A 144,179-nucleotide genomic window follows, 5' to 3' on the forward strand; every position below is an offset into this window, starting at 1 on the left:
TTCTAAATTATTTTCTCCATTGACGCAATTATCAAGCCAACACCGTGTGCTTTTGACTGGAACTCCTCTTCAGGTTTATTTTCTATTAGTAGATACTAATAGAAAATAAAAAATTAGATAATGAAAAGTTAAATAAATAGTAGATATAAATACTAATAACAATTAATTATCTTATAGTACACATGCATTGAGTTTTTCATTGGAAATTGAAACCTATGTGACACCTTACCTTGTTCTATGCTTTTCAGAACAATTTGGATGAGCTTTTTATGCTGATGCACTTCCTTGATGCTGAAAAGGTTTGTATTTTGAGAGAATTATGATGAGTAAGGTTTTTCATATATTGATGATACTAATGAGAACCTTATGATTTTGTTTGGGTTGTGGTAGTTTGGAAGTTTAGAGGAGTTTCAGAAAGAATTTAAGGATATCAATAGAGAGGAGCAGATTCTGAGACTACAAAAAATGTTGGCACCACATCTCTTGAGAAGTATACATCTATCTTATCCTTCATTAATTTCTGCATATTTAACCTCATTTCAATGTTACCATTATTTTCTATGATTCAGTTATTTTCCTATGTCATTTTCTGTTGCCTTCTTTTGTGTTCCTTGCATTGTCCAGTTAGTGGTTATTTACTAGATTTTGTAATGCTTGGAATTTTCTAATTTATCAAATCTTTAATAAAATATAAATGACTTTTTAAGTTTATTTTGAGGGTATGTAACGTAAAACATTTTAATCAATCTTTATTATCCTTGGTAAGAGAATGCAATTTTGTTTTTTTACAAAGTAAAGATTCTTCAAATAAATGAAAAGAAAATAAGAGTTAAACACAATAAAAAACACAATATTTTTATGTTATTTAATAATGTAAAAATTCAGTGATTCAACATTTGAAATTGAGAAAAGGTTAGATATTTTTATGTGAAAAAAATAAACAATAAAAATATTACAAGTAAATAGAAATAGCTAAATGTGTGTTAAAAACTATCTCATTCATTTGAAATTGAGAAAAGGTTAGATATTTTTATGTGAAAAAAATAAGCAATAAAAATATTAAAAGTAAATAGAAATAGCTAAATGTGTGTTAAAAACTATCTGATTCACATGTTTTTTGAAATACAGTAAGTCATTTGAATAACAAATATAAAAAAAAATGGGCAATAAGAAAACAAATATCTTATATCTAAGTAAATTTTTAAGTCAATCTATGAGGTAATGAAGTAAAAGTTTTGGTAGAAGTAACACTAAAATTCCCATTGGCGAGGTGGGAATCTAACTTTGTCAAGGTAAAATGAAAACTTTATTTAAGAAAAGAATAACATGTTACTCTCATTAAATCATTTAATATGGTAAAGAACTAAATTCTTTTGTAAATTAAAACTTTGCTCTTTGATTTTAGAAAGCCTAAATAAATATTTTACCAATATTTCTGACCAGTCAAAATCATGATTCCCGCGTATGAAAAAAATTCTCTAGTCCAAATACCCCCTCAGAGTCTTCATTACAGTTAAATGATGATCTACAGTAATTTGTTTATAAAATTGAATATCTAAAACATGGATTCAAATTTCTTATGCCATTGCAGGAATGAAGAAAGATGTGATGACAGAACTACCTCCGAAAAAGGAACTTATTTTACGAGTTGAATTATGCAGTGTACAGAAAGAATTCTACAAGGCAATTCTGAATCGTAATTATCCTATATTAACCCGCCGAGCTCGTCCACATGTAAGATTCATTTTTGATGAACTGAACTTTCTGAAGTTACATATTCTTGACTTTAACTTTATAAGAATGAAATGAACGTGTCATAATATTGTTCTCATGTGTTTCGTATCCTTTTAATTCAGATTTCTCTTATCAATGTTGTTATGGAACTGCGTAAGCTCTGCTGCCATCCCTTTATGTTAAATGGACTTCAACCTGATCTTAATGATGAAAATCCATATGAGTAAGCTCTTATACTACATTATCTCAGAGCCATTATCTGTTTGAAACATTGTTTTTTTTTTTTCTTAATGAAAACAAAGAAAGCTATTACAAAAGTTAGTGCTAAATCCTGTTTCTGATTTTCTTTCATTTCTGTTTCATAGCCAATTGCTTGAATCCTCTGGGAAGTTGCAACTGTTAGACAAGATGATGGTGAAACTTAAAGAGCAAGGTCATAGAGTCCTTATATGTTCCCAATTTCAGAAAATGCTGGACTTGCTTGAAGATTACTGTTGTTACAAGGTAACCCAGTTAGTTATTATGACAGCATGCTATGACTTGAGATAAAAAAAGATAAACTTTTTAGGTTGAAAAACTAGTTTCATGTAATTCTGGTTTTGTTTATTCAGAATTTGCACAAGTTTGTATTTTTTGTATGGTATTGAATTTGTGTTCTTTGTGTTTTAAACGTTAGAATTGGCATTATGAGAGGATAGATGGGAAGGTTGGAGGAGCTGAAAGACAAGAAAAGATAGATCGGTTTAATGCTGAAGATTCTTCAAGATTTTGTTTTCTTCTTTCTACAAGAGCTGGGGGATTAGGGATAAACCTTACTGCAGCAGACACAGTTATTATATATGACAGTGATTGGAATCCTCATGCTGACTTGCAAGCCATGGCCAGGTCTCACCGCCATGGACAGAAAAAGAAGGTTGGGGTTGTTTTTCATTAATATGTAGTTGACTATTATTGTTGACATGAAAGGTCACAGTAGTTCTTCTGTTGCAGGTGATGATTTATAGGTTCATAGCAAGAGGAACAATTGAAGAAAGGATGATTCAGCTGACAAAGAAGAAAAGGGTGTTAGAACACCTGGTTGTAGGGAGGCTACAGGATGAAAACATTAAGCAGGTAAATTTTTAATGGAACTATGTCCAATTAAAAATTAGTATTTATGAGGTTTTGATTGTAACTGTTAGTAACTTAATGTGAGTAGAAAGAGTTAGATGATATCGTAAGGTATGGCTCAGAGGAGCTATTTGCTGATGAAAATGATGAAGCAAGCAGGTCTCGTCAAATTCATTATGATGATGATGCTATAGACAGGTAATAAAAATAAAAAGCTTTCATTATGGTGTAAAGTATGGTTAAATTTGTAAGAGTTTAATTTCATGTTCCTCTTTATAATAGATTGCTGGATCGTGATGGAGTTGGAGGTGAAGATGCTGCTTTGAATGGTGAAGATGAAGATGGATTTCTGAAGGCTTTTAAGGTTTATTCAATCATATAATTTTGCATATGCTTTTGAGGTTTATTGACTTCACATATTATATGCTGAAGGTGGCAAATTTCGAATACATAGACGGAGTTAAGCCAGCAGAGGAGGTGGCACAAAATGAAGCAAAGGAGAATCAATTCTCTGGTGAAAGTTTGAGGATAATTATTTACTGGGAAGGCTTGTTGAGAAAAGCATATGAACAGTGTCAAGTTGAAAAGTTAAATGCCTTAGGCAAAGGGAAGCGAACACGCACCAAATGGGTGGTAAGTCATGCACGAATTTTTGCTGCTAACAAGTGTATTAATTTGAGGGAAAATATTTTTTTCTTATTTGAGTTGTGTATTTCAGTGTTTATCTTGTTGATGATTTCCCCAATTCCCCTATGATTTCTTTCTAGGGGGAAGGTTTTAGTAAATGGGTAGATCAAAGATCTGATGGTGAAGATGAAAATTATGAAGGGGATCATAGTGAATATGATTCAAATGAGACTACTACTCCTACTAGAAGGGTTCACGGAAAGAAATCTCGCGGTACATATCAGTGTTTACTTTTTGAATATTGATTGAGTTTCAGTATCTGTCCTTGACTGTGATGTTAATTTTCTTTTAATGATTTACAGCAGAGAGCCCAGAGCCACATCCTTTGATGGAACGTCGAGGAAAATCGTTGAAAGTACTTGGTTTTAGTCCAAATCAAAGGGCTCAATTTCTTCAAATTATGATGAGGTTATATCCTGCTTTTAGTCTCTTTTAACCTTATTACATACAAATATTTGTTGTTAATCTGATTTGGCGAATCAATTACAGGTTTGGTTTACGTGATTTTGATTGGAAAAAGTTTGCTTCCAGGATGAAACACAAGAGTTATGAAGAAATCATGGAGTATTAATCTGACATTTTCCATTTACTTTTTTCATAATTTAATGCTATGATTGTTTTTAGTGCTACTGATCTTGAACCCATTAGCTTTAATTGTCTTTATACAATCTTCATCACTGGTCTCTAACTACATATACCTTTTTTTAACAGGTATAGCTTACTTTTTTTGTCTCATGTTATAGAAGATATTACTGATTCACCTACATTCATAGGTACTATATTCTTATTGTTCTGATATTTTGTCAGTTTCTTTTGTTATTCTCCCGTGTGCTTTCAGTTTACTAATTTTCCCTCTCTGCTCGTGAGATTTCATGAGAAAGATAACAGTTTTTTCAAATCCTTGATATTTGATATGTGCTCAATTCTTACAAAGTTTTTTCGCCAGTTACCACTAGTTATTTACATGAGTTTTGATGAAAAATAATCTTAACCATCTATGTACAGTTATATGATGATACAGAGTAATTTATAACTCTAAATACCGATTATAATGTGTCTTTAGATGGCGTTCCAAAAGAAGGACTTCAAATAAAAACTGCACTTCTAAGGATCGGTGTTATGAATTTGATAGCAAAAAAGGTAAGTTCTTTAATTTTGTTTTTTTTTTGGATTCTAAGCTTTGTATTGCTTGTGTTTAGCATACTATTCGGGCATTATTTATATGCTATCTCTTGTCGAAGTTAATATTAACTGTAGGTGATGAAAGTGTTCTTTATCTTTGAATGTGGAATGACAGGTGAAGCTTGCATTAGAAAATCCTGGAACACAACTTTTTTCAGATGATATCTTACCACGCCATCCACGTATGAAGGGTAGAAAGATATGGAAGGAGGTTCATGATTTACTGCTGCTGCAAGCCGTGTTGAAGTAAGTTCTAGCAGATAATTTTCCCTGCATGTGTCTCTCTCCGAGTTTAAACAATTTACTGTGAAAAGATGTTCCAAGTTCCATGTTATTAAACCATGAAAGAGTTTTTCATATTATAGAAGATTTTGGAAGAAGGTATTTCGCTATGCTGCAATGGTGTAACTTGTATTAACTTGATTCTTTTCTGTTAAGGCATGGCTATGCGAGGTGGCGTGATATTGTTGAAGATAAGGATCTGAAGATTCAGAAGGTTATCTGTGAGGAGTTGAATATTGCAGTTGCAGATATACCAGTTGAATTACAGTGTAACTCACGAGTGTTCAATGGTCCAAATATTACAAATGTGGAGTCTTGCTCCAGCTCCAACCAATCTAAGCAGAGTGAAATGCGCAGTTCTAGTAATCTTGGGAAGCACGCAAAGTCAAATATGGATTTCTTCCTGTTGGATCAGCATAGAAAAATGCAGAGAGCACAGATTCTGTTTATAAAGAGAAGGTTTCGTCTCTTGGAAGAAGGTCTCCTCGTTGAGTTCCAGAACAGATACCTTGTAAGTGCATTAGGTTCCATTCCATGCCACACAACGCTGAACTTTTTTTTTTTTTTTCTGTTTTAGAATTCATGAATTCAAGTCCAAATTCTGACTACCTTATGAACTTGTGCAGAGGAATTTGCCAGCAAAAGTGGCAGAAAACAACCAAGTTAAAGGCAGGCCCACGCGAGTTAATGTAAACAAGTTCATCGTCTTTGAGACTTTTCCTCGGCCTATAGTCAGAGTCATAAGTACTGTTTCTTCATTCTGATTTGGAATTTTTCTTTCAAGAGCCTTTATTTCAAAGATTTGATTTTAGTTCTTCCACTTTTGTGCAGGTACACCGGACTTGTATTATTTTTTATTTGATTTTGATACAGAGCGTATAAACTTAATTGCTCTTTACAATGAGGTAGAAATAAATTTGTTTCAGTGCATGATGTAACAGAGGGTAGGAAAGAGTATCTTATCATCTAAAATCTATCTCTTTATTTTGGCAGATGTGCCAGATTGTGGCGGCATTCGCCAAAGAATTAGCCCAAGCGGCAACAGATGAGGAACAATACGACGCTGTTGCCCGGTTAGGTCAAATCCTCAGCATTTGTTTCGATATCAATGAAGTTCTACATAAAAAAGATTAAATACATTATCAGAGACTGGAGTTATTGGCCCTGGATTGTTGTCTGGTTCTGAAGTTAAATGCAAACATAAAGATGTGGCTATGGAGTTTTGTACAGGAGATGAATAAAATACCATGATTTCTCTAGACTTATCCAAATGCTAGGAATTGTAATAACATTATTGGACAAAGAGAAATTTGTTGTACTTTGGTTTTTCAGAGGACTGAAATGCAAGATCTTGTGGACACATATTTGTTGTACTCTGTATGTTACATTGATTTTAGTGTCTCATCTTTTTGTCTCCATCGATGAAATAGTATATAGAAATAGAACCATTGAACGTTATGGTCATGCGTGACCATCCTTCACATCCACTCGTATATATAGTAGATAGAGATTCACAAAGAACGTCAACTCTCCATTATGAATATTGATGTCTGCTTAATATCATGTTGGAATGAACCTTTTTTTTGTAAACATTTTTATCAGAAAAAATAAATAAAAATTATATTCTGAAAAACTTCACAAAATAGTTTCTATAAATTTACTAGCTCGTCTATACAAACTATAATTTTAATAAATAAATAAATTGATTTCAATTTTTATTATTCTCTTATAAAAATATTTATGGAGAACATGACTACTAACTAGAGCATATCATTTTATCTAGAGTTTTATTAAGTACTTATGAACTAACGGGTAATTTTCCTAAATGAATTTGGACTGGATATTAGATTATCCTAATATAAGTCCTAGATTTTAGATTAAAATTAAAGTTAAATATATATATATATATATATATATATATATATATATAATATATATATATATATATTTTTAAGTATGTGGGGGAACTTTATCTCATATATATAAAAAGATATGTACAAATTTTCTTATTACAGGGTCTTCATATAATTTATTGATTGGACTTCTACAAATAAGATTTAAATATCTTTATCTTAAACCATCAAATCTCCTCCATCTTTCAATTCATACTTTACATGTAATCGCATCTATAACCAGGACAGAAAACTTGAACTACAAGTATTAAAATCAATCTCCCCTCCGCACATTCCTTACTTGCTTCAAGTTAGACAAGTACACTCTAATCTATTGTTTTTAATCTAATTTTATTAATGAATAACAACCATAAATTATTTTTAATCTAAAATTCTAAACTTAAATATGATAATTTTTTCTTTCACTTTTTATATAAATCTTCTCATACTAGTATTTTTCATATATATATATATATATATATATATATATATATATATATATATATATATATATATATATATGTTAGAATATGTGGTTCTCATTCAATTCCTAATACCACACGTTACTTAAGCACTAATTATTAATTATTTACTACTTAAGTTTTGAAGACTCTTCATACGGCCTATATAGTGGTTCAGTTTTGAAGACTCTTCATATGGCCTATTTACTAGTTCAGTTTTGAAGACTCTTCATATGGCCTATTTACTGGTTCGGTTTTGAAGACTCTTTATATGACCTATTTACTAGTGCAGTTTCTGAAGACTCTTCATATGACTTATTGACTGGTTCAACTTTGAAACCTATAAATAACATCTCCATGACTTGAAAAAATATAGAAAAACATTTACAGAGACACACTTTGTAATATACACCTGAGTGTATTTTTGGTGAGGATTCTTGTTCCCATTCAAGAGCTTTGTACTCTTCTTTTCATAATGGAACTTTGTTCTTTATCGTCCCGTGATTTTTCCTCTTACATTCAAAAGAGGTTTTTCACGTAAATCCTTATGTGTTATTTCTCTTGCTCTTTTACTTACTTCTCTTTAATTTCCAATTGTCACGATCCTGTGCTTCCGCATGCTACGATACCATAACAAGTGGTATCAGAGCTCTTAATTGGAAATTCCAAAATGTCTGCAAAATTTGACATTGAGAAGTTTGATGGCAAGATTAGTTTTTCTATTTGACGAATCCAAATGAGGGTCGTTCTAACCCAGAGTGGATTAAAGAAGGCTTTAGATGGAATATAAAATAAGCTAGCTTCCATGACTGATGAGCAGTGGGAGGAGTTGGATGAAAATGCGCTATCATCAATCCAACTCTCTTTATCAAAGGAGGTTCTCCGTGAAGTAGCAAATGAAACAACCACTACTGAATTATGGCTAAAGTTAGAGTCTTTATACATGACCAAAAGCCTTGCAAACAAGCTTCGTCTCAAAGAACGCTTGTATACCATTCGAATGGTTGAAGGTACTCCGATTCAATCTCATCTTAATGAGTTTAATTCTATCCTCTTGGATCTGGAAAATATTGATATTAAATTGATGATGAAGATAAAGTTGTTTTGTTGGTTGTCTCTCTACCTTCTACCTACAAACACTTCAAAGAAATTATGTTGTATGGAAATAATGATACTTTATCCTTTGAAGATGTTAAATCTAATTTATTGTCCAAAGAAAAATTTGATCTTGAAGTTCATTCTGTGCACAAGGGTGAGGGTTTAAGTGTTAGAGGTAGAACTCAAGAAAGAAGGAGTACAAGTGACAAAAAGTTCAGATCCAAGTCTAGGGGACGCAAATCCAACAAATTTTGTCGTTATTGTAAGAAACCTGGTCACGAGATTTCTGATTGTTTTATCTTGAAGAAAAAACAAGAAAAAGGAAAAGCCACATAATCCCCTGAATCTGTCAATATTGAAGTTGACTCTGACGGTGACATTACTTTGTTTGTTATCTCTTCTAATAAGAGGAGTAAAACAGAATGGATCCTTGATTCTAGATGTACTTTTCATATGTGTCCCTATAAGGACTTATTCACTACTTTTGAATCTGTTGATTGTGGTGTTGTTTGATGGGTAATGATGCCCAATGCAAGATTGCAGGAATAGGTACAATTCAGATCAAGACTAATGATGGTGTCGTCAGGACTTTGTCTGATGTTCGCTATATACCCGAATTAAAGCGAAACTTAATTTCACTTGACACTCTTAAATCTCTCGGGTGCAAGTACTCAGCTGAAGGTGGAGTTCTAAAGGTATCAAAAGGTTCCCTTGTTATCTTGAAAGCTAACCGAATTGGAAGCTTATATGTCCTGCAAAGGACTGTTGTGACAGGTTCAGTAGCTGTATCATCTTCTATGGCTGAAAATGATGTCACTAAATTATGGCACATGCGCCTAGGACATATGAGTGAAAAAGGTCTGCATCTTCTAAGCAAGCAAGGATATCTTGGTAAGCATATCATTGGTAAGTTGGAGTTTTGCAAACATTGTGTTTTTGGGAAACAAAAAAAGGTTAGTTTCTTTACAGCAACTCACAGTACAAAAGGTATTCTTGATTATATTCACTCTGATCTTTGGGGGCCTTCTAAAGTTCCTTCTTATGGAGGACGTCGTTATATGATGACTATCATTGATGACTTTTCCCGTAAGGTCTGGGTCTATTTTTTGCGACATAAAAATGAGACTTTCCCCACATTCAAGAAGTGGAAAACTCTTGTTGAAACCCAAACAGAGAAGAAAGTAAAGAAGCTCAAAACAGATAATGGATTAGAGTTTTGTAGTGGTGACTTTAATGAGTTCTGCACAAATCATGGTATTGCTAGACACAAAACCATTCCAAGGAATCCCCAACAAAATGGTGTTGCAGAACGAATGAACATGACTCTACTTGAGAGAGCTCGTTGTATGCTCTCAAATGCTGGGATATGGGATCGACATGATCTTTGGACCGAGGCAGTATCTACTGCATGCTATTTGGTCAACCGTTCTCCACATTCAGCACTTGACTTCAAAGTTCCAGAAGAGATTTGGTCAGGTAATCTTGTTGATTATTCTAATTTAAGAATTTTCAGATGTCCTGCATATGCACATATTAATAATGGCAAATTAGCTCCAAGAGCTATTGAGTGCATATTTCTAGGTTATGCATCTGAATCAAAGGGGTATAGTTTATGGTGCTCTGAATCAAAGTCTCAAAAGCTAATTCTTAGCAGAGATGTAATTTTTAATGAGGATGCATTATTATCTTTTGGAAAATAGTCTTTTGTGTCTTCTTCTACCAATACAGGTAATATACAAGGTTCTAATGAGAAGGTGGAGTTTGAATTCAAATATGAAGTTCCTGGTATTGATGTCCCATCTTCCTCTACAAATGATTCCAATATTGATAATCATCATGATGATGGTGAATGTGATCATATAACCATTTCTCCTATTCAACAACAAGGAGATGATTATTGTATTGCTTGGGACAGAGTTAGAAGACAAATCTGAAAGCCAGCTAGATACACTACTGATTATTTAACTGCCTATGCATTATCAATTGCACAAGAGGTAAATGATGGTGTTGAGCCTGTTAGCTGCACTGAAGTTGTTTCTTGTGTTGAGTCTTCTCAGTGGCTAGGGGCTATGAATGAAGAAATTCAGAGTCTTTATAAAAATAATACTTGGACTTTGACAGAACTGCCTAAAGACAAACGGCCATTAAAGTGTAAATGGATCTATAAGAAGAAAGATGGCATTTCTGGGGTTGAAAATGCAAGATGCAAAGCACGACTAGTCGTTAAAGGCTTTAATCAAAAGGAAGGTATTGACTTTAATGAGATATTTTCACCTGTTGTTCGTCATACTTCCATTCGTGTTTTGCTTGCTTTTGTTGCTTTGTTTGATTTGGAGTTAGAGCAACTAGATGTAAAGACAACTTTTTTACATGGAGAGCTAAAAGAATAAATTTACATGGAACAACCTGAGGGATTTATTATTCCTGGAAAGGAGCATTTCGTTTGTCGTTTGAAGAAATCTTTATATGGCCTCAAGCAAGCACCCAGGCAATGGTACAAGAGGTTTGATTCTTTCATGATTGGGCAAGGTTACTACAGGAGTCAATTTGATGACTGTATTTATTTTCAAACATTCCAAGATGGATCTTTGTTAATTGCATCATGTGACAAGTTTTCTATCAGGAAATTAAAAACTCAACTAAGCAATGAGTTTGAAATGAAAGAATTAGGTGCAACAAAGAAAATTCTTGGTATGGAGATTCGCAGGGACCGTCAAGCTGGTAAATTGTTTTTATCTCAACAAAGGTATATTGTGAAAGTACTTGATAGGTTTAATATGAATGATTGTAAACCTATTTCTACTCCACTTGCTGGACATTTCAAGTTATCCTCAGATCTTTGCCTAGATTCAAAGGAAGATATGGAGTATATGTCTCATGTTCCTTATGTTAATGCTATTGGCAGTCTTATGTATGCCATGATATGCACCAGGTCAGACCTTGCATATGTTGTTAGCATGGTAAGCCAGTATATGCATAATCTCGGCAAGAAACATTGGAGTGCTGTAAAATGGATTTTTCGGTATCTAAAAGGTACTTCTCATGTTGGCTTGGTATTTGACAAAAAAATGGCTACAACTGATAATGTTGTAGGATATGTTGACTCGGATTATGCTGATGATCTTGATCAAAGAAGATCTCTCTCAGGTTACATCTTTACCCTCTGTAATAGTGCTATCAGTTGGAAAGCAACACTTCAATCTATTGTTGCATTATCTACAACCGAAGCAGAGTATATTTCAGCCACAGAGGGAGTGAAGGAGGCTATATGGCTCCGAGGTTTGGTAAATGAACTTGGTCTAACACAGAAAGTTCTCACTGTGTTTTGTGATAGCCAAAGTGCTATTCATTTAACCAAGAATAATCGTTATCACGACAAGACCAAACACATCAATATAAAACATCACTTTATTAGAGATGTTGTTGTTGTTGGAGAAATTATGGTTGAAAAGATTCACATCTCTGAGAATCCAGCAGACACGCTTACCAAGCCGCTTTCAATTACCAAGTTTGAACATTGTTTGGACTTGGTTGGTCTATACAGCACTTGAATGCCCTTTGGGGCTTTATCGGATAATGAAACACTTGTAGAATTCGAACCAAGATGGAGATTGTTAGAATATGTGGTTCTCATTCAATTCCTAATATCACACGTTACTTAAGCACTAATTATTAATTATTTACTGGTTAAGTTTTGAAGACTCTTCATATGGCCTATTTACTGGTTCAGTTTTGAAGACTCTTCATATGGCCTATTTACTGGTTCAGTTTTGAAGACTCTTCATATGACCTATTTACTGGTTCAGTTTTGAAGACTCTTCATATGACCTATTTACTAGTGCAGTTTCTGAAGACTCTTCATATGATTTATTGACTGGTTCAACTTTGGAGCCTATAAATAACATCTCAATGACTTGAAAAAATATAGAAAAACATTTACAGAGACACACTTTGTAATATACACCTGAGTGTATTTTTGGTGAGGATTTTTGTTCCCATTCAAGAGCTTTGTACTCTTCTTTTCATAGTGGAACTTTATTCTTTATCGTCCCGTGGTTTTTCCTCTTACATTCAAAAGAGGTTTTCCACGTAAATCCTTGTGTGTTATTTCTCTTGCTCTTTTACTTATTTCTCTTTAATTTCCAATTGTCACGATCTTATACTTCCACATGCTACAATACCATACCATATATATATATATATATATATATATATATATATATATATATATATATATATATATATTCATCAGATTCACTTACATTCATATATTTCATCCACACATACTTACACTCATATATTTCATATATACTCATTTTTTCCATATGCACTTATATCTTTCACTACACATCTTTTGTTCATCCATATTTTTGTTATTTTCTTCATCCACAACATATTTTTGTCTACCTTTCAGTTTGTATTTTATTTTGTCAAAGATAAAAATATAGTAGAATAAACTTTTTTTTTAAATTATTATCATTAGCACAGACTAAACTGACGTGAACTAATTAATATTAAATATAAATTTTATTTAATTTTTCTTTAATCGATACTAAATTAAATAAATTTTAAAATAAAGTCATTAATGTTAATTGGTTGATGACAAACTGTTTTAATAAAAATTAATTTAAAATGTATTGATGAGTTAACACCATCTTAATATTTTGAATCAGTTTTCAAAAATTGACATTAATAAAATAGCGTTTATAATTTTAGAGTTCATATACAGATAACTGAAACTATTAGACAATTAGCGTCAGTTTTTACCTATATGTCCAACATTAACTATATTTTGTAGTGTAACGGTGATGATGTTACTACAATAAAAAATTTTTAAGGCTTAATTACTCGGATCATACTCATTTTAGTTTGAAATTTTCAAACTGTTACCCACTTTAAACTTTGTCTCAATTTAATACCCAATTTTGATTATTGCATCAATGTAGTATCCTCCGTTAAGTCTTCACAAACGGCGTTAACTACATTGCCACGTGTCAGCCTCTGGATTTTTTAATTTTTTAATTTTTTTTTAATTTTTTTTAATTAATTATTTATTTTTTTAAATTTTAAAAAAATAAATTTGCCACGTGTCAAATTCTTGATGTGACACGTGGTAAGGTATCGCCACGTGGCAAGGTACTTAACAAGTGTCATTGTCTTCATTTCATCTTAGTCCCAAAATGTGTCTATTTGTTTCAATTTAGTACCCATATATGTTTATTGGTTTCAATTTAGTACCCAATTTATTTGTTTCAATTTTGTCTGAATATTTTTTTACAAAATAGAGAAATATTGTGTCTCCCTTAAAACCAAATTTATTATTTATATAAATGTTAAATTTATATTTGTTATTAAAAATGACTTACAAATATGTTATTCATGACTTTTATCATTAACTTTAATATAAATTTTAATACTTAATTTTATAACTTAGTTTTAGTAACAAATATCAATATAACATTTATATAAATAATAAGTTTTGTCTTAAAAGAGATACAATATTTCTCCATTTAAAAAAAATTTAAATAAAATTCAAACAAATAAATTGGGTACTAAATTGAAACAAATAAACATATATGGGTACTAAATTGAAACAAATAGACATATATGGAGACTAAGCTGAAATGGAGACAATGACACTTGACAAGTACCTTGCCACGTGGCGATACCTGGCCACGTGGCGATACCTGGCCACGTGGCGATACCTTGCCACGTGGCGATACCTTGCCACGTGTCACATCAAGGATTTGACATGTGGCAAAAAAATTAAAAATGTAAAAAAAATTTTAAAAATTTTAAAAATCCAGAGGCTGACACGTGGCAAGATAGTTAACGCCATTTGTGAAGACTTAACGGAGGGTACTACATTGATGCAATAATCAAAATTGGGTACTAAATTGAGACAAAGTTCAAAGTGGGTACCATTTTGAAATTTTCGAACCAAAATAGGTATGATCGGAGTAATTAAGCCAAATTTTAAATAACAATTAATTTTAATAACTAATAATTATTAATAATTATAGTAACTAATTTAGATATCAATTTATAAAATTAAAAATTATTAGTTATTAATATAATTACTATTATAAATAAAAATTATAATTGATTATTAAATTGGTCATTAAAAATTGGTCTTTAAAATTAATTACCATAGTTTTAGTTACTAAGAAAATTAGTCATTAAAAATTAGCTCTCTAGGTTTGGTTACCAAAATAAATTAATTTTTAAATTAGCCTCTAATTAATTAGTGACCAATTCTAAATTTTTATTTGTAATAGTGACTATTTTTCATAACCGATAATTTTTAATTTTGTAAATTGATATATAAATTAGTCATTCTAGTGATTAACTATTTTTAATTTTTAAAATTGATTTTTAATTGAAAATTTTCTTTCATATATATATATATATTAATATAGTTGGAGGAGCATATGGACCCCAAAAGGTATGTTGAGAGAATAAATTGGTAGCATTCAAACAGAACAGACGTTGGATTAATGAAGGGTTAAGAATGATGGTAGTTTCAACTTAACGCAAGAATGGAAACTTACTCCTCTAGCTTGGCATCTTTGTAAAACCTAGGGATATTATAATGCATATATGATGAGAATATATAAGAGAACCAAAACCAATATAGAGAGAGATGTTTTTTGATTATGAGAATCGCTAATTAAATATATAGTTTATTTAAGCATCAACAACGTACGCTTTGATTCCACCATTGGTAGATAAAAAATGTGGTTAAGTACGAGGACATAGGAGTGCATGTGAAGACTCCATTTTGTTGATTATCAACATATAATAATTTTAGTCTATAAATATTTCATCTCATCGTTATTTAAAAATATATTCTAGATTTTACTTCTTCTTTTATTTATCACGATGTAGATTATTTAATGCAAAATGTAGTAACAGAACAGAGCTCTCAAAATGAGTTGGAACCCGTGCTCATCAAGGGTTCGGACCGGGGTTGGGTTCAAATTTTTTTACAAAATTCAATACGGGTTGATTTTTGACCCGACTCATCTAGAACTCGGATCATCCGAGTTGAACCAGTGGTGAGCAGGGTTGGCTCACCAACTCGCAGATAAAAAGGTCACACAAATGTTTTTTATTAAGTTGAGTTTTACATATGGGTCATGTTAGATTATTATTTTTAATTAACACATAAATAATTTGTATTTTTTTTATTTTGGTTTGTATTTGGATTGTATTAAAATTTATTTAGATTTTAATTAGAATTATAATTTAGTTTTGACTGAAAAATAAATAAAAAAATTGTAATTTTTTTAATTAAGTGAATCTGTGAGCCAACCCGTTTAACCCGCCAACCCATGGCGGACCGGACCGAGGTCGAATTTTTTTGGCTTGCTTTTTTTTTTTATATATTTTATATAGGTTAAATATTAACGTTTTACTTTTAGATAATATATATTTTTATTTTAATATTAATTAGAGAGTAAATTATAAATCCAGTTAATTAGAAAATATTGTCATAAAAATAAATTTTGGAGGTTTGATAAATTAATGATGAATAAATTATAAATCTACTAAAAAATAAATTAAAGAAAAGATATAGGAGGTTATTTATTATTATTATTATATATAAGACAAAAAAAATTCTCATAAACTTTAATTATTAAATTATTTTTATTAGATTTTATTTAACAGATAAGATTCTATCTTATCTTAAAAAAATATATAACATTTTATTTTGTTTTACATTTTAAAATACGAGATGTGGCCAGTAAACTCTTACATTTTGTTCTTGCATTATTTATATATAGTAAGCTAATTTGTTGTTCAATTTTAGATCTTGCTAGATACAAAAATTATTCAGAATTGATTATATTTGTTAGTAACAAATTTTACCAAATATGAAATGATACAATTAAAGATGCAATTAGAGCATTTTGATATGTTTGACAACTTTTTAGTTTTAGAGAATTAGAAACTGTTTATGATTTAAGTCATTGGTTGTCAAAGACAAGAAAAACACAAATTTATCTTCTTGGATACTTTTATTTTCATTGTTTTCTTTCTACTATATTCACTGTAAATTTAACCCTCTAATAACTTTTCATGAACTTGTAATATCTTAATACTTCATTTTTTTGTGTGTGTATGCTAATTTTAGCTTAAAACAGTGCCTAAATGACTCGTGAAATTCTATTAAGTAGATAAACACGTAGTAAGGCAATGCCATATGAAACTATATGAATAATGACAAAAAAATAATAATAAGGATCAGAAAAAAAAATACATACTTTATTAAACTAAAACTAAAAACCAGGGAAAAACAATATGTTCATAGAGTAAGTATAAAGACAAGGCTACTAAAATTCAACTTCTTTAACCATGTTTTCAAAATTCAAAAACTTTAAATTCACAACAAAATGTTTGTTACATAGGTTTTCCAAAACCAAAAAGGGCACAGTTCCCCATTCAAAGTTAAAAAAGTTTGTCTCCAAATTTGTCTCAAGATTAGTTTGAGCAGTTATTCGCACAGATGAAAACAGTGTTTTCTTACTTTGTCAAAATCTTCCGATACATGGCAGAAACATAAATTATGATTTATATATACATGATCCATGTATGGTAAAACCAATACAATATAAGTTGTAGATTCAGTATGAATGGAAAAAATTAACCTCAACGGCACTAAATTATTAAAAATTGCATTAAACAAAAAAAATAGTTCATTTAAATTGAATTAAATTGAAAATTAGTTCAGACAAATTTAACTTAATTACTTTTATTCTAATAAACTAAATTGAACTATTTTTTAAAAATATAAAAAAAAATAATTAACTAAGTATATACAAAAGATTTCGTCTCTACTCAAGAACAAAGGTTCTTCCATAAATAATAAAATCAAAAAGTTGAGACAAATTAGGTTGGACTAAGGTTGAGACGATTAAGGTCGGACAAAATGTTGAGATGTGCTCGGGCTAAAATTTAGCTGGATTCAATCGAGACGAGCACAGTTGAAACTCGATCGAGTTGGTCCCGATCGAAATTCGGTTGAATAGGCCTTGGTCGAAAATTAGCATATTTTGGTTGGGATGACAACAACCAAAACTCAATCAAGATTATCTCGATTGAAATTCAACCGAATTCAGACGAGTCAACCCGACTGAAAAATCGACTAAGATGATCACGATGAGTCAGTTCTAACCAAACTCAACTCTAATAAAAAATTGATTGAATTGGACAGAGTCAATCCGGACCAAAATTTAGTGGAGTCGACAAGTGTCAAACTGAACCACAATTTTATGTACTCTTAAACAAGTAAAAAGTATAAAACAAAGTAATTTTAAGTTAATGAATAATTAATTGAACTGTAACTTTAGAGATTTAGTTATTGAAACTGAACTATCAAATGTTAGAATCCATTTTTTATTGTAAAAAGTTCAATATTTTTAGTTCAATATAGTTGAGTGCAGTTCATTTAATGTTGTAATGCCTAAGTTTGAATCCATGTGTGAATATGAAGTTGCAGAGTATGGTTGTTGAGATAGCAAAGTAAAGGAGTGCATGCGATGGAAGGTGAATAATGGGAGTGTATTGTATAAATTATTGGAAGAGTGGGAAAAGAAGGGTTGGCATATGAGAGAGTAAAGAAAGGATAGAGAATAGGGAAATTAAGAAAAAGAAAGTGTAAAGCTAAGGAGCTGGAAATGAGGGAGATGCTGTTAAAGTGAGGGACAAGAAGACAAGGCCTGGGCTTCAAATGCACGCATGTTTTCCCTACTAACACCAACTTCCCTACACACCACACCCTAAACCCTTTGCTTTCTTTCGACTCACACCTCTTTTCCCCCTCAAAACAAAACACAAAAACAAACTTTCCTTTTCCCTTTCTCTTTTTTTTTTATGCCTTTTCTTATTGCCATTCTTTTCTGTGACCTTTATCAATCTTTGTGTACAGATTATACAACCTCTGTCTTTTTGCAACGAACCACCTCAAGCGCCTACTCACCCTTCTAATGTGGGCCTCCTCCTGCTTTTAAATTCTTCCTCTCAACTTCAACGTAAACCTTCTTTTAACTCTCACACCTGAAAATTACTGTTGCATATCTCATTCATCTCTATAATTCTTACAGTTTCATAAGATTAAGTTTGGTCTAATCTTAAACATTTGGAACCACGAAAACTACTACTAGTTTTCATCCACAGTATACTATTCTTCAAATGGTGCAAGTACTTATATCATATATTTGCTGTGTTAGAATTTCTTTTAATAATGACAAACCCTAAATAGGTTTACTGCAACTTATATATGTAATAAAAACATTATACAATTTTGGTTAAATTACTGATTAATGGTCCCTCTAATTTCAAGAAGTAGGTTTCTAGGATTAGTTTTTGGCAGCTTCAAACAGAAAAAAAAAAATTACTATTATAGTGGTTTTAAAATTTTAGAAAAACTTGGTAAAAAAGAAATTGCATAATTAAGAACACCCCATTAAAAGTTGCTTAGAACTTCAACCGAAAAGTTTAAAATGTTTTTGGAACTAAGTAATTTAACCTAATATTAAAAGTTGATATTTTGTAGTTTATTAGGGTTTGGTTGAATAACTTAGACCTATCTCGGGTTAAATAATTCAGGCTATTTTGAATTCACTATTAGCCTGTGAAAAACTTATCAGTTGAAGTGAGTATATACATTTTTTTTTAATTCACTAAAATATTACAAGTCTATAAATTGGGTAATGGTTAAATAAGGTAATTCCTGAAATAATTGAGGTATGTAAGTTGATTTGAATTCATTTGATAAACATAAATTACTTACCCTTATAATTATTTTATTTTATATAACTGTTTATGATATGTTCAATATTAAGATTAATCACATGAGAAATTTTCACCATATATAAGTCTCAATTAAGAGATTATGAAATAATTGTTTTTTTTATTATCACTTTTTATAAAATATCTAGTATAACAAGCAAAAACTGTTTTCACTAGCTTTCACTAGCTTCATATAAAAAGTATAAGTATGAAGATCATAAACTGTTTTCACTAGCTTAATTAAACTGTTACCTTAAGATTTGCTTGATACTGTCATTGTGCAACTTCTATTGTACATGTATTGCAACACTTCAAATAGTATATAGATAGTATAGCTCTTCATTAAACACCTGAAATTTCAAGGCAAGTGTTTTTATATAAGCTTTCTTAAAGCTATTTACATGAGCCTGATGCCTAGTACATATGATCAATCTCAAAACTCATAAAAACAACAAAATGAGAGGACAGAAGAGGCTAATCTTGAAGCACATTTATGATAACTTGTGATAAATTTTGAAATCTGTCCTTTATTTTCCTTTTCAGATAGCCATTTTATAAGTAAAGATTTTAATATACACTCCTCTTTATGTCCACAGAAAAGCAAAAATGAAACCAAAAAACCAGGGCTGATTATGTTAGAGAGCGTCCATTAAGGTCCCACAGAAAAGATAATGAAAGTTGATGTTAGCATCATATAGAGGGACAGGTAGTAGGTCACTTTCATCTACAGTGGGAGCCAGATCATACACCAGAATTCCTCCTTTTCTACACAACACTACAGTACCATGCATAACATTAACTACTCACCAAAAAGATACGCCTCTACAACACTAAATTAGCATTATAACATTATTCTCATTAGTCACTTCTCAATGTTTAAAATATAACCACCCTCAACATGCTTATTACCAAGAACCTATATTAATAATTTGTTCTCTCCTACGAGAATCTAGCTTGCAAATTACCTCCCTCTATAAATGTAACCTTCACTTTCTGTGTATCTCACCACTTATCACCAATAAACCAGATAGTTGCAGATATATTTAGAGCAATAATATCCCACATATTTCATCTAATCATGGCTGCAACTCAGGCTAATGATCCTAGAACTGCAGTTTCTATTTCAAGGGTTGTGTCTGTGAATCCCAAACTTGTGCAACCTCACAGGGTTTTGACTCTTTCAAATTTGGACAGGCAGTGTCCACACCTCATGCACTTGGTCTTCTTCTACAATAACTTGCCTCATCAGAGGTTGAAGGATTTGTCCCTCAATTCAGTGTTCTGCAGCTTGAAATCTGGCTTGGAAGATACCTTGGCTCTGTGGTATCCTGCTGCAGGTAGGCTTTGGCCCAATCCAAGTGATGGCAAGCTCAACCTGTGGTGCAACAACCATGGTGCAGTTCTTGCAGAGGCTGAAACCTCTGCTAAAATTTCACAACTTGGAAACCTCTCTGAGTACAATGAATTCTTTGAGAAGCTGGTTTATAAGCCAGCTTTTGATGGGAACTTCTCAAACATGCCGCTGATTGTTGCTCAGGTAAGAAAAATCTATATGTAGAATATAATATCTGATTGCTGATAAACGTTATAAAATACTGGAAGTTGCAGAAGTAAATGTAAAATTGATATAAGACACACAAAATAAAACTCACCTGCTTAGGGTTTTTGTGTATTTTGTTTCGTCCGTGCTAATTACCCAATTGATTAGGCCCCTCAGAATTTCTCTCCTCCCCAGAAATAGTTATAAAGAATTGTTTGGAATCATTTTCCCATTATGTGAAGTATGGCAGAAGCTAGGGTTTGTCCTTGCCGTTATATGAAAACATGGAACATGTTCCCTTCACACTGGACAATAAGAGGGATCGTAAGATCTTCTTGTTCCCATAACTTATTTGCTTATAACTTTGTTAATTATTATCTTTCTTATCATTCTTAAGACAACACAGCGTCTGCAAAATTGATAAACCAGAAAAAAGAAAAAGAAACCATCTTTCTTTTTGTGCCCTAAGTATCTTAATTATGCACCAGTCATGTGTATATGTGTGTATCTTTATCACATGTTCTCATGATTTCTTTGTCTGATCTACGTTTATGAGAAAATACCTCTTACATAGTCCTTCAAGAAATAATTAATCTATATCTTCTGATTTTACATAACATATCATCTGGCTTGATACATATTCCATTTCTCGCCTTTCTTTTTCTATACTTGTGTATATGATCATTCCTCTCTGATCGCATGAAACTAAGTTCTGAGAAAAAGAATATGAACTTGATTAATCACTGCTTGATAAACACAGGTCACTAAATTTGGTTGTGGAGGGTATTCAATTGGTATTGGAACAAGCCACTCTTTGTTTGATGGGCCAGCAACCTATGATTTCTTGCGTGCATGGGCTTCAAATTCAGAAATTGTGAAAGGAAGAAGCAGATCTGATGAGGTTCCAACAAAACCAGTGCATGAGAGAGGGATACTTCTGAGTGGTACTCTTCAAGCACCAAGAGACACTGCAAATTTTCCTTCAGACTCAACTTCAAATGCTAAGGAAGCAAGAGCCATGGCAATAGAACACTTATATCATCTTATAATGCAAACAGCTACTGCACAAAAGGGTTTTCCTCTGCAAATTGGAACACCCTCGAATTCAAAGAAGTGTGTTCTTAAAACCTATCATGTTTCAGGTGCAATGGCAGAAAACTTGAAAAGGAAACACTTCCCCATGAAAAGAGGTTCATTTCCTTTCTCAACCTTTGAGGTTCTTGCAGCACACCTTTGGAAGGTAAGTTAATATCTCAATCTTCTCTTTTCCTTGTTCAGCACTGTGTGTGTGTTTTTTTTTTCTTTAGTTATGACAAAGATATGACAGCCTGACACAGATCTTTTTGTTTGGTCCCTAACTTATGCCACCAAATATGAGAACAAGTACACTAAGCACGCACTTTTGTTTCAGCATATTTTTTTTTTCTATAATTTTCTCAGAAAAAAAAAATTGTCCAATCATACTCATGATAGATTTGATTTAAAAAAGTCAAAGAGGATTCAAAGTTTTAATAGTTGTAATCAACGAATTAGTCCCATATAGTGAGATGATTTTCAAAATAATGCATTAGGTTGCCATATAAACTATATATTACAAATGTCAAGGTTATAAAAGAAATACAGAAGACTGAAAAACCAAATATGCTTTATATAATCTTGAATAATTGAGATATGAAAAGAAAAAGGAGATAGAATTCATTAAAGAGAAAATTACTCAATTATTCATAAATTTCAATGGTTATCACTAAAATTCTTATATAAAGAGAGTAAGAAGAGGTAATCAATAATTAATACCAAATGTCAAACTTTATACCTACACCAATTAACAACTTTTTTATACAACACGAATGAATCACACACTCACTGCTAAATTCTGTAAAATAATTACAAATTTCGTTAAATTTGGTAAGACAATTCTTTTTTTTAATAAATACCAAACTTTATCAATTAATATTGGATTACTATAATAATAATATTTTAAATATGTTTCTAACCAGTATCCAGTTTTCACTTTTTTTCTGTTTAATATGCTTGAAATTATTTCTACAATATTGAATTTTATGATATATGATGATTGAACTTTAGAGTATGCGTCTTATGGAAATTTCAAAGTTTTATACTTGTATACTTAATATGTGCTTAGTATTTATTGTTATTTAGTTGTCACTAATTAATTCAGGTGGTAAGACTTTCCAAAATATATATTTAGAGGAACTCAAATTATATATATATATATATATATATATATATATATATATATATATATATATGGTGAAACTGAACTCAAAATTGAATATCGAAAAATCGTGGTTGGATAAATATTAAAAAACACTATCGAAACAAAAATTAAAATAACTAAACTCAAAAGCATCTATATAACAATTTATTTAAATTAATTAATTTTTAAATTATTTTAAGAATAAAAATGTATTTATAATATTGAAATTAATTTTAACTAATTTCATTGAAGTCTGAAATATGTTTTCAGTTCATATAATATAGCTCTATATAATTTAGTCCTTCAAAAATTATGTATTATTTTTAAAATTTTTGATCATTTTAATATATTTTTAATTCTTAGCATTAACTATATTTAATTTAATGTTCCAACTAAAAGAATAATAAATAATAATCAACCGTAACAAAGAATTCCCTCACGATAAAATAATTATATTATTTAAGGTAAATAATTTATTTATTATAAAAAGAAATATATATATATATATATATATATATACATATATATATATATACATATATATATATATACATACATACATATATATATATATATACATATATATATCATTTTTACTTTTTCATTTAATAATTTTTTTAACATATATATTTTTGTTAGAAATAGTTATAATTTATTCAGAGTTTTTAGCCTAGTTTCCATATATTAGTTTTCATAATTATATTATTGAAACAATAAAAAATATTAGCTTTAATGCCACAAATGTAAATTTCATATTCAAAGACAAAAATTATAATATAAGTTTTATATTTTTAGTATTACAAATTATAATATAGTAAAATTATAGCCAATATAAAAAGTAATAATTACTTTTTTCCTATTCTTAAATTTAAAACTTATATAAAAAGAATGACATAAATGTACTTTAATTGTTTGAAAATATTGTTTCTTGTTTTACTCTTGAGTTTTTATTTTAGTTGCTGTAGGATTTCATTCTCATACATTTTGAATTCAGTTTTTCTCGTTTTATAAGAATCAAAATTAAGAGAAAATTTTTCAAGGATTAAAACTCACATTTTACGGAAACTAGAAACATGTTTATACAATTTTACTAAACAATAACCATATTTATTAATTATATTACATATCTAAAAACTTATCTTAATTTAAAATATTAATTTATACCTTGTTTATATTATTAATATTTTCATATTAAGGTTAAATTGATTTTGTTCCTACACACAAAAATAATTAATCTATATCCAAATTTAAAAAGGATATTTAAATTTATCCGAAATTTATTTTAAAAAAATAGTTGCTATACTATTATCCACATATCAACTTTAACCGATTATGAGTAGGAGGACGCATTACCAGAACTAAATTTTATGAAATTGGATTAGACTTAAATCCAATTCAAAGAAGAAGAAAAATACGTTTACATGATAAAATTATTAATGTTTTATATGTTATAGTGCAAACATTAGTGGACAAATTTAATCACCTAGAAGTGAAAAAGACACCAATTTAATGTTTTGAGATTTTGAATTAAGGTGGTTGATAGATTTTTCTTAGTGATTAATGGATAAAGATAAGCCAACTTATCTTTTAATATTACCAACAAGTAATTTTTTTTACCTTAGAATAAATCACAACCCCATGAGAAAATTTGTAGTGAATAAAAAAAATGTAATATATTTTTAGTTATTTCACTTTTAGTGAAAATTTGAATCAATCTCTTCTCGAAAATTTTGGTCTAATTTAGTTTTTAAATTCTAGAAATACATGAATTTAGTTTTTTTAATCAAATTTTGTTAAGTTTATTTGATGTGTTTAATGTGTTTCATGATATCATTTGAGTTGTTTACGCTGTTTAACATATCTATGCTTCAATGGTAGTTGAGATGTGCATTTGAAATGTCAAATAAACTTAATAAAATTTAGTTAAAAAAAACATATTTTTAAATTTGAGAGACTAAATTGGTTTAAAGTTTCGTTGAAAAATTAAGTGACTAAACACATATTTAACGGAAAAGGAAAAAAAAAACATGAAGATTTTATTTTGGAATTGTTTGACTTTGAGTATAGGCAAGGAGCAAAGCTTTAGGGGTGAAAAAGGAAAAACAAGTATGCCTCCAATTTGCAGTGGAGATAAGGAACAAGATGAGACCAGCATTGCCAAAATGTTTCAGTGGAAATGCATATGTTCTTGCCTCCATCATGATGGCAATGGGAGAATTAGAAGATGCAAGCCATGAATGCATCATCGAGAAAATAAGAGAGGCGAAGAACAAGGTGAACCAGGAATATGTGAGAAGCTATGTTGAAGCACTAGAAGGACCACAACAAGGTTCTTCTCTTCCTCCATTAAAGGAGCTAACTCTGGTTTCTGATTGGACAAGAATGCCTTTTCACAACATTGACTTCTTCCATGGAAAAGCAACCTATGCATGTCCTCTTGCCACTCCTCTCCCACAGGTCGCATACTTCATGCAAAGCCCTACTGACAACTTCGGCGTTGACATCAGAATTGGCTTGGAACCTGAAAATATAACTGCTTTTAGTCACTGCTTTTTAAGCATGGCGTGATGGAATCAAAACTTCTTTTATATATATATGGATATGAATGTATATCTAATCATAATAATTGTGTTGGTGAGGTGTCGTAGGAGAACATTTCATGGGGTCTCGTGGCAAGATGAATGGGAGAACCTAGAACACTTTTAGATGAATAAATGTACTTACTTTTCATCTTATTATGTCATATATAGCCATTTCATTCTCTTACTTTACGGGATTTCACAATTAGTATTTAGTTTGGGGAAGTTTATATAAGATAGTTGCGGTGGTAGATTTTTCGTCAATATTTTGGGATGTCAAAATTTTGATTGAATTATTTTTTTTATTTGTTTTTTTTTTTAAATATTATGTTGGTCATCTAATTTTTTTTAGTTTCAATTTGGTTTCAATTTTTTAAAAATTAATATAATTTGATATTTTTCGTTAAATTTCTTGAAGTGGAACAAGAATTTTTCATCAAAATTGATATTAGGATTATGTCAATTACATCAACAAAGTAAACCATCCTTATTCATAACTTCAATTTTAATAAGAAAACCTTGATCTTATTCAAAAGAATTAACGAAAAAATGACAAAAATATATCATTTATTTTCTTATATATATATATATATATATAAGTTTATTAAAATATAAAATATATTTAAAATATTAAATTTAAAAAAATATATATTAAATATATAAATGTAAAATAAAATGGGGGTCATGCCCCTTAGTCTCTAAGAAGGTCCGCCAATGGCTAGTTGGTTTTATTTGATAAAATTTTCTATTTTTTATTTTTAATGAATAGTTCATGTACCTTTTTATTTTACTAAAGAGTATATTTGATATAGAAGTAGAGGTGTTTTAACATATTTACAACCTTGTATGTATATCCGGTAACTAATAAAAGGAAAACAAAATACAAAAAATATTAGAGACCGTTCTACAATTTTGACTCTTATAATTGATAGTATTTTCAACAATATATTGTCAAAAAATTCTCCCATCACCACATCTAGTTTTCTTCCAAACAAATATTTGAGCCAAGTGTTCGATCTTGGTTTATATTTGATTGTGTCAATTCCTGAATGTTAACAAGTGACATTCTTTGCAACACAAAAAAATTAAGCTTCAAAAATATTCTTTATATTTATGTTAACATATGGTCTATTTGCACTTTATCGTATGATCATCGACTCTTATAAGATGAAGTTGAAGATATATTTAGTGTCGACTCGACGTTAATGAGCTAATAGTATCAAATCTGTATTTCATATACAATGGATTCTAAAATCATGGAGACCAATTAAAAGTTGACTCTAAGTAAAATCAATTAAGTGAATATTAATTATTTATTAAATTTTAAATTAATTTTTAATTAAAGCAATTTTAATGTTGGTCAAGTGGGATCCTAACATGTTTTTTGTTTTAAAAATTATTTAATTTAAAGTCTGTAAAGTCTAGATGAAATAAAACTTACTTTTAGTATTAATTTAATTTGCATCCGTGTGACCGATGCTAATAATGCTAATTACACTAATTTAAAAAAAAATCGAAGAACAATTCAATCATTTGAACACATGTTTACTCATTTATCTATTTTTCTGAGATCATTTCAACATTCAGAGTTTGTAGAATTACAAATAATTAATTTGTCATATAAATCAAATGTGTAAAGATTAAAATTAGTTTTCCTCACCTTGGTTAAATAACCTCTAATTTCAAAACTTATTTAAAACTCTATTTCTCATAAAGATGACTTAACTAGATAAATAAAATTCCAGTTAGAAATTTAAACTTATCACCATGTCACAGTCATAAAGATTCACTTAAAGAACCTTTGAGCAATCCACATGCAACCCAATTTAAAAAGGGTAAAGAGGGAACTTATTATGTTTTTCATTCTGAACAGTAAATGTGTAGAGTTCTTCGCTAAAAACATTCCTATAGTCTTTGATTTTCAAAAAGATGAAGGTTTGGGATAGAAAAAACAATCACACTCAATGTATTGGAATTTAATTAAATTTGTTAAACCATCTACTTGAACACATGGTAAGAAACTGAACTTCTACAAATTTATGATAATAATTACTTAAAATTATAGAATTTCTCATTTAATGTACAAATTTAAAAATGGTCTCATCTCTCATAAATTTATGTCTACCACTCATATTACTTCGATCTAAGTCACTTAGACTAAACCAATACCAATGTGTTTATGACTTTGAGGTTGGAAAATCACTATCACATTTAGGGATGATGAATCATTAACTCAACCTAGTTTGTAAAATCGCTAGCTCAATAACATCAAGGAATCTTCAACTTCACCTAATTTAGCATATTAACTTATATTCAATTAGATCATCCTTTTCTTTCTTCAAAGACTTCATCCACAATAAGAAATGAAAAATATTCTAAAAATTGAACTAATTTTCTCTAAATTAAATAAATAACTACTAAAGTAATTAGAGATTAAATTCAAATTCAAATTCAAAGTGGTTAAATCTTGAAATTTATTCAATAAGAATAAAATAGAATTATCTCTAAATTTAAATAATTAAACACTATATAATTAGAGATTAAATCAAAATTAAAATTCAAAGTTGTTAAATCTTGAAATCTATTCAATGAGAATAAAATAGAATTGAAATACTAATCATTCTTAATTTCTAATATAGTTTCTTAATCTATTTATGCAAAGAATTTCATGTAGTTGTTAACTAAACAAGGACATAATTAGCACGATGCTAGTTCATAAAAACCATGGTTCAACTTCAATCAATATGTTTTGGTCTCAACATAGTTTGTTCAAGACAAAAAGATAATTTCTAATTAAAGCACATTTCTTTTATCAAGATTCATTATATATTAGTTTAAAATTTCTTTTCACACAGATTGCACATACAAAATTTGTATTAATCTAAATAATTGAATTTCTCAGATAGATAAAAGAAAAATAACACAATATACCTCTTCAAAATATACAAATAAGCAAATTATTAAGCATTTCTCCTTACTATTCAATTTTAAAATTTTTTAACATATAATTCAAACGTTGTATCAACAAAACTTACAAATTACAAAAAAACAACCATTCATAAAAGTTATATATAATGTAATCTACTTTTCTATTACATTAATAAAAATTAGATACTGTAGACATTAAGGCCTCCCAATAATTTTGAATTTTAAATTTTAGGAATGGATATACGATGAATCTTATAAAGCATTCTAACAATAATGCTCATGAGTTTAAATAACAATCACAAATACAAGATATCTTTAAAATTTTTAAAACTCTTGATCCAAAAACAAATCTTTTTTTCCAAGTGAAGAGGTTACAGTTTTAGTAAATTAAACAATGAACAGTGTCTCCATTACTGTACAACAACTAAGGGGTTAAACATTAATACATCACACAAATTACCCTCATCTGATACACTGAGGAGTGAACTTCATAAGCAAAACCATTCAAGAATACTAATGTATCACTGAAATAATAGTTCTTGGGGCATTATTTGCATTCATCATAAAAAGAGTGAAAAAAAAAACCGTCTTTATTGTGACTAAAATAGTTATCATTGCTTATGTGACTAAAAAAGAGTTTCTCCACAAAACTAAACATGGTCAACTCCACATTGAACCAGAGGGCCCATCCATAAACAAATCATTTTCACAATATGAGAAAAGCCCTTGCTCAAAGTAATACTCTATAACTAGAGAAAATTGCTAAAATGACCAAAACTCAGAAAATAGGTAAACTCAGAAGATTTGACACGCCACAAAATTCATCAACAAGCATGACATGATGCTTGAATATACTGCCAAACTTGGTGTCAAATGGATGTCCCGTCTGAGAGATTGTTGTCGCATAAGTATCCTTCCAATAATTTCACACTGTCTTGTTTCTGCATAACATGACAAAGTTATGTGAGATGTCTATTGGAGGAAAAAATCAGGTGCAAAATTACATAACAAGAGAATTTAGCAGGACCTTGATACAGAGTATGTTAACTATTTATCACAGGTAATGTATATATATTCATTGATAAAAAGCATGCATAAAGTTTCAAGAATTTAACAGTGTTACATAATAATAAGCTTAAACAAATACGTAACTATTATCTTGTCTATGTTGGTATCAACCTAATCAAAAGATCTATACATGTTTTAATCATTAGGCAAACCACAGAGGGAAAATACAAAACAAATACAATCACCTGTTTCATCATTGAACTGACAAATTCTTCCATGGAACCAAGATTATTAGCGGCACTATTGTTTTGAGACTTGGTATGGTTCATGAGGTATCCCTGTTGTTGTCTCAATGTATTTTCTTCACTCAATCCCGTAACTCCATCAGGTTTCATGAGTAAGGGATCAAAGAAACCGAAGTCTGTGTTTCTGTTGTAGATTGAGTTGAAAGAAGTGTTATCAATGAGAGAGTCGATTGAGTTACCAAAAATATTTGAAGGGAAAGTACTATCATCATTGTTGTCATCCCACCCTTGAAATGGCACCACACTATTGCTAATTTGTCCAGAATTATTTGGAATAAGAACTCCTTGTGAATACATATCTTTTAGTGAATCATGGGTTTGGTTAGAGTGTGAAGTAATGGATGAAGCACCACTCAGATTCCTCCCTCTAAAAGTTTCACCTGCAGCGTAAGAATTTGTCCCTGAAGACCGAACAGTATTTGACCAAATATCACTGCACCTACCCTGATCCAGCAAAGGGAGTGAGAATTGAGAATTCTGAGAGGCTAATGAAGTTTGACCAAACAACACTCCACCCCCTTGTGTGTTATCACTATCAGCTTTCAACACCAAAGCATTGTTTGATACGTCCAAACCAATTGTTGATTTTGGTATCAGATCTGGGAGTTTATTTGGCACTGAAAAATTTGGTTGAACATCAATAAAAGGGGAAATGCTTTGAATAGGACTAACAGCAATACCAACACCCTTATTATGTTGAAATTGATCAAGAGAAGTGGACAATGGCACTCCCTGAATACCATTCTGGTTGCCACCAGTTATAGCAGGTTGAAACTTGAGTTGGTCATGCATAGATTTGTGAAAATTTTGTGCATGACCCAACTGAAGAGTTTCATGCACATTCACACCAACAGAAGTGTTCAATCTACCAGCTATTCCACCAGGTCCAAAGGGTCTAAAAGTATTGTTATGAAACTGTTGAGCACCAGTCAATGAATGCAAATGTCCAACACCACTCAGAGAACCCATTCTCAGAAAAGATGGATCTGTAGTGCCTAATGCTGCCACCATATTAGCCTGTCGGTTCGCCGCACAGTTAATCCTTTTCAGATAAAGCCTATATTTCTGCAGCCATAGAAAGACACAGTGAGATTCCCTTCATGAAATGGCTTATGTTATGTCCCATTAAACTAAAGAATAAAGGTTCAGAAAAATGCCTGAAGGTGGCTGGCCACATTCTCCCTTGTAAGCTTTTCAACATTCATCAAGTCAAGAATCTTTTTAGGCACAGCTTCTGCAGCAAAAATGGTTCACAATATCATGAGTCACAATTGAGAAGTAAAACATCAGTAGTATTCTGGAATACAATGCTTATGACAGAAAGTGTTCAAAACAATGCTTAATACAATTTCCATATCTTAAAGGACATACTTTCAAAGCCTAATTGATTAACAGCAGAGACAAACTTGTGGTGCAGTTCCACAGTCCAAACTACACGAGCTTTCTTATGACTTGATGAGTCATCATTGTCATGGCCATTCTCTTGGTCCTCATTATCATACTCATCCTCATCTTTCCTCTTTCTGGAAGACTTTACATTTTGATCTGAATTTCCTGTTGCTACTGAACCTCTTTCATTGCTATCAGTATTAGCTTTGTCTTGGTTGCTGCTTCTGTTCCGCTCCTTTGAACCAATCGTCCTCCTTCTCACAACATGCTGCCAAATATTCTGTACATCCTTAAGTCTAACAGGTTTTAGAAGATAATCACAAGCTCCATGTGTAATTCCCTTCATCACCATCTTAGGGTCACCATCTACAGACATCACTGATACAAAAAAACAAAAAAAACATTTAACATTGTCAAATCAAACATCCAAATCAAGCTGCAACACATTAATGTCCCAAGAACTTCTTCCCAGGTTTACTATACATTTGTATACCAAAGTTTCATATTTATCAATCAATACTGAAGACTTCAAATTGTGTGATAAATCAGCAATGTGTACTGCTATGATTCCAAATCAAATACATTGCAACCAATTCCTTTTATGCTCTAAAAACAAGACCCAAAACACTAAAGATCTTTGGTAGTGATGAAATATTTGAAATATCCACAAATATTAACTATCTAACTACTACCTAATAATAATATAATTACAAATAATGAGGTCAAAAACATGAACTGTTTAAGATTGAAATTAACATCATCGCTTCTTACTTATGACAGGTAGGTCCATCTCAAGCCCGACAAGCTCAAGCAACTTAAATCCATCCATGTCTGGCATTCGTACATCGCTGATAACAAGGTCAAACCTGTTCTTGTTTCCTCTCAACAGATTCAATGCCGTTTGTGCATTTTTAGTGGCGGTTACTGCAAAATCCATAACTAAGGTAAGTATCATTATAAAAAGACAAAATTGTACACTGCAGATAAAAGCAGAACCAATTTCAATGGGTAAGAGTTGCGTCCAATGAAACCAAAACTTAACATCTTTGAAACCAAATAAACAACAGAAAATCAAATAACTCCATTGACATATCTAGAAGACTTAAGGTCTATCCTGTGATAAGATCTGCCAAATGAAAACCCAAACAAATCAAACTGATAAACTAAATTTGAAAAATTCAACTTTACAACACAAATTACTTTAGTAACAGAACAGATAACAATGGCTAGACCAAAAAAGGAGCAGAGAGTAGAATTCACATACTCTGAATAATGCAATGAAAAACTATAAATAAAACCTAAAGAAAGAGTAGAAGATGCTAACCGTGGTATTGGCACTTTTGTAGCATAGTCTCCAGAATCCTGAGACATGTTGAGTCATCATCAACAGCAAGAACACGCAATCCTAAGGGAAACTCATCTCTGAGATCATCCATTCTATGATCCTCTACCACAGTCATTTTCTGCAAAAGGGTCTTCTCCTGTTAATTAGCTTGAAACTTTAATAGATTTTTCTCTTTTATACGTATATGAAACCAGGAGCCAGAAGCCAGAACCCCATGACAGAATCTATGAAACACAGTTACCCAAAAGAAAAAAAGAAGATTTTATGGAAGAATATCGATGACAAAAAAATAAAGTAGGAGTGATGAAGGGAAAGAAAGAGAGAACAATTAAAAAGTTGGTAAACTTGTTTGTGAGGTTATGTGATGTGCTACATGAGAGTGTGTGCAACAGTTGTTGAATGAGAAAGATACAGAATCTTGAACTAAATGTGTGGTGTGCGCACAGTGAAAGTTGATTTAACAACATGAAACATTGACCCAATTATATTATAGAAGATAGTGATGGACCTTCCTTTCTCCTTAGATACTACAAAGAACAAGAAGAATCACCTATTCAAAATTTTCAGGAAAAATTCAAGTTTTCAGTATACCCCAACCAGACAGAAACCTACGATACTTTCCTTCTACAACTTCGAACAAATTACAGATATGATCTTCCAAATTTTTCATGATTCTTTATGTCTTTTTATTACCTACTAACAAATTTCCTTAATTATCTCAGACACATTGCATTATTTATGGCATTATCTTGTTGTCTGGGAAAAATATTAGGCCAAAACTAAATATGATCGTAATTTACTCTAAATTTTAAATTATTATTAAGTTACTATTATAAATTATAAATTGTATTATTTATGAAAAGTTACTACCTTTTATAGTAGTAATGTTTTGAAAGATTATAATAATATTTTTTAAAAATTTAGAATTTGCTTAAAATATATAACATGATAAAGATGAATTTTATATTTTATTGATCATTGTATATAGCAATTTACAAGTATTTATTAGTTGAAGGAAAATAAAATTTTCTTTAGAGAGTGAATTCATCATGTTTTAGTCACTAAAATATACTATATACTATGTACTTTAGGTTAAGAAAAAACAAACTATATATGTAAATCTATACTATTACTACTAAGACCAAATGTGAAAAATTAAAAAACAAAATATCTGTTATATAAATTTGAAAACTGACTTATTTAGAGTCCGATGTTTTTACTGAGTTTTTTTGTATTGTATTGAGCATTAAAAACATATTGTATTTTGAAGGTACGACAGACAAAAAAAAATTAATAGAGAATTCAAACTCATATATTTAACTAATAATATGTTAATAATGAAATAATATTAATTAATATTACAACATATAATGTTTCTCATAATTTTGCTCTCTTTATCATTTAATTAGCTAGTATACAAAGTTGACTTGATGAGTAGTAGTTTAAAAATGTTTTTCAAGAAGAATAAAAAAAAACTTATTGTATTAGACCAAAATCAATAAAAAACACACACAACTCTTTCTTTCTTAAGGAAGAGAAAGATGTATGGCTTAAATGTTTTTTCTTATTTTGTTTTTTTATTTGGGTTGTAATAATTATATTGTTTCTATTAATATATTTGTTATTGATATAAAGAAAACACAACTCTTTCTTATTCTTCACAAAAGAAAAGGATTTTTTTTTTCCTACCATTTAAGTGGTTTTATTGATAGTCAAATTAGTGAGAAAGTTGTTGCTGATGGTAATCAAAGTGTATTGTATTGAGCAACAATTATGCATTTGTGGTATCTGTTATTATTCTACTTTATATAATTTAGTTTCTATCTTCCATTTTCTTAAATGTCAATAATTATTTGTTTTAAATTGTGAATTTATAATTGATTTGAGATTCTATGGAAATCATTCCAAAAAAGAAAACAAATATTCTTTCACCTAAATGTGTTCCTTTTGTTTCCACAACGAACCGAAAACCAATATGAATGTTTGAAAGCTGACCTCTCACAGAATCGAACAAATTAATTTGGAATAATTAAGATTTCCAAAAAGTGATTGAAAGAGTAGATAGGAATATAACATGTGTTTTTATATAAATATAGCTATAAATTCAATTTATCAATTGTTTTTATTCATACATTTTTGTGCAACACACAAATATTTTACTTCTTAAAGTATATATTGATTAATTTAAACTTTGAATATTTTTAAATTCATACAAATATAATCTTGTTTAGTTTTAGTTTGTATAAAATATTTTTCTAAATTTTCATACATTAAACATTTTGTTAGTATTTCTTTTAATCCTTACTACTAATTTAACTAGTTTAATATTAAAAGTTAAAATAATAAAAAAGATGATAAGTATAGTAATAAAAAATATTATATGTTAAAATAGTTAGATTATGAATGGAAAATAGTTAGATTACTTTTGAGTATATAACGTATATTTTATATTTTAGTTCATACAAATAAGATAGTTACGTACAATTTTTGTTTAAATTTTAATGTACTATCAACAGTAACTTTTGTAATAATATTTTTACTTTTTTAATTAATAATTTACTTTTAGTTTTATATATAATTTACTTGAAGCGCTTTTAATTTATTTTAATATATTATATTTTGTGTTATAAATATAAAATGATTATATTATATTTTTAATATGTGAAGGATCCAAAGATACAATAATAAAATAATAATCTATTTTTTGTCATGTAAATATGTTTTACTTCTTAAATTTTGATGAAAAATGAAATTCGTCTATGTTCAAAATTATGATATATTTTTATTTGAAATTACGATATATTTTGGTTTTTAAACTTTAAAAGTAAATTAATTTAGTTTTTGTAATCCAATTATTTTTTTTTTTAATTGTGTCAAACTCGTTGTATGATAGTATTTGAATTGTTGAATCTGTTTGACACATTTTCACTTCAATATTAGTTAGGATATACGTTTAACAAGTCAAAAAAATTTAAAATTAAAAAGATTATATCAATTCATTGTTAAAATTTGGAAAACAAAATGTGTCGTAGTTTGAAAGATAAATAAATTCCAATTTTACATCATTGTTCAATATTCAACAACTAAAAACTTAGTTAACCCTTATTCCATTATAAAATATTGACTTAATAATTAACTTAAATTTTTTTTTTATTATAAAATATTGACTTAATAATTTTACTTATTATTCACTATGTCTGGTCTCAATATCTACATCCATTATAAGAAATGAAAAATATTCTAAAGATTGAACTAATTATATAAGTTTTAAATAATTAGAGATTAAATTAAATTTGAAATACTAATCATTCTTAATTTCAAAATATAGTTTCTAGATCTATTTTGTAAAGAATTTCACGTAGTTGATAACTAAATAAGGACATAGTTAGCACAATGCTAATTCATGGTTGAACTTCAATCAATATGTTTTGGTCTCAACATAGTTTATTCAAGACAAAAAGTAATTTCTAATTAAAGCACATTTTTAAAAAAATTCATTATATTAGTTTAAAAGTTCTTTTCACATAGATTGCACATACAAAATTTTATTAATCTAAATAATTTAATTTCTCAGATAAATAATAAACAATAACTCAATATACCTCTTCAAAATATCCAAAATAAAAGGAAAATATTAACATAAATTCTGGAAAATTTTAACATATAAATACTCATGACAATATATAATTCAAATGTGGCATCAACAAAACTTACAACTTTGCCAAATATTCTGAATCTCCATCTCCCAACATGTGGCCTAAATTTCAGTCAAGATCGACTTCACTAGATTTAATTGAATTTCGGTCAGGGCCGACTTTGCCTAATATGACCAAATTTTGGCCAAATATGGCCACATTTAGGCCAGAGCCTAATCAGTCAAATTTTGGTTAGGGTTGACTTCACTAAATTCGTTAATCGGGACCAACTAGGCTGAATATGGTCAATTTTTGATCACGACCGACTAGTTGAATACAATCAAATTTTGTTTGGGACTTACTCGATCGAATATGGCTAAATTTGGGCTAGGGCCGACTCGACCAAATTTTGGTCATGGCCAACTCGACTGAAATTTGGCCAAATTTAGGTTAGGACCGACTCGTCTGAATACGACCAAATTTCCGTCGCAATCAACTTTGTTGAATACGACCAAATTTGGGTCAGGACCAACTCGGCCAAATTTTGGTCGAGGCCAACACGGCCAAATTTTGATCGGATCCGACTCGACTGAATTCGGTCGAATTTCGGTCATGACCGACTCGGTTGAATACAACCAAATTTTGATTGTGACTGACTCATTTGAATACGGCCAAATTTCATCCCTGGTCATCTTAGTAGAATACGGCAAAATTTGGGCTAGGGTCGGCTCGACCAAATCTCAATCGGGGCCAACTCGATTGAATTCGACCAAAGTCAACTAGGTTGAATACAGTCAAATTTTGTCTAGGTCGACTCTGCCCATTGCAGTTAAATTTGGGTATTGGGGTCAACTCGACCGAATACTTCCAAATTTTGTCTGGGACCAGTTGGGCCAAATTTCGATCGGGATCGACTTGACTGAATTCGGTCAAATTTTGTATAGGGTCACACCAACTCTTTCATATACGACTAAATTTGGGCTAATCCGTCTCAACCTTTAGCCTAACCTAACAAAATATAAATTGAAAATTTGGATTGGATATTTTGAATTATCTATTTTGGAAATCTAAATTTAGAGAATGAATATCCAATCCATAAAATATACAAAATGTAGATCAGATTGAAATTCAGATCCAATAAAATGGATTTTAAGTGGATTGAATTTTTAATAAAATGGATATTAAATAGATTGGATCAGATAAAAAATGGATTCGATCATGAAAATTGAATTTTTTGGCCAACCCTAAAAACCTAAAAGAAGAGTAGAAGATGCGTAGCATATTGTCCAAAATGTAGAGACATGTTGGGTCATCATCAACAGCAAGATCAAACAATCCTATGGGAAACTCATCTCTGAGATCATCCATGTCGACTATGATTCTCCACCACAAAGGGTCTTCAGCTATTAAATAACTTTTGAGACTTTAAGAGATTTTTCTCTTCTATACGTGTCTGAAGCCAGAAGCGAGAAACTAAAAATGATCGCAATTTACTCTAAATTTTAAATTATTATTTACTATTATAAGGTATAAATGATTTAGGTAAAGTTACTACTTTTTATGGTAATAATGTTTTGAAAGGTTATAATAATATTTAAAAAATGTTTAGAACTTTTTTTTAGTGTGTAATACAATAAAAATTAATTTTATATTTTAGGCTTAAATATAAATTTGGTCCCTATTTTCGTTGTTCTTATTCAATTTGGTCATCATTTTCGTTTTGTGTTCAATTAAGTTTTTATTTTCGTCAAATTTTGGTTAATTTGGTCATTTTCAGTAACGTTGTTTAAATAGTTAACGTTTTTGAACCGTTCATGCCACATGTTTTTTTAATTTTTTTAAAAAAAATTAAAATTTTTTAATTTCAAAAAATTGTCCACGTGTCAAGTCACAATTGTGCACGTGTCAATGCTAGTGTCACATGTCAGTTTGTGGTTATTTTTTGTTTTCAATTTAGTCCCTATATTTGTTATTTTTTTTTCAATTTAAACACATTTTTTATTAAAATAAATCTATTTTTTCCCTTTCAAATTGACACCAAAATAATATCTTTTATACAAATTATATTAATATTTTTTCTTGACATTTTTATTAATTATTCTTTAAATTCAATTATAAATTATTAAATTTAATTATAAATTGAATAAAATTATTATATTTAATTACTAAATAGAATATATTTATTTAAAATATTATAAGAATATAATTATTAAATGTTTTTTATAATATTTATATTCTAAAATACTTTTAAAATTGATATTTAAAAATATTTTTGAAAAATAAACTAATATTTGTAAAATTAACATTTAAATATAAAATATTTTAGATTTTAATATCCAAAATGAAATAAAAATATTAAATATTTAGATTTAAATATCAATTTTACAAATGTTAATATATATTTTTAAAATTTTAATAATTATATTTTAATAATATTTAAATAATTATGTTCTATTTAACAATTGAATCTAAGAATTCAATTTATAATTAAATATAATAATTTATAATTGAATTTCAAAAATAACTAATAATAATGTCAATTTTAAATATTAAATTGTTCTATTTTAACAAAAATTAGGACAAAATAAATAAAAATAACAAATATAAGGACTAAATTGAATAAAAATAACGAATATTGAGACTAAATTGAACAAAAAGAAATAGTACAACCACCACAAAGTGACACATGGCACAATTGTGACTTGAGATGTGGACAATTTTTTTGAAATTAAAAAATTTTTTAATTTTTTTTTAAATTTAAAAATAAATAAATAAACCAAGAGCTGACACGTGGCATTTACGGTTAAAAAGTGATTACTATTTTAGTCAAAAATATCAAATTGACCAAAATTTGACGAAAATAAAGACCTAATTGAACACAAAACAAATATGATAATCAAATTGAATAAAAATAACAAAAATAGAGACCAAATATATATTTAAGTCTATTTTATTGATCATTGTATATAACAATTTACAAGTATTTATTAGTTGAAAGAAAATAATATTTTCTTTAGAGAGTGAACTCATCTTAGTCACTAAAATATACTATATAGGTTAAGAAAAAACATAATATATCTATAGTATTACTACTAAGACTAAATAAAAGACAAAATTAGTTATATAAAATTGAATATATATATATATATATATATATATATATATATATATATAGATAAACTAATAATAAGTTAGTAATCAAATAATATTAATTGATATAAGAATATATAATATTTTTCATAATTCCGCTTTCTTTCTCATTTAATCAGCTAGGATTAAAATGTTGACTTGATCACTAGTTTAAAAATGTTTTTCAAGAAGAATAAAAATAATAAAGTAATTGTATTTTTCCAAAATAAGAAAAAAAACTTTTTCTTATTTTTCTCAAAAAGGGATTTTTTATTTTATTTTTCCTAGCATTTAAGTGGTTATATTGATTACCAAATTAGTGAGAAACTTGTTGTTGATGGTGATCAAAATGTATTTTATGCAACAATTACGCATTTGTGTTATTATTCTACTTTATATAATTTAAATTTTACTTAATTATATTTTTAAGTTCATGATAAATTTTGAAATTTTATATTAAATTTTTAATAAAATTTTGTGATCTGTTGATGAGTTAATAAATATATATTTTTCAATTGAGTTGTCACCGTAAAGTATTTTTTGTTAACTTTGAGATGACGGTTATCTTTATAAATTTTAAATTCTATAATTCCATACTTCTATACTTCTATAATTTTATAATTCTATGATTCTATAATTATATGATTCCATATTTTTTTAATTTAACAACAAAGACTTAATTGAAAAATATGAGTTTATTATTTTTATCCAATAAAATCAGAAAAATTAATTAAGGATTCAATGGAAAGTTTTCAATCGATAAAGAATTTAAAACATAATTAAATCTTTAAATTTTATCTTCCATTTTCTTAAATGTCAATAATTATTTGTTTTAAATTGGAAATTTATAATTTATTTGAGGGATTATATGGAAATCATTCCAAAAGAAAACAAATATTCTTTCACCTAAATGTGTTCCTTTTGTTCCCACAAAGCACCTAAAGCCAATCCGAATGTTTGGAAGGTGACCTAGCTCAGAATCAGAACAGATTAATTTGGAATATACAACCCATCATAAAATAATAAACAATTTATAATATATTAAATATTTTAATTCAAACTTTAACAACAGTTATTTGTGCCTTTTAATTTAAATTCTAATAACTAAAATTGAGAACTCATACTAAAAAAATTATTCTTGTAATTATGATAATTTGAATGTTTAACAAAGCATCACATAGATTAAAAATGTTTAAAAAATTGTAACTTCAACACTCACAATGTAATAAAACAAACTTTGTAAGTGATGTTTCTACTAAGACTCAAACATGATGTAGGTTTTGAAGGAGTTGTTCACGTGATGGAAAAACACGACCTTTTTAGTTGCACGCGTGCAATGTAAAAGAGCACTTAGGAGGGTTGGTGGTGAAAGGTAGATAATAATCAACATTCACAATCTCTTCAATCCAAATCATCTCTCACTTCAAATAAAAAGTAGATCATCATCTTATTAACTTATAACTAAATCACCTATATGTGAACTTCAAATATAAGGTTTAATATTGAAGTAGTTCTTTATGATCACATGAAACTACAAAATCCTAAATATATCCTAAACTCTTTTCATCATATTCAGCACAAAACTTCTAATTCATCTTTCTAAGATCTCATATGGGAAATATGAGTTGAGTTAATAATAAGTCAGTTTAACTCATTGACATTTTAGTAAATTGAAATTGTATAATCTGCTTTGTCAATAGATTATAGATAAATTTATCTTTAACCTAACTCGAATTCATTTAACTCTTAAATTAAGTTAATTGGGTTGAGTTTGACTCTTATTTAAAAGAAAAATAGATTTTTTTTTCAACTCAACCTAATTCAAACTCGTAATAAAACAATTATGGATTTAAATAAATTCATAATGAGAACTTGGTTTATCTATATTAGATGTTAGAATAAATAGTTGTTGAAAAAGAAAAGAAAGTCCATAAGTGGATATTCTATTTAGGTTTTTTCTTTTTTCTTGGTTATTGTTAGAAATATGTAGTTGAGATTTGGAAAAGATGGTGAAAAAATGAAGAGAAAATATTGATGTCTTGAAATCACATGTTGGAAGATCGTAGCTCATTAGATGTATCGAAAGAAGATCCTATGAGCTCATTTATGATTATCCTAAGCACCATCATTGGCCCTGCTCTCTAATATTGAAATAGCTTTATAACCTCTTGCTTATTTAATAATCATATCTTACAGATTCATTCTTCCTACAAAATCTTCAGATTCCTTGCTTTTCCAACTTAATTATTTCATCTCTTTGTCTTTTGAGTTTGGGGGGACACTGTGGGGAACACAACACAGTATTCTAGTTCCATGCATGCTCAAACAATAACTCAATTAGTTAATGTTGTCTTCATGTTGATATAGAGTGCATCTTATATAATTGCATCATGTAATTGAAAATAGTGACAGATTAGAGTACAATTCATGCTCTTCAACTTAAAAGCAAAAGGAAAGAAAGAAGTAACTTGCATAGTAATAGAATAGAATAAGACAGAATTTCATGAATGAAACAAGCATATATATGGATGAAAAACTAAAAGAAAAAATTGAGAAAAAAGAGAGTTTTATATAAATTTTAAAAAATAAAATTCAACCTTATCGCTTTTCTTTTATGGGCATTCAACCTTTTCACTTATTCTTTATTTTCTTCTTCATACTGCAATTTTTTTGAATATTTTAAAGGATCCTAACATAAAGTTCAATTTGACTTTAGTTAAAAATTTTATCTATATATGTTTCCCTAGTTCGTAAGTCAAAAAATGTCACCAACATTCTAGATGTGTTTCTGTCAAAGTTGATTTTGTTCCGTCGTTAAAATGAAATGTAAATCAAAGTTTATTTCAAACTTCTCATAATTAAGTATTTTAAAATTCGGAAATTTGATTTTTCAAACTTTATCAATATGTCAACGCTTCTAAACTTTTAAAAGATAATTTTAAATTGAAATTTTATTATTTATGAGAAAACCGTTCTTCAGATTCTGATTTGAATGTATTAAATGCTTTATTCCTTTTCGTTTGTTTTATTTTCATTGCAACGGTTTAAGACATTAAAATGCATTATTAGTTTTAAATATTTTTATCCATCTCTTATTCTCGTTGGTTCTATCTTTTTGAGCTTGCAAATTTTGGCAATAACCTTTAAAATAATGCAACAAGTTTGCATTGGATGAAGTCATGCAAAATAGTTGAAATTTGCAATATATATATATATATATATATATATTTCATTCATTGATGGCACATAATCAAAGTACTCAAGAATGTTACAATGGCATTGTTATTGAAGTAGGGTAACACCATAATCGGAATATGAGAATTGTGTATCAACTAAGGTTTGAGATTTGAGTGAAATTCTATCTACTCAAACAAAGAAACATCAATGTCCCCATGCATTCGAAGCTGAAAAGAAAAAGAAGCATATTAGACTAAATAGAAACAAAGAAGATGAAAATACACGGTAACAAGAACAAGAATAGTGAAATTACCTTGTCTTGAGATGGTCCAATCCTTATCCTTTCCGAGAGCCCAAAAGAAATAGCCCTTCAAGCCCGAAGCCCTAGCAAACTGAACCTTCTTCCTTATGGATGCTCCATCATCGTACCCGATCCAAGTAGTACCCGCATAAGAGTAGAAAGACACAGCTACATCATCGTACACAACAGTGGCACCATTTTCTTTGTTGAACACCAAAATTTCATCATAATCCATAGTCCCATCAGTATCAGTGGCTTCCCCAACAGCCTCTGCTCCAACCCCATTAACATTCGGGTCTCGGAGCGCCCATGCCCGCCCATATAATGGTAAACCCATAACCAACTTCTGCCCTGGCACACCCGCTTTGATCCAAGACCCGATTCCGTACCGGGTACTAATGTTGGAGTTTGGATCATACAAAGCAGCATTGAAGCCGGTAAAATTGGCCCAAGTCCCGTGGTAGTCAAAGCACATTGGGCTGGCCCAGTCCAAGTAATCGCGAATGGCCTGAACCGGATATGTTCGTGGCCCATTACCGATAAGTTTAATGGTGGAAGCGTAATAAACCGCGGCGGTTAAAAGCAGACGCGGTTTTCTGCAAGCCTGTGCTTCCAATGTTATAGCTTGATGCCATTCACGAAACAAGATACCTAGGTTAGACATGTCGACCTCGTTTTCCGGGAATTCCCAGTCCAAATCGAGACCGTCGAATCCGTATTGGCGTGCCACGTGGATGGTGGAGTTGATGAACACGTGTCGGTTGTGTTGGGTGCTGGCCATGAGGGAGAAGGCGGTGGAGTTGCTGCCACCTCCGCCAATTGACAAGAGAGTTTTAACCGGCGGGTAACGGTGGCGGAGGCCGTTGATGAATTGTGGAATCCATTTTTTCTCGGATTCGGTGACGCTAAGGTGGAAAAGTTGAGGGTGTTGTTGGATGAATGCGTAGTATATGTGAGTGAAGTACTTGGTGTCGATGGAAGAAGGTGAAAGGTCATCACCCGAAGGCCAATACGCAACTCTAACACTTCCCTTGCTTGGTGCATATTTCCGATTAGAAGGGTCGAGAAGAGCGTGAGAATGGATACTCATGAGTAGAACCAAAAGAGGTGTGAAAATGAGTGTTTGGAGGGACATTTTTCTATGGTAACAAGTTGTTGATGCTTCAATGAGGTATTTATATTTATATCGACATGTGGGTGTTTATGTTTTGGAATGTTGTCTTGGAACTCTTGTGAGGTAGGTTTTGTTGAAGTTTGAATTGAATGTTGCAATTGGTGGGTATATTTGGTTGGGGCAATTGATCAAACAGATGGAGACAAAATTTGACAAGGTAACCAATATAATAAGGTCAACCGTCTAGAATCATAAAGTTGTGCAGACCACAAGGTTGGATTCGATAATGTCAACATTGCTGAGGTTACATTGGAGAAAGTAAGTGCGTTAAGTTCCACAAATTGTCTTTCTTTCACGACATTTATTTATATATTATTGTTGGTATTAGCTATTTCTAAATTAAATTTACAAATTGTTTAGTGTTTTAATAGGAAAATATTAGTGTGAGAAATTGAAGTACAAGAGAAAAAAAAAATGAAGTGTGAGCCTAGTGAGTATTTGACCAATTTCCACCGAAAGAAATGTCCAACCAAGGAAGAACGGCATTGGTTAAGAAGAAGAAATGCAATTGTTTTTTGTGGTTTGGGCTTGATTCAGTGCATTCATTGTGTGGGCACTGATGGTGCAGTCCTCACAGATTCATAGTGTCCTAGACTTAAAAAAATATCTCCAACAAATGAAAACAGTGATGCTAATGTAGGACAGTGCCAAATTAAAGAAACCAATAATATCTCCAACAAACGGACCCTACCAAAATAATTATGTACAACAAGAAAATGGAAGAGAACCAAACATATAGACATGACAATGAGAAAATACCATCAAGAGTAGGAAGTTTGTAGTAATATATAACTCATTTATGCTTTATCAACCCCACTTGACCTAATTTGATGAATCCGTGTCTTTACTAGTTTGTAAGCTTAAAACCAAAGTTCCATAGGCTTTAAGTATTTAAGGCAACACTTTTTTGTCCTTTTTGTAGTTTTTGGACTACTCACACGTAGTTTAGGACATACAAAACAAATAAATATTCAATTCCAATTCAAAATAATGATGAGAATTACTTGAAGTTTATTTTAATTGATTCGTTTCAAATTTAAACCCATATTTTTTTAAAATTTAATTACTTAAATTTAGTTTGGATATGGTTAAATACTTTGTAGATTTACACAAAATCTAAAATTAATGTCGATTCTAAAAAATCATTTAGTCAAAACATTTTTTATTAGTTTCAATTGATACGTATTGTACTTTATATGCAAAGCGTTTCTTTGATTTGTACTATCTGCAAGGTGTTTTTGAATTGACTTTTCTCCAGAATATCATGAATCATTATATTAAAATTGAGTTTGCTCATCACACAAAATATAAAATATTACGTTATTGTTCATCGATATACTTTTTTTAAATATATTAAAAAATAATTTATCATAATCTAATAAAAGATTGAGAGACATAATAATTAAAAGAAAAATATATTATAATCAATTCACAATTAAAAATCGGCGATAAAAAATATATAATACATTATTTTTGTTTTTATAGTCATAAAAATGAGTACACAAAAATTAGATAAAAAAATAATTTTAATAAGTATTAAACTAATATTTCATTATCAAGTAAGGCAAGAGAGAGTTACATTTTTTTTTCTTCGAGAAACGAAGGAAACAAATAAGAAATGAGAGTAAAAATAATAAGTATGTGTCTAACTTCATTTTTTTTCTTCAAAAACAAAAAAAAAAATGAGAGTGAGAGATGGGTACAATTTTATGAAAAATTAAAAAGGTAATGACAGAAGAAAATAAAAAATATTTTAATAAATGTTTAGTTTATTATAAAATAAAGGTAATAAGAGAGAGACAAAGGAGAGGAAGAATAGAGAATGAGAGAGTAGGGAGCAACTTCTGTTTGTACGTGTGTCTTATTACTGATAGGACAAGTCCTATTTATAGATACAACATGGTAACCCATAAAGGATATAAAATCAAATAGTAAATACAAAATATTACATAAAGAGTAATGAATAATATGATTATCAATTATATGAGTAATTGTATAAATCAATGGACGACCATTAATTCATAACACTTCCCCTTGGGTGTCCATTGATAAAAGAATGTGCCTCGTTAAAACCTTACTAGGAAAAACCTTGTGGGATAAAAACCTAGTGAAGGAAAAAGAGTACATCATTCTATATAATATTGTTCTTTGCATCTTCTATTTCTCTCCCTCATGTAAACTTACATCATTAAGATGGCGGAGTCCAATCTTGTGAACCAATTGCTCAAAAGTTCTCCTTGGCAAAGACTTTGTAAATAAATCTGCTAGATTTTCACATGAGCGAATCTTTTGGATCTCTACATCACCATTTCTTTGAAGATCATGAGTGAAAAAGAATTTTGGAAGAATATGTTTTGTTCCGTCTCCTTTAATATATCCTTCTTTCAATTGAGCAATGCATGCACTATTGTCTTCATATATCGTTGTTGGTTTCATTTTTCCCAAGGATAAACCACAAGTTTGTCGCACATGTTGAATTATAGACGTTAACCAAACGCATTCACGACTTGCCTAATGTAATGCTAAAATTTCTGCATGATTTGACGATGTTGTTATTGTTTGTTTCACAGATCGCCATGAAATCGCTGTGCCACCACATGTGAAAAAATATCCTGTTTGTGATTGACCATTATGAGGATCTGATAAATAACCTGCATCTGCATAACCCATTAGATCTAATTTTGAATCATTTGGGTAAAATAAGCCCATATTCATAGTGCCTTTAAGGTAACAGAGTATTTATTTTACTCCATTCCAATGTCTTCTTGTAGGTGAAGAACTATATCTTGGTAACAAATTTACAGCAAATGTTATATCAGGTCGAGTACAATTAGCAAGATACATTAGTGCTCCTATAACACTAAGATATGGTACTTCAGGACCAAGTAGTTCTTCATCTTTTTCTTGAGGTCTAAAAGGGTCTTTATCAACATCTAATGACCTTATCACCATTGGAGTGCATAATGAATGTGATTTGTCCATATAAAACTTTTTAAGCACTTTCGTTATATAAGCTTCTTGATGTATAAGAACACCTTTGTTTAAATACTCAATTTGTAATCCCAAACAAAACTTTGTCCTTCCAAGATCCTTCATCTCAAATTCTTTCTTTAAACAATCAATTGCCTTTGTGAGCTTATTAGGAGTTCCAACTATGTTTATGTCATCTACATAAACAACAATTATGGCAAATTCATTCTCGGATCTTTTCATATAAATACAAGGACAAATAGGGTCATTTTTATACCCTTCCTTTAATAAGTACTCACTTAGACGATTATATCACATACGTCCTGATTGTTTCAATCCATAAAGGGACTTATTCAATTTTATTGAATAATCCTCTTTAGAATTTGCTTTGTTGGGCACATTAAATCCTTCAGGGAGTTTCATATAAATATCATTCTCTGAAGAGCCATACAAATAGGCTGTAACAACATCCATGAGGTGCAAATTCAAACCTTCTTGTGTAATAAGGCTAATTAAATATCTAAATGTTGTTGCATCCAATACTGGAGAATATGTCTCCTCAAAATCAATACCAGGTCTTTGTGAAAAACCTTGAGCAACTAACCGTGCTTTATATCTAACAATTTCACTATTCTCATTTCGTTTTTGTACAAAAACCCATCTATACCCAATAGATTTTACACCCTTAAGTGTGCGAACTACAGGTCCAAAAACCTTTCGTTTAGCAAGCGAATCTAATTCTGCTTGGATTGCATCTTTCCATTTTGGCCAATCATTTCTTTGCCGAAAATCTTCATTTGTCATTGGTTCTTGATCATTATATGCAAAAACTTCGTCAATATTGACTTTATTTCGATTCCATATTTTATGATTCATGACATAATTTATTGAGATCTCATCATTTTCAACAATTTCAGGTACCTGAGGTTCTTCTGAAACCGAATTATTAATTATGTCAAAAGAATCTTTTGGGACTTTTACCCCCTCGATTAGGCCATCTTGCCTTTTTTCCCTTTTTCTCACCCGAGGATTTTTATCTTTGGAACCGACAGGCCTACCACGCTTTAGGCGTGTTTGAGATTCATTTGCTATATTAGATTGTCCAACAGGAATATCAATTATGATCGGAGCATTAGCAATGGGTATATGCGACTTAGTTACCCTTTTTGTGTCAATAAAAGCATCTGGTAATTGGTTGGCCAATTTTTGTAAATGAATTTTCCAGTTTCTTTCTTTCTTCCCCTAACGTTGGAAAAATTGATTCATTAAAATGACTATCAGCAAATCGAGCTGTAAATAAGTCACCTGTTGATGGTTCAAGATATTTTATTATCGATGGAGAATCATATCCAACATATATTCCCAAACGTCTTTGAGGACCCATCATAGTCCTTTTTGGTGGAGAAATTGGGACATATACAGCACACCCAAAAATTCTTAAATGAGAAATATTTGGTTGCTAACCAAAAACCAATTGTAAATGAGAGTATTTGTGATAACTTGTTGGTCTGATGCGAATCAATACTGCAGCATGCAGAATTGCATATCCCCAAGTAGTCATTGGAAGATTAGCTTTCATAAGTAAAGGTCTTGCAATCAATTTTAGACGTTTTATCAATGATTCTGCAAGTCCATTTTAAGTATGAACATGTGCTACTGGATGTTCAACTTCAATTCCAATTGACATACAATACTCATTAAAAGCATGAGATGTAAATTCAACAGCATTATCAAGACAAATTTTCTTAATTGGATAATCTGGGAAGTGGGCTCTTAACTTGATTAATTGTGCTAATAACTTAGCAAATGCTTGATTTCAAGTTGATAGTAAACAAATATGTGACCCTCTAGTGGACGCATCAATTAATACCATGAAATATCTAAATGATCCACATGGTGGGTGTATTGGACCACAAATATCACCTTGTATTCATTCTAAAAATGAGATTGACTCATTTCTAATTTTTTCTGGTGATTGTCTTATTATCAACTTTCCATGCGAACATGCAGTACATAAGAAATCATTGGACTGAAGAAGTTTTTGACTTTTAAGTGGATGTCCACATGAGTTTTCAACTATTTTTCGCATCATGATATATCCAGGATGACCGAACCGATCATGCCAAACAAGAAATTCATTCTTATTTGTAAGCTTCTGGCTTACAATAACATGTGTCTCAATCGCATTAATATATGTGTAGTACAAGCCATAAGAGAAGGTTCGTAATTTCTCCAATACACATTTTTTATTTGACTCAATTTGAGTGATATAAAGATATTCAATATCTCCTTCATTATTTGTCTCAATATGATATCCATTTAGACGAATATCCTTGAAACTTAATAAGTTTCAATTGGACTTAGGAGAATAAAATGCATTTTTAATATGCAATCTTGTACCTCTTGGTAAAAGTATTGTAGCTCTTCCAGAACCTTCAACTATATTTGTAGTACCATAAATAGTACTAACATTGACTTCGCGCATTACCAAACAAGAGAAAAATTTATTACTCTTGAGAATATTATGAGTTGTTGCACTATCAGCAAGGCACATATCCTCATCATTGGTGTTAATGCTGATAACGTTGTTTTTTACCTTTTATTGATGTTAATTTTTGTGAATAAAATCAACTCCTACCTAACTTTTATCTTGTTTAATCCTCTAGTTTATGTTGTTTTTGCATTGTTTCGTATTTTAGTTGTTTTATGTTTTTTTACTTCTAATCTCTATTATGAGTGTGTGAAATAAAACAATAGGAAGCAATTCTGGTGGAGGAAAACAAGTTGAAACTCAAGGAAGCATGATTGGACATGAAAGATTGACTTTTACACAAATACCCATGTCGAGGGGCACCCAGATCAAGTCCAGCACTGCAAACATCGAGAAAGGACTCACCTATATGTATATACTGCCTTGGACCAACCTTGGAAGGCCAAAAAATGACCATTGGGTGCCAGGGTCACTCGTTGGGCGAAAATGACAGACCAGAACTGCAGTATTTGAGTCGCTGGGCAAAAATATGGCTCGCCCAGCAAGTTGCATGTCCGAGAATGTCGATTTTAGGTCTCGTTGGGCGAGTGTGAAGCCGCTGGGCGAGAATATCGATCCCAATACGCGAATATGGTTATTTAATCATGTTTCTACGAGAGTATTAGGGGATTCCTCATTTTTTTCACGAATAGAAACACCTTGGGTGCTTGGGAGAGACTCTTGGAGGCTATTAGGGGTGTTGGGAAGCCCTCATTTCTCCTTCTTGGGTTTCCTTCTTCATCCATGGAGGTTTTACCCCTTTTGGGTTAGAGAGGAGGATGGGCTACGAAATTGAAGGCGGAGATGCGAATGGGAGGCGCAATTGAACCATGAGCAGTATTCAAGAACCTTGGGAGAGGGATTGTTTCTACTTTATGGTTCCAATTTCTTTCCTATTCTTCAATTTTGTAAAACCCTAGGTTATACACCATGGAGAGCAATTTCTATTTATTGAGATTAGATGTAAAACATTGAATTCTTGTGTAAAATTGTGTTGTTAATTTATATGATTTTCCAATTCATGTTAGTATTTGATTTCCATACTTAATGCTTGTTGTGGTTTAATCACCCATGCTTGATTTGTGATTCTTGAGGTGTTGGGAAACATCTTTAGAATCTAAATTTGAAATTAAATACCTAATGGATGCTTGTATCTAGGAATAGAACTTGGTTCATTAGTAATTTTATATTCTTGAAACTAATGCATGATTTCACTTGTTGAGGATTCAAGGAATTGAAACTTGATGAGTAATCATAGGCTCAAAGGCTCTAGGAATAAGATTTGAGTATTCTTGTGAATTGATTTTAACATGAATATGGAATTGGGATAATTTAGAATGCATGAGAATGAAATGGTTGAAGTCTAATCTTGAGAAATTGTAAATACACTATGTTAAGTAATTTCTTGTTGCACACCAACTGTTTCATAAAATACAAAAAAGAGTTTATTAGTATTTTTATGAACTTTGTGTCTAATTGAGTTGTGAATTGCGAGAGTTGTCATGCGTTGCACAAGTCCCTTGGGAGAGAACGATAAAATACTTATTACTTGCTATGTGCGACCGATGCACTTGCCGTGTTGGTTTTTCACTAACAAATGCCAATATTCATTCTTCATATAAACATAAATATCAATATTAGAGATTACTTTGTAAGAGGAGAAGAAAAAAAAATAGAGGATTTTATTCATAAAAACATAAAAACTTATACATATAAAAGCAACATGAATTAAATATAAAACATTGTCTTAAAAGTTAATAACATGATATAAAATAAAATAAAACTATTTTCTAACACTCCCATCACCAATAAGGTGATCAATGCTTCCATTGGGTTTAGAAAAGAAATCACCAATATCAAGATGAGTAGTATCCATATGACCATAATCAAAATCACCATCTTCATAAGCAAAGTGTGTTTCTATATTCTTCTTTTTAAGTGATTCTTGGTAGAGTTCAACAAGATGCTTTGGTGTATAACAGGCACGAGTCCAATGACCTTTACTGCCACAACGGTAACATATATTTTCAGCCTTTTTGCCATTATTTTCACCCCTTTCTTTTTCCTTTTTCGCATTCTTGTTCCACTTCTGTTGATGAAGTTTCTCCTTGAAATTTCCTTTATAACCATGTCCACGACCATGATTAATAGCACGACCACGACCACGACCACGGCCAAAATTACGACCACGATTATTATTATGATCTTGACCTCGTCCATGATTATATGGATCAAATGTTGCTGCATTCACTTCTGGGAATGGAGCAGAACCAGTTGGTCGGGCCTATTGATTTTTCATCAAGAGCTCATTATTTTGTTCAGCCACAAGAAGACATGAAATCAATTCAGAATATTTGTGAAAACCTTTTTCACGATATTGTTGTTGCAAAAGCAAATTAGTTGCATGAAAAGTTGAGAATGTTTTTTCCAACATATCCTCATCAGTAATTCTTTCTCCACATAGAGTCAATTGAGAAGTAATTCTAAACATTGCAGAATATTCACTTACAGTTTTAAAATCTTGCAACCGTAAATGCATCCAATCATAACGAGCTTTTGGCAAAATCACAGTTTTTTGGTGGTCATATCGTTCTTTTAAATTTTCCCATAATACAAAAGGGTCTTTTACAGTAAGGTATTCAATTTTCAACCCTTCATGAAGATGGCGACGAAGGAAAATCATAGCTTTAGCTTTATCTTGTTCAGATGCTTTATTTCCTTCTTTAATAGCATCACTCAGACTCATTACATCTAGATGAATTTCAGCATCTAAAATCCATGATAAATAATTCTCCCCCGAAATATCAAGGGCCGCAAATTCAAGCTTTACAAGATTTGACATGTTTTAGAACTAGCACATAAAATATTAATATAATCAAATTTCATGTATGAAATTATTGAAATCAAATAATAATAATAATAATAATAATAATAATATGACAGAGAAAAAATAAATCAAACAATTATCATTACACAAAAAAAAAATATAAGATAAAGTTTGTGAATGAGAAAAAGATTAGAAAGAACCTCGGTTGAGGAATGTAGAGCGTTGTTCTTAGGGAGAAAAAATATGCTTTCACACTCAGTTGGATAACCCTCGTGCTAATAACATATTATAAAATAAATGTAATAAGAGAGAGACAAAGGAGAGGAAGAATAGAGAATGAGAGAGTAGGGAACAACTTCTGTTTGTATGTGTGTCTTATTACTGATAGGACGAGTCCTATTTATAGATACAACATGATAACCCAGAAAGGATATAAAATCAAATAGTAAATACAAAATATTACATAAAAAGTAATGAATAATATGATTATCAATCATATGAGTAATTGTATAAATCAATGAACGACCATTAATTCATAACATAGTTTAGTTATTCTTTTAGTTACTGTTTACATAGATGAGTCTCAATATAGTTCCAATTTGATATTTTTAGACGAAAACATAGATCAAAAGAGTAATTAAACCTAAATATTTTTATTTTTTATTATATTTGATTTTATGTTTTTATTACTTATTAACATTAAATCTTGTATTTTATAAAAGAAATAAAAAGATATAATTTAATTTCTATCAATTTTTAAAATATACAATCTATAATTTTAAAAATTTCAAATATATGTATATAATTTAAAAAAAAAATAAAAAAACATTTGGGGGGCCATGGCCCCTCCCAGCTACCATGATGCTCTGTCACTGGGTATGAGTATTTTTTATATCTGTATATTAATGGGACATACGAGTATCATAGTATATGTATCCGTGGATATTCATACATGTTATATTTTAATTTAAATTAAAAAAATATGATTAAAACATTAACACTTTGAAATTGAATGAATTATATTTTATTCATTGGTTTTAAAAAATCTTCATTTTTTGTAAACTGTCATTCAATACTATTTAAATGAGTTATTTACACTTTATTTAAAATTTATACATGTTATGCATTGTATTTTCATTTGAATTTATACTAAAATATATTGTTAAATATTAAAATTTTCATTTGTAAATACTCGTGAATATATGTGAATATTAAAAAAATATGTGGATACTCACTTAACGGATACCTGCACTGATATAGGTACGGATACACAGGACATATATTTATATAGCGAATAAGGTATGAAAGAACTATTACCCGTATCCTACCTATCCCGTTGACAACAACTTCTTCAAGCATATTTTGTCATTCTTGTTTTCCACGAAAAGCTCATATTAATTTTTTTTTATTTTAATAGTTTAAATTTATATTAAATATTTTTTTATAAAAATTCAAATAAATTAAATACGACATAATAAAAAACTATAAGCCAAAATCACTATAAAATGTTAATTTAGTTTTTAAATATTAGTGTCCACTAAATTACAAAATAAAAAATAATTTTCAAATAATTTAGCTGTTAATAGAAATTGTTTAATAAATAATAAATGGATTTTTATTATATTTAAATTTTTTAATTAACTTTATATTAATGTCGATTTAATATAATTAATATTAAGAGAACCCGTTTAACGTTGAATATCTAATAGAGTTGACAAATAATTATAAATAACTTTAACTAATTTTAATTATTTTTATATAAATAAAAATATTTATGTTAGTATAAGAGAAATTAATGCTAACTAAAATAAATATAAAAAATAAATAAAATTAATATCAATTTTGTTGATTAATTTTATTTATTTTAATATTGATATTTAAGTTAATTTAATTATGTTGATATTCATTTAAATTATTTTATTATTTATTTAAATTAATATCGATTACACTATTTAATATAATATATTTATAATATTGATTTAAAATAACATCAACTTATAATTTGAATCCGTATAAAATTTTTTGGTTGAGCTTCTCTTTCCGTATTCTCTTTATATCTATTTCTTTGCATCTCTAGAATCTCATTCTGAATGCAAGTGAATAGATAATTCATTTTTTAATTGAAATGAAAAAGAGTTTTAAAAGTATAAAATTACGAATTTTCTTGGTTATTAAACAAATATTTTTCTAACAATTGGTCTCAGAATTAGTTTTAATATTTATTCAAAAGTTCAAAGATCCTAAAAATGAGTAGTATTAAACCTTTCTTGACGGGGTTTCAATCAACAAACAACCATTATTTTTATTGTTTTTAGAAAACCACCTCTTTAATTTGTATGAAAAATTTCTTGAATCAATTGACAAGATAGTATGTCATTTTATTACTAAAGGCCTTTACATTCTAGTGCAGATTATAGAAAACAAACAAATTCCAAAAGGCTTCTCTACATGGACTATGGACGAAAATAGGATATCATAGTATGATATAATAATCAAGAACATCATATCATGGACACTTACTCTTGATGAGTTCTGCAGGGTGTATGTATGTCAAACTGTAAAGAAGATGTGGAATTTGTAACACATGAAGCCACAAAAAATGTTAAGAAAGGAAGAATGGATGCTCTCATACATAAATATTAGATGTGTAGGATGCTTTAGGAAGAAAGCATCTACAATGCATATAAAAACTTCACTTATATAACTCATATAGTTAATCATCTTATTGTTGCTGAAAATGGGTTTGATATTGAGGAGTTAAATACTAAGCCTCTTTAGTCTTTAAAATAGAATCATATAGTTTCCCTCATTTGTGGTGTGGGTGTTGATTTTGATGGTATAGGTTGTCTTGATGGTACTGGATGAGGTGATGGTCGTGGCTAGGTGGATGCTCCTACTTTGGTGTATGTAGGCCTGAGCATCGGTCAGATTGGACCGGATTCGGGCCCAATATCCTTAATCCACACAAATCGATTTTTTTTAAATCCATATCCGACCATTTAATAGGTCGGGTTAGTCGGGTTTGGTTAACGTGGATACAGTTAAATATGACTGGATATGGGTTACCCGAATTTAAAATTTTAAAGTTCTAAATCTCCATCGAAAAACCAAACCTAGATCTCCTTCTTCTCCAAATCGAAAAAACTAAACCAAAGATCTCCTTCTTCTCCAACCAAACCAAATGTGGTACTACGACACAACAGAGTATATAACAAACCAGCGCCGACACAACCATACCGACGACAGGAGGAATGGAGATTTGCACGAAGGGGTAATGAGTTGTTGAAGGTTGTTGCAGGTGAAAGGGGACAAGAAAATTAGGAAAGGTTGGAGTAGGCAATTTGTGATTGTGAAGCTTATGAGGAAGACAATGGTGTCTTCATTGATCGGAAGTAGTAGGTGATAGTTATATGTGGCAGCATTCTCTGAAGATGAAAAAGGTAGAGCAGTTGAATATAAAAAAAAAATTAGAGTTTTCGAAGTGTAACGGGTCGGGTTGGATATCCACGGCTTTTAATTTTAAATTATGTACCTAACCATCTAAGCCCGTTTTAACCCGAATATTTGGGTCCATGTAATCCGAATTCAAATAACCCGACTCGTACATAAACTTTTTCATTCGGGTAACATGGTTACGGTTGGGTAGAGCTTTTTTGCCCAACAGCCCTGCAAACAGTATATCTTTTCTTGTAACCTCCTTTTCTTAACTGAGTGTCATCCTTCTTAATCTCCCAAGCTTCTAGTCTCCTATTCCTTTTAGGTCTTCCTAGGATCACTCTTTTTTATGGGGGAAATACATATGGATATGAAGTTCTTTCCCATGCTTGTTGACTGTTGATTGGGTAGACGATAGGATTGTAAGTTTCTTCATATATGGACTTTCTAAACTAGTCAGACATGAAGTCCTCTACACTTAAATTAAGAAATTTCATTACAGTAAAGGCATGACAACAGGGCATGCCACTAATGGCCCACTTTCTGCATGTGCAGTCCCTTTTGTCAATGTTCACAACAAACTACTCCTTAAGTTGAGAAACAAGCCTAACTTCGAATAACTTTCCGCTGACCACCTGATTTGGAATAAGAAAATGTTACGTATAGGTAAGGACCAAGTTGGGACAATTTGAAGTCATTAAAGCACCAAACTAAATAACTTAAAGCATAACGTGTACCTGATATTAAAACGGACCTTGGTATCATTGTTAACCGTGATTCTTTATCAAGCCAATTTTGAACTTTCGGGCAGATTGAGCCTTGACGTGATTTGAGCTTTGTTCTATTGCATGCCCATCTTTTCATTATGTAAACCCTAATATCCTCCAACATGTTAATGATAGACTTACTTCTGGTATTACCTATTGCACCATTGAATCCCTCACACATATTGTTCACTAATGTATCACAATGAGCTCTTGAAGTGAACCTTGACTTTGACCAAACCCTGATATAGTGAACTTTATATGAAGTTATCAATTCAGGATACAAAAAATACAAAGCATATGGAGGATGACGTGCCTTGGTGGAATTGCAATCAAATGTTCGAAAGCATTGACATTGACGTCCTTGATGTTCCTCATGTGGGCTTCCCAAGCTTGTGGATATGTGGCTCTTGCAGCCTTCCATATGAGTTGATGCAGTTTTTTCCCTGGGAATTTCTTTCTAAAGTTGGAGTATAAGTGCCTCACACAAAAGCATTGGTCCACTCCGGGTAAAAGTTCTTGTATTGTAGGTAACAGACCTTTACATGTGAAAATTAAAAGCATTGAAAATCAGATCATGAAAAATTTTACTAAAATACGAGATAAATAAAACGAAAGTTACACGTGGAATTCACCTTTTGTTGGTCTGAAATAGGTTTGAAATAAAGGTGCATGTTGCAACCACTGTTTCCCCACCTATGTCTTCAATGAGTAGCTCCAAAAACCATGTCCTAGAGTCCTTATTCTCAACCTCTACAACAGCATATGCTATATGTAATATTTGTTCATTGCCGTCTCTTCCAATTGCTTTTAATAACTCCCTTCCATATTTACCTTTCAGGAAGCACCCATCTAACCCAATTAAAGGCCATACAACATGTGAAACTATCCTTGCATGCCTTCAAACATGCATAGAACCTCCTGAAAATTAATTCACCATTTACTTCCTCAACTTTGATCTTTACTGTTGACCCTGAATTGGTTCTCAAGAGCTCGTGTGCATAGTCATAAATTCTCTTGAATTGTTCTTTATATGAACCCTTCACATTTTTTGCTACCATTGCTTCAGTTCTATAAGCCATATTCCTAGATATTCCTATATTCCATTTTATGCTCACTTTCTCACGCATATTAGTAACTTTCATATGTGGATTTTCTCTAACAGTTTTCTCCATGTGCTTACTTAACCATTCTAAATTCATTAATTTTAGGTTGAAATCTCTATTACAGGTATGAACATCAATTATTTTTCTTAGTTGCCATGTCTTTATGGCAGACATGTATGCATAATAAACATACCATGTGCATTTTCCACCTACACCCACACATTTCATTGAAACTATCTTCTTATCATTCTTAACAAATTTCAAATTCTTCCCATTTTGAAGTGAATAAGTGTGCATGACATCTGTGAACTCCTTCTTCTTAGTAAAATAGTTCCTACTTCCCATTAGAAATCATACATTTTTTTGGCATACAAAACATAGAAAACCTACCATAACTTTCTTTATTAAAGGTATACTCCTCACTATATGATGCACTAAACAACTCATCAGAATGCCACTCATTATCAGAAACAAGACTGTCTTCAACATTATCTGAATCACTCTAATGTTTCACATTTTTCCTAGAGGACCGTTGTGGTTTTCGTTTATGTTTTTCCTTTGAACTCCCACCAACCTGTTGTGAAACATTATCAACTTCACAATCAATATCACGAACCCATTCATCTTCGATATCATTATGAACTTAACATTCAATGCTAATATCAATTAGTCCATTATCACTATAAGTTTCAGATTCAGTATCCTCCTCAAAAAGTACATCATCAACATATATATCATTTTCCTCCTATTCTTCACAAGCATCTTCATTCTCTTTTCCACCTTCACCACCATCCTCCATCTCTTCTTCAACAACATATTCACCTCCACCCACACCATCCTTCATATGATGTTCACCCAAACCATTACCAGCTCCCACCTCTTTATCAACTTCACCACCACATTCAAACTAAACATACTCTTGTATATCTTCTAACCCAGGTTTAGCTTCAACTTGTAACTGCTCCCCTTCACCAACACACCCAAACTCAGTACCCTCTTCTATCTCTTCTAAATCGGGTTGAACCCCTTAAATGGCCTCTATTATCTTTGGTTTAGTCATCTTATGTACCACATACAAGTGCTCTACACCATTTAGCATGGCTAAGTTAACCATATGCATAACACCTCTCTTCTAGCACTGTGCCAGCTCCTAAAAAGTACCATAACTCCTTAATATTGACGTGTCCTAAATCTTTCAATCCACCTACAATCTCAAAATAACTTCACATGTTTGGGTCACAGAACCACTCTGTAGTTTCCCCATGAAATTCTAGTTTCTCATTATCACGACATACAAAACTTCCATTGTGGTGGATCACAACTTCAAAACGGGCATCACACATATCACCCTATATATACAGATATACCCACAAATCAATTAAGAAATTACGGTCCATACCACACACACATTGAAATGAGGAATCACAAGTTATTAAAATATTTAGACACTCACATGGGAGACAAAAACGATAAAGGAGAACCCACCACCACACCGAATATGGAAAAGCAAACAAAAATTACTCACAACCAACAAAATAATATAAAATCAAATATACTTAAACAACATTACCCACCAACCAAATCATACGGAAAACAAAACAATCACAGAATTAAAGGAATAAAATCAAATATAATAGCAAAACCCAACAACCAAAGCTAACTGACATTCGCAAAAGTGCACTTCCTACAAATTCTGCTTCGATAAACAACGAACGCCCACAAATGTCCCACCAAATGTCGTACCAATGAACGCGGCACGAAATGCCCTAATCTTCTACCCATCTTTTCCTTGCCTTCGCCCTCCACTGGTCAGTTCATGCAAGATGAAGTCACAAATCCCTAATGTCAAAAATTAGGGATTCTTAACTTATCCTAGAATAAGAAACCCAACCACTTTCGTCTTCTTTTTTTTCGTTTAACAATTACTATATTCAACGCCAGTAAATAAGTCCACCACACATTGTCTACTATACATTGTCATTAAAAATTTTAACAGTGTTAACGATTTACTCTTTATTTAATATAGAATTTCAAAATAAATAACTCAATTGGGACAACTTTGAAGCTGAGGATCCAATTGATATTTCTTAACCAAAACGAGAACTTTGCGTGTGATTAAACCTTATAGAAAATAAACAAATTCCAAAAGGCTTCTCTACATGGACTATGGACGAAAATAGAATAGCATAGTATGATGTAATAGTCAAGAACATCATATCTTGGACATTTACTCTTGATGAGTTCTACAAAGTGTATGTATGTCAAACTGTAAAGAAGATGTGAAATTTGCAACACATGAAGCCACAAAAAATGTTAAGAGAGCAGCAAGAATGAATACTCTCATACACAAATGTTAGATATGTAGGATGCTTCAAAAAGAAAGCATCTACAATGCATATAAAAGCTTCACTCATATAGTTAATCATCTTATTGTTGTTGGAAATGGGTTTGATATTGAGGATAATGACAAATATTTGTGGGTAATCCGATATTACCCAAGGATTACCCACGACTCAAAATCTATACATATGTAATATATGTAATAGTGGCGTCGATAAATTTTGATAGATTTTTGGTCCACGAAAAATGTTAATCTGTGAGAAATACATACGGACCCATCTGTGGATAATTTCCTACCACTTAAAATTAGTGGATAACACATACGACCATCTTCCGTGAATAATTTCCCATGACTTAACTTTTATGGGTAATGTTGACAAATCATTATCATTGGATAATTTCCACTACAAACAGTCTATGAATCATTTTTTACAACTAAGGTAAAATTACTGATCAGTTTCAGAAACCTATATATTGAGTATTATCATTGAATGTACAATGCTTAAAAGCTGCAATCATTTTAATATTCAAATAGCATATTGAACACAATATTATTGAATCTTTAAACAATTCAAAATTAATTTTAAATACTATCCAAATCAAACATAATCAAAGGTAAAAAAAGGAAGATAATGCCAAAATGCAATCAATCTAGAACACTGAAAAAAAATAAAAGATAACATGCCAAAATGAATAGAACACTATCCAAATTACAAACGAAATTGAAACACAATCTTATATTCAAAAAGTTAAATAAGTGACCCATCCAAATATATTGTAAACAAAGTTAGGTAAAATGTTCTCATTTTTCACAAATTTAGCTCACCATTATATTTCACTTTAGAATCATAGGAGGATTTGGGAGATTTTGAAAGATTGGAGGGAAGTGTTCAGAGAAAATGTTTAGAAAAATTTTAGAGCATGAGCATGTGATGGATTTTAGGGAAAAGAATATTAACATTTTTTTTAATTTAATTTAATTTATTTTTATTTTATCATGGATTAATTAGTTTTATCCATGAATTTTCTTTTCCCATGCTTTTCTTCCCCTAGATAAGTTTATTATGTAACTAGTTTTGATTATTTTTTATATTTTATTACTATTAATTAAATTAATGAGTAATCTCATAAGTAACAAAAATTTACAGATTAATTTTTTTATGGGTAATTATTCGTAAGTAATTCAAATTTGTCTTGTAATGAATTGAAGTATCTCAAATCCTTATAATTCTTATCTGTTGATAAAGAAAATTAATGTGAGCGTTCTACTATTATATTTAATTATATTTAAGTGTTCTTATTGTAATACTTGCATTTGGTATAAATTTTTCCCATTAAAATAACAATTTTTTTACATACTTTTACCTTTTTTTTTTCTTTTGCTGACACTCTCTTTCATTTTTCTAGTCAACATAAAAAAAAAAATTGAGAGGAAAAAGAAAAGAAAAAAGAGAAACCAATAATATCCCATAAATAAAGGCAAGTGGATGTCACATACTCACATGAGCCAAATTCATCATCCACATAGTCAACCACCACCTTAAATTTGTCCTTTCCAGCTTCCATCAACAATAGCATTTCACTGTTGTATACTCAAACATAGCAGACAACTTTTTTATGAAAACATTATTTTGCAGCAAAATATTTGGGATTAAAGGATGCTTGCAAGTCCATTCTAGACCAAGATCAATCAACAAATGTTTACTTCCAAAGATAACACCCAATCATTCAAATTCAACTCAAACAACCATATATATGTTTTCTAGTAGTCACAAGAGTCAAAGTAACAAACATTGTCTATTGAATATTTCAAGCTAACCTTAATTAGGGTTGCAATTTTGAACCTCCTTATGCAGAAATTGATTTTATCTTTTAAGAAGGATTTGTGGAGAAGTTTGTTTAAAGAAACGTATGTATCTTGAACTTGAACTTGAAATTACTGCTCCAGCAATTGGTATCCATTGATTCATTGATGTGATGATAAGTAGCACACAACTTGCATGCACAGAAAAGCAAACTGGGGTTTGGGAAAATGACTTTTTGGATGAGTGTGAAGGGACTGAGTAAGAGATGATGCACAAAATTAAAGAAAGTAAGGTTTAGAAAGTGGTTTTTGAAAGGAAAAAAGCATCTCAGAGTGACAAAGTGAAAGGCATGTTAGGGTTATTGATGACTCGTTTACGTGACAATCAAGGCCCAGCCAACCATGTTTCCCTTTGTCATTATCAGCATCATCTTTGTGTCCAGAGAAAGAAAAAACATCCTTTTAAACATCATTCTTTATTTCATTTTACTAACTACATACACACCTAATATATTGTACCTACTTATTATACCTCTTATTTCAATATCTTTTATTCCATTTGGCTACAAAACAATATATTCTAGTAGAAACATGAGTGCCTATATGAACTCCTTAAATTTAATGTAAACTATAAAAATAGAATTATAATTTTTTTTATTGAAGTATTGTTTTAAAAACTTAATTTTTAAAATCAATCATAAAAATATGAGTAATACGCAAGAAAAAGTAATACCTACAAATAATGTTTTCTTTTTCAAATGATCCCAATAAATATAATTTCAGTTAAAAGTATCATCTATACTTTAGCAAATAACTTTACTAAATAATATCACTTGCTTTGAAAAAAAAAAATACGAAATAAAATGCAAGAAAACAAATTAGTTAATTTACAACTTATTCTGGGTGTCCTATATTTATTTTCTGTTTCAAACTCAATTATAAATTATTTTTTTGGGATTATCAATACTTTAAATCATAATATTTATTGAAATTATTCTAAATTTCAAGTTTTTTTTATCTGTGATAAGGAGTATATAAATTGATGAAGCACTCAAGAGTGTACCAATTCGTACACAAAATCTAAAAAACATAAAATAAAGAGTTAAATATATTTTTTATTCCAAATTATTTTTGAAAATTGTGTTTTAGTTTTAAATTAAGATATATTTTATTTCATCTCTTCATTTTCTAAAAATGATATCTAGAGGCTATAATATAATTTACTGTGAAAAAACCACTCTACATACCATTATTAGACTTCATAAGTAGAGAAACAAAATAAGTATATACTTTAATTTAAAAACAAAACACAATTTTTAAAAATAATTTGCAACCAAAAATACAATACATCTTTATGTACTGTATTTATACATTAGGGTTTAGGGTACAAGTCCAACTAAATTATAGAAATGTATACTTCCTTTAGAAAAAAAAAAATACAATACATCTTTATGTAGCTTTTAGCATCATTCTGAATTTCAAGTATGTCCTTAAATATAACAAAGCATAGTAAGAAAAGACAGTGAAAATCAAATCTGAATTTAAAAATGAATGGAAAGAACGATAAGATAAAAAAAATCAAATCACATAGTCAAATGTCTTTTTTACCTAAAAATCCATCGAATCCAATCGAAAGCATAAAGAAGAAGAGAAAATGTGTTGATTGTGGTACTTTCACGTGGATCCTAAAGATATTTATTTATTTTTATGGATGGATTGAAAGTTTGTGATTTTGTTTTGTGAAGAGCTTTCAAATGTGGACCTGTTTAAAGAGACAGAGAGATCTCATAAAGAGATTTGGTTGTATGCATTGATTAGACAACTAACAATATATTAACATGAAGTCATTGAGTTGTTTACCCAATGGGATTACTCTCTTTTAATTTCCCAAACTCACTCATTGCCCCTTTAAGGTGGGGTTACCACTTTTCTTAACCAAAGTTGCCAAAAATTACTTGCGAATATGGTAACAATAATTACTCTTATATATGCCTCTGCTAAAGCCAAATTTATGTACCTAATCCAATACTTTAACTTAGAGATTAGATCCGCCATAATTATAATATTAATATTAATTCTAATAATTAACTTCATCCTAAATACCACTATCAAGGGCATTAGAGCAACTCCACATCAACTTCCTCTTTTAATTGTCGGCCATTTTGTCTCTTCTGCCTCTATACGACTCATCACATACCATTTCTCTTGCACACCTTCAAATTATTTTATTTCATGGGGACCATGGCAGAAAAACAAAAATACTAGGTTATGTTAAAAATTATTCTTCACAATTCGAATTCAGTTCAGGGTTTATATCAGGTAGAAATAGAAAGTTCAAAATTAAGGAAGATTAATAAACTTATTATCTGCTAAAGTCGTGTCATTAGTAACGATTTTAATTTGCAAAAAGAAAAAAAATAATTAAAGTAAAAATGATACTTTTTTTAAGTTTGTCAACACCAAAGTTGCCTTTACTGTCACGATTTCACTTCAATTAATAAAAGTTGTGTTCTGCGTATACTACTTTGTTACGAACTTGTGCTAATTTACCATGACTTTCTCAGATCTGCAATATTTATGTAGATTTCTCCATTTTTGTAATAAAAGATTCGAATTGCACCATTTACGTAAAAAAGCTAGAAAGAAATATGTAATTTCACAACTTAATTTTTTTACGTTTTTACGTTAATTAGTGTCACGAAGTTGTATTTCATCGATTGAGAAATAAATAAAGTACGTTAAAAAAATTATTTTCATAAAAAATCCGAATATTTCAACGGATCTAACTTTTTGTTTGAAACAAAAGTTACAATGTCTAAGGTTAATTAGTTTATATGTACTATGAGTCTAAAATATTTGATAACATTTATTGTTAATATAATTTTAAGACAGTTATTAATGTACCATATGGTCTACTTTACAATATATATAACAATATTTTTAAATAAGAATTAATGAAAAAACTATATATAACATGAATGCATGAATTATTATAAACTGTTTATTGCAATGTATATATATCAGTTGTAACTAGAAATAGAAAGGGGATAACCTAATTCATTGATGAGGCAAGAAATAGAAAAAGGGATAATATAAGAAGCAAAAGGAGGGAAAAACATATACAAAGGGACAATCCTGCAACAACTGGGGGACACAGTGTCTTTGTTGATGGACTTTCAAGTACTTACGAAAGTTTTGTTTGGTGACTTTGGAATATGAAGACAATGTTTGGTTTTGTCTCCTATGTGAATGAGGATATAAATGAGTTTGATATCATATGATTAAGGTACTTTAGAGCTGCGCGTGATCCTATCGCTCCTTCATTTTCTTCATCTTCTTATTCTGCCCTAACCCAAATTCCAACCGCTAACTCATCACTGCTTTCAAATATACCAACAAACCATGTTACCACAACATTATTTTCTCAACATACTTTTCAACAACATTGAGGATAGTCTCGATATTCAACTAAAAATAAGATGAATTTATAATAAGATTATAATGTATATTTTACAATTTTTAATATAATATTAAAATTTATTTTAATAAAATTTGTTAAACATATTATGTCAACTATCATTAGATCATTAATATATGTACGTCCATCGGACTAACTTTTTCTACAATAAAAAATATAATGTAAATTTCATGTCGACTAAATATAAAATTAATTTATGAAAGAAAGAATTATCTTACAAATTAATGATGAGTTAAATTTAGGGTTCAGTATCTTTTTGACCATGAGTTAAATTTAAACTCATTTCTTAGTATTTTTTTGAAATAATAAAAAGAAAAAATAATTTGTGATGAGCATGTACCACTGAGAGAGGTTCACTTCAAAGCAGATATAATTTCTTCACACAACGCCATGGCCTACTGTATTAAAGTACAGAACAATTGGATGTGAGTCTAAACATCCAACCACATGGGTTGTACACAGGACTTTCAAACAAAGTCAGAAAAAGAAGAAACCCTATCAATTTTCCTCCTGAAAAACGATGCTACAACCACTACAGAGTAATGTTATTTTTTCCTTTCTCTTTTCAGTTAGTCTTAAAATAATTTTTAATTAATAATAGCAAACATGTTTAAATTGTAACGTTAGTTTTTCTCGTTTTATCTTTTAACAACACAAACACTTCATTTTATAATGGTGAGAAAAATTAAATGATGTTTGTGGACCCCCTTGTTGAGTGCAAGAGGTGAAGAAAAGAGAGATGAAAAGAAGACAAAAAGAAGAACAAAACAAAACAAAACAAAAATGAAAGATGTATCAAGTAACATGATATAATAAGAAATACAGAGAGAAATAGGATGAAAGAGATATGAAAAATACTAAATAGATGTAGAAACATCATTGTATATGTTGTAATGTTTATTTGAAATCCATATGTTGGACAATAATCAAAACGAAGAATTTGTCTGTTTTGGGGGATTACTTTATTTAAGTGATGCGTGCTTGGTTTTGTTCAAGTATTGAAAATAAAAAAGGAAAATCATAATTGATGGAATTAATATTGGTGTTATTATATTATATATAGTATGAACATTTATAATCCAAATAGGATTGGGCAGTGTGCATGACAGTGTAGACATAAAAAAATAAAAGCAAAAAGCAAGTGTCTCTCTCCAATATATACTACTTTTATCCACATATAGTGTGAAGAATCAAGAAATTAAAATTCCTTAACCAACCAAACAAAGGGAGTGGGAAAGTACTCTGGAAACTGCAATGGAAGGAAGAAGCAAGAAAGAGGCACACTTTTGTGACAGACCAAGCTTCTTCTCCTCTTGTGGTGCAGAGGCACCTCCTAGTCCAAGCACTCCACTGCAGCATCCACAAGAGAAGAAACAGGTATCTGTTGAGGAAGAAGAGGAAGAAAACAAGGAGTCAAAGCATGGTACTATATTGGATCTAAATGTTTCAGGTGATGATTCTTGCAGTGCAGAAGGACTAGAACTGAACCTCATAACCTGTTTGGATGTGGGGTCATCATCCATTGATGCCAATTCCTCTGCAGAAGCCCCTCTTGCTTCTGATGCTGCCGAGCCAAGAGTCTTCTCCTGCAACTACTGCCACAGAAAGTTTTACAGTTCACAAGCACTTGGTGGGCACCAAAATGCACACAAGAGAGAGAGGTCAATAGCAAAGAGAGGGCACAGGTTTGGATCACAGATAATGGCCTTTGGCCTTCCCTTACTGCATAATAACAACCACTATGCAAGCATGGCCTCCCTACCCCTTTATGGTGCTTCCAACACTAGAGGAGGACCTCTTGGAATTCAAGCACACTCCATGATCCAAAAGCCCTCTCATCATCATCACCATCATCATGTGAGTGGATTTGGAAACTCTTACTCACACCACCATGGTTGGTCCAGACCCATCATTGACCAACAACCTGGAATAGCAAAACTACCGGTGCCTGATTTTCACAGAACAAAATCAGCATTTTCAGCATCACAGACAAGTGTTGGTAGGTTTGAAATGGCTAACACCCTCATCAATTCTTCAGCCAATAAGGAAATCGGTGGATGTGTGGCCAGTGCTGAAACTCGTTTCAAGAGTAATAATCAAGAAGAAATGAAGCACCTTGATTTATCCCTCAAGCTCTAAACCAAAGTTTACCACCACACCAATTTTAGCTGCAACTTCAAGATTTTTGAACTCTCAGCAACCACAACTTGACTAGATCGGTGGTTCAATTTGTCCACAATTTCAAGATCCAAACCACGACTCTGAACATCATTGGCTTGGCTTATATCTATATATAGTCTTTGCATCGATGAGGATGAGTAGTAGTAGATTAGTATAGTTAAGATTTTTGCAATTTTATTTTTCCCCCAGTGTGAAATAACATTTGTGTAAATTTGTTTTTGGGAGGATCAAAGTTCTTTTCTTGTAAATGACTTCAGAATCATTCAACTCCAGTTAGGTGTTTTTATTGAGTTGAAATTTTAAAGTTTGTTGATGAGTCCTTTTCTTCCCCACATCACTTTTTCCCCTATTCTGTCACTAGCTAAAAGTAAATGTAATGAAGGTTTCCTTTTTTTTTTCTCCAAGGTCTTGTAACTCTTGTGGATCAGTCTGAAGATTGAATCGAATATATATATGTGGCACGACTATTCCCATTTTCATGTATCACAATTTGAAATTTAGTCTGTAAAATAATGGAAAAATAATATGGGATATTGCTCCAGAGGTTGAGGATCACAAATTCAAGTGTGATACTACATGCTCCGTGAGCACGTGTACAAATAAGCTTAACATATTCCGTGAGTTTAAGTTTTATATTTAATGAATATCAAAAAGGTTGAATACTATATAAAACTGAAAAAAATGTTAAAATTGATATCAATTTTTTACGTGGTTTGGATTCATATTATATTTACTTATTTCTATTTATAAATCTTTTAAAAAAAAATAAATGGTATCAAGATGGTTGGTTCATCTTGGTGACCTAATCAACCTAACAAGTTAAGTTTTAAAAATACAAAAATACAAAATAATTTTTAAATATATTTTATATTATATAAAAGGTATATGTTGATTAAGTCAATATTCATTACAAGAATAGAGCAATAGTGCAGGAAGAGATTTGACATGAGTTATTTTCGAATTTTTACTTTGTTTCTCTAACCGAAACATATCCAAATCAAGTAAAAAAAAAGTGACTGTAGATTTCAATTTTGAACTGAAGCATATTCTTCATAGATAGACTTCTCTTTTTGGAACCAAAGCTTATATGTGAAATAAAACAAAATAATTTGAAATTATTTAAATATATAAATGGAGGCAAATTATTTAATAATTTGAAATATTGTGATTCTTTAAATGCACAGCGAAGAGATGAGAACAATATACGTGCGGCAAGGGAAGGGAAGGGAGTGTAGTGGTGGCAAATTCGCATTACGCAATTGTAGAGCAATGGTAGGATAAGACGTTGGTGTTGACCAAGTTAGGCAATGACGAAGTGGAGCAATGCATCTCGTGTGAAGAACCTAGACACAAAATGTGTGCGTTAGGAAACAAGCCTTAAACGATAGGAAAAAAAAAGAAAATAAATATTCAAGGATGAGAGAACGAGGGAAGATATAGAGCAATGGCAAAGGAAGGGAAGAGAACGTGAGGGAAAGAGAATGGAGTGGCTTTTGCATTCGTAGTGGCAAAGGAGAAAGGGCTAGGAATGACAGTGGCGTTCACATTAGCAGAGGAAAACAAAGGAGTTCACAGCGGTTCAATGAAGCAAATGCCTTTGGTAGAGATGTAAAATTTCTAAAAAAATAATTCTAGCAAAGGAATAAACTTTGATTCTTTATAAAACCACAACTTATTCTCTAACATAAAGATAAAAAAATTCAAAAATATAATGGAATTTTTAAAATTTTGGGAGGACTTTAGGCTTCAATTCTAAGACAATCGAAGCCACAACCCTAACATTTGAGTATATTGTTATCACCTAGCAAGCATACCAAATCACACAAGTAATAACTGGTCAGACCGGAATATCGTTTCCTAAAAGACTCGTGTAATACCAAATAGTCGTGCAATTAATAACTAATTAAGACTAAGGAATAATTCCATAACTTGAGCTTTTGTGCTAGAAAATAAAATTAACATTAACGATAAAAGGTGAACGTTTGAAATTTGAAACACTAAGAGAATGAAAAAGACTAGAAATGAAATGGATTGATATTGTTGGGGTTAGATTTTACTGACTTCACTCTCATGCATTTAAAACACTCAAACTCTTCTCCATTAGTATACTAATGTCAACCCACAAATTTACTCAAACTCTAATCCCTTAGTTGAATGATCATAGGTTTTCTTATTAAGAGTCAATCCCTTGAATCCCAAATAAGTGAACCCGCTTTATGAACTAAGGTTTAAGACAACTAATGGGTCAAGCTTCATTTCTAGATACAAGTTTCATTAGGTATCTTGTTTCAAGTCTAAGTTTTAAAAGATATTTTCCAATACCTAATGAACCAAGTATCATGCAATGAATGACCAAATCAAAGCAAGCATTAAGTAGAGAAATAAAGATACTAGCATTTAATGGAAGAAGCATATATATATATATATATATATATATATATATATATATATATATATATATATATATATATATATATATATATATTCAAAACATTCAACAATACAAGAGAGTTCAGTGCATACATCTATTCCTAACAAAATGAGTTTAGCTCTTCATTATCATGGAAAACACATACTTACAAAATGAAAGTGGAAGAAGATGAAGATACAAGGAGGAAGAAGAGATTGATCCCACAAGCTCTAGTAGACCTCCAAGCTCTCCAAAGAATTTTTTCGCATTCCAAACGTTCCAAGATAACTTTCCCTCAAGAAAACAAGAAGATATAAGGCTATCTTGCCACGTTAGAAAAAGTGGTGCCCGGCGTGAACTGTCCATCGTCGGGCATGAGCATCTAAAGAAGAGAAAAAATGGGTCTATTCATATGGCGCCCAATGTGCCCTTCAATTGAGGTTGGCGCCCTATGCTAATGTTGGTTGCTCGACGCTACCTGGTGCTAGTGTTGGCCATCCGTCATTGGCTTTTTGTATAATTAAAAGTGCTTGTGGCGCCCGACGACCTTTGTGTGTCGCTTGGCAACCTCTGTCTCCTCCATCATTGCATATTTTCTATCTTCTTCTTGCTACACTAGTGCAGATTTGACATTTTACTTCGCCTTATAGGCCTCGGTTATAGCGGAACCGAAGCCTATAAGGAGACGGTGGCATTTTTGCAATTTCGTCCAACTATATTACCTCGGGTGTGTGCAAAACCGGTGTAGTAAGAGGTTTTAGGCCTCGATTGCAAAAGAACCGAAGCCTATAAGGCAGCCCAGTAACCAAAATTTCAAAAATGCCATCAGCGTCAACACTTTTGGCTTCGGGTGTTTCTGGACCGAGGCAATATGAAGAGGTTTTTAGCCTCGGTTAAAAAATAACCGAGGCCTATAAGTTAGCTAGTAACCCTAATTTCAAAAATGTCACCAACGCCGTCACATTTGGCTTCAGGTCTTTATTGACTGAGGCCATAAAGGGACTTTAGGCCTCGGTTATTAATTGAACCGAGGCCATATGCCCTATTTAGGTTCCCAAATTCGCGACTTCGCACTGTTCACCTTCGTCCCTGAGCGAACACTTTGTGCGCGGTGGAGGCATTCTCGTCTTCATTTTCTCGTGCGGTGGTGTTTGGTTCGTCATTGGCGAAGGAGGCATGCTCGCGGCTCACGACAAAGGCGTGATTTGGTGGTCACTCTCTTCCTTTGTCTGCGGTGGTGATGGCGGCACAGTGGTAGGGTTGCCCGCAATAGTGGCTTGAAGTTCTGCTTCGAACGGCGGTGGAGGTGCTGGATCTCTAGATCTCTTGGCTCTACTGGTTCATGGTGGTTTGTCGTTGTCGCATTCAGACCGTGCAGTGGTAGCATGGGTCTGAGCGTCGCGGTGGGTTGCTCGTTCAGTGCTGGTGAAGGTCTGGCTGTGACAGCGTTTGCCGACGATCTCGGTGGCGAGGACGAGCGCAGCAGTGCTAATTGTGGTGTGAGCGAAGTACCCCTATGGCTTCGGGTCCTCAGAGAACCGAAGCAGAAAAGTACCCCCTATGGCTTCGGTTGACACCCGAGGCAAAAAACCACCCTTTTTTGCCTCACTCCAATATGCCTCGGTTATGGAACCGGGACAGAATATCAAAAACAACCGAGGCCAAAAGCCCTTACTGCACTAGTGCTACTTAGGATTGTTAACTTGTTTGGGTTTTGGAACAAAGCTTCTTGTCATAAAATTAGACACAAAAAATGGAAATTAGTGATATAATTAGATTAGTCTAACCCAAAATGTATTTCTCAACAAAAGTATGACAAAATTGAAGATTAAAAATGTTAAAAGCTATAGAAGAGTTGATTTTGTTAATAAAATACAACCCATATAATGTGAAAAATTAACATTATTTTATATGGCTTCGAATACTCCAACGTCAAGACTATGACTTTGGTTATCTTAGATCTGAAGCCTAAATCATTCTAAAATTCCAAAAATACTACCATGTTACTATAAAAGCTTCGTTTGTAAAGCAATTTTGAAAATGATTTTTGTATTAGTGGAGTCAATTTAGCCTGTGTTAATCTGGTATTAACTTTTCAATAAATAAATTTATTTGTCCTACTTAATTATAAGTTGACATTAACTATGTTTAATTTTTTTTGATTAATGAAGATATTTGTGTTAGTTTAAGTTGTTGTCAACTTAGTCCATTGAAATAAGTATTAAAAATAAATAAGGTTAATAGACTTAGTTATTACTAATTTTATTTATTTTTTATATTTATCTTTATCTAAGTTAATACGATTAATTTGAATTAAATAATTGTATATTAATATAAAATAATCTTATATAATTAGTTTATATTTCATGGTAGGTGAATAAGATCTACGAATGAATTAATAAATGTGATTATTATATATGATCCGATTACATGTTTCAGGTATCAATAAAAACAAACAAAATCAGTGTAAAAAGAATTAGAAAAAAGAGGACGGTGACATTCATTAGTTTATACACTGAATGATACTTACAAGAGCCGACATTAAAAATTGCAAAAAAGTTGACAACGTTTGTAAAATTAATCTTAAAACTACTATAGCTGTCAAATATGACTGAAAATGTGTTGTTTTTAATGATGAGCCGAATATGAATAAGTAAAGAATTGAGTATAAAGAAAATGTTTTAACAGTGTTGGTTATTCCTGATCACGGGATAGAAGAATACAAGATTCCTACATATAAAGAATTAGAAAGGCAATGCAAGAACCAATAAGAAAGTGGGTAGATAAAGAAATGCATGAATCGAATGATAATATTATTTTGACTATTAAATTTTGACAACTTTCTTTTATAATATGAGATGTCATTTTTTAATTGGTTTTCGAATATTAAGAATGAAAAAAAGGAAAATTAAAAAAATATTTAAAAAATAACACATAAGATTATAAGAGAAAGTTATTAAAATTTAGTAGTTCAATGATTATTTTTCAGTGGGTGAATGAAAGAAAGAAGTGGTGGTTTGGGAAATGGATAAAATATTTATAGAAGAGAAGAATAAGAGTTTGTGTATTATATTGGTGAAGGCATTTTTGTCCTTCATGGCTTTCATGTACTAGGTCTCTTTCATCAAGAGTGGTCTCAAATCTAGGAAAGATTCGTGTGTTTTATATTTTAAACAATTGTGACATCTATGCCCACCCCAATCTCACAAACGACAAACCTTTTCGTTTTAAATAATAATACCGAACGTGGCTCTTTGTCATCAACACATGCCGTCTCATTCCATCCACTTTTCTCACCATTCTATAACTTCTAACTTAATCTTATAAATTCAACATTGCATTTACTTCCAAATACTTCAAATGTCGATTCAAGTTAAAAAAATAATAATATTAAACATTAAGTTAGTCAATTTTTTATTAATTTAAATTTATGTAATCTCTCCTTAACAAATCTTTTGAAAAATACCAATATTCTGATTAAAGTTATATTTTTAATATACTTTTCATTTTAAAGATTGAGCATCTTGTATAAATGTATTAAAAAAATAGAAGGAGAGGAATAGAAATGTTTTAGGTTCTCTCTACGACTAATTTAAGGAAATAAAATTTATTTAATAGATGTAAGAGGAAAGATAAAAGAGAGTATGAGCTTAATTATCTTTCTCTAACGAAAATTAACAAACAATATTTCTCGATAATATATATATATATATATATATATATATATATATATATATAATATATATATATATATATATATATATATATATATATATTATATATATATATATATATATTATATATATATATATATATATATATATATATATATTAGGGTTAAATATATTTTTATCTTATAACTTTCAATGAAAATTAAAATTGGTCATTTTCGAAACTTTGATTAAATTTAATCTTCTAATTTTAAAATTGTGTGGATTAGTCTTTTTAACCAAATTTTATTAATTTTATTTAACGTTTCATAATAGTTTTGTAGCTAATATTCAATACAAAATATGTCAAATGATGTAAACAATTTAAATGTTATCATGAAATGTGTTTAAAACGTTAAATAAACTTAAAAATTTGGTTCAAGGACTAAGTCTACATAGTTCTAAAATTAAGAGACTAAATTAGACCAAAATTTTAAAGAGAGACTGATTCCAATTTTTACCGAAAATTGAAGAGAAAAAACATATTTAACCATATATTTTAATATATCAAACAACTAAACATGAAACTAAAAAACTTCAACAACGGATAACACGAGACTTAATGAACTTGATTAAAAAAGATTTTAATATCATTTAAAAAAAAGTATATTTTAATTGAATGTTAATATTACAGCACCAATTTGGAAACTGAGATTTACATTTATATCATAGTTTATGTAATTAATACTATAAGATCTTAAGCAGAATTTCTCGTATAAATGATTAAACATCTAAATGTAAGATATTTCTTGAAAATATTATATACTTTATTTGAAGACCTTGAGTAAATAAATAAATGGGAATCCTATAGTATAAAATCATTATACACTTTAAACCCTTTTATATGTTACCCTTTATTCGGCTTTGTATGATGGACAAAACTCTTACATATTTTAATTATATATTCATATCAGGAACAATGTGGAAGTATCCACAGTTTGAACGTGAAAGCAGTGATTAAAACCTAACAATTTTGTAACAGCTGGTACACTGTATTTAAAATTTTGTCGTACTTTCACATTTGATTGGTGTATTTGAACTTTGAATTTCAATAATTAATTTAAGAAAGCACATAGACACTTATTGTAAAAAGCTTTGCATGATTTACGCCATATTATCTGTTAGTCACAACTTCTTCTTTTTTTTTTATTTTTAATTAAATGTCTGACCAATTGAATGGGAACACCTGGTTATCTTATGCCCTACAGCTGGGTTATCGTGTGCACCGTTCCCGTATACTACAAGAAATTATAAACAATATTCAATTATTACTATAAAATTATTTTTAGTTAGATTATATTTAGCGTTGATGAAGTTTTATCTGATAGGAAATAAAATAAAGTTAAGATACAAAGTATAATTTACTAAAGATCCATCGTCTGGAAGTATGTATGTGAGACGATATTTTTCTTTTTGTGGTAGGTTATTTTAGAATATATATTAAAATTTCACAAATGTGTTTTTTATATAGTCTCATATATGATTAATGGATTATAAATTTTATATTTTTACAGTAGATACTAGAAGGAAGTAATTGAATATTTAAATCCATAAATCTATCACAGGTTAAATAATTCAACATATCACGAACAGTTCATCACAAACCAAAATAATGTATTATCCATAAAATTAATAACCATGTGTAATATAATTAAAACTATCAAATAATTCAATTTATTAATTAATTATAATAATAACAAAATAGAGAATAATAATTTTATATTATAAATTTTATAAATATAATATTTTTATACTTGAATGACATTAATAAATAAATAAAGTATATCAATTACCACATGCATAAATACTAATTAGGAAATATAAATATGAATTGCAAAAATAATATTCAATACTTATCATATGTTTGGATTTCATAAATAATAAATAATAAATAATAAATAAAATAAAATCAAAACATAATAAATATGTGATCCAAAAATAATTCATACATTTTTATATACTAAAATATATAATAGAAAATGACATCATTATTAAATTTACGTATCATAAAAATCATAAAAATATAAATTATAAGCTAATACATAAAAGACTTAACTCCATATGAATTTTAAAAAATTTTAATAGCTAAACTTTTAATGAGTGAATCTTCTGACATATCTTTTATAACAATAAACTCGATCCAAGTTTAAAAATCAAAAACTTTCTCTCTAACAAATGAAAATCGTCCTAAAAGCATTTGGTTTAATTATTTCACTATGATAATCATTGTCCTAAATATTTTCTGTTACGCATTTGTGTTCATCATATACACTCTAAAAATTGATTCCACCTATAACATAGCAGAGATACATTAGAATACATTTTGTCAAAATTTCACATCTATGTATTAGCTCACAATTGATCTCGTGTTAGTAAGATATCAACCCTTTCAATAGTATGTTAAACTTTTCTTATAACTTATCGTTGTCCCAGAAAACCTTAGATAATAGCTTGAAGATTTTAAATCTTTCTGTTGATCTTATTTACTTGTTGGATTCAACCCTTTTTTTTTTCTCTTATCAAATAAGATGACTATCTCTTAAGTATTCAATCAATAATAATTAATTTTTCTATTTACAGTTTATTGAATTACTCTCTTTTATATTCAAAGACAATAACTTTAAAGTGCATATTATTTCAATAAAGACGCACTTCTGACTCTCATGTTGACTTCTGAAAAGGCATTCTCCATGGTCTCCCATTTAGACTTGGAATGATTGTATGGTTCATAAGGTTGACATTTAGGTTTTCAACGCAAGAGTCCAACTCATAAACAACTTCCATAATTGAGAAAACCATTAGTCACCGATCACTATGCTACTCTTCAATCGACACGTTGTGTTTGTTAGTTTTTTTTCTTCAGTGTTCTTGCAATTCACTTATAGGTGTCTTTGTACATTTCACCATTTTTAAATTTTATTCAATTTAGTTCTATTTTTTTAAATGTTAAAAAAAGTACTAATTTTTATAAAATATGGTTAATCTAATCTTTTTTAAAGATAATTTAAATCATTAACGGAAAATAATGATCACATGTCGCTTCGTGATTTAAAAATAATAATTTTCTTTAATTTAAAAAAAAAATTATTCGATATCATATGTCAAATCATTATCATTGACATATGTTCGTGTCTTATGTCTTATATTCAATTTAGTCTCAGTTTTCGTTAATTTTATTCAATTTAATTCTAATTTTGTTTAATTCAGTTCAAACTTTTGCGTCTCTCCAAATTGACCAAATTTAATTTTTATATAAATGTTATACATTATTTTATTAAAATTCACATGGATATTAAATATTTCTTTCATTATTTTTATACCAAACCTAACTATAATTTTGAAAGGAAATTATTAGATTTATGTTTGATTTTTGCTACAAGTAGCCAAATAGGGTTAGAGTTAGTTTAAAACTAGAAGGAAATTTCTTCATTATTTTTCAACTTGGAAGGAAAATTATCATTATTTTTGAAATTGGAAGGAAAATTATTTATTATTTTTAAACCAACTCTAAACATATTTTTTACATGCCGCCAACATCAAACATAAATATAACAATTTCTTTCCAATAATATAATTATGGTTGGTTTAAAAATAATTAAAGTGCTCTTATTAGAACTTGGAGTGTGGACCTTTGTAAAGTTGCAAGATCTCGATGGCCGATTGATCCTGGTTGGGTTGAATATTCCCGAGTGTTGGGACAAAGGGGAAGATCCACCTGTAAAAGTCTCTCCGATGCTCAAGCCAATAAGAGAGTAAAGATTCTTTGTCTACAGGAATATGAGAAGTGGACATGTTGAGCTTCGAAGAAAGGTAGTTTTTCTAAGGGGTCTGTCTATCTTACTATATATACGATGCACTTGGTTTTCAGACATTCAAACTGAAGTCTGAGAAGACAAGAAGAATTTTCTCTAACTAAAAGTGAGAACCTATTTGTTGTCCCACCAAATTGATTAGGGAAATATTGGAGGTGACAATGGGGTTCATTGAGGATTTTGATTAATCTGTTTAGAGAAAATGATTGTGAATGATAGATTTCAGAGTGAGTGTTTCATGGAGATACTATGTGTATTTATAAAGCCTCTCTGGACCTTGGACCCATACGATAATATTAACAACATAACCGCTACCTCAAATAAGTATAATAATAATAATAATAATAATAATAATGTGTCAAGATTATCGTGATTGTTGTTAATACATGGATATATTCTCTAATAGGTGGATTTGAGAATCATAAGACTCATTAGGCCTTATTGGGCCCCGCATCTATTGGGTCAGGTAGATATAGAAAGAAATATTCAATATAAATTTAAATTTTAATAAAAATTTTAGTATAACATTTATATAAATATTAATAAAAATTCAAACTAAATTAAACAAAATTAACGAAACTAAGACTAAATTGAATATAAGATACGAGACATAAATACATGACAATGATACTAACTTGACATATGACGATGATACTGTTTTGACACATGGCAGTGATACTGCCACAATGCTAACTTGACAAGTAGAATTTTTTTAATTTAAAAATTAAAAAAAAATAGAAAAAAAATTAAAAACTACGAAGTGACAGTAAAAAAAACAAATTAATCGCAATTTAAAAAATTTAAGATAATTTTGAACATTTCCAAAAAAAAAATAAAACCAAACTTAATAAAGTTTACAAAAGTTTGAATCAGTAATATATTTAAAAGCTAAATACATTATAGATAAGGGGCTACGATTATTTGGAAGTGGGCATTTATTTATAATTTCTTGTTGATAAGTACTTCAAAATCGAGCATGCGTGTAATCATGTTGATGAGCTAATGATTGAAATTAACTGATGCAAAATCAAATTTCAATAAATATGTTGTGTCAAATAAAGGAATTTCAACTTTGATTTGCTACAAAAGGAAAATGTTTTATTCTTCTAACTTTTAAAATTTCTTCAGTTTTTCAAAATAGTAATTTTCAATTTCAGAAAAAGAAAAAAAAAACTAAAGTTCTACAAATAGCATAATAATAATAATAATAATAATAATAATAATAAACCCTAGTTAAGAGAGTTTTAGTTTCACTGCTTAGTAAACAATGCGGAATGAAGTCACTTCTTCACCTTCCATGTAATTTTTTCTTTATGTAACACATTTTGGTTTTCACTTATAACAGAATTTTTGAAGTTCAGTATTCATGTTCTGATCGCACAAAACCGTAATGAGGGTATAAACACATAAAAAGATTCCCAGAAAATAAAAGCTAAAAAATAGCAATCTAAATGGATTTGCACGTTTTTTCTCATCAATGTGCTTCAAACTCCTTTGCGTAATCAAACACCCATCTAAAACTTTCTTTGGTTGACAAAAAAAAAGAAAATGGGAAGAAAAATGACGAAAAATAAGGAAAAAGTTCAAGTTGTTTGGTTAAATGAAAGAGGAAAAAAAGAAAGAATAAATGAATGAGAAGTATGTGTCTGGTTTAAAAGAGAAGGAAAGAAACTGATGAATTTTATTACAGGTTACGGTGAAGGTGGATTCTTCAAATGGTCTGTCAAATTTCTCCCAACATTGGTGTTTCATCATTTGTTGGGTAAATCATTGAATGTGTAAGACAGTATATATGTAGTTTTTGAAAGAAAAAGTGAAATCTAATTTAGCCGCTGAATATGTAAAATTCAAATTGATACCTGATATAATAGCTTAATGATAAAATACTTCAAAGACTTTTTATATATTCAAGGACTAAAATAAGGATTTCATTCTTTCAAGGGCTAAATTGACAATGTCTTGCACATTTAAGGATTAAATTGGTCATTTAACCATTTATTGTTTCATATTTGCTTAGAATGGGTCCAAACAACAAGGCAAAAGGCGTGTATGGTGAAAATGCTCTGCATTTTCCATAGTAAATAAATACAGTAAAGCATCTTTCATACAAAGCACACTGTAAATTTTACACACTCTGAGAAAGATAATCTTGATAGAATATATCTTGGGCTATGCTTTCGTGAGTTCATCATACAAAGCACAACTCATCGTGTGAGATGTGATGTCCTTTCGTGGAGAAGAGAAAATAATGAAATTAATAAAGTTTCCTTTATTTTAGGCCCACTCATTTGATTAGCATCATTAAAAAGCCAATTTCTCAAGTTATTTTTATATATCTTTGTAAAAACCAAAACATGGAAGTTAGCGAGAGAGAGAGAGAGAACCTGACTTGATTTTGGTTAAACTCTTAATTTTCCCTCAGAAGATTTACTCTATCACACACGGGGTTCTCTCTCAAAATTCCTTCTGGTTTTCTACAAAGTTTGTATGAAAACAAACTTAAGAAATGGCTTTTATAGCCAAAGAAGTTAATTAAATAAGTGGGCCGAAAATAAAACGAGAATTTCTTTCCCTTTTCTTTAACGTAGCTTTCCTTGAATGTGCTCATCCCGAGCAGTAAGAGAAGGAAAAGCAATACAACAGATGCATTCAGATAACACATTCAAGACAGTGCTTCCGAGATAAAAAAAAAGAAAAGAAAGAAAAGCTTTAAAAGAAAATAGTCTTAAGAAGCGCTTTGGAAAAGCATTATCCAAGTTTAAGCACTAATATGTTTTCTCTGATAAGTGCTATGCTTAAACTATTGTCAAAAAATAATACATATACCGACGTAAAACTTGCTTTAAAACAAGCGCTATCTGCTTTCTTTTTCTAATAGCGTCGTATATGGAAAGCGCTATATAAAATGTAGACAAATCTCATTCATGAAAACTTGGGTTAAACCACACTCCAACATACGAAATGATTCAGCTTCAGACCACGATTCACATCTAACAATAGACGTTCTCACCGTTTTAGATATGAAAATCATAGCCTAAGACATGAAGCAAATACAATTCCACCAATAAATCATCCTTCATTCCACAAATTAGCAAACTAAGAAAAGCATTAGGCCCCACATGTGCACAAATACACAAATGTGTAAAACCTAAAAGATATGTCATCTTGTGACCATCAGTCTATCATCAAACAAAGCACAGCAAAAATGGAAAACAGATTATGAATTCCGAACATAAATGCGAAGCGCAATACGAAATAGACAAAACCACTTGGTTAACACTTCTGAGGATAGCAAACATTAAGTTTAGATCTTATCATACTCATAAAATCATATCCAATGAAAGCTCTACCTGTGACATCAATTAACAGTGTATTAAGCATCACCGGTACAACCACCGCTCATCTTAAAATACAATTTAACGATTTAATCCGTTACTAAATGCTCTGATAATTTTCTAAATTTCTTCCACTAAAATCTCCAAAAAATGAATAAAAAAACACAATGAACATATAAGACTCATATTGCTGGTCAATATTGCATAAGGTTGTCTTGCATGATTTAGAAAATAAGGAAAATGATGCAAACACTACAAATCAAACGAAATTTTACAGAGTTAATTTCCACAGTATGAAGACTAGAAGTGTTACATAAACTATTAGTTCCCTAGATTTACCAATCTACTTTTCAAAAGACTTGAACAATTCATCCACCCTTGAAGTTCAACTCTCGATCTTTATTTGGTCATCGTTGATTCATCATATAACCACAAAAGGAAACAGAACCACCATTATGCCCTACCCTTGCCTCCCAATGTGAAACATTCTTAATGCATTTGAATCAAATAAATAAATTGATACCAAATGCCAATGTCAAAACTTAATAATCACAACAATTACTAGCTGAAAAATGCCAATCTTACCTATCTATCTATCCACAAAAGATTTGAGACTATCCATCCACCGCAGAAGCTCAATCCTATCCTTGTTCATCATATATTCATGCAAGAAAACCGCAAGCTCATCATTCACTCCCCTTTCGTCCAAGTACGCGTAAAACTTCTCTTGAACCTTAGCACTCAGGTCCCTGAAACAAGAAAAATTGAACACATAAGAAACACAAGCAAACCAACATCAAGTTAACAAATAACTTCAAAACATATAGCTCTTTCACACAAAATTTTCCTCAACAATTCAAACTGGCATCACCAACCAAGGATTTAAAAAAGGTACACAGCCGCAATGTCAAGGCTTTTGGGGTCTCAGCAATCATATTACAACACCTCATCTGTTGCCTTATTTGTCCACAATTTTCAACAATATCAAGCATCGCGACAAAATCATAATCACGACAGACAACTTAGGACCATCTAAATGTAAACAACAAGGTTTTAAAAGTCATTCAGCAACCGCAATTCCAGCTGCAACTCCACATCTATTGGAGTCATCAACTGCATCAGCCAAATTCGTCAGCAACTTCCTACAATATCGCACTGATCACGGCGAAACCACAACCGCGACCGCAATTTAAAACCTTGGTAAACATGAACCCTGTGACCAATGAACCAATGAACGAAAACAAAATGGTAAATGCCATTTTCCAAACCTGAAATCAGGTCCAATGTAAGGTCTAGCCGCCATTCGACCGCGCCTTAACAAGAAAACTTTCTCAACATTCAAAGAGTCAGGCCATGCTGAACACACGAATTCTAACTCATTTTCACCTTTCCCCTTCGATATATCCACAATTAAACTAAGGTGAAGACGCACATTCACTCCAGAACTATCGTCCCCATACGCAGGAACATGTTCGCACCCATCAAACATCGTCGCCTCAATTCTAATATCCTCACATTCCCCAAACTTCCCTTTAATGGTAACCACTTGCTCGCCACGTCTCTCGTCAACCGTAAACGAATTGAATTTAGTATCAGGCTGCAAACATTACAAGAATTAAAAACATTAATTGTAACGAAAAAACATCGATTCATTAAACGGATAGAATGGAATAAAATTAGTTTATGGTTACTTGGAAATTTGTTAACCTGGTGTGGTGGCGCGTATTCCTGTTGGTACTCGATTTCGTTTCGGAGTATTCGAATGATGTTGGAGTCGAAGGGCGATTTGGTCAGTGGTTCTGGTTCCGCGCCGTAGGTTCTGGCTTCAAAACGCGCGGTGGCGGCGAGTGCGGTTAACGGTCTCGGGTTCCGTTTCAATGTACAAACTCTTTGAAGCGTTCGAACGAGAGAAGAAGCCATTGATTCGGATTTCGAAATCGCTGAAGATGGAAAATGCTAAAGGGTTTTAAAGTTTAACTAGAAGGGTTTAAATCCTATTCTGATTGCTATACGACATCGTTTCACCGTTTTCTTTTTTTTGCCATTCAACTACTTCGTTACCAGCCTTTTGGGCCGTTAGTAACTATGCTGATATTACTATACGGCCCGTTAAATTTATTGGACTATAAACCGATGTCAGGCCATTTTGCTTTACACCCTATAGTTTTTTTCTACATACAATTAAAACCTCTCTGATTATGCAATCTGCAACTAAAAAAACTTATATCTCATTACACAATTAATATTGTATTTCGTATTACATAATTAATTTTTTTTTATAAAAAAAATAACTACGAAATTCTCCAAAGAAAGAACCGTAAGAAGCCATTTGTGTCAGTTGCAAGTGCTCGAAGATATGTATGTTGCAGAATGATGAGGGATATTTTGGTATTTTAGACACCAGCTATGGAGGTGCATGTGGAAGATAATGGGTGCAGAAACAAACACCCACGAGACTATAATCGAGGGTTGGGCTGGGACTGTTGCTCTCCAAAGTGCTTTCTTCCTGCACCTCCAGAATTTTTTCTAGACCTCCAAATTTTCTCTAAATTCCCAAAATATCCTTTGACCATTTAAGGAAATCCACGGACACCACACCTCCAAAATTATGTCTCCGGCAATATATGACTTCCGGAAGTCAAAAAATTCACCGAAAGTCGACTTTTGAAAGTCAAAATGTATCACCAGAAGTCAAAATGTATCACTAGAAGTCGACTTGCGGAAGTCAAAATGTATCACCGTAAGTCAACTTTCGGAAGTCAAAATGTATCACCGGAAGTCGACTTCTGGAAGTCAAAATTTATCACCGGAAGTCGACTTCCGGAAGTCAAAATTTATCACCGGAAGTCGACTTTCGAAAGTCAAAATGTATCACTGTAAGTCAATTTTCGGAAGTCAAAATGTATCACCGGAAGTCAAAATGTATCATCAGAAGTCGATTTTCGGAAGTCAAAAATTATCACCAGAAGTCGACTTTCGGAAGTCAAAAATTATCACCAGAAGTCAACTTTCGGAAGTCAAAAAACATTACCGGAAGTCGACTTCCGGAAGTCAAAAAATTAATTTTATTTTAAATATTTTTAATTATTTTTAAAATTTATGTTTTATAACTTTTAATTGTTTTTTTAGTTTATTATTTTTTATTTTATTTATTTTTTATGTTTTCATATTTCTTAATATATTTGTTTTTTTAAATATTAATATCTATATATATAATTTTATTTTTATTTAATATACTGAAAAAAAATATAAATATAAAAATAAGTAAAATTAAAATAATATTAAACTTTAAATAAAAAAAACTGAAAAAGTAAAAATTTATTCGGCTTCATTTAATTTTATTTAATATTTAAATTTATTTTAAAATAATAAAACTTTAAATTAAAAAAAAGAAAAAAATATATACATATATATATTAATTTTTTTTTAAATTTAAAATTTCATTATTTACATATATATATATATATATAATATCTGATTTAAAATATTTTTTTTAATTTTTATTAAATTTTGAATAAATTATATAAAAATAAATTTAAATTTAAAAATATAAAAAATATATAATTGAAAAAAATTTAAAAATTTGATTAAAATTAAATATTTAAATTTTAATAAAATTTAAAATTTAAAATAAAATATAAAATACTATACACATTAAATATACAAATAAAAAAATTATAATAATTTTAATAAAATAAATAAATTAAAAATAAAATAAAAATAATAATTTAAATTAAAATAGTAAAACTTTAACCGAAAACAGAATATATATATATATATATATATATATATATATATATATATATATATATATATATATATATATATATATATATAAACGGATTTCAACTTTCATTTATATATACATCGGTGTACATCGGAAGTCGACTTTTCGGTGTATATGTATATATATTTAGCATTGTTTTTACTTATTTTGTATTTTTTAAATTAATTATTCTGTTAAATTTATATATTTTATAATTTTTAATATTTTTAATATGTATTTTAAAAAATAAAATAAAATAAAAGTTAGAAAATATAAATTTTAAAAAGAATTAAAAATATTAAAAATAGAATTAATTTTTTGATTTTCGGAAAATGACTTCTGGTAATATTTTTTGACTTCCGGAAGTCAACTTTCGGTAATGATTTTTGATTTCCGGAAGTCAACTTCCGGTGATAATTTTTGACTTCTAGAAGTCGACTTTCGGTGATATATTTTGACTTTCGAAAGTCGACTTCCGGTGATATATTTTGACTTTCGGAAGTCGACTTTCGGTGATATATTTTGACTTATGGAAGTCGACTTCCGGTGATACATTTTGGCTTCCGGAAGTCGACTTTCGGTGATATATTTTGACTTCCGGAAATAGTTTTGGGAATGTGATATCCGTGTGTTTTCTTAAATGGTCAAAGGATTTTTTGAAAATTTTAAAAAATGTTGGAGGTGAAGAAGAAATGCTTGGAGGTGTAGGAAGAAAGACCCGTGAGTGGTGCAGGAAGCAACTGCCCTCAAATATTTTAACGGACCTTAGTTCTTGAGCTTTCAAAAATAAAATTTTTGAAAACTTTTTTGAAATAAAAATGAATGGGCCAAAATTTGTGAAGAAATGAAGGGAAAAAAGTCCCTTTTAATCAATTCAAAGCATACTAATGCGTTCACAGTAAATCAATTCGAATAAATTAATGATAAACAAGAGTTTTATAAATTAATCTATTGAAAAAATAAATATTAATTAAATTTTATTTCGTGAAAAAAACTTCAAAAGCGCCAAATATCATTAATGTTAATAAATGTAAGAAAATCACTTTTTCATAAAAACAAAATAGTAAATTTTGTAGTTATAATATTGCTTACTTAAAATTTGTAGGCAAAATTTGGGGTCTGATTGTTGTGGATAAAAGCAAGTATTTAGAAGGAGAGATTTCACTGAAAATATCAATCCAATTTTGTAATAAAAATTGATTGTTGCCAACATGAATGGATAATTTTTCCATCGATATCTTTATAACAAAACTCAAATAAGTGTCATATCTAAACCTAACCAATATTAATGTAGATACTAATTATAATATATATTGATTCACATGTTCTTACCTTATCAACACAACGCAAATCTCTATTTCAAGAACACGAACACAAGCAACTTTACACTGGAACTAAGGTGTCAAAGTGAGTGAATCCAACTTACAACTTACACGGATTAACTTACCATGATTTGAATTAAAAAAGGATCAATTCAACTTAGCTTATTTTTTTGGTGAGTTAGAAAAAGAGTCAATTCACTTACGAATGTTTTTTTTTTTTTGCAATTTATTTTATATATTTATTGCATTATAATAAGAGTGAATTGACTTAATTTATTTTTTATAATAATGGAATGAAAGTGTTCACATAATTCTTGAATATTATTATAAAGGTAATTGTTAAAAATTAAATTAAAGTATCAACGTATATAACTTAACAAACAAATTAATTAAACATTCAAATTAAAAATTATTGAGCAACATTCGATCATTTAAAAATATAAAATTGTAAACATATATAATTAGAAGTAGTAGATAATTATAACAAAAAAATTTTAAAAAAATTGTAAAAAAATGTTGGTGAGTTAGGTGGTTAAATCCGACTCAAACTCGTTTAATTCCTGAGTTAAGTGGGACGGACTCAGTTCAACCCACTTTTAAAAAGAAAAACTTAACTTTTTTAATTCAACCTGACTTGACTATGTGATGATTCATGTTGACTTAAGAACTTAAACGCATTTTAGCATCTCTAACTAAGTTAGATCACTTGTTTCCTTCCGATGAGCCACACCAATAACTACATTCATTACTTTTGAGGTCTTCAAAGCTCAAATACTTTAGTCCATGGTTAATAATATTACAGGGAACCTCTAAGGTGTATGTATGCATGAATCATTGCATCTATGCTGGTCTACCATGCATCGTGAAAGCACCTGAACCATAGTGAAATTTAAAAAAAAAAAAAAAACATCAATATACGTATTTTAATCATCTCCTTGTCCATTGTTAGTAATTTTTATTTAGATTTTTCTTTTTGAATTAATGGTCAAAATAAAGTTTTCTTGTAAAGAATACATCAATAATTGAATTTTTTAGAGTTTGATCTATATATCTATGTGTTCTTATTATTTAGATTCACGAAATTAAATTTTTGTTTTCAGAGCGACTAATTTAATTTAAACTTAGAATTTATTCAGAGTAGTTTCATTTATATTAGTATTTTATGATGTAATTTCATTTGAAATATTTTGAAGATAAAAATTTTGCTTAAATTTATATTTTAGAAAATAAATTTATTTAAAATTAAGAAATTTAATAAAAAAAAATATATACTTGTAGATATTTATGAATATATAAGACTAAAGTTTTTAATGGATTTTCAGCAAGTAATAGAATAATTAATGACATGATTTTCTTAGATGTAACAAATACTAGGTATATTATAGTCCAATTCTTAAACTATGTCATCTATATATATTGAATCAAAGACTACAATAAAAATTAATAATTAAATAGTAATCAAATTTAAAGATAAAATATAATTAATATAGTTATATTGATTACATAAGACACAATTTTATAAATTAAAAATTACTAATATTTAAAATAGTCTGTATTATTAATAAAAAAATATAATTAGTATATGAATTAGAGTTTAAATTAGTCTCATACATTAACTATCAAATTTATTGCTACTTCATATTAATATTAAATAATTAAAACATTAGTAGCCAATGTCATAAACTATTTTATACTCTAACCCACAAATTAATTATAATCATTTGTTAGTAATATAAACTATTTTTTATACCAATAATTTATAATTTATAAAAGGATATTTAACTTAATTAATATAGTAATTAATTATTTGTTATCTCTAAATTTAATTATATTTAATTATTTAATTATTTTCATGTAGAGGTAAATGTCAAATTCTCTGCCCACATATGAGTAGTCAATGATAATAGATTACTTCACCAAAAGCTCTGCAAATGATAATGAAAATGATTATGCAATATTAACTACTATGACATAATAAATATCTATTAGGATATATTATTTAATAATATAATAAACCTAAAACAAGTATCAGTATGATTATTATTCATCAGAACAAAATAAGGATAAATATAAGAATAAAAACGATTTTCGTCGAATATTTCTGATCTTAAAGTTCGTAAAAATTGCACTTAAAATGATAATATTTTTCAACCAATCTTCCGTAAAAGTAACCTGTTGTTTCTCTTCAAGAAAGAAAAAAGAACAAAAAGATGGAAAAGAGAGGGAGAGCATCGATTCCTTTGGTGCCAAAGGATGAATAAAGCAAAAAAGAAAAAGAAGCATTGTTAGATACGAGTTTTATGCATTAACTTTAGCTTTTTACAGGCTAATTCATATGCAATGTGTTATAAGCTTACTCGTGTTTGGTAGAATTTGGTCAATAATTAAAGATTTTGTGTTTCTAAGCATTTATTTACGAAAATTCTTGTTCTAAAGGCACGTGAAGGGGGTGATTAGAGGATCACTTTAAGGTGCAAAAGACATGAATTCTTGTATTAAAATTTTTACTAGTCTTGTATGAAACATGTTCGTACATTACGCGATAAGTTAATTATTTGCAAGAAAGTTAAATTTAAAGTTATTTGACATGATTTGTATATCATATTACTTATTCCAAAACATCTTAGGTTTGACATTTATATGGACTTTACTTTAAGATTTTCTCATTCTATTACACCATTTTTTATTCTAGGCAACAATGAAAAACTGTAATCCAAAGTCAAAAGAATAGATTTTTTAAGATGACTCAATTTATACCTTACAACAAAAGTAGATAATGGATACCATGGTACTTAGTATTCTTTAAGGAGTTGGTAAGATTGTATAGATAGTCTACAAGTATTGTAAGTGACCAAAATTCCAAATTTCTCAATCAATTATGGTGGATTTTGTGGTATCAAATTGGAACTAAATTGTTGTTTTAAACAATTTATCATCTGTAAATTGTTGGACAATTTTGAGTGATGGATAAAACCCTTTCTACTCTTTTTAGAATTGTTATTAAGAAAACTTTTAGGGTTTAGGAAGAGTGCTTATCACACATATTAAGTTTTATACCTTACAATAAAGTAGATAATGCATGTCATATGAAGAAGGGAATAATGTATTATTGATTGTGTACAAAATGTTACAAGAGGAATGTTATATATACACATTGGCGGAACTTCTTTGGGACTAAGGGGAGCCATGGCTCCCCAAGCTTTTAATTATATATATATATATATATATATATATATATTTAAAATTTATATTATTATATTATTTTTATTAAGTTATATATATATATATATATATATATATATTTATATTTATATATTATATTTTTAGTGTTTAAAAAGTAAAATAAAAATTAATTTGATAAATTAATAATTGGATTAAAGAGATTAAAAGAAAGACAGATTAGGAAAAAGAAATTGGAGAACATAGAGAACAAATAATGCATACTCACACGATCTCATGAATAAGTATCCTAGTATGATTTATGCATGTTAAATTTATAATTCTTCCATTATGATATTTTTTCCAAATAAGTTTTCCCAAATTAAGTTTTCCCAAATTAGTATGAACCATAACTATGATTTTAGGAATTTTTTTGTATGAAATTGGCATGAACCCTAATTATATTTTCTCAAATAAATATAACCCAACATTATAAAATGTTGATATTTTGTATTTTTAATTGCATACAATGAATTAGTTAAATAGTATTCAATTGAAATAAAAATTAGAATACTCATTTATGTGAATTCAATAAATTAGGAAGATTAAAAATTGAAAAGTTTGAATTGTATGATTTGAGTAAAAGAAATAATTTTTTAATTAAGAAAATTATATATAAAAAAAAAAATCTAATTTGACACCCCTAGACATTTTCTCCAAGTTCCGCCATTGTATATACACACAAGCCAATACTAAAAGAGACAAGTAAATGGGTCTAAACATGGACCTATACTAACAAGGAAGAGTATTTATCACATTAAGTTTTATAACTTACAATAAAGCAGATAATGCATGTCATATTATTGACTTGTTCTTTAAGGAGTTGGTAAGAAAACATAGGTAGCCTAAAAGTATTGTAAGTGACCAAAATTCCAAATTTCTCAATCAATTATGGTGGATTTTGTGGGATCAAATTGATCTAAATTATTGTTTTAAATTATTTATGATCCCTAAAATGTGGGCCAAATTGGGGGTGATGAATAAAACCATTTATACTCTTTTTAGAATTATTATTAATAAAACTTTTAGGTTGTGTTCTTTTGGGAGGAATGATTTAAGAGAGAGGAAGAGGAAGAGATCGGAAGGATTAGAGGGTAAAGTTGGTGTTATTTCTTTTAAAGGATTCAGAGGTGAATTTAGGGTGTGTTTGCTTCCAAGGATAGATTTAAGGGAGGGTGAGTAGATGGATAAGCAAGTATGAATTTGAGAGTGACAATAATGTTTGCTTCAAGGGATCTGAGCTTATTTGGGAAGATGAATTTGAAGGAGACCTCAAGATTCCCATTCTCTCATTTTGAAGAGATGAGGAAGGAAAGACATGTCATCACATGAGCTTTGACGTTTTTGTCCATAACATTTACATATGATTGCAAAATGATTTTTTATTAACAGTAGTTTTTTGTTAATAAAAAAATATTTAAAATACCTGTTATACTCTAAACTATTAAAAAACTAAATATATATTTCTTTTCTCTTTTTGTTATGTATAACATATAATAATTAAAATTATTTTAAAAAATTAATCTATAACAATATATGAAGAGAATATCCTTTTTTGTATCCATATTTCGTTATTAAAATTGTATCCTTAATCTATAACATCTATAACAATATATAAAGAGATACACTCTTTTGTGTCTATATTTTGTTATTCCAGTTTTACCCTTAATTATTATTTTAAAAATTATTTATTTTATAAATAGTTTACTTTTAACTGTTATCCTAAAAACTTCTTTGTCTTTAACAGTTATTTTAAAAACTTCTTTTTTGTACATATTTTATTTTTTTAATTTTACATCTAACAATTATATATTTCTTATTAATTTTAACTCAAATCCATGAAAGTTAAAATATGTGAAGACACACAAACGCGACAACGCTTTTGTTTTCGCCAGTAATAATAATAATTATTGTTATTAAACCTTGTGGATAATTAATAATAATAATAATAATATTAATTATTATTAACATTACTGATATAATATAAATATTAAAAATAATATTATTATTAATAATATTATTACTAAAAGTAAAACTAATAATAATAATAATACTAACTAGTAATTATTATTATATTTTATTTTATACTAATTTTAACCATAGGAGTAAAACTGTAATTTAACAATTTTATCGACTAAAACATTATTTTATATCTATCACATTCATCAAACCATTCACAAAATTTACATTCAAATTTCTTCACTTTTACCTTTCCATCCCTTAAAACAAACAACCTCACCTTCCTCTCTCTATCTCCTCAAATCTGGTTACTCACCCTCCCTTAAATCTATCCTTGGAAGCAAACACGCCTTTAGATTGGATTAGGAAGTAAAGTTTGTGAAAGTTTGTGATTGAATTGATCGATGTGACATATTAAAAAACACTTTAATAGATAAAAAAGTTAGATTACCAAAATGCCCATATTTTTATATGTTATATAAAATTATATATAAATTATTTAGAATTACTTTTAATAAATTTTATTAAATGATTTAAGTTATAAAAAAATATTTCAAAAAAATGAATAATACAATATATTTTGTATGAAAATAAATTTAATATGTAAGGTGGAAAAATAAGTGAATATTACGAGGGTAATGTGGGAAAAAATAAATATGAAGAGAATGAATTAGTCATTTAGCATCCGTCACCCTCCAATCTCACCCAGACTAGAGGGATGACATTTACTAGGAATTCAGCTAATCCTCACTTTCTATCCATTTCTATCACCCCAAAAATAACAAGGCAATCAACCTCTAATATTGTTTCTCATTCCTCTTGAACAATGAATACACTCATAAAAACACAGTCTTAGAGTTTGGGAATAATGCTTATATTGATTTTTCTTGTATAAGACTACACATAGTAATACACATTTTCCCTGCTTGAACTTATGATTTTAATCTTTTGACTCCTTTGAATTTGTTACATTTACCTAACATTTCTCAATTTAAACATAAGTGTATAAATTTTAAAGTAGAGTATGTTAAGCTGCATGAGAAAATCAAGACTCAATTGAGACAAAAATGAAAGGGTATGCAAAATATGCAAATAGAGGAACGAAAAAAAGTGATATTTAGGTGTCAACCTAGTTGGAATATCAAAAATTCATAGTGATGTTTACAAGAGGATAATCTTTTGTTGAAAAAAAGAATAAGATAACATTTGAACTAGGTAGCTAAGTATAGGCATATTTAAGGAAGTCAAAAGTTATGCTAATAGGATACAATCTTTTTCATGTACTAGTCAAGATCAATAATAATGCTTACGAAATTGATTTTTTAATTAGGTATGGTGTTAATAACACTTTCGATGTGACTAATTTATATTTTTTGGATGCATGTGGTGATTTATTTGACTTGAGGACAAAAAAATTTCTGTTTTCAAAAAAAGGGCATGATATGAACATTATAATCTAGGTATGGGTCTATGACAACTATAAGATCCGTGAAATTTAATTAATTAAATAATTAATTAATTAATAAATGCAGATAGTGGAAGCCTTTATGGCATTGAATGTTGATGGATGTGATGTGGAAAAGTACCAGTTCAAATGGTTGTGGGTACTTAATTGTGTGAAAGAATTTGGGTTTAAGTCCTATGGATGCCAATTGTGTGTTATTTAATTATTATTGTTTTAATAATATGATTGAGCATGTGGAATGATGAGATAATTATAGAATTATATTAATCATCATGAAACATGAATTGGTTGAATGGTTATACATTGATTTGGCATTGGCATGGTTATGGGTTCAAATCTTGGTGAACCAAATTAAGTTTTCGTTTTGCTAAACTTGTTTTTGGCAAAAAGGAGAAGGGGTAGAAACCCTAGCAGCCACGTGAAGGCCCATTGAGGCAAATTTGAGGAGGACAAAGGGAGGCTATTGGAAGCAAGAGAGAATCTAGATCCATTCAAGTTTTTTTAAGCAAAAGGAAACTAGGTTAGGGGAGTTTTACATGTTCTAATTTATGTTAAGCCTGAATCGCATGCTATACATTGTGAAAAATATGAATGTCATCTGTTTCTGCTTAAATTTTTGATTTTCTGGAAAATTTCTAGAAACCGCTTGGCGGGCTATGAGTTTTGGTACTTCTGAGTTCCCGGGGAAGGAACCGCCTGGCGGCACATTCCCGACCGCTAAGCAACACATATTGATTCACTCTTTTTTTTTTGGGTTTGTATGAAGCGCCTGGCGGTAGTGAGCGACCCGCCAGGCGACGCGAGCAAGTGTTGGCTCGAATTTAATGTTTTATGTGATCTGAGTTGTTTTGTTCGAAAAAAAAACTAAGTTTAATTGTTAAAGGATGTTTTAACGTCAAATGGCAATTGATTTCATGTTATAAGGCGTGTGATTGAATGGAACAATGAAAGGATGCTCTTATGGTTGGGAAAATTGGGGTTCGTGGGGTTAATTGTACTGGAAAATGTTAATAGTGTAAGGGGAATGTGGAGGATGATCTGAAAGTATATTGGACTAATTGATACTTAGATGAACCTAGGACAGGTTTAATATTAAGGAAGGAAAAATGATGTGGTGCTATTTTGAAGGAATTACTTAGGGTCCTATTGTTAAATAATAAGTGTAATTGCTTTGGGTTGATGCAACAATGAGAAGTGGTAGTAAGATTAGGTAGTTTTCTGTCTTTGGCCTAAGGTGGAGTATCTTGGTTGTTATTTAGTTAACTTGGAAGGGTGTGCATGATCTAGAGAGTGAATCTGGCCTTTAGTTAATTGTGATATTAAGGAATAAGCACTGTGAGTGCATTGTGTTATGGTAGTGATGAATAAGGTTTACTTTAAGAAAACCAATTTTTGTACACTTGGATGGTTGGACTTAGATGGAAGTAGGAAATTGGATAGTAAGTTAGCCACTAGAAAAGCGATTCAACTAGATTGGTGAAAGGCATCGTGAGTCTTGATGCTTGGATTGAAGAATCAAATATGTGCAGAAGTACACAAAAACCATAACTATGTAGGTACTGATACAGCGCTTGGCGGTGGGTTTAGACCACCAGGCAATAGCGGCAATGATAGTGGGTGCTGGAACGAGTGCGCCTGGCGGTGAGGCTAGTCCCGCCAGGCGGGGTTTGCAACGTGGGTGTTTTCAGAGGCGCTACGCGCTTGGCGGTACACGTCACCCGCCAGGCGATTTGGAAGCGGCAGCGCCTGGCGGTACGTGTCCCTCGCCAGGCGATTTTGTTGCTGCAGCCTTGGGTTGCTGGTTTTGCATGCGTGATCTACAAGGCTTTTAGGATACTTTAAAGGTCGGCTTGTTGGTGTTCCTTGAGTTGAGCTCGGAACATATTCCTTGAGTTGAGCTCGGGATAGGGGTTAAACATGTGGCATTCCTCGAGTTGAGCTCGGAATGACATCCCTCGAATTGAGCTCGGGATGGCAGATGAACATGAGGAACCTTTGAGTTGAGCTCGGGTTGGCGAGTGTTGCCGGTGTGAGTGTGCTGGTTGTGGCCTGTACGAATGGGTCCGATAGATTATCATCCTCAGTGTTTGGTTGACGAGTTTAGTAGTCTTGAGACGGTACGAACTATGTTCGTATTTGGGAACTCCACCTGGCGTTACGGTGTATGATTCGTAGCAATGGTTTCCCGCACGTGCTCTATCGGTTGTGATCGATAGTATGACAATAAGTCATCTTGAGGTAATCACTAGAAGATGTAGAACACGAATAACAGGGTTGTGTCCATGTGATATGGAATCAAATGAGGAAATTTCTCTGGTGTGATTGTATAATATATAAATATAACTGTGTTTTATATATGTGTGTATATCTATATGTTTATTCTATTAAGCTCACCCTATCTGCTTGTGATTGGCGATAATCGTGTGTGCGGTACACGTGAGTAGATGATGTTGTTGTAGGTGGTTCTGATGAGGCTTAGCCACGAAACAGGATAACTTGGAAAGCTTTTATATTTTATGATTTGAAATATTTGTAAACACTTATGAGACGCTTTTATATTGTTTTCAGTTTTTATGATCTTTGGATTATTGGTTAATTTTTGGATATTACAACAACCGATCCCTCGTTTAGATGGAAATTTAGGAAGATAAAAAACTAATTATTAAAATTAGTCAATTTTTACTTCAAACTTAAATATGTATCACTTAAGAGTTCAGATTCTTTACTAACTTTTTATTTTGTATTGTCTTTTATTGAGTATTAAAAATACACTGTATTAATATTTTAAATATATTTTTAATATAGTATAAAAAATTAGCAAATAATCCAAATTCCTCGCTTAATCACCGACCTATATTAGTATTATTTACTGTGTTATCATGATATTTTTCTTATATTTACATACAAGTGTAACAAAACTAAAGTGTATTAATCATTTGAAATAAATGGAACAGATATAATATTTTAGTTATCAGATAGAGTATGTGAATTTTCTTTCCTTAAGTTCTTCCATAAACCATTTAATCTTATCAACATTTTTTGTAATGCTTGGACAATTTTTAAGACTTATCAATTTTCAAGAGTTTTGAAATTATGTCCCAGTCTTAATTACATCTAAGTTTCATAGAAATATAAATTAAAACTCATCATTCTACAAAGTTAAACTTAGAGAAACAAATATCCAAAAACAATTTTAGATTTACATGAATGCTTCTCTTACCCTGAACTTCACATGGAAGGTAGGCTTCTCCATTTATCCTTACAGAAATTCACATAAAACCACAATAATGAAATAAAGTAAAAAATAAAGTAGAAATAAAAAAAAATTGCCTTAATTGAAATTTTTATGATTGAGCTTGATTCAAATTCATCTCAAGTCAAATTTTATATCTAGAAGCAAAAGAGAATATTTAAAAAGAATTCTCACATCTTAGAAAAAAAGTCAAAGATTTTTTTTTTTAACAATTAATAACTTATAAAATAACATACTTTTTTTTAATTTATAAAACATAATTTAATTGAAATATTTATACCTAATCAACTTTCAACTTTTTTTTTCTCAAATCCATAAAAACTTATAATGACAAAAAAACACTTTATTTAGAAGATCTGAAAAAAATAGTTAAATAATTTAAATATCCATAAATAAATACAATATAATAGTAATTTATAATAAATATTTTATATATTAAGTGAAAAAATAAAGTAGCATCTTGTAATTGTAAATATTTTTAAAATTATATTTATTAGAATTGTTTTCTTATTTATAAGAATTAAACCCATGTTAAAAAAAGGATAAGGAACGTCTTATTGAATCAATTGAGTGTACTCTCTTAATTTTATACGAATTGTTAATACAGCAATTAACAAAAATAATATTCATAAAAATATAAATTACTGAGTATAATTATTTGTAAGAGAGAGACTAAATGTTTCTTTAACTTGTGAGAGTCGTCACTCAATCATGTCTGTTGTTTATGGTCAAAACAAGTCAAATCTGTACACCATGTATGACCTATATGGTCAATCAATATTATTAATTATCATAATTATAAAAATAATACAAATTAATTATTTTTAAAACAATTATTAATTTATTTAGAATAATTTAAAGAGGTTAATAAATATTAATTAAAAATTATGTTTGAAATAATTTAAAGAGGTTAATAAATATTAATTAAATATAACTTTATTTTAATCTTTTTATTAAATTGGCAGTTATAATATATATTTATATTTATTAAATTTCAAAGTATATGGGAATGGTCCTCTCAAACTAATACTATTGATTGATATATTAAAAAAAAATCTATTTATCTGTCATATACATTATCTTTGGTGATTTTTTTTCTACCACATTTTTTTTTGCCGTCTAAACAATTCGAGCCGAAACTTAATTTTGTTGGAATAAATTGTATGTTGATAATTTTATATGTAAGATCCTTTTACCTAATTTAAAATAAATAAACAAATTAGTTTATTCAGATAGTGACATTAAATTTATTAAAAGATATTTTATAAGTTGTTTTCTCGGTAGAAAAAAAAATCATATTTGAATTTGTTAAATAATCACATAACTTTTTCCTCCTAAATATACACCAAGATAATAATGGTTAGCAATTTCACCCATGCTCACATAAGAAAAGAAAAACTTGCAACATTATTATCTATTAACTAAAATATTGTAAAGTGATTACAATACATTTTTTTTATCTCTTTTTGAATATCAAAATTTTTCAAAGATTTAATCAATACAATTCTCGAACATTAAATACTCGAAATAATATTATAACAGTGTTATTAAACTCAAACACAAACTGATAAGTCACGTGAAAGATTCATGCATCACATAAAAAAAATGCAAAATAAATTCGTCAATAATTGTTTATTAATTGCTAGATTGTTTGAAAAATCTATTCAATACTGATCTTCAATATTAAATACTAAAAATAATTGGCTTACTAAAGTGGGATATTACTACACAAATCAAGTGAAGGATTCATGAATCATGTGAAAAAGCAAAACATATACTCGTAAAAATCTAAAGACAATAAATATCTTAAATAAAAAAAAAACCACTTTCTTTGTCGTTTCTAAAATTAATACAATATTAAGGTGTTTTTACGAATTACTTTCTTACTTTCTGACTATTTTTAAATTAATTTTATATTTATACATTTCTTATAAAAAAAAGAAGAAACTTTAAAATAATTGTGTTAGAATAAAATTTCATTATATTTTACTAAGAAATCTTGTAAGAAGAAGGTTCACTCGTGATTATTAGCTTTTTTTTCTGAAACATTAAATAATGCAACGAGAAAATGAATAAAAGCTGAGAAAGAGAACCAAATCACACACTGCAAGATTCTCTTTTTCTCATTCTTCTTCTTCATCATCATCGTCATCTCCTTCTCCGTGTTCCGAAAGCGAAGGGAAAAAGAAAACAATCACTCATGATAACGAGAAGCACCTACACCATTTAGGATCACCAGAACCAGAGAAAATTTCAAGGGCCACTACTTTTTCCTCTTCCCATTTTGCCCTTGATTTTTCTCCACATTTTCCATTCCACCCCACCCCATAACCATACACAAACAACAACCACAACAACAACATCGTATTCACAATGTTGTGTAAACTCGTTCCTGTGCCGCGCAAGAAAAAACCCGGTTCGAACCCGGTTTACCTTAACGTCTACGATCTAACACCGATTAACGGTTACGCTTATTGGCTTGGCCTCGGAGTTTACCATTCTGGCGTTCAAGGTAACCGACCCAGTTACCGTTTTTTTTTTTTTTTTTTTTTTTTTTCAATTCATCTTCCTTTTCCATCAAAGGGATTGGAAGGAAATTCGGTTGCTGGGTATTGCCAATTTTTAATTCAGATCCGTGGAATTGGTTTATGAGTATAAAAATTAAATTTTGTCGATGGAATTTAATATGGGCTATGTAATGTTAATTTGAAAATTGTTCATTGCTGCATTAAGGATCTTAAACAATATGAACTTATCTATCTTTTTGAGAAATTAACCGAAGGGTGTATAGCTTGTTGGGTTGGTTGAATTTTGCTTTTAATGCAATTTTAGTGTAATTGTTAATTTTGTTATTGAAGGGTGGATTCAACTGAATTTTGAGTTGGGGAAAATACTGAAACTACACTGATGATGAATGTTCATTCTTTTTGTTGTTTTGTAATGTACTAATACCATGGGTGGTGTGTTTTCTTGCTGTGATGGTTTTCGGATACTTAGAGAGTGGTTTAGTGACTTCAATTTTTGTTGTTGTTGTTGTAGTTCATGGGGTTGAATATGGATTTGGAGCTCATGAACGTGACACGACTGGGATTTTTGAAGTGGAGCCTAGACGGTGTCCTGGATTCACCTTCAGGAAATCGATTTTCATTGGATCGACGGATATGGGGGCGAGGGATGTTCGTGAGTTAATGGAGAGGATGGCTGAAGACTATTCTGGGAACACCTACCACCTTATCCAGAAAAACTGCAACCATTTCTGCGATGATGTTTGTGTCAAACTAACGGGGAAGTCCACCCCTCGCTGGGTCAATCGACTTGCTAGACTTGGTAAGGGATATTTGCTTTCTCCATCATATTTGTATAAGTTGATTCTTCACTCAGGTGTTCATGTGGTTCCCCAGATGTTCTAACAATTTTGACACAGATTTATTTAGTCTTGAATTCTTTGCTTCAGAAAAAGATCTTGCTTTGAGGGATCAGTGCGCTACCCCACCTCTAGAGTCTAAGATGACACATACCCTTTTCATCTTCTTTCAAAATTCAAGTAATATAAGCTCTTTACAAGAGGATTTGCTTTTTGCTTTTCACATATCAAACATCACCAACCAATATCCAGACATACATGGTTATGACTTAGAACTTGATTGTCATGTTTCAGATTAATGTTTGTTTTATATTTCTGTTTTTGGGTTCTAATTACACTCTTAACTTATTGTTGGATATGAATAAAACAACTGAATTCCTTTTTGGGTTGATGATCATTTACTTCAAATGTAAAACAGGAGAGTTTTTTGCAATTATGTATGTACTTGTTTTGTTAAAAGTGAGGATGCAAATGTCTTGTGTTCCAATGCTGCATCTTGTGAAAAAGAAGCATTTTGTTGATTTCTAATGGTAGGTTTTTCTTCTGAATATGAAGGTTTTCTCTGCAACTGTGTTCTTCCACCCAGCCTAAATGAAACAAAGGTTCGCCAAGTTACATTAGACAGGGTTCAAGACGGAGAGAAGAAGAAAGTGAGAACGCATTCCAGCAGGTACGAGGCTTCACCCAAACCTCCATTGTCTAGTAGCCGAAGACACTGCCTTCCTCCATCTTCTGTAATTAATGCTTCTCCGTCCTCAACCATAACAGTAAAGTAAAGCTTCGATGCGTTCCTAAGTCGATGTCTGAAATATAGGCTGTTAGAAACCGAAGATGAGCAGAGAACCAACTTTTTCTTCTGCTCCATCTCTCTGTTCTGCTGTATATCTTTAATTATGTGGCAATGGAAAAAAAAAGTGAAATGGTTGCGTTGTCTATTCTTTCTTCAGTGAACAGAAAAGGGTCTTCATATCTAGATTTTTGAGATACGTATTGTTGGGATTTTATCTATGTTAACTGCTGATGTAGAAGTAGAACATAGAAATGTGTTCAATGTGTAAAATACAGTAAATGAAAAAGAGATGGTGTGTGTGTTTGAGAGCTACTTGCTAGCATTAACAAAGCCCAAATTTGTCAACTTTAGATGGTGAATATAATCAGGGTTCACAATCTGCATGTTTTTCAACAGTGATGTATATGTGTTGAAGAGACCAAAATAGCTTGAAATATGATGATAACTTTGCTTTCTGGTAACACTCAAATCCAAATTAGGCCTTGGATTGGACCTTCTAAATTGTACGATTGTTCTGAGAAAATTTGCCCGGATTTGTAGGTTGATGATTGGTGGTTAATAAAATTGATAAAAAAGAAGTCTTTTTAGTTCTTATATTTTCTGCTAAACTTGGTTAATGCCCCTATACTTTTATGTCAACAAATTTCGTCATCAAACTTTGAAAAACATGTCTTTCTATGAAGTGATCATGTTTTATAAAGTTAGCAGAAACTAAAATCACATGTTTTTTAACACTACGAGGGTAAAGTACAAGAAATTTGATCACGATTAACCAAAACTAACAGATGAAGAAGAACACGTTTTTTCCTTAAAACAATTGTGAGTAGAGAGATAGATGCAGCTAAAAGTTAGCTTCCAGCTGAATTAGGTACCATTTTTGAAAGCTGGATTTGTCTTGGCATCCGAGGAGAGATAATGATGTGTGTGCATGATCTCTGAGGTTTTGGTTTCTGTGCCTATTAGCTTTTGATGATGTTGAGTTTGCGAATAATCACATATGAGTTGGCATGACATAAATGGCTTACCAATAATGAGTTGGGCACCCCATTATATATATTACGAGTTTGGATCTTCTCTATGATTGCATAGGGCAATGCTATATTCTCTTCCTAATCTTCTTATACATTAATTAAAGAAAGCACTGAATGAAAAATTAAAGCATTTATCACCCTCAAAAAAAGCACTTCATTCTATAGTAAATTCATAACAAAGGAGTTAGTATATATAGAAGTATTCAAGTGTGTGTGGATTTAGGGTTTAGAATTTTAAAATAATGGGAAAAGAACTTGACATGAAGATTGCAAGAAATGAACTTGACTTTGAATGAAAAAAAAAAAAATTAGAAAATGGAAAGGGATTAGAATATTTATTAGCATGTTGTATTTAGGGGTGTGGCAGTAGTGTAAAGGATAAGCAGCGTATTATTCGGTTTCCCATGCTTTGTTTGGACATGCATGACATGATATGCTAAACGTTGCGTGAAAGCATAACAACCAACAACCCTTTTTCCTTTCTTTTTCATTTCTAAATCATGTCCTCACATGTCATCTTCTTCTTTATTCATTCCTTCCTTACTCTTCTCGAATAAGAATCCAACTATGCAAAGCTATTAGGTGAGTGTTTGATTTAATGTTTTAAGTTCTAAATCCACGTTTATAAAATATTCTAAATATCCAATTTGGTCAATGATATGTTGAAACCCTAATTCATAGCTTCTTGTTAAAAGCCTTTCCCATCATGCATATGTAAGTCTTTCCCTTCTTAAAACTCTTATACGATTCCTTTCATATAGGTATAAGACCCAATTGAATGGGACTTTAAGATATATAAATGGATCATTGCATAAGTTGTACATTTATGTCCTTTTTTAGATTTTTTAAAAGAATCACTTGCATAAACTCAAAGTTCTCATAATTTTTTTTTTGTCTTTCTTTATCCCTATATAAACCATTATGCTTCAAAATTAAGGTTTTAAGTTCAAGATATTATTGATGTTAGACAAACATATTATTTTTTCATTAAGTTGCCTAATTTTGATTCTATGCAGCAATTGGACACAAAATACAAAGACGAAATCCATAAAAAAGTAATGACAGAGCGTAATAAACAAAGATCGTAGAAAGAAAACACTAGTTGTCAAATAAAGTGTTAATTATCTAACGTCGTCAATATATTTCTCTTCATCATTACAAGTATTTGATCGAGATCGATAGTTTTCGGTATGCACTTTGAACTTCGTGAAATTGACATTGTTAGTAAAATTAACAAATTTGATCATGTTCTAGCATTCCTCAATGGAGTTTCTTATGTTAAAACATCACAAAATATCACGAAATCCAATAAGCTAATGTGAAGAAAATAATATTGTTATTCAAATTTTCACTACAATAAATTATTGTTTTATTTCCCAATTATTATATATAGATAAAAATGTATATGTAAATTTTATATTATCACTACAAAAAATATTGGAATTATCGACGAATGTATTTTTGTCAATAAATTTGAATTACCACGGATTTTGATATTTTAATTACTAACGAAAAAATTCATCGCTAAAATAAATTTCATTTATCAATGAAAAAATTCGTGAGCAAAATCTGTCACTAACATAGATTTCAACCTTAAAAGGCTGCGTTAGAAATAGAATAAAATTATGTTTTATAAGTAATATTTTTATAATTTAGAGAAGCTAAATTTTCAACTCCCGTTAAAATGTTTCTTTTAAATAAATATTATTTTTCCGAGATATTACTTTTAAAAGCCATTCAGATAAGAGAAATATTTCTTTTCAAATTTAGAGTAATTCAATATTATTATATAAAGTCCATGCATTCGATAAGATAAATAATAATGTAACAATAAGAGAAAGGAGAGTGGGAGAGAATAAACTAAAGCAAAACATTCAATAATATTCCATATCACTCTTTTTATAATTTGAAGAAGAATAAAACTCATCAGCATAAAATAAAATATTATAAAAATAATCTAATTCACCATGTCACCTTCAATTTTCACATGATTCCTCAATATTATTTTTATTATCTTCATTATCTATCATTCTCCAAGAACGACATAGTTGTCTTCTCCAACCTTTGCATGGATTTGTGTGGCATAAGAGGGTTGTATTGCGTGGTAGTACTCAATAAGGTTTTTTCACAAAATGACCCAACAAAGTCATTACTTTATTTCTGTAACTTATAGCACACTTGCCATTTTTTAGAAATTGCAAATGTTCAACTCCTTCTTTTGTCATTTTATCATCATACAAGCATAATAAAAGTAGACCATAGACATATTTTGCTTTTTGTTAACACCTAATTTCATCTTACCTAATAAAAATCTCTTATGAAATAAAATAAAATGAAATGAATAAATAACAAAAAATAAAAAATAAAAATAAAAATATTAAATATTAAATAAAGAAAAGTTTTTGTTGATCATGCCCAATATTTTTTTGACATCTTCCATTTGTGTTTTCATTTTACACATTGATTTTTAATTTTTTTAGCCCATTTTTTTATATACTCACACCACCTTTGTTATTATTATCCTCACTCTTTGCTTTTCTACCACCTTTGCTCCAGATAAAGAGGTAGTGATATGATTCTAATAATTAGAAATAATATCTCTTATAATAATTAGAATCAATTTTATTAATCACGTTTTGATTTTGTGCTATGATTTTGTTGTGATTTGATTCTCATAATATATTTTCATCACGATAAATTCTTTCCTTTTTTATTTTCATTGTAATTAAGGGTAAGATTACATTTGGATTGCAATGGCGTGTATAAATTAGGTGAAATATCATAGGAGAAAAGGAGGATGATTAGGGATACTACTCTCTTTTCCTAATCATAAATCATAATACTATTTTGTCATTTTTTTTCACTTTAACGTGAATGGGAGAGTAAGATTGTTAGTGACATGGGTTCTCGAGCAAGTTCCGCTACAAGCAAGTTTCTCACTATAATGTATTGAATTATTGGTCTGTTTGTTACTTCTCGTACTTCGTTTTAAGTTCACATGTTTTAACATTTTCCATCATGTCTAGAGGCACAATACTACGTTCCAATCTTCATCATTCTCCCTCCGTCACCAATCTTTTTCATCAATATTACACCTATCGCACATTAACACCATGTGTTTTATTAATTTTGCACCCGTCATTATTTTTATTTCATCTTTGCCTTTCTTTTAATTTAAATCCACATTTTTACAAACCCATGTTGAAAAGTGAAATTGATTATTCAAAATAATGGCATTTAAATACTAAAAAAAATATAAAAGATAAAAATTATTTTTATTTTAGTGTCTATTTGTCCACTCGCGTCGCAGGACACTTATTTCAAATATTTTAAAATACCCACAATATAAAAAAAGGGTTTTAGAATTAAAAATTAAGTCAATAAAAAATTAAAAATAGTGTTCTGAATAATCTTTCTATAAGAACTATGTGATCGTTGATTCTCCATTATGAATGGAGATACGTAGTTGTGAGGCCAATACTTGTCAGGTTTACGCAATGGTAGTATAATGCAGGTGGTTAAGGAGAAAGAGAAAAGAAGAAAGAAAGAAGAAGGAAGAGGAGGAACCAACGACTGCGGCGATGATGGTGGCAATGGTAGTGGCAGCGAAGGATTTATCGAGAGGGAATGGTGGAGGTTCTAGAAGAAAAAAAAATTGAAAGATAAACCGTAAAAGGAAAAAGAAGAAAGAAAGGGGAGGAAGAAGATGACCAGTGTGCACTATTTATCGAAAAAAAAATTGGTAATTACCGATGAATTTTTCGGTCGGTAATTATCGACAAATTTTTTAGTCAGTAATTACTGACGATATTTTTTGTTGGAAATTATTGACATAATTTACAAACATATTTTTTCATCGATAATTACCTACATAACATAATTTTTGTCAGTAAAATTTACCGACAAATTTTTAACTGTCAGTAATTTGGTTTACCGACAGATTTTGACTATCAGTAATATCAGTTTTTCTTGTAGTATATGTTCAAAAATTTACCTATACATTTACATTGGTACACAAATACTTATCATGTATTTTTTTTTCATATGTAATTCAAAGTCAATTGATTAAGGATTAAATTTACATGTAAGTTTGGCGCTTTTAGATAGGAACACTTTTGAGGAATTTTGATTGTAGGTATTTGCTGTAGGTGACATCAATTATCTTGTGGTGGAGGTCAAGTGGAATAAGTCACAATTAAATCGTACCTTTTTGCCTAATAGGAAGCGTTTGATCCAATAATTGGTATCAAAGCCAAGGTATATAATGGTCTCTAAGTCCGTGGTATTTTTTACCCCAATAAAAAAATACTCTAACCTTGTATTTGAATTTTTTATACTCTTGTAGTTGAGTGTTGTGAGATTTGGGTTAAATTTTTGCTTTGGAGAGTGTGGGTGTACTTGGGGTCAAAGAGCATGGGAGAGTAGTCTATATGTTGTATAATTTATCACATAAGTGTTATTCTTTGCTTGTCATTAAACAATAGGTCGTGGTTTTTCTCTGATTTTGGGGTTTCCATGTTATATTCTTATGTTTCTTATTTTTATGTTATTTATTTGTTAGTGGGGTGATTCTTAAGGATAAAAACGATAATATTCTTAATTGATGATGCATTTTTCGGAACAATATTTACAATCTTACTTACCAAACATTACTATAAAGATAATAGTTGCGAATTAAAGTGTCAACTTACATAACTTGACAAACAAATAAATTAAACATAAAAAATATTCAAAGATTATTGAACATGATTCTATTATTTACAAAATATCAAAGTGTCAACCTACACGATTAATAGTAAATAAATATTATAAAAAATTTGTGAAAATGGTAAAAAACTAATAAAGGGTTGTTATTGGTGGGTAGTGGGTCAACCCACCTTTAACATGGTTCGTGTTGACAAAAGCAATACAAGTAATACAAGTCTAAATGCTGAAACAAGATTTTGATGATGATAAAAGAAGCCTGAAAGCCATCTGGAAGTCAATATGAAGACCATGCGTTGTTATGTTTAAAGCTATTTTGTAAAATGTAATTAGATTAGTTAGAATCAGTATTGTACAAGAAAATTCTGGTATTTCTCGAAAAATCAAAGTGATAATCGAGAAATAGAGAAGAAAAGGAGGAAAATCTGCTACAGGTCGCTCAGAACTAAGGTGTTTCGCTCAAGCTAGGACAAGCTCGCCCAAAAGTTAAAGTCTTCTCGCCTAAGCGAGACACTTGCCGCCTTTCTCGCTCAAGCGAGCTTGATCTCGCTTAAGCGAGATTTCGTGAAGAAGCCATGCCAGTTTTTCAATTCTCGCCTAAGCAAGAACATGGTCGCCCAAGTGAGACATTCCTTCAACGTGAAGAAATCTATCTCGCCTAAGCGAGAATGAGTGGCCCAAGCGAGACCCTTCCTTCATGCTGAAGTACTCTATCTCGCCCAAGCGAGATTCAGTAGCCCAAGCGAGAGTTCGGGCTGTATATATATTTTGGAGGTTCAGAACTGCAAATCAGCTTGGAATTTTGGGAGAGAAGAGGTCCGTGCTGCAGAGCTGCCACCAGGAGGAGCATCACAGTTTCTCATTTTCTTCTTCTTCTTAGCTCATAGGATTTTGTTGGCTACCATGAGTGGCTAATCTTCTCCTTTGGGATTGAATGTAATCTACTCGAACTTGGATGTAATCTGGTGATATTTATATATAGCATTTCTGTTTTACTCAGTATTGGTATTATTGTTTTGCTTTTAATGCTTACTTCTATCTGATCAATAGATGTTTTGATTTTGATTTTTAGATCTGACTGGAAAGTATTTCTGAAAATCTGATTTGAACAATGATACTTGATATACTGTGATGCTAGGAATAGATCTCAATATATCAATTGCTTTTAACACTCGACCGTAATGCTGGATAGTTTGTTGAATATGTGAGGAATCAATATTCAGGAAACTAATCTTATGAATTTTATACGCGAGGGATCGGTATAAATGATTTTTGAGTGTGCATCAATATTGGTATTTTCAGATGTTATATATTATATTCATCCAGATTACAAACAAGGGAGATAGATGAAATTCAATCCCAGTTTCTTTTACTGTATTTTTCTAAACTTTTCTACTTTTACTATATTAATTTCATGCAATAGTAATGTCAAATCAAATTAAAATCTTTGTATATATATGCTGATTGAGATAATTAGCTATTTTAACTGAATCTGTTCCTCGTGGGTTCGACACTCCTACTTTAAATCATTATACTACAGTTGACTTTTGGTACGCTTGCCAAGAGGCCAACAAGTATTTTTGGCGCCGTTGCCGGGGAACGGTGTTCTTTTGAAATTTCTAGTTATCTCATCCAGCTTTGTATATATTTTTCTTTATTAGATAGCTTATTAAAATTTTCCTTTGTATTAATCCTTGCTTGAGCTGTTTGATTTATGCTCTTAAGAGGTCAGGTTCCGGAAGATCGATTAGCATTTGACCCGGAGATAGAAAAGACAGCTAGAAGGAACAGAGGCAAAAGCAAAAAGAAGCAAGGAAAGACAAGGGAAGAATCTTCCAGTACTTCCATCACACCTCAATCAGAAAACATGGAGAATCAAAGACCAGCTCCAGCCAGGAAGACACTTGGAGACTATGCTATGCAACAAGGACCGAGATATTTTTCTAGCATAGCAATACCATCCACCACTAAAACTCTGGAGATGAAGCCAACTTTCCTCAGCTTGATTAGTTCTCATCAATTCACTGGAATGGATAATGAAGATCCATACACTCATCTCTCTACATTCTATGAATTGATAGGAACCATGGGCTTTCAAGAAGGAGATCTTGAGCATGTATACATGCGGTTGTTTCCTTTTTCTTTGGCAGGTAAAGCAAAGGAATGGCTTAAGTCACATCCAAATCAGAGTTTGAATACCTGGAAGGATGTTGAGGAGAAATTTTTGAACAGATTCTTTCCACCATCTCGCTACATCAAAGCCAAAGCTGATATTTCGACGTTTAGGCAAGGACCAGATGAGCCATTCTGTGAAGCTTGGGAGCGGTTCAATTCCTTATTGAGGAAATGCCCAAATCACGGATTTGAGGATATTGCTCAGTTGAACATATTCTATAATGGTCTGAGGCCTGACACCAAGATGATATTAGATGCAGCAGCAGGTGGAACAATGATGAGTGTAGATGCGGAGCAAGCAACAAGAATCATTGAGGCATTAGCATCCACAGATCATCAAGCTCAGCATAATAGGCAAACTGTTCAGAGGAAGGGAGTGCTTGATCTTAGTACTACAGATGCGATTTTAGCTCAGAATAAGATTCTGACTCAACAGATTGAAGCATTGACGAAGCAAATGTCTAAATTACCAGAGCAGTTGCAAGTTGTGCAATCTTCTCCTAGTCAACAACCCATGAGATGTGACTTCTGTGAAGGAGATCATCCAAATGGTCATTGTTCTTATCAGAGTAGCTCACAAGGAGAAGTTCAATATGTGAGCAACCAAGGAAGACCAGGAAATTTCTCCAACAATAACAACTTTTCACAGGGGTGGAGAAACAATCCAAATCAGAACTTTGGATGGAAGCAAGATGCTGGTCCTTCAAACAGACAAGCTCCTTATCAACAACAACAACAACATTATCCTTCGGTGCATGACAGAACATCTAAACTAGAGGATACTTTAGAAAAGTTTATGCAAGCTTCTTTGACTAATCAGAAAAATAAAGAAGCTTCAATCAGAAATCTCGAAACACAGGTTGGACAGTTGGCGAAACAATTATCAGATCAGCAGACAAGTCAATTTTCAGCCAACACACAGACTAATCCCAAGGAGCATTGTAAATCTATTACCACCCGAAGTGGTAAAGTTGTGGGAAGAGGGATTGGAGACAACCTGGGTGTAGAGGAGGAGGTGTTGGAGGAAAAAGAGAAAGAGAATGAAAAAAATGAGTGTGAGGGAGAGGAAGGACAAAATAAAAGAGAGTTTATAAATAAGAGAGAAGAAAAGGAAGAAAAAAATAAAAGTGAGGAGAAAAAGAGGGAGAAGGGTGAGAAACAGGTGCCTCAGTTGAAGAGCCTACCATACCCTCAAAATCCCTCCAAAAAAGACAAGGAAAGGCAGTTTGCAAGATTCATGGACATTTTCAAGCGACTGCAGATTAACATCCCTTTTGTGGAAGCTATGGAGCAGATGCCGACATATGCAAAATTCATGAAAGAGCTCCTAACAAAAAAGAGAAGATTCTCTGAAGAGACAGTGGAGCTTGAAGCAGGGTGTAGTGCTATAATTCAGAAATCATTACCTCAGAAATCTAAAGACCCTGGGAGCTTCACTATTCCAGTTACAATCGAGACATTACCAGTGGGAAAGGCATTGCTTGATCTGGGTGCCAGTATAAATCTGATGCCTTTGTCTATGCTAAAGAGAATAGGAGATCTGGAAGTAAGGCCTACACGGATGACATTACAGCTAGTTGACAGATCCATGAAGTATCCCTATGGTGTGGCAGAGGATGTCTTGGTTAAGGTTGACAAATTCATGTTCCCAGTTGATTTTGTAGTAATGGATATTGAGGAAGACACTGAAGTTCCTCTAATACTGGGAAGACCTTTCATGAAGACGGCCAAGGTCATTATTGATGTTGATGATGGCAAATTAAAGGTCAGGGTGCAAGATGATGAAGTCAACTTTAATGTATTTGAAGCAATGCAGCACCCGAAGGACAAGCAACAATGCTTCAGGATGGATGTGATAGATGAACTTTTTCTAACATTCAGGAAGCAATTAGCAAAGGCAAGCCCATTGGAAAAAGCTTTGATTGGTGCTTGTGATGATCTGGAGGAAGATGAAGAAAAGGAAGTTGATGAATACATGACACATCTAAATTCAGCAAAAGAAATTGCATCAAATGATATACAACCTGAGAAATTGCAGCAAGAAAATAGAACTGAAAGTCAGAAGCTGGAGCTAAAGGTATTACCTCCTCATTTAAAATATGTTTTTCTTGCAGATGGAGGTAACAAACCAGTGGTGATCAGTAGTGCTTTAACGGCTTCTGAAGAACAAAAGTTGATTTCAGTTCTTAAAGCCAATGAGGGTGCAATAGGTTGGACTTTATCTGATCTTAAAGGAATTAGTCCATCCTACTGTATGCACAGAATTCATATGGAGCAAGACTACAAGCCTGTAGCACAGCCTCAACGACGATTGAATCCAACCATGAAAGAGGTAGTCAAGAAAGAAGTAATGAAGTTACTTGATGCAGGTATGATCTATTCAATCTCCGACAGTGCCTGGGTCAGCCCGGTCCAGGTAGTTCCAAAAAAGGGAGGTATGACTGTTATTTGTAATGATAAAAATGAATTAATTCCTACTAGAACAGTCACAGGTTGGAGAATGTGTATAGATTATAGAAAATTAAATCAGGCCACTAGGAAAGATCATTTTCCTTTACCTTTCATGGATCAAATGCTAGAAAGGTTAGCAGGGCAAGCTTTCTATTGTTTTCTGGATGGATATTCTGGTTATAATCAAATTGCAGTGGATCCAGAAGACCAAGAAAAAACTGCTTTTACTTGTCCTTTTGGTGTGTTTGCTTACAGGAAAATGCCGTTTGGATTGTGTAACGCACCAGCAACCTTTCAACGATGCATGCTTGCAATTTTCTCGGACTTGGTGGAAAAATGCAAAGAAGTCTTTATGGACGACTTCTCTGTATTTGAGGCTTCATTTGATCAATGCCTGGAAAACTTAAACACCGTACTGAAGCGGTGTGTTGATACTAATCTGGTTTTGAATTGGGAAAAGTGTCATTTTATGGTAACTGAAGGTGTGGTGCTGGGCCACAAAATCTCTGCTAAAGGTATTGAAGTTGATAAAGCTAAAGTGGAGATCATTGAAAAGCTGCCACCACCCAAAAATGTAAAGGGTATCAGGAGTTTTTTAGGCCATGCTGGGTTCTACAGACGATTCATCAAAGATTTCTCCAGAATTGCCAAACCACTCAGCAATCTGCTCAACAAGGATACACCTTTTAATTTTGATGTTGAATGTTTGCATGCATTTGACTTGTTAAAACAGAAATTGGTTTCAGCTCCTGTGATAATTGCTCCTGATTGGAATTTAGGCTTTGAGTTAATGTGTGATGCAAGTGACTATGCCATAGGAGCAGTTTTAGGACAGAGGAAATCCAAAGTTTTTCATGCTATACACTATGCTAGCAAAGTCCTTAATGAAGCTCAAATTAATTATGCAACAACTGAAAAGGAATTGCTAGCTATAGTTTATGCATTGGAAAAATTTAGAGCATATTTGATTGGTTCATCTGTCACTGTATATACTGATCATGCTGCAATTAAATATTTGTTAACCAAATCTGATTCAAAACCAAGACTAATTAGATGGATCTTATTGTTGCAGGAATTTGATTTGGTGATCAAGGACAAAAAGGGAAGTGAAAACTTTGTAGCTGATCATTTGTCTAGATTGGTGAATACTGAGGTGACCAACACTCAATCAGAGGTGCAGGAGGAGTTTCCTGATGAAAAATTGATGATGGTGCAAGAAAGGCCATGGTTTGCTGACATGGCCAATTTCAAAGCTGCAGGGGTCATACCTGAAGATTTTAATTGGCACCAGAAGAGGAAATTCCTGAAAGATGCACACCAATATGTGTGGGATGATCCTCATTTGTTCAAAATTGGAGCTGATCAATTGTTGAGAAGGTGTGTATCCAATGATGAGGCAAAAAGCATTCTGTGGCATTGTCATAGTTCCCCATATGGAGGGCATTTTAATGGAGAGAGGACAGCTGCAAAAGTCCTCCAGTCTGGATTTTATTGGCCCACCTTATTCAAAGACGCACACAAATATGTGCAACACTGCAATAGCTGTCAGAGAATAGGGGGAATTTCAAAAAGACATGAAATGCCACTGAATATCATTTTAGAGGTTGAGGCTTTTGATTGTTGGGGAATTGACTTTGTGGGACCACTGCCATCTTCTTTCACAAATGAATACATTTTGGTGGCAGTTGATTATGTGACAAAGTGGGTTGAAGCAGTAGCAGCTCCTAAGGCCGATGCCAAAACTGTAATCAAATTTCTCAAGCGGAACATCTTTTGCAGGTTTGGTACTCCAAGAGTGTTGATTAGTGATGGTGGTTCACACTTTTGCAATGCTCAACTACAGAAATGTTTGGAACATTATGGAGTGCGGCATAAAATTGCATCACCTTATCATCCACAGACCAATGGACAAGCGGAGGTGTCAAACAGGGAAATCAAGCGTATTCTAGAGAATACTGTAGCATCTTCAAGAAAAGATTGGTCAATGAAGTTGGATGATGCACTCTGGGCATACAGAACTGCTTATAAATCTCCCACAGGTTTATCCCCATTCCAGCTGGTATATGGTAAGTCATGTCACTTACCGGTTGAATTGGAACACAAGGCATTCTGGGCCTTGAAATTCTTGAATTTTGATTCAAAGGCAGCAGGAGAAAAGAGAAAACTACAGCTGCAAGAATTGGAAGAAATGAGACTCAGCGCTTATGAGTCCTCTAAGCTCTACAAGGAAAAGATGAAAGCTCATCATGACAAGAAAATTCTCAAAAGAGAATTTTATCCTGGTCAATCAGTGTTATTGTTCAATTCCAGGTTGAGGCTATTCCCTGGAAAGCTAAAATCAAAATGGTCAGGACCATTTCTTGTCAAGAATGTGAGACCTTATGGAGCCATTGAACTAGAGGATCCTGAATCTAAAAGGAGCTGGGTTGTAAACGGGCAAAGGTTGAAGCCTTATCTTGGTGGTGAGATTGATAGGCTCGCCACAATCATTCAACTTGATGAACCTTAAATGAAACAGGCGTCAGGCTCGTGACGTTAAACAAGCGCTTCCTGGGAGGTAACCCAGTGTTTTAATTATGTTTTTGCACTTTAATTTCATCTTGTGTGATTAAATGTGTTTGTGTATGTAAGTATGTGTTTGTGTTTAAAGTTCTATGTTTATGTGTAAAAAGGTGAATTTTAGCATCCAATCATCTCAATAAGGCAAACCATGCAATTTTGGTTGTTTTCAAACAAAACTGGTATTTTAAGCATGGGAATGAGTTTTGGTGCCAGAATTGAGATTACCAAATGCTAAAAATTGCCTTGTTTTGGCCAAATTGTGAAATTTGAGTTTAAAAGCTTGATTTTGAGTTTGTTGATGTGAAACCTTTTGGAATGATAGAGAATTGACTGAAGTATGGTTTGATGTGTGTTTTCGAGTTATTTGGATTGAAAGGATCATGAATCAAGTGAGGAGAAGTTGAGCAAAAATTTGAGAAGTGGCAAAATCAGAGTCTTCCAAAACTGCACAAAATCTCGCCCAAGCTAAACATGTCTCGCCTGGGCGAGATATGCAGAACCTGAGCCAACCAATTTTTCTGATATACTCGCTTAAGCGAGTAGTGGCTCGCCTGGGCGAGAATGCCCTGCACCAGGGGTGATTTGGGCGACACAGCCTCGCCTGCGCGAGACTTTTTAATTTTTCCTCTCACGCTCATCTCGCTTAAGCGAGAATGGCTCGCTTAAGCGAGAATTCGCGTTTAAGTGGGGGACAGTGGCAGATTTGTTCACTTTCTCTCTTCTCTCCAAACCCTCGCTCACCTTCTCTTCTCTTCAATTTTGAGCGCGCCTTCACTCATTCAATTCTCTGCATTTTAACTCACAAATTTTGTCTCCTTTTGCTAATATCACTTCAAGGTAAGTTCTTCTTCCTCATTTTCTTCATTTCCATCAAGCATAGTCATGTTTTTGTGCTCTTGTAAACCCTAGGTAGTATCCATGCTATAATTTGATGCGTTTTGTGTTTATACTGTGGGGTTTAGTTTGAATTGATGCTGAAATTGAAAAATGTGGGTTGCTTATGGTTGACTTGTTTCAAAAATTTTCACCATTTGAAAATGCACTCCATGTGTTTGATAAAATGCCATGTTGAAATTGTTCTTGTTTGTGATTGGTTAGTGAATTAAGCTGAATTGGTCATGTTTTTGGTGGGTTAATTCTCATACTTGTAGGTCAATGGCTAGAACGAAGACAATAGCTAAACATCCCGTTATTGAAACCAATAAAGGGAAAAGGAGAAGACGTGCAAGCAGCTCTTCTCCTGAAAGGCCAATTACCAACCGTTTTAGAGACCCCGAAAGAGAAGAACGTTATGAAAAGATAAAGAACTGGGTCTTTATCAAAGAAAGAAAGGTGGTTCTACTTCCAGATGAATATGATCCTTTCTTGAATGGTCTTATCAGGAGGAACTGGATGAAGTTGGCTGACCCGCTTCCCAAATTTGACCCAGAAATTGTCAAGGAGTTCTATGCAAATGCTTATTCTGAGGACAATCCTGGTGAAAAGAGATCTAAAGTTAGGGGAAGGTGGGTAAATTATGACCGAGCTGCCATCAGTGAGTTCCTTGGTAATCCACTACCTCTACAACCAGGGCAACGCTGTGACTTCACAACAAGAAGGAGGAGTCATGAACCTTATGACGAAAATGAAGTGGCCCTCCTTATATGCGCTGCAAATCGATCTTATCAAGTCGGACCCACTGGCAATCCTCTCAGAATTCTAAGAGGAGATATGAAAACCTTAGCCCAAGTCTGGACCACATTCTTACTTGCAAACATAGTGCCCATTGGCCACGTGTCAGACTTGAACGTCCCTAGATGTCATCTCCTTTATTGCATAATGAGGGAGGATCTGACTGTTGACGTCGCCATAATTATCTCTGAAGAAATCCACAAATTTGTGAGATACGAAGTCAACAGTCTTCAAATTAAGCAAAAGGAAAATGGAACTTTCATTTCTCAATCTAAGTACTGTAAAGAAATACTTAAGAAATTTGGAATGGATACTGCTAAGGAAGCAAGTACTCCTATGGGAACCTCCTGCTACTTAGACAAAGATGAATCAGGAATAGAGGTAAATCAAACTATGTTTAGAGGCATGATAGGTTCTTTGTTGTATCTTACTGCAAGTAGGCCTGATATTATGCAATTTGTATGTGTGTGTGCTCATTTTCAAGCCAATCCAAAAGAATCACATCTTACTGCAGTAAAAAGAATTTTAAAATACTTAAAAGGAACTGCATGTTTTGGACTTTGGTATCCTTCAGGAGCATCTCCTAATTTGATAGGCTATTCAGATGCTGATTATGGTGGCTGTAAAATAGATGGAAAAAGTACCAGTGGTACCTGTCACCTCCTAGGTAGTTCATTAGTCTCTTGGCACTCGAAGAAACAAGCTTGTGTGGCTTTGTCAACTACAGAGGCTGAATACATAGCAGTTGGAAACTGTTGTGCTCAAATTCTTTGGATGAAACAACAAATAGAAGACTATAATATCTTTCTAAATCACATACCTCTGAAATGTGATAATACCAGTGCTATTAATTTAACCAAAAATCCCATAATGCACTCTAGGACAAAGCACATTGAAATAAGGCATCATTTCCTAAGAGATCACATTAATAAAGGAAATTGTGAGATAGAATACGTAGATACAAAGCATCAACTAGTTGATATCTTTACCAAACCTTTAGCTAAAGATAGATTTTATGAACTAAGAAGAGACTTAGGCATATTAGAGATCTCTTAAAATTGCCAAAAACTCAAAATCCTTAAAAATCCGAAAAATAGCGTCAATAATCGATTATAAGAGTCAATAATCGATTATCAGACACTCTTAAAAATTTCCAAAGCATTCTAGAATAATCGATTATTTGGGGACATAATCGATTATCCTTAAACTTCTCAGCCTTAAAATTCAAAAATGTTCTATAATAATCGATTATTTGGGGCAATAATCGATTATCCTTAATTTTGAGCCAAAAATCAAAAACTCACTGGAATAATCGATTATCACTTAGAATAATCGATTATCAGCTCGTCAGGACTCATATTTTGCCCAGAACATGAACCAATAATCGATTATCATCTTAGGATAATTAATTATTACACGTCGTTGGACCAAATAATTTTAAAAATTAGTCGTTGTAACGGCTAGATTTGCATCAAATCGCGTGTATATGGCCGTTGGAGACTCTTCTCTATAAATATGAGCCTTTTTTGTCACCAGAACACTTTTTTCTCTCCATCAACACTCAAAGTTTTCTCATTTTCTCATTTTCTCAAAAACTCACAAAAGCTTCCCTCTCCTTTACTTCAACCATGGCTGAATCCTCTCGTAGAAAGATTCCCACACGCAGAAGGACTGCATCTCGTGCCTCTCAACCCTCAACTGCACCTCGAACAGCTTCCATTGAAGGATGGATTTCGGATGAAGAAAGGCGGTCTGAATTCATCACACTATGGAAAGATAAACCCCTCATCACTCCAAAATTCATCCAGTCTCAATGGTTTGTAAATTGCCATTTCACAATTCAAAATTTTCTGGCTGAACAAGGTGTGAAATTCTTCACAGAGATGCAAGGCATCTACTACCCTGATTTGGTACGAGCCTTCTACTTCAATTACAAATTCAGAGATGGAGTTGGGTTCACAAAGGTGAAAGGTGTCGACATTATTCTAGATGATGATATTTGGGAAAATGTTGCACAATTTCCCATTCATGATGGCACATCCCCAATCCTCACGGCTGGCATTGAAGGGTTCAACATAATTTTTGCATATAGATCCTTTATGCGATGCCCAAATCAAGAAATTGGTCGTCAATTGCTAGCCGGACCTCTCAAAATCGATGAGCGTCTACTTCACTATCTCATTGTTTGGATTCTATGTCCACGTGGTACAAACCATGCACAGTGCAGTGAAGCAGATCTCATGATCATTTATGCCATGCTCAACCACATTCCTATCTATTGGCCAAGCATCATTCTTGACACCATGCTCAAAGCCAAGAGATTGCCTCAATATCCTCTCCCGTATTCCTTACTCATCTCTCGTATTTGTGAGTATAAAAGGGTGAATGTCTTTGATGAAAAATCTTATAAGACCACTATGGCAAACAAAATTGTGGAAAAATCCTTGAAGCAGATGAAATTTATTCCTTTTGGGAATACCTACATTCACAAGGATGATATGCCTTCCTCGGACAATGAAGAAGAAGAGAATCCTCCCACTGCTCCTATTCCTCCTGTTGACACACATATTGGATCATCCAGTGGTGTTGGTGGCTCATCCTCTTCTTTAGAGGATCACATTTTAAATCTCAACCAAAGAGTTGAAGAATTCTTTCTTCTCTCCACTCACAGACATGAAGAAGTCACCGGCTTAATTAGAGGATTAGATTCTAGGATCTCTAACTTAGAACATAAATTTGATAAATATGAGGAAGATGATGACATGAGTCAAGACTTTTAAAAGTCTACATCATCGTCTATTTTTTGTGCAATTGTAATGTGTTTTCTAGTTTTAGTATCTCTTTTCAATAAAAGTATATTTGTCTTGTTATTCTTTATCATTGCCTAATTGAGGGGGAGCTTCTTTATTGAAACCTTTTTTTTTTTCATATGATCAAAATAGGGGGAGAAAAAGTTTAAAAGTTTAAACTAAACAGTGCTACTAACAAATTTACTTGTAAGATATTTTGATTGCAGATACTTTAAACATATTGTTTTGATCATCATCAAAAAGGGGGAGATTGTTGGCAAAAACAATACAAGTAATACAAGTCTAAATGCTGAAACAAGATTTTGATGATGATAAAAGAAGCTTGAAAGCCATCTGGAAGTCAATATGAAGACCATGCATTGTTATGTTTAAAGCTATTTTGTAAAATGTAATTAGATTAGTTAGAATCAGTATTGTACAAGAAAATTTTGGTATTTCTCGAAAAATCAAAGTGATAATCGATTATCACTTAGAATAATCGATTATCCTGAGCTGAACCAATTTTTTCAAGAAAGCACTGGAATAATCGATTATCACCTCTGATAATCGATTATCTGCTCAAAAATTTGTTTTTCATAAACCACACTGGTGATAATCGATTATCCTGGTCAGTTGGGCGCGACTGTTCAGCTTTTTGACCTAATTTCTGGAACCCCTATTTAAGGAACCTCAGAGTTACTTCTCACTCACCTTTTTGAGAAGCTAGAGTGCTAGTGCTGTGATTGCAAGAGAGTTCTCTGAGTGTTCTCAATAGAAGCTTTGAAAAACCGAGTGTGGGTAGAGCGATAACTTTTCCTAAGAGGTGTTCTAGGAGATTGAGTGCTGCTGTTGTTGCTAGGAAAGCTAAGGTCAAGGTTCTCTGTGTGATTCAGAGAAAGGTGTTCATCTCTTGTGTGATTCAAGAGAGGTGTTTTCTTTCCTTACACTCTTAATATCTGATTGTAAATCTGTTACTTGTTAGTGATTTAGTTAATCTCGTTGTTGAGAGATTAACAACTGGACGTAGGGTCTTTTGATCCGAACCAGTATAAATACTTGTGTTCAATCTTCTTCTCTATCTCTTTATTTCATCTATTATTGTGTTTAAAGAAGTTATTTATTGATCCAATTGATAAATTTTGGAAAAATTTAAAATATTAAATTTATTTCTTAAAAACCAATTCACCCCCCTCTTGGTTTTGTCTGCACGCTCAAACATTCCGCTGCGCGATACCAACAGTTCGAAGTTATTTAACTCGCGGGTTAAGTTAGTTGGGTTCAACTTGATTCATATTTAAGAGAACTAAATTCTTTCCAATTCAACCCGAATCAAATATGCGATGAGCTTAGTTGACTCGTGGATTAATTAAAAGTCATTTTGACATCTTTAAGCATGATTACAACATTATGAGCATTGTGGTAATATATCTTTATTATGTTGTTGTTCTTTTGTCATTATGTGTATAATCTGTAGGCTTTTTACTAATTTTGCTCCATTGATGTTTTAATGACCTCTTTTTTGTCATTGAATTGCACAATCATAAGGTGCACAATATTCTATCCATGTTTTCGCATGAAGATATTACCTTTCCACAACTAAAAATATTTTAAACAAACATTTAAATTATTTTTTTTATTGTCTAATTATGTTTATGTTATTATTATGGTAATATGGATAATGACAATTGAGCTATCAACATTATTTTTATTTTAGTTATTTGTACTTTTGGAATATAATTAGTCTATTTGGACAACATTTGTGTAGATTAAGAGTGATAGTGACCTAATCATTATGCTTTACAAAGAAATATGTCATGAAAGGTTTATAATGAGGACATAATTAAGAATTTTTTTAACTTGAAGACATCTTATAGGCTCTTAGATATGTTTAAAGAAGCTCGAAAAACTGTAAGTATGATAAGATTGGAAATGATGTTTGGAAAGTCTAATGGAAAAATGGAGCATGCCTATTTATCGAGAAAAATGCAATGTAGCTAAGAAAAAATGTGCATCTAGAAAAGGTTGGGGGTTGCATACCTAGGGATCCATCAACATGTATGAACATGTTATTTGTTTGGTGTGACTTCTTTCAAATATTTTTATATTCATTTATGACACAACTGTAATTGTTTACTTTATATATTTTTTTGTAGACAAGGGAGCTTGGTTGCTCGATCCATATTGATGAAGTCTTTCATCAGACACATATGTGAAAGAGTATTGTGAATTTCATCAATGATAGCTCAAAGCAAACACATGTTAGTTTCTTTCAAGTTGATTATAATTTTACACATAACTTATTTACTATTTTATAGCAAAAAGGTTTTAGTTCAACAAAAAGATTTTAAAAGTAGATTTCTCAAGCATTATCAAAACTTTTTTTGGTGTCTCACAATTCATTTGTCGGACCTTGTTGAGGATGAGAGACTAAAGAACCTATTGGTTAGAGGCTACTGGTGGAATATATAAGGGATGAGTGTAAGGGGTTGGATATGTCGATTCTCATGATGATTGTATTGAAAGTTACTTAAAATAGACATAAGCATGTTCTAGTTAGTAAGTTGATTCATAGGAGATTAATTAACTTTGACAACGACTAACAACTAGTGAGGAGCGGTTGTCCACCGGTGTGGAGCATATTCGTCATATGAACTTCAAATTTTAATCTATTCATACTTTTATTGGTGCGGTCCTTTGATATTTATCGATTTTTGAAATGACAGTTGTACAAAATATTTTTGACAATTGACAAATATGAACAAAAAAAATGTATTAGTATACGAGATACATATGACATTTATATATAATTTAAATATTACCATTTAAACTATATGAGAATGATTGTTTCCTACATTATTCAAAAGATCTTATTTTATTTTTAATTGTTTTTTAGTGCCAACTGTGTTATTTAGGTTTTTAATCTATTTTTAGTTGTTATTTCATATCGAATTATTGGTTGCTTCAAAGGTAAACTATGATTTAGAATAAAGAAATTATATTTATTATGGGCCGAATTATGACTGTATAGTTACATTTATGACGCCTAATTTTCATGAATATTTACTTTTAATTCTATTTTAATGTGATTAATCATCAAAAACAAGTGATCTTTTGAAACTTGGCCAAATAGAAAATTATATTTTCACTTGAATTATGATTGGACATGGTAAAAACTAATGGTCTAGCACTTATATTCATGTCAAAAAGCAATCTAATCATGTTGCATTTGGTTCTAATTTAACTTATCAAACGTAATAAAGGAAAAAGGTTATTTTTCACTATATACTTTAGTTTGCTGATATAACCATTCTCGTCCACTTTTTTACAATGATTACGCTTAAAATTTGTAGATCTAATCTTCCTGAACGCTTAGAATAACTCCAACAAAAATCATTAAAATAAATGTAAGGCTCAGTTTTTCTGCCCTAATGTTTGTAGGGTTGGCCTTAATCTGTTGGGCCTAAAGGCTGGCCCATAGGGTGCTAAGGCCCCTAAAGCTGTTAGGGTCTTTCAACCCTCACACATACAAATAGTTCCTCAAACGCTACCTTTCTTCTTTTCAGAGCTCTGTTAGGGTTTACTCTTCGCTGCTGTCAAGTCCGCTCAAACTAGTTCTACCTCACTCGATATATTCAGCCCCTCCCTAAACTGTCCCTAGAGCTGTTGTGCTCGTTGTTGTGTCGTCAAGGTCCTTTGCTAACCCTTTTCCAGGTAAGGGAAGTTAGGATTTGCGTTTTTAAGCTATATTTGATGAGTTCTGTGGCCATCTCGTGATCTTGTATGCATGATTGAAGTTATGATGCTATGATTATGGACTATGTGTTTGGTGCGATTAAATGATTGATCTGTGTGTGCGTGAACAGTGGAGGGTTCTGTTTGTCTCGCCCAAGCAACTTGTCTCGCCTAAGCGACATTAGCAGTACTCACCCTTTTCTGCCTGCGCGAGCTGTCGCTCAGGTGATGAACTCTAGCTTTGAGCGAGAGTACGTCTCGCTCAAGCGAGAAGCTCAAGCGAGGAGGTCTCACTTAAGCGAGAGTGCGCGACAACGCCACTGTTCCTCTTTTCGAGCCCTCGCCTAGGCGAAGGGAGCTCGCCTGAGCGAGACTCTTCTACCTGAGCGAGGGGATGGGCGGGAATGCACCAGATTTTGTTTTCTCTGCTGTTCTTGTATAATTATTATATTTTTGGGTAAATTGGTCTGTTTAAAACATGAGATGCATAATGTGTATGTATGGGATTGGTTCATGGATTTAATAGGATGAGTTGGTTATGGAGTTGATATGAAATATGGAGGGATTCATGGATAAGAAATGATGACCCTTGACATGGTATTGGCATGAGGTACAATTCTATATTCGTGGATTTGGGAAGGATGAGTTGTTATTGATTCAACATGGAATATGAATGAGGGATGGTTACAAAGGTTGATATGAAATTGATATGTGTGATGAATATTACGTGATTGATTAAATATGATTAGTATGTGGTCAGTATGTAATTCCTTGAAATCTCTAGGTGAGATTTCAGGGTCGTGCTTCAGTGGTCGGGACGTAATTCCATGGTCATGTTAGTGGGAGTCCATGTGGTGCCCCATCTATATAGTCTGGTAAGGATTCAAGGTAAGGTTGCATCCTGACACTCTAAGGAGTCAGTTAGTCTCACTTAGAGTGGACTGACTCTTGTGGTGAGAGTAGTAGGAGGCCTAAAACTCATTAAGGGTAACCTTGTGTGTGGGGGATTGAAACATTGGTAACACTTGTAACACTTAGCTCGGGGGTGAGCAGCTCGGGGGTGAGTAGGGTAATCCACCACAAGTGCAAGCATCCGCTGAATCCGACTAGATTATATGTATCCGGATGAGTCGAGTCAGAGTCTAGTGTATTGTTTGAGAAGTCATAACATGTTTGGATGACATATACTGATGGAATGTGTAATGGCATGTGACTACTTGATGAAATGTTTCTACTCTAGCTTACCATGTTTGCTTGTTTGATTGTGTTGTGTGTGGTTCTTCTCCTTTTGCGATGATCATCAATTTATTGATGTGAGCAGATGCGAGAGGTTCTCGCGGTCAACAGGGGAATGGTGACTCCGATGCTTAGCCCGCCTGGGCTGGATCCCGCTTAATGGATTTTCTTTTAGGGCCACAACCCATGCATTAGCTGTCCTTTAAATTCCCAATTTTATTACTGTTGAATATTTGTATCTAGTTCAGTTTGACATCGTTACGCGTTTTGAATTATTGTATGGAATTACTTTTAAATTTCGTGACTGCACTACGATATTATTCTAGTGTGACACTTCCTTTAATTCCGTCATTAATTAAATGGGGTGTTACGACAAATATCTATCTTAAAAATTGAGTTAACTCAATATTGAAATTAAATGTAAATAGTTCATTCAATAACTATTAATATATATATATATATATATATAGTGTTTAGCAATAAAATAAAATAAAAATCACTTTTAGTACAAAAATCTTAATTTCATTTGAATTTATTTTAATAACTAAAATAATTAAATAAATATTTAATGTTTAATAATTGTCTATGTTTATTAAAGAATACATTAATATTAATATATAATCATCTATGAGAAAATCATTAAATATTTTAAATTTATAAAAAAAAGACTATTTTAAAGATAATTGTATATTAATGTTGGTAAACACACATGATAATTACTAAAAATTAGACATGGATTTAATATTTTAACTATTGAAAAAATTAAAATTTGTGTATTATGACTTGTTTTTTATTAAATTAAAAACAAAATATATCAATATTTTTTATATTAAACCTATTATTTACTTTTAAAATTAGATAAACTTATAAAAAAAAAATTCTGTCTCAAGTGTATTTTACTTGAAGTAATATTTTAACATGTAAACTTAAACAAATAACAATTGATTTGAGTGAAGCTCTCAAATTGAAGTTTTATAAATAAAAATAATAAAAGATATATCATTAAAGTGATTAAATTTTTCGATAGAGATTTGTTAAGTTGTAACCTTAAAATCAATTGATATTTTATACAAATCATGATACTAAATAAGAAGAAAATAAACTCAATTTCCTATGCAAACAATAGTGTTTATCCAAAAACTATTTCATAAGAAAGCAAGTACTATTATTCACTGTGCATGCACTGTTTTAGTCAAAATACCTAAATTTATTATCTGAAAACAGTTTGCATTCACCATTAAAAGATAAGACTCCATGTGTAGTGATATAGTTGTAATCAATTAACAAAAACGAGAATCAGTCAAATGCTGAGTCCAAACTCTTCCACAGAAAAAAGGTTAATCTAAATGTAAATTTAAGTTTAACATTAAATAAAAGTAAAAATAAAATAAATAATACATGAAAAAAGTTTCAAATTTTTTAAAAAATAATATAATTTTTTAATGCATCTTTTGAGAATGATTACATGTACCTACGTAGGAAAGATTAGGGGTTAAATATGTTTTTGCCTCTCAAATTTTAGTGAAATTTGAAATTAGTCTTTCATTGAAACTTTTGATCAATTTAATCTTTCATTTGCAGAAATACGCGGATTTAGTCCTTTTTATCAAATTTTGTTAAGTTTATTTGAAGTTTCTAACGCGTTTTATGATAATATTTGAGTTAGCATTTAAACAAAAATGGATCAAACAATATAAACAATTCAAATACTATCATGAAATGCGTTTGAAATGTTAAATAAACTTAACAAAATCTGGTTAAAAAGACTAAATTCATACATTTCTAATGATGAATGACTAAATTGGTTAAAATTTTTGAAGATGAACCAATTCCAAATTTCACTAAAATTTGAGGGACCAAAAACATATTTAATCCAAAAAATTAATAATATCTTTAATTAAAAAAATTTGAGACGTTGAATTTATAAGTTTTTTTTTTATTTATTTACTTGATTAACTTTCTTATTTTTATATTAATTTCTAACCATTTTTTATGTAAGTTTGACTGAATTGTTCGAAAAATCCATTCCAATCTTCCAAAATGCATAATTTCTTAGTAAAGAGTGTTTTATTTTTTAGTGTTCAGGTTGATGCCGAGAGGTACTTGTCGACCACGCATGTGTTACTCATTGCATTTGCCGACAATCAAATCAAATAACAAATATATGGAATTTTATGTTATTTTCTTGTTTACATTGTCGGTTTAAAATATGATCTCAAAAAAAAAAAAAGTGTTGTGCTACTTTTTCTGAAATTATTTTAAAGTTATTCATTCATGATGTGTGCACATGTAATGGTAAAGTAACACAGAACAAGAGTGTATGGGTCACCTAAGAAATTTATTATCCTGTCCCTAAAACAGGTGATAAATTTTTTAGTTAGATTAATAGAATATTTTGATGAGTATAAATAAAATTAAAAAAATATAATAATATTCTGAATTTGAGTTATGTAAATAAAGTTAATTTTAATTTTAAATATAATTATTTAATAAATAAAGTATAGTTTATGTTTTGCTAAATAACCTTACTTTTATTTTATTTAAATTTAACTATTATTATTATTATTATTTAAATTAATTGACTCCTGAGTTTATGAACCAAACCAACTTAAGTCCATTTAAGACAATCTAAAGAAATCAGACAAAAACTTTGGTGGTTGAAATTAACCCATAATTTTTTAGTTAATTTAATCCTTTTTATGAAGCTTTTGAGTCGATGAATAGAATAACCCATTCTGAAAACTTTATGAAAAAGCAAAACTTTTGAAGACCAAAAGTGGTTATTAATTTAAAGGCTATGCTCAATATAATTATTTATTAATACAACTTTCAAATCCCAGTGAAAATTTAGAAGATATAATTCGTCTCCATCCTTTAAAATTACCCCATATATATATATATATATATATATATATATATATATATATATATATATATGTCAGGTTTTACAGAGGGAATTTCACTGGGGAGAACAACACCAATGAGATCTGAGCCTAACCACATAAGACACTGACATCACTCTTAACCCAAAACCTTAAAGCAATGGGTTTATGGGTCTTGATTCTTATATAGTGGCCTACTTTCTCAATTTTGGTCAATGTAGGACTTAGACTCACACTTGGATTCCTAACAATCTCCCCCTCAAAGGTGAGTCCCTTCAACCACATTGGTACACTCCCCCTCCAGCGAAAGCTGCCCAACCACGAGTACTAATTTTCTGCCCTTTTCTGTACCGCCGTTATTCTTGACGGGACACGCTTTACCTAGAACCCTTACCTGGGACATTTGCCGGGAAGACTTTCTAAAAGAATAAAGATAAAAACAATTTATAATAAGTAGATATAAATCTTATTTTAAAAAAATAAGCACAATTTCTTTTAGAATAATTCATACAAACAATAAATTAAATAATTAACTTATTTTTTTAACGAAAGTAATATCAAGAAATGTATATCTTAGTTTCAACCAATGACTATATGCTTTAATATATGACTAATATTCAAAATTTTATCTTATTTTATGGCGTTTTGCGAAGAGAATTATTTGAAAGTAATATTTAAAATTTTGTCCTCTAATGACATGATAAAATGTAGATGTTACATGTCTCCTTTGATCCAATATTTTTGTTCCATAATGTGGATATTTCATATTTCTAAGTGGTGCGAAGCCTCTAAGAAGTTAGATCATGTAATATAATTTGACAGTGATTTTGTAAAGACAACTATTTCATCGTTTTATTTTGTTTTCAACGATAAGACATGTTAATGTAGTACATGTAGTGTTCCCTCAGTTTCACCCATCCATCAAAATAAAATAATGAACCCTATAAATATTCTAACACACATTGATTTTTATCCTATGATCAAAAATGGGGTCTAAAAAGGTAGTTCTTTCTTTAACTTTTCATTTTATTTTAATTTTGTATATTATTTTTATTTCTTTTTATTTAATAATCACTAGAAACTCGGAATATTGATGATAGGTACAGTATTGTAATAAATTTATACAATTAATTGACATTTTCCTATTTTATTATTTTCTTCTTTTTAAATATTTTTGTTTTTTAGTTACCATGATAACTTTAAAAACAAATTGTGATAAGAAATTATAAAGTGATTATTTGATATCAAAAAGATTTTTTTCTTTTTGAATTGGCAAGAGGATATGTGGCCCTTATTAAGAGACTGTGTTCTGTGAATTGCATTGACCTTTCCTATTGGGCCACTTTCTTTCCTTTGTTTCCTACCAATCACTGTCTTTTTGTTCCCCTCTCTTCCTCATGTTCTTCAACATTATCCTTTTCAGTTAAACATTTTCATATTTTTCTCACCTAAACTTCCTTTTTTGGGCAGGGGTCACATAACAATTTAATTTTTCCTACAAATTTAATCCATCCAATTTATATACAGTGTTTTAAAACCTTTTGAGTATTAAAACACACATTTTTTTCCTTCTTAAAATTATATAAACTAAATATGGTACTATATCTTGAAATACATATTAAATTACTTCGTTTCAATATGTCTATCTCAAAAGGTAGGTCTAGTATTTTTTTTTTCTGAAAAAAGAAAATGATAAATTTATTTCGACCAGGATAGTTCCATTACTCAAGGAACAAGATCCAAACTTAAAATGGTTTGCTAGTGTTATTTATTTTTCTGATTCGCGAAGGTCGTATGTATTTCCAAAATATTATGAAATATCTTTAAAATATTAGATATTTATAGTTAATATCTTATGGTATGACAACATATAAATATATTAGGTTATACTTTAAAGATATTATGAAATATCTTCCAGATTTTTATGATTAATATCTTACAATATAATAACCCATTATTATATTTTATAATATCTTTAAAATATTATAATAATAATTTATTATCTAATATTTTTAGAATATTATGATATAATAATCGATTATATAATATTTTTAAGATATAATACACGATTATCTTTAAGTAATGTATAATATTCTAATATATCTTGTTTGAAATACTAGTTACTTATGGTCTAGGAAACCTATAAATATATGTTATCATAATAAGTATGATAATTTGATAATTACATTACTCTCATATATCTACTTATCATATATTGTTAACTTACGAGTTAGAGAGTTTTGTGTGTAGACCTTCCCCTCATGATCCAAAACTCGATTACACATAATTTATACTAGTTATATTTTATTTTAAATTATTTTTATGAGCAATGATAAGATGGTAATCATGTAATTTTATCAATTAAAATAATTTTTTTAATTTATTATACTCGTCATATCACTCGATAACTTTCATCTTAGATATCTTCATTTCACATCAAAACAACTACACTTTCAATTATATTTCTCCTCAAATTCACTCTTCCAAACCCATTTTGAAAAACAAACAAAAACTAAAGGTGTGTTCGGATTAGAAGATGGATTTGGAAGAGTGGATTTGATTGAATTTGAAAGGAAAAGAAAGTTGTTTGGATTAGGAAAAAATGTTTTGATTTGAGTAGATTTGAGATAAAAGTTTGCAAAAATTTATGTATAATGCAATGAGTATGATATATTAAAAAAAATGTTATAATGAATAATATTATATGTTTACAGATTATCCTCCCTAGAAATTGTATTATAATTTTAAAAATAATTAGCGGAAATTATGTTAATATAAATTTTAAGTTTTTATTTAAAATTGAAAAATGTTATGCATAAAAGCACAGTATAAAATCATTGAGCTTAGTCACTGAATGAAGCTCTCGTCCAGAAAACAAACTGAAAAAAAAAATCAATGAGGGATTTCTAAAATTTTTAGGGACATATACGTAAAAACATCCGTATAAGGTGTCTTTCACTTATGTTCTTCACACTTTTGCATGTGATAGAAGGGATCATATTTCTCCGATTGCAATCCATCATTTTTTTAGAAACAATCACGCTCCACAACTGCAGATCAATCTTCATGAATAATACTTTACAGAAGGAAACATAGAGTAAGGAAAAAATTGGTGAAAAATAAAGAAGTTTGACATGAAAGTTTATTAAAACTAGTGGGTGATGTGATGAGTTTAATAAATTAAAAAAATGTTTTAAATGATAAAATTGAATAATAATTATTATTATATTGTTATTATTATTATTATTTATCACAATTAATAATAATTTATATTTTATCATTTCTATTATGTTATATTATTTTATTATAAAAATATATTGTATATATTTCATTACGTTTACCCTGTTTCTTCGATCGCACAAGTGCAAAGAAAGTTAAAAAAAAAAAATGTCTCGATTTATCTGTTTTTCTGCATTGAAATTTCAACTTTCATTGCGAATTCATGTTTGTTCTATTTTCATCGCTGAAAACAAACACAACTTAGTGTCTATCGAGACCTGAACTATCTGGTGAAACGATCTAATTGACCTCTTTGCAGTGAGAAGAACTATTCACGTATCTTTCTCATTAGTCTTAACATGTTTTATCATATGTTTGTTATACTGATATTATTGTATAAATAGGACCTTTCTATCACCAATTAACACTCGCGTTTGACTTATACTTGAATTAGAGTTTGGTTTCAAATAAAACTGAGTGGTAATATCAAATTATACGGGTACAAATTCATTAACACTTTAATTGAATCAATCTAACTTTTGTTAGTGAATTTCTTTTTACAACTAACTTAAATAGCCTTAAATTTGTAAGGGGTTAAACAATATAAAGCATGAGCTTTACTCTTTAGAGAAAAACAAAAGAAAAAAGATATATACTAACCCTTGAGGAAAAGTACACAATTTTTGTGTGCCGTCAACCAAATATGAACCATTGGATTGAATATAATTGATTCTTGGTTGGAATGGGTCAACCAAATTGGCCGTTAGTACCAGTCGCTTTAGGCAACACGCTATTGAACTGCCAAATGCAAACGCACCAACAAAGAAAAGAAAATTTCCTAACTCACATGCCGTCATTTGGTCGAACATTTGGCGTGCACATCACGAGTAAAAAGTTCCATCACAAACACATACCCACCCTCATAATAATAACAATCTAACTAATAATAATATTATTATCATTATTATTATTATTTAGAAAATTTCTTCAGCAATTCCATCCAAAAGAATCCGAACGGAGCATCAATAAGAAAAATTACACTGCAAACAAACAAGTCCTTCCTCTAAACAAATATGTTAGATGTACATCAAGTACACAAACCCACCAAAAGATTCTCATTCCCTTGTTATATATATATATATATATATATATATATCCACCAAACAAATGTGTTAGTGTGCAAAGACAACCCCACATCCCAAATTCTAACTTCTAACCAGTTAGTCATTAGTACTCAAACTTCAAACACATTCAAAATTTGAAAGTGTCAACAACTCTAATCTTTGGTTAAAGATGCCAAATTACTCACTCAATGAATGTGTGCAAATAGCAACTGCAATAAATTTCAATCGAGAACATTTCACTCTATCATGTCACCAACCTTTTTTCAGTATCTTCCATCTTCCATTCTAGCTTCAAGAACTTCTTTGGACATTCACAGTATCTCCCATCTTTCGACTGAAAATCACAAGACTAATCTTCATAAAGAAAGAACTGATTTTTCTTCAAACTCTCAAAGAAAAAGTTTATCTCTACCAACAGATAGAGTGAATTGTGGATCAAACTCTTGACTAAAGAGCTTATCTTTGTATAGTTCATATACTAGTCAAATAATCATATTTAGTTTTCCGAAACACTCAAAAGCTAAAGACCAATTTAAACAACACATATACTCTTCTATACACTCTCATAAGATCCAATTAACCTTTCTCAGGGAAGAAAAAGAAAAATAAAACCCATTAAGTTTTTACTTTCTCCAAGCATAAACCACCAAAGAAAAACCAAAAGGAACCACCAATTCATTCTCCTCCACGCTGGACCATTCCATGACAGAGGAACTCCCACCAAAAGACCCAACAGAAGAAGAAACCGACAGCGAAGAAGACGACCAACTCTTTCCATTCTTCCACTCCCCACTCGACCACCCGACATCCACCTCCTTCCCACTCCCACCTCCTACCTCGTCGTTCTCAAACTTAAACATGAAAACCGCATGTCCCTCGTTTTTACCATTACCACCATCACTGTTGCCACTCACATCACTGCTGTAATTACTACAACCGTGATCCTTATCCTTTTCGAAAAGCCAATCATGCACGTCCCACGAGATCTGCACGTGGGCACCATCCACCTCCACACGCTCGCTCCCTCTGAACTTCCACTTCAACCGCGTCACTTCCAGAACCTTCTCCTCATCCACACAGAAAACCAACCTCAGACCCTCCTCCTCGCTACTGCAAGCGTCGCAGTCTATTTGGATTTCCCTAACCTTACCTCCGAGTATGCTCTTTGTCTGGTACACCCTGCTGCGGTGTGACGCCACGTGGACGTGGTCCCGTTTCAGAAGGAGAACTTGTTGTGCGTTGGTGTTAGGTCTGTGGGGTCTGGTTTTTGGGGTGAGGTCTCCGACGAGGAGGGTGAGGTTGGTGTGGTCAACGAGGAGGGCGAGGTAGAATCGGGAGAGAGGTTCGGGTCCGGAGCCGAACCTGGCTTTGGTTAGGTTCCAGAGGAAGAGCGTGTTGTGGGAGAGTTTCTTGGAACCGGTTTTGTTCCAGGGCTTGAGGTGGAGGTGGAAGGAGGAGTGGTCGTGGAGGTGGACGTGAAGGGAACGACCCAACATGGAGCGTGACCATGTGAGCGAAATGGAGCCGTTTTGGGTGTGGTAGATGAAGGTGGTGAGGATGGTGGAGAGCGTGGCGTCGTGGAGGGTGGTGGGTTGGGAAGAGCGGAAGCAGGAAGAGAGGGAAGAGAAGAACATTTGATGAGAAACTGTGGTTTGGTTTGAGTTTGTGTTTTGTTTTTAAGGTTTTTTTTTTTTTTTTTTTTTTTTGGGTTTGTTTGTTTGTTTATTCGTTTGGTGTTAGGTTTTTGGTGATTTGAAAGTGTGTGGTTGCAGTATGAAAGGGAGTTAATGGGGGTTGGGTTGTTTGGGGGAGAAGAATCTTAAACAAAATTATGTCACTATATATAGAACCTTTTTTCTTTTCTTTTTAAATGTTTGTCTTTTTTTAAAATGAATTGGTTTTTGAATTAATTGTTTTTATCAAAAATATATTACAATTTTAATAGTCACTGACCGTTAAATGTTATAAATCAATATTTTTTTCTCGTATTTATAGATTTTAAGTACAATGAATATTAAATCTTAAAGAATATTTAATTTTAACTAAAATATTATTGCATTGCAATTTTTAATTTCTAAAGTATCAATTAATTTGGAAAACAAAAAAGTCAAAACATACAGATGTGAGTGAACGGGGTTTTCTTTAGTCCATTGGACTAAAAATTCATTTAACTGGAGTCTAATTTCATGTGATTTTTAATTGTTTGGTCTAATAAATTAATGACAATATTGTTTTAAATAATATTATGAATGGTTACAAAAATTAATGTTATTAATTAAAGTAAAGATTTTTTTAATCCATATGAATTAGTCAAAGAACTTATATTGGAACATAAATAATACTATTTTGATATACACTTTTTTCTACATTATTCTTTATTAGTTAAAAGTTTAATGAAAATTATAGCTTTACTACTGAATTTCATTAAGAAAGAGTGATACAATACAACTGTGTTTTGGTTCCATGGTAAAGAAACACAAATTTTGTAAACAATGGGAAGTGGATGGAAAGGATAAGAAATTGATTTAGTGTGAACATGGAATTTTCTAAATTGTTTAACTATATATTACTAAAATATTTATATTTTACACATGTTGAATGTTATTATCTCAATCCATTATAATTAATGTTAAATGAATAATATATACTTGCATTTACATTTAAATGAATAAAAAATAAATTTTGTAAAATCTATGAGAGACCATATATACTTAAAAGAAGATTTGAATGAATATATAATTTTGAATCAGCTTGCGGACATGGAATTTCAGCATGTCCAGAATAAATAAATAAATAAACTGAGTAAGAGATTATAAATAAACTAAAGTTAAGAGGAACTTTAAAAATAAAATTATTTTGGGAGAAAGGAATCTAACCATATAATAAAAGAGTTGCAATAGATTTTAACATGAAAGACATAGAAGTTGATAAATAAAAAAAGGATTAAAAGAATTTCTTATAACATATCAACAAAATCTAAGATATAAGAGGAATAAAGAGACAAATAGAAAAACATTTGGAATACTAATAAGAAAAGGAAAAACTATAACCAAAAGTGAAGAAAAACGCGTTGTAAACATTTTATTCGTTTGTCGTGTATCACATAAGTTGATATGTTAATGAATATATACGTACATATCATGCATTATAGTTAAATTAGTAATTGATGTAGCATACTCTATTGTTTACTAAAATATCATAATATTTTTTTATGACAGTAACTATGAATAACATATAATTTAGGTCAACTAGTAATAAACAAATATATATATATATATAAACATAACATAGTACGGTATAATTTTTTGTATAACAAAAGTAGTTTGAAGGATAGAATTATTGTAGGGTTATCTTTTTGTGAAATATTACTAAATGTGAGGTTGAGAATCTAGAAAATCACTTTATTGTTCCCTGCATTTTTGTTTTTATTTATTTATTTAGTTTATACGAATATATAAAAGTTGGAATATCTGAAATATGTATGTATTAGGAGCTTGGTATAAAAGAAAAGACACGGTTTAATAAAAGATGAATTAGAAAAAATAGGTGAAAAATTGGTGTGAAAGATGAGAAAATAGTAGGACTTGTGAAGTTTGACTCTGACCCTTGTAAACATTGAAAGAGTTTATTAAGATGGTTGAATGAGGGGAAATGTGAAATTGAAGAGAAAAAAATGGAGCCCCACCATTGTTGTGTATTGCCAAATGAATAAAAAAATTTGACTAAGAAATCAAAATATCAATTTACAGGCACCTTCCTTGTCTAGTCACTGCAATGGATTTTGTGCCCAAAAAGAAAGAAAGAGAGTGACAAATTGATTGAAAACTACTATTGTGATAACCGAACGAATTTAGATATTAATTAAATGGGGTAAAATAGGTATAGGGTATATTTTATCCTGTCTATAAAGAAAGTTTCAAAATGATGTAAAAAGTTAAATTATAAAATCTGAAGAATTGAAAAGAAATTTATTGGTGTGTTTTACATGAAGATGAATTTGAAGAAAAGTACTTATATATATTTTTTTTAAGAGATTTAAAGGTAAAATTATGTGAATTTGGTGATGAAGTTTGTATAATATAATATCTTCCTAATTCTTATGAACAATAAATCTTCATAAATAAACACAATATAAATGTTTGTATTTCATTCACTATTTCCCACAAATCCTCTCTAGCATAGAATATGAATTCTTTAGCTTATCTCAAATAAGTTGTCACTTTTCCACTTTAATGTATTACGCGTGTTCTTTTCAACTGATATGCGAAGAAATAAAAGTGCGGATTTGTAGGGTAGACAGATTATCTCATCCTTCCTACCAAGCGAAGATTTGAGAGTGCTTCTTTACATTTTACCAATATAACCTTGTCTTTCGTTGGAGTTTGAATGTGAGTGCATTGGTGTTATGGAAGGTGAATGAGGTGTTATGGAACATGAAATACTATATAAACAAATACCGATTACGTAATTGATGCTAGTGTGCTGTGTGTGTGTTGTGTTTAAGGATGTCAATGGGACGAGTAGGGTACGAGTAGTAGTTCTCCCGTGCCCTACCCGCTAGATAAATGTTCGTCTCGTACACATACTCATATCCGTCGGATACCCGCATAATTTTTTAATATCCATGGATATCCACTAGTACCCGGGGGTATTTACAAAAAATAAAAATAAATATTTAACAACATATTTTATATGTAAATTTAAATAAAATACAATACATAACATTCATAAATAATAATAAAAATTCAAATAATTTATTTAAATAGTATTGAATGACAGTTTACAAAGAAATGATTTTTTTAAAACTAATTGATAAAAAATAATTCATTCAAAATCAATATGCTAAAATTTTAATCATGTTTTTTTTTCTTAATTTAAATTAGAGTATAGCGGGTATGGGTATCCACGGGTACGGATACCATAATACCCGTACTCGTGCCGTTAACATGCGGGTATTAAAAATACCCGTATTCGTTACCCGCAGGTATCTGTTTACAATATTCATTTTCTACCCGTTGTGGATTTTATCCGCGAATAACAACAGATACGGATTTTTTTGACATATCTAATTGTGTTACTAGTGTACGTGTGTAATAATATCTATATATATATATATATATATATATATATATATATATATATATAATTAATAATATTATTAATTATTAATGACAATTTCAAATAATAATAATTATTATAATAATAATTTAATATAATTTATCTTTTTATTATTTTTTTATTATTTTTTAAATTTTAATATTTTAAACTAATCAAAAAATCATTTTATATATTTTACCATCAAGGATATTCTAGTAATATTCAAATTTTATCTATTAATTCTTTTTTAATATATCACATTACTCAAATTACTCACTAGCTTTCATAAAATTTATTTTTAAATTCACTCACTTTACTCTCTAAATTCACTAAAAAAAACATATATATTTATCTACTTAAATCTACACTATCTATCTTCACACACTCTTTCAAATCCATCGTATCAAAATAACACAACCTAAGTTTTGAATGTGAACATGTTGATTAACCTCAAATTCTTCCCTTGTAAATCACACCGAACAAACACACCTAAAGGAACAATGATTTTGGGGAGAAAAGGGTTTAAGTGTAACTTGAAATACATAAAATTTATTAAAAGAAAATCTTTTGAGATTTTTTAAAATTAAAAATTTGAGATCGAAGGAAAAAAAATGTATTTTTATTTGTTAGTTATAACTTGAAAATTTTAGTACAACGTATAAACAAATACTATGATGTAGATTGTAATATTAATGATAAATAATTAAATTTTGGTCGACAAATAAAAGTAAATACTAATTAAAATCATTGAAAAATACCTTGTGAAGACTTTTGTTTACACAATAAAGTAAATACAATTGTATATTATTTTTTCTTTTAATTTTTATATATAACAACACGTTTTTTGTTGATTTATTTAGCAGATCGAATTCGTATACATAAGATTTATATAAATATTTCAAGTCAGTTGAGACTTTTTTCCCTTAATTAAATTAAGGGTATTGCCTTTTGGAAGATGTATAAAATAATTCATTGAAACAATATCCCTTTAAAGGAATAACAGCTCTTATGAACACATTCTTAACGGGCAAAAATATCTCTTCATTTTTAAATTATAATTTCTTAAACATTTTCCATTATTTGATTATTATTATCTTAAAAAATATATATAAGATTTAACAACAAAAAAGGAGAATCAATCATATTGTCATTGTTTGTTATTATTATTAAAAAAAAATTGCATGCTTTAGAGACAAAAAGGAGAATCAATCATATTTTTATATAATGATCGTACAGAAAAGTAATTCAAAACTATATCAACTGAATGTTAATTGAAAAATAAGAAATAATTAAACATATAGTCTTGGTTAATGTGAAATAGAATTTTATATCAATTAATGATTTCTTTACTAGTTCTATAATGATGGGAATAGTAGACAACTTGTAAGTATGGTCTACTGCTGGACCATCGGTAAGGTGGATCCTCATTTATGAAGACAACCGACAGAACGTATGATCCATCGGTCGGGCGGTCACACCAAAATCTGGATCAATAATCAGGTTTAAAACGCAATTGGGCCATGATTAAGAAACCCTAATCACAAGCCCAAACCAAAAACTATAAATAGAAGCCCACGGTAGGTTGGTAAACACCTTCAACTCGCATTTTATTACAGCATTTACTGCTACCTACCGATCAGTCTTAAACTAACTTAAGCATCAGAACCTTTTAGACAGGTACCCCGATCGCCCGACCAGCCGAACGGGAGGAGAGCCAAGCTACGGAGGGAAATGCAGGACCTGAATGTTAACTGTGGGCGGATCCGAGAAGAGCTTGACTGGACGACCGAACGGCAAGAGAAAGAACTGTATAAGCTCGTTAAGGAGGACGTCAGACAAGAGGAGAAAAAAGGTAATTTAAGTGTTGATTGTAGGTGCTTGGTCCCCACACCCAAAACATTTTGGCGCCTACCGTGGGGCCGAGCAGTGATGGGCCGATAGGCCGATAGGCCGATAGGCCGATAGGCCGATAGGCCGATAGGCCGATAGGCCGATAGGCCGATAGGCCGATAGGCCGAGCAGTCATCTATAGACCTTATACCCTTATGGTGACCACAAGAAACAGGACCAGTAACGTTGACGGAGAAGGATGGGCGACGATCAAGTGGACACCAGGGCGATGATCAGTGCTTTGCAGCAGAGGATGGAAGATGGGCTGATAGGCTGACCGGGGCTCCCTACGGGACCCGAACTAAGCTTCACGCTAGAAGGAGGAGGAATGGCCGATGATCAAGTTGACACCTGAGCGATGATCAGCGCTTTGCAGCAGAGGATGGAAGATAGGCCGATAGGCCGATTGGGGCTCCCTACGAGACTCGAACTAAGCCTGGTGCTAGAAGGAGGAGGAATGGCCGACGATCAAGTTGACACCAGGGCGATGATCAACGCTTTGCAGCAGAGGATGGAAGATAGGCCGATAGGCCGACTGAGGCTCCCTACGGGACCCGAACCAAGCTTGTTCGATCAAAGGGCAAGCTTTCTCGAAAACCCGTTCGAACAACACCGACCTAAGCGGTCAAACGAAACCCCGATAGGATATAAGTGACACACGCTGTCAAAAGGAATGCCCCTACAGGGCTTTATAATAACTTAGCTAAAAATAGCTTTCCAATGTCGATAGGCCGACCGAGGCTCCCTACGGAACCCGAACCAAGCCTGTTCGATCAAAGGGCGAGCTTCCTCGAAAGCCCCGTTCGAACAAGACCGACCCAAGCGGTCAAACGAAACCCTGATAAGGTATAAGTGACACGCGCTGTCAAAAGGAATGCCCCTACAGGGCTTTACAATAACTTAGCTAAAAATAGTTTTCAATGCCGATAGGCCGACCGAGGCTCCCTACGGGACCCGAACCAAGCCTGTTTGATCAAAGGGCGAGCTTCCTCGAAAGTCCCGTTCGAACAGGACCGACCCAAGCGGTCAAACGAAACCCCGATAGGGTATAAGTGACACGCGCTGTCAAAAGGAACGCCCCTACAGGGCTTTACAATAACTTAGCTAAAAATAGTTTTCAATGCCGATAGGCGGATGGGCCGATAGGCCGACCGAGGCTCCCTACGAGACCTGAACCAAGCATGTTCGATCAAAGGGCGAGCTTCCTCGAAAGCCCCGTTCGAACAGGACCGACCCAAGCGGTCAAACGAAACCCCGATAGGGTGTAAGTGACACGCACTGTCAAAAGGAACGCCCCTACAGGGCTTTCCACGAACTTAGCTAAAAATAGCTTTTCAATGTCGATGGGCCGATGGGCCGATAGGTCGACTGAGGCTCCCTCCAGGACCCGAACCAAGCTTGTTCGATCAAAGGGTGAGCTTTCTCGAAAGCCGCATGTGAACAGCACCGACCCAAGCGGTCAAACGGAAGCCCGATAGGGTATAAGTGACACGTGCTGTCAAAACAAATGCCCCTATGCGAGCTGATTAACAAATAAATAACCAAAGTGAGGCAAACACGTAAGCTGATCGTCATCAACAAAGAATCCTATCATTTCACTGTGCCTCGATCGGGCTTTTTGATAAACCCTTTTCGCTTCATCTCTAACATTGCTCAAGCCTTGGGGGGCTTGTGTACAGTATGGCCTACCGCCGGACCATCGGTCAGGTGGACCAAGGACCATAGGTCAGGTGGACCCTCATTTATGAAGACAACCGACAGGACGCACGACCCATCGGTCGGGCGGCCACACCAAAACCTGGATCAATAATCAGGTTTAAAACGCAATTGGGCCATGATTAAGAAACCTTAATCACAGGCCCAAACCAAAAACTATAAATAGAAGCCCAAGGTAGGTTCGTAAGTACCTTCAACTCGCATTTTATTACAGCATTTACTGCTACCTACCGATCGGTCTTAAACTGACTTAAGCATCGGAGCCTTTTAGACAGGTACCCCGATCGCCCGACCAGCCGAACGGGAGGAGAGCCGAGCTACGGAGGGAAATGCAGGACTTGGATGTTAACTGTGGGCGGATCCGAGAAGAGCTTGACTGGATGACCGAACGGCAAGAGAAAGAACTGTATAAACTCGTTAAGGAAGACGTCAGACAAAAGGAGAAAAAAGATAATTTAAGTGTTGATTGTAGATGTTTGGTCCCCACACCCGAAACACAACTATTTTGAAACCACAAGTAATCTCTTAGAACTAATTTTCTAAGGATTGTAACTCAATACTTTTTTTTATGATAACTTTCTTCATCAATTTATTCCACGAACTAATTTTCTAAGGACTTAACTTTTTTAAATTGCATCAATTGATCCACATACTTGATGTTGACATTTTTAAGTATATATAATTTATTTAAAATAAATAAATCACACTACAAATCCTCGATACATATTCATTCAAGGTAACATTAAGAAATAATTTAATTATTTAAAATATAAAAAAAGAAAAGGGAAAAATACAAAATTGAGGATGAAACCAAAATTACTGATTTTCTATAAATTGAGATTTTAAACTTGGGAATAAAAAATTGGGAAAATTAAAATGACGGTTTAAGAATTGGGGGAATCAAAATTTGAACTTAGCATAAAGTTTAGCATTTTTTTATATTGTCTTGATATAAAGTTATAATTAAGTTTTTAATTATAATCTAATAATTATAATTGAATATTCCATTTTTTACAATAACTGTCAGTTCTCACCGGATATGTTCCTTATTAAATACAGCTCATGTATGATGCAATGGGTTCTATATTTTGGAACAGTTATATATGCATACACAACTTAAGATATATTATTTTATTCTGAACTCTCTTTGATTCCAATTTTCGTCGTCTCTTATCCAATTCGTCACCGTGTCTGAAAGTAAGAAATATTATTCATATGATTTTTAAGGGAAAGAAGAATGAAAGTTTTTTTTATTGAGAATGATATTTTGATCATTTTCTTTATTCACTTTAACTTATCATTTTAATTGTTTTTCAATTATCACTTTAAATTATTAAAAAAATATTAAAATAAATAATTGAATAATGATTGAAGTGATGAGTTAAAAGTACGTCAAAATATCATTATAAATAATTTATTTTTCATTATACATGATCTTTGTTCCTTTATAAATATAACTTTTTCTATATATTTTTTTTTTAAATTATTGATTGATCAGTCATTTGTCTTATAAACATATATTCTGAGGTAGTAGTGAATAAATTAATATAGTTTGATTATAATCTTAATTCCAGTTAGTTGGGTATTTTTTTTCTCTTGAGATTTGTGGAGCTTTATAATAGATTAAAAAGAAATAGGTTTAAATATATAGTTTTGTTTTCGTTCAAAACTGTTAAGTTGGTCTTCTAATTTTTTTTTAGTTTCAATTTGGTTCTGATTTATAAAAAAAAAATGATGCAATTTAGTCATTTTTGTTAAATTTCTTGAAACGAATCAATGATTTTTCCTCAAAATTGACACTATGATTATGTTAATTACATCAATAAAGAAAATTGTCCTTATTAACAACTTCAATTTTGATAAAAAATCTTTGATCCATTTCAAAAAATTTAAGGAAAAGGACCACATTGCATCAATTTTTCAAAAATCGGGATCAAATTGAAACTAAAAAAATTGGAGGACCAATTTGACTGATAACGTTATTTTATACCTTTTATTGGTGCTAAGTTTCATGAATAAAATCAACTTCTCCATAGCTTTTATCTTGTTTAATCCTCAAGTTCATGTTTTTGCATTGTTTTGTATTTCAGTTGTTTTATTTTTGTTTTTACTTTTAAGCTCTACTATGAGTGTGTGAAATAAGTAAATAGGAAGCATTTATGGTGGAGGAAAGCAAGATGGAACTCAAGGAAGCATCATTGGATAAGAAAGATTGATTCTTAGATAAATATCCATGTCGGAGGGCACCAAAATCACGCCAAGCACTGCAAACATGCAAAAAGGACACACCTATAGGTATCTACTGCCTTAGACCACCCCCGAAAGGCCAAAAAACCACAATTGGACATCAAGCTGACTCGCTGGGCGAAAATGATAGCATAGAACTGCGGTATTTGAGTAATTGGGCGAAAGTATGACTTGCCCAATGAGTTACAAGTTGGCAAATGATTAGGTTTTGTAATGACTCATTAAGGGAGAGAACATAGGTACATATTTGAAGACCATAAAAAGATACTTTATCTCTTGTTTGAAAGGTAATTGGGGAATGGTGAGGATCTTTAGACTTGTTTGTCACCTTCTCACAATGAGTATAAATGTATATTGTTTTGTTTTTTTATCCAGGATAGACATAGATCTATGTGCATGTGTATATGTATTGCTCACCTTGTAGAAAGCTTTTCTTTTTTTGTAATGGTTCATGTTTTTAGATGTTTTACATCTCTTATGTATAGGGCTATCATGTATTCTTGTAAAATGGTTAGAGTATCCCACAAGTACTCTACTATAATTATTTATTTATTATTTGCTGATAAAAAAAAGTGAATCAAGTGGTGAATAATAATTACTTACATTCAATGTTATTTTTCAAGCATTGTGATGAACAGTCGAGTGATAATGCTTTTTGTTTCAACTATGGTTTACTCATGAACGAAGTTACCAAATCATTTCTCTCTCATTTAAGACTCTCATCGCTCATGCAACAAGTGGTCATCTAAGTAATGAAGAGTTAAAGTTTTAGGTGTTGCTTTTGAATTTGGTGGAGTGTGTAACACATCATGTCACTCACGTGACAGTGACATTTGAGTGAGAGAGTCAATGTTGATTTTCTCTCCCTAGGAGCTAGTACTGCTTAAGCAATAAAGAACAAAACCTTTAGGGAGTGTTCTTGATGCTTGGTGATTTGTTCAAAAAGTCACTTAAGAAAAAGCGTGACTTTTAAACTACAAGAGGAGTAGTGTTGATCACCTTGTTGACAAGTGAATGCTCAAATGTGAGAGACCATATCAATTTTTTTTCCTCTCTTATGGAACTAATATCACTTAAGTGAGATGAGGTTGCTCAAACAATAAGCTTTCCTTTATTGGTTAAAGATACATCACTCAAGCATCGTATCCTTGATGACTTTTGTTTATTATATTGATGTTCTATGATTGATCTATGATGGAGTATACGTTGATAATGAATGTTTTATATGTGTGCATATGTGCTTTAATGAGATGCATATGAATATATGTGATGGTGGAATATCATGAAATCTTATATGACACTAATGCAGATTCGTGTTTAGACAGCGCCCTATATGCCTCAGTTCTCTCACAAACGAGGTAGATAGAGACGCGGTGGCATTTTTGTGATTTAAAACAATTTTTATGTCTCAGTTTACCAAACAATCGAGGCCTATTAGCGTTTATGCCTCGGTTATATTTCCAATCAAGGCAATAATGGTGTCAAAAATTCAAACATTCCCACTTTTTTAAAATTCAAAAATAATGAGGCAGTTTTATGCCTCGGGTCCCAATGAACTGAGGCATATAAGTGTTACTGCAGCGGGCCTTTTCACTTGAGGCCTATAATTGGCAGAATTTATCCATGTGTTTTTTTTTGTTATTTTTCGTGAGAATATGCCTCAGTTATGCTTTGAACCGAGGCCTATTCACGTTTATGCCTCGGTTTCGAAGCAACTGAGGCAGTATAACTAATTAGGTTTAAAAACCCCAAATCGCAGCATTGTTCCTGCGTTTTCTCCATTCGCAAAAAAATGCAGCCATTGGTTCAGAGATTCCCAAGCCGCACCACCACTGATTTTGGCCCTCCACCGCACCGGTTGGCCATCAAATTGGTTGTTCTTGTTGCTCCTCCATTTCCGGCGTCAATCTCGCCCTTTGTACGTTTCTTTTTTTCGTTTTTGATTCAGCTCTATCACTTTTTTGCATTTTTTAGGTATGTTGTTGATACCCACACCACCAGACACCACGCGATACCTCGGAACCACCACGGCACCGCAAGTCTTCCGCGAGCCACCTAGCTTACAAATCTGCAAGCAATAATGCAGCAGCGAAACCACCAATCCCAATGGAGGCCATCATGAAACCATCAACGCACTCTCGCGAGCAAACCACCACTTTAAGCCGCACTTGCGAAGGCTAGATCCAAACATCATCGCAATAGAGAGACACCACCGCAAGGTCTGGACGAAGCAAGCCACCAAAGTCACCGCAACGAGGAAGAAGTTCTGGCGCCGCGCCAAGGCTGTTGTCGCGGATCTTACGGAGGAGACGCGCTCAAGGCATGCGAAACTTCTCCACTGTGCAGCCACGAACAAGACAGACGCGCCTCCACCATAGACGATGAACGCGATGGCTCCTCTGCTCCGTCATGGGTGACTTGATTGGTCGAGTGGATCGAAGGGATTGATATCGTGATGGCAGAAAGTATATTCAATTTTTTTTTTAATTTATGATACCCATTAGGCATCGGTTAGGCAGAAACCGAGGTAGTAACTATTAAATATGCCTCGGATTTGTAACCGAGGCATAAAGTACTACCTTTTTACCTCGACAGTATATGTCTCGATTGCGCACCCGAAGTCAAAAGGTGAAAATAACCGCTGTCATTTTCCTTCCCTGTACTAGTGTGAGAAATGGATAAATACATTGGTGTAATGGTTTATGGGTACATGAAATGATATCATGGGTTATTGTGGTTATGCATAGGTATCTAAGATTATATTGTTGCCTATTATGGTTGTAGTATTAAGTACATGAACTTGTTAAGAAAAAAAGAAGAAGATATTGTCTTTTCTAATAATCTAAGTCACATAGATTAAGATAAGGAGACCATGTATTAAGTTTTTTTTAACTTATACAATGAATTCACACAAGGTTGTTGATGTGATTTTTTTTTTCTTACTTCTAATGAAATATTTAATGAGTTTTTTAAAAAAGTATTGAGTTTGATAAATTATTGTGATATCATTAAATATACATTTAATTATTTAAGGATTTATGTAGATTTTGATTATCAGGGGTATTTGTTGTATAGTTCTTTTGATAATAACATGTGATGATATGAATTAATATGTGTACAAATTTTATTTCATTGTAATAGTATAGTATAAATTTTAGTAGATGGCATTGAATGTGAAAACATTGATATCAGAGAACTTAAAATTCCAAATTACTGTATGTGATTGGTAATTTTATTTTATACAATTATATAATTTTAGGCCTTAAATTAATATTGTACTAAAATCATAAATCTATTCAAGTTTCAATTCATTGCTAAAAATAGGAATTAATTAAGTACAAGTTGAGCTAATTTATGCGGAATTGAAAACCCAAATTAATTATCATCTGAAAAAGGGACGACGATAGACAAAAACTTCAATTTTCATTCAACCCTTATCCAACATTAATAAAATAATAATTTTACTTTAAAATATATAATAATATATAATAACTTAGAATTAATTACTGAAGAATAAAAATAATATTGTTTTAGGTGTTTAATAGGAGTATGAAAATTAAGAAGTGTTCATGAAACTTTTTCCTAAAAGAAAAGTGCGTGAGTTTTTTCCTAAGCTATATCAAACTTGGTATAAGTTAAATTTTAAATTTAAGATATGGATTTTGTAAAAATAAATGCTATTAAAAGAGTAAATTTAAGACGTACGTTTTATATAAGACTTTTGAATCTTAAGAATAAAAAAGTATAATATTATTAAAATGAGTTTTTAATAGGTGTGAGTGTTTGTGTTTGTTAAGTGTGAAAATGGATAAAAAGAAAAAGATGAGAGTGTGCTATGCATGATT

The 144,179-nt window shown here is 31.1% G+C and overlaps 10 protein-coding genes and 1 non-coding gene across 18 annotated transcripts in view; 5 read left to right on the forward strand and 6 right to left on the reverse strand.

Annotated features, from left to right (window-relative positions):
* The window catches only part of LOC114193560 (CHD3-type chromatin-remodeling factor PICKLE), a 10,491-nt gene extending 4,078 nt beyond the window's left edge, over positions 1-6,413 (forward strand). For 3 of the 5 annotated variants that reach the window (XM_028083409.1, XM_028083411.1, XM_028083412.1), the window contains exons 11-31: positions 1-73; positions 249-299; positions 391-490; positions 1,592-1,734; positions 1,857-1,957; positions 2,100-2,238; positions 2,411-2,647; positions 2,725-2,847; positions 2,933-3,042; positions 3,127-3,208; positions 3,277-3,477; positions 3,612-3,744; positions 3,834-3,939; positions 4,021-4,095; positions 4,243-4,304; positions 4,595-4,671; positions 4,829-4,959; positions 5,152-5,506; positions 5,622-5,739; positions 5,827-5,900; positions 5,989-6,413. The exon at positions 1-73 is cut by the window's left edge and continues 35 nt beyond it. In XM_028083409.1, the coding sequence (XP_027939210.1) occupies positions 1-73; positions 249-299; positions 391-490; positions 1,592-1,734; positions 1,857-1,957; positions 2,100-2,238; positions 2,411-2,647; positions 2,725-2,847; positions 2,933-3,042; positions 3,127-3,208; positions 3,277-3,477; positions 3,612-3,744; positions 3,834-3,939; positions 4,021-4,095; positions 4,243-4,304; positions 4,595-4,671; positions 4,829-4,959; positions 5,152-5,506; positions 5,622-5,739; positions 5,827-5,900; positions 5,989-6,129 (2,632 nt within the window). In that variant the 3' untranslated portion in view covers positions 6,130-6,413. Of the gene's footprint in view, positions 74-248; positions 300-390; positions 491-1,591; positions 1,735-1,856; positions 1,958-2,099; positions 2,239-2,410; positions 2,648-2,724; positions 2,848-2,932; positions 3,043-3,126; positions 3,209-3,276; positions 3,478-3,611; positions 3,745-3,833; positions 3,940-4,020; positions 4,096-4,242; positions 4,305-4,594; positions 4,672-4,826; positions 4,960-5,151; positions 5,507-5,621; positions 5,740-5,826; positions 5,901-5,988 lie in introns of those variants that run through there. The other 2 variants (XM_028083410.1, XR_014984293.1) reach the window with 2 other exon arrangements.
* A 13,751-nt stretch (positions 6,414-20,164) lies between these two features.
* BAT1 (HXXXD-type acyl-transferase family protein) lies at positions 20,165-25,769 on the forward strand. The gene is made up of 3 exons (XM_028083703.2): positions 20,165-20,777; positions 21,541-22,020; positions 25,066-25,769. The coding sequence occupies exons 1-3, from the start codon at positions 20,319-20,321 to the stop codon at positions 25,564-25,566; spliced, it is 1,440 nt and encodes a 479-aa protein (XP_027939504.1). The 5' UTR covers positions 20,165-20,318; the 3' UTR covers positions 25,567-25,769.
* A 3,308-nt stretch (positions 25,770-29,077) lies between these two features.
* RR10 (response regulator 10) lies at positions 29,078-33,210 on the reverse strand. The gene is made up of 7 exons (XM_028083301.2): positions 33,103-33,210; positions 32,532-32,670; positions 31,979-32,131; positions 31,190-31,585; positions 30,976-31,052; positions 29,759-30,883; positions 29,078-29,446 (listed from the first exon to the last, which is right to left on the reverse strand). Exons 2-7 carry the CDS (start codon positions 32,665-32,667, stop codon positions 29,375-29,377), a joined length of 1,959 nt encoding a protein of 652 aa, XP_027939102.1. The 5' UTR covers positions 32,668-32,670; positions 33,103-33,210; the 3' UTR covers positions 29,078-29,374.
* Positions 33,211-42,503: 9,293 nt separating this feature from the next.
* LOC114193385 (class V chitinase CHIT5-like) lies at positions 42,504-44,184 on the reverse strand. The gene is made up of 2 exons (XM_028083150.2): positions 42,807-44,184; positions 42,504-42,720 (listed from the first exon to the last, which is right to left on the reverse strand). Exons 1-2 carry the CDS (start codon positions 43,927-43,929, stop codon positions 42,698-42,700), a joined length of 1,146 nt encoding a protein of 381 aa, XP_027938951.1. The 5' UTR covers positions 43,930-44,184; the 3' UTR covers positions 42,504-42,697.
* An 11,643-nt stretch (positions 44,185-55,827) lies between these two features.
* Positions 55,828-57,669, reverse strand: LOC146884051 (uncharacterized). Its single transcript, XM_085665647.1, has 5 exons — positions 57,432-57,669; positions 57,130-57,328; positions 56,811-56,954; positions 56,639-56,736; positions 55,828-55,961 (listed from the first exon to the last, which is right to left on the reverse strand). The coding sequence occupies exons 1-5, from the start codon at positions 57,667-57,669 to the stop codon at positions 55,828-55,830; spliced, it is 813 nt and encodes a 270-aa protein (XP_085521773.1).
* Positions 57,670-66,352: 8,683 nt separating this feature from the next.
* Positions 66,353-67,886, forward strand: LOC114195575 (C2H2 and C2HC zinc fingers superfamily protein). The gene has a single exon (XM_028086091.2). The coding sequence runs from the start codon at positions 66,477-66,479 to the stop codon at positions 67,359-67,361; it is 885 nt and encodes a 294-aa protein (XP_027941892.1). The 5' UTR covers positions 66,353-66,476; the 3' UTR covers positions 67,362-67,886.
* Positions 67,887-79,421: 11,535 nt separating this feature from the next.
* Positions 79,422-82,636, reverse strand: LOC114193415 (Mitochondrial glycoprotein family protein). 4 transcript variants are annotated; one of them, XM_028083201.2, is made up of 4 exons: positions 82,378-82,636; positions 81,939-82,267; positions 81,256-81,419; positions 79,422-80,369 (listed from the first exon to the last, which is right to left on the reverse strand). In XM_028083201.2, the coding sequence occupies exons 1-3, from the start codon at positions 82,588-82,590 to the stop codon at positions 81,260-81,262; spliced, it is 702 nt and encodes a 233-aa protein (XP_027939002.2). In that variant the 5' UTR covers positions 82,591-82,636; the 3' UTR covers positions 79,422-80,369; positions 81,256-81,259. The 4 variants fall into 4 exon arrangements, with proteins under 4 accessions (XP_027939002.2, XP_027939003.2, XP_027939001.2 ...); XM_028083202.2 differs by lacking the exon at positions 79,422-80,369 and adding an exon at positions 80,392-80,685; XM_028083200.2 differs by lacking the exon at positions 79,422-80,369 and adding an exon at positions 80,822-81,067.
* Positions 82,637-97,762: 15,126 nt separating this feature from the next.
* On the forward strand, positions 97,763-100,120 carry LOC114195514 (PPPDE thiol peptidase family protein). The gene is made up of 3 exons (XM_028086013.2): positions 97,763-98,166; positions 98,694-98,981; positions 99,574-100,120. Exons 1-3 carry the CDS (start codon positions 98,028-98,030, stop codon positions 99,792-99,794), a joined length of 648 nt encoding a protein of 215 aa, XP_027941814.1. The 5' UTR covers positions 97,763-98,027; the 3' UTR covers positions 99,795-100,120.
* A 4,227-nt stretch (positions 100,121-104,347) lies between these two features.
* On the forward strand, positions 104,348-112,678 carry LOC146884052 (uncharacterized). The gene is made up of 3 exons (XM_085665648.1): positions 104,348-104,475; positions 107,269-109,681; positions 112,226-112,678. Exons 1-3 carry the CDS (start codon positions 104,348-104,350, stop codon positions 112,676-112,678), a joined length of 2,994 nt encoding a protein of 997 aa, XP_085521774.1.
* LOC114164910 (small nucleolar RNA R71) lies at positions 107,801-107,907 on the reverse strand. Its single transcript, XR_003599645.2, has one exon. It is a non-coding gene; the product is annotated as a small nucleolar RNA R71 (small nucleolar RNA).
* A 16,839-nt stretch (positions 112,679-129,517) lies between the features above and the next one.
* LOC114195266 (uncharacterized) lies at positions 129,518-131,177 on the reverse strand. The gene has a single exon (XM_028085671.2). The coding sequence runs from the start codon at positions 131,016-131,018 to the stop codon at positions 130,008-130,010; it is 1,011 nt and encodes a 336-aa protein (XP_027941472.1). The 5' UTR covers positions 131,019-131,177; the 3' UTR covers positions 129,518-130,007.
* Between the last annotated feature and the right edge of the window lie 13,002 nt (positions 131,178-144,179).

Source organism: Vigna unguiculata, chromosome 8 (genome assembly GCF_037176805.1).
Source record: "Vigna unguiculata cultivar grain cowpea cultivar isolate G323 ecotype 2 chromosome 8, ASM3717680v1, whole genome shotgun sequence".
In the NCBI taxonomy this organism is placed as follows: Eukaryota; Viridiplantae; Streptophyta; class Magnoliopsida; order Fabales; family Fabaceae; genus Vigna; species Vigna unguiculata.

Bases quoted from the DNA above. Each gene is read 5' to 3' on its own strand.
- BAT1 (XM_028083703.2), top strand. From the start codon at position 20,319: ATGGCTGCAACTCAGGCTAATGATCCTAGAACTGCAGTTTCTATTTCA. The intron at 20,778-21,540 runs GTAAGAAAAATC...TGATAAACACAG, and splicing joins TGCCGCTGATTGTTGCTCAG to GTCACTAAATTTGGTTGTGG. The intron at 22,021-25,065 runs GTAAGTTAATAT...CTTTGAGTATAG, and splicing joins TTGCAGCACACCTTTGGAAG to GCAAGGAGCAAAGCTTTAGG.
- LOC114195266 (XM_028085671.2), bottom strand. From the start codon at position 131,018: ATGTTCTTCTCTTCCCTCTCTTCCTGCTTCCGCTCTTCCCAACCCACC.
- LOC146884051 (XM_085665647.1), bottom strand. From the start codon at position 57,669: ATGGAGAAAACTGTTAGAGAAAATCCACATATGAAAGTTACTAATATG. The intron at 56,737-56,810 runs GCACGTCATCCT...TCACTATATCAG, and splicing joins TTGATTGCAATTCCACCAAG to GGTTTGGTCAAAGTCAAGGT. The intron at 55,962-56,638 runs GTAAGTCTATCA...TACTGTTTGCAG, and splicing joins TGCAATAGGTAATACCAGAA to GGCTGTTGGGCAAAAAAGCT.
- LOC114195514 (XM_028086013.2), top strand. From the start codon at position 98,028: ATGTTGTGTAAACTCGTTCCTGTGCCGCGCAAGAAAAAACCCGGTTCG. The intron at 98,167-98,693 runs GTAACCGACCCA...TTGTTGTTGTAG, and splicing joins TTACCATTCTGGCGTTCAAG to TTCATGGGGTTGAATATGGA. The intron at 98,982-99,573 runs GTAAGGGATATT...CTGAATATGAAG, and splicing joins CAATCGACTTGCTAGACTTG to GTTTTCTCTGCAACTGTGTT.
- LOC114193415 (XM_028083201.2), bottom strand. From the start codon at position 82,590: ATGGCTTCTTCTCTCGTTCGAACGCTTCAAAGAGTTTGTACATTGAAA. The intron at 82,268-82,377 runs GTTAACAAATTT...TAATGTTTGCAG, and splicing joins AATACGCGCCACCACACCAG to CCTGATACTAAATTCAATTC. The intron at 81,420-81,938 runs GTTTGGAAAATG...TTCTTGTTTCAG, and splicing joins TACATTGGACCTGATTTCAG to GGACCTGAGTGCTAAGGTTC.
- LOC114193385 (XM_028083150.2), bottom strand. From the start codon at position 43,929: ATGTCCCTCCAAACACTCATTTTCACACCTCTTTTGGTTCTACTCATG. The intron at 42,721-42,806 runs GTAATTTCACTA...TTTTCTTTTCAG, and splicing joins TTGGACCATCTCAAGACAAG to CTTCGAATGCATGGGGACAT.
- LOC146884052 (XM_085665648.1), top strand. From the start codon at position 104,348: ATGCAGGTGGTTAAGGAGAAAGAGAAAAGAAGAAAGAAAGAAGAAGGA. The intron at 104,476-107,268 runs GTTCTAGAAGAA...TATGCTCTTAAG, and splicing joins ATCGAGAGGGAATGGTGGAG to AGGTCAGGTTCCGGAAGATC. The intron at 109,682-112,225 runs GTTGATGAATAC...TCCCCATTCCAG, and splicing joins AGGAAGATGAAGAAAAGGAA to CTGGTATATGGTAAGTCATG.
- RR10 (XM_028083301.2), bottom strand. From the start codon at position 32,667: ATGACTGTGGTAGAGGATCATAGAATGGATGATCTCAGAGATGAGTTT. The intron at 32,132-32,531 runs GTTAGCATCTTC...TGGATTTTGCAG, and splicing joins ACAAAAGTGCCAATACCACG to TAACCGCCACTAAAAATGCA. The intron at 31,586-31,978 runs GTAAGAAGCGAT...TTTTTGTATCAG, and splicing joins GATGGACCTACCTGTCATAA to TGATGTCTGTAGATGGTGAC.
- LOC114195575 (XM_028086091.2), top strand. From the start codon at position 66,477: ATGGAAGGAAGAAGCAAGAAAGAGGCACACTTTTGTGACAGACCAAGC.